This window comes from Kogia breviceps, chromosome 2 (genome assembly GCF_026419965.1).
Source record: "Kogia breviceps isolate mKogBre1 chromosome 2, mKogBre1 haplotype 1, whole genome shotgun sequence".
Classification (NCBI taxonomy): domain Eukaryota; kingdom Metazoa; phylum Chordata; class Mammalia; order Artiodactyla; family Physeteridae; genus Kogia; species Kogia breviceps.
This window is the reverse complement of record NC_081311.1, coordinates 195,630,137-195,764,598: the sequence shown is the minus strand read 5'-3', so window position 1 is coordinate 195,764,598 and position 134,462 is coordinate 195,630,137. Positions and strand designations below refer to the sequence as shown.

Genomic DNA, 134,462 nt, shown 5'->3' with positions numbered 1-134,462 from the left:
ACTTACTTTCAACAAAACAGTTAATTTTACTTTGTTGTCCATTTAACTCCCTCTCATATTCCTAAAGATCCTGCAGTTGACTGTTCATAAAAATTGTGTGGTTATTTCATGATCATACTGGAAATTATGACTGGAAAGGAGAGAATTTAATCTGCAGGACTTAAATATGCCAAACAAGTTCACATGCAATAAAAAACAGTGACTTGCCTCCGTGTCCACCAACCCTCTCTGCTCGTGGGCGTTTTTGCATCTCACTTGGATGATAAGGTATTTGCATATTGATGAGTCTCATGCACTATAAGATCCCAAGGTAGTTTGTGAATCATTAAAAAGAAGAGACACGTTATAGTAAATACAGGTTGTGTTACATGCAACTCATGGTGCTCTCATTCCTTGAATTCACGCATAAGAAGCTATAATGTCCTGGGGCTCAGAAATACCTGGATCAGAATCCTGGCTCCATACCTGTCAGGCGTGTACCCTTGGGCATGGTACTCAATGTCTCTGAACCTCAACTTCTTCACCTATAAAATGGGCATAAATGGTTAGATGTAAAGGTGTATTATTAGTCAGGGAGGCACACACAGAGAGAGAGAGATTGATTTTAAGGAATTGGCTCATGCAATGGTGGAGACTTGGTGAGTCCAAAATCTGCAGCATGGGCTGGCAGGCTGGAGACCCCGGGAAGAGTTACAGTTTGAGTCCAAAGGTCACCTACTGCCACAATTCCTTCCTGCTGAGGAGATCAGTCTGTGTTTATTCTGACCTTCAACTGATTGGGTGAGGCCCACCCACAATATGGAGAGCAATCTGCTTTCCTCAGAGTCCACTGATTTTAGAGTTAATCTCATCTAAAATTTATCACAGAAACATCCACAATAATGCTTGACCAAATATGTGGGCACCATGGCCAAGTTGACACGTAAAATTAAGCATCACATAAAAATTAAATAACAAACCTTTGGAAGAATGCTTGACAAATTAATGGCTCAATAAACAGTAACTGCTGGTAAGAATTCAATTCAATAAACATTTTTTAGTATCTGCTGTGTAAAAGGCAAGAGGTCCAGAGAACATCAAAATGAATGAATCATCTCAGTCACCCTGCTTAAACAAGGCAAATATAAGTGCCAACAAGGGAAGCATAAATTGCTATGAGAATTCTGGGAGAGGGTGGCGACTTTGCCAGTTTGCTCAGTCCTCCTGACTTTGGTGGTCTTGTGTCTCTTTGGTTAACAGATGCAGAAGTGCCCAACAGGAGAGAAGGAGCCTCAGGCCAGGAAGAAAGAGCAGACAGGAAACCACTGGGAGAGAAGTGCAGCCATTTACCAAGGAAGTGGAGTGGGGCAGTGATGTTCACCAGAGGCAGGTCGGGCCTTGTTACCAACATGGAGGAGGAGGAGGGGGGTGGGTGGGGGACAGGGAAGAAGAGATGCTGGGTAGATTTAACAAGAAAGATATGCCTTACGGGAAGTACCGTGATACAAAATTTTAATTATTGCTACTATGTAAGGCAATTTTTTTTTTGCGGTATTCAGGCCTCTCACTGCTGTGGCCTCTCCCATTGTGGAGCACAGGCTCTGGACACACAGGCTCAGCGGCCATGGCTCACGGGCCCAGCCGCTCCGCGGCATGTGGGATCCTCCCGGACCGGGGCACGAACCCGCGTCCCCTGCATCGGCAGGCGGACTCTCAACCACTGCGCCACCAGGGAAGCCCAAGGCAATTTTTAATCAAAATGTTCCCTCTGCTTTGTCTGCCCTCTGCACAAAGGTTTAAAATCATGCTTCTGACTTTACATATTGTCTGAATCATCAATATTTACTGCCCTCACCCAAAAGGTGTTCTTCCTACAATTCTTATTCATCAGCACCTTGGCACAAAGGTGTATTTAAAATCCCCAGAAAATCTCAGTGCCTAAATGCCCATTGGCTCATGCAGCATCTCTGGGTCCGGCAGCTCCTGGCCTCATCTTGGGCCACCTTCCTTCTTGCACGCAGGTGTCCTGGAGTTTCCTGACCACCCACCTGAACTTCACACATCCTCTCCCCCCACTTCAGCTCCCTGCTTCTTCCCTCCTAGCACTTAACACATGGGGTAGTAATCTTGCTTGTTTGTTTGTTATTTTCTTTCTCCTACAGTAGACTATGAGCTCCATAGGACAGGAAATGTGCCTGTCTTGTTGATGCCATACTGCTGTATCCAGATAGGAACACGATTAAATATTCATTGAATGAATGAGTGAATGAATGAATGAGTGAGTGAGCACACTGGGTCTCTCTGAACCTCAATCCGAGTCATTCTGTTTGAAGCCTGCACTGATTTCTGGTGCATAAAATGTACACAAAGCAAAGCCTATGAGACGATGACCACTAAGATTTGTGATTCTGTTACTCTTAAACTGGTTTGAACTCAATGCCATTAAAGTCTTCCAGATTTAACTAACCGCACCATCTGGTTCCAAACTCCAGGGTCTCATTAAATGAGCAGTAATAATGAAAGTAATTTCAAAAGAGTATAGGAGATTAAGGAGACAACAATAAAATAGTGTTGCCAGCACAGGGCTATTGATTTTGCTTGTAGCATGCTGATGCAAGGATAGACCATTTTATTTCTCAAATTCATTTGGTTTTAATAAACATTGACACCGGGCATGCAGAGCAGCCACTGATTAGTGCTAAAAAGCGATTACTACTAAAAATGCCTCTGCAGAGCTCCGTCATGTCTGGTAAACCTAGAAGATTAAATAGAAGCCAACCATTGAAATTCAAGCCATAATTATTTCTTTCATTATTCTTTTTCCAATCTGTAGAAATGTACGTAGCAATAATTCCAGCAGCTTTCTGCTTTTCTAACAAAAATTATTTAGCTAAGGTATTAAAAATTCTGTGTCACCCCACCTCCTTTAGTAGCTCTTCTGAACACTTCAAAGACAGAGACTCCAGGAATCTGTCCGGTGAGAGGAAGAGCTTTGCTCACTTTGATTTACTGGATTTAGCCAGCATTCTGCTCTAGAGATCAAAGAGAGCTTGGAGCCGTGTGGCTGAGAGGGTCTTGGTGCTCCGGCCGGGTGTCAGGCCTGAGCCTTGGAGGTGCGAGAGCCAAGTTCAGGACATTGGACCACCAGAGGCCTCCCAGTCCCACAAAAGAACAATCGGCCACAGCTCCCTCAGAGACCTTTGTCTCAAAGCTAAGACCCAGCTCCACTCAACGACCAGCAAGCTCCAATGCTGGACATCCCATGTCAAACAACTAGCAAGACAGGAGCACAACCCCAACCATTAGCAGAGAGGCTGCCTAAAATCATACTAAGTTCACAGACACCCTAAAGCACACCACCGGACTCGGTCCTGCCCACCAGAAAGACAAGATCCAGCCTCAACCACCAGAACACAGGCACCAGTCCCCTCCACCAGGAAGCCTACACAACCCACTGAACCAACCTTACCCACTTGGGGAAGACACCAAAAACAACGGGAACTAGGAACCTGCAGCCTGCAAAAAGGAGACCCCAAACACAGTAAGTTAAGCAAAATGAGAAGACAGAGAAATACACAGCAGATGAGGGAGCAAGGTAAAAACCCACCAGACCAAACAAATGAAGAGGAAATAGGCAGTCTACCTGAAAAAGAATTCAGAGTAATGATAGTAAAGAAGATCCAAAACCTTGGAAACAGAATGGAGAAAATACAAGAAAAGTTTAACAAGGACCTAGAAGAATTAAAGAGCAAACAAACTATGATGAACAACATAAGAAATGAAGTTAAAAATTCTCTAGGAGGAATCAATAGCAGAATAACTGAGGCAGAAGAATGGATAAGTGACCTGGAAGATAAAATAGTGGAAATAATTACCACAGAGCAGAATAAAGAAAGAAGAATGAAAAGAATTGAGGACCATCTCAGAGATCTCTGAGACAACATTAAATGCACCAACATTCGAATTATAGGGGTTCCAGAAGAAGAAGAGATAAAGAAAAGGACTGAGAAAATATTTGAAGAGATTATAGTTGAAAACCTCCCTAATATGGGAAAGGAACTAGTCAAGTCCAGGAAGTGCAGAGAGTCCCATACAGGATAAATCCAAGGAGAAACATGCCAAGACTCATATTAATCAAACTATCAAAAATTAAATACAAAGAAAAAATATTAAAAGCAGCAAGGGAAAAGCAACAAATAACATACAAGGGAATCCCCATTACATTAACAGCTAATCTTTCGGCAGAAACTCTGCAAGCCAGAAGGGAGTAGCAGAACATATTTAAAATGATTAAAGGGGAAAACCTACAACCAAGATTACTCTACCCAGCCAGGATCTCATTCAGATTTGATGGAGAAATTAAAACCTTTACAGACAAGCAAAAGTTAAGAGAATTCAGCACCACCAAATCAGCTTTACAACAAAAGGAACTTCTCTAGGCAGGAAACACAAGAGAAGGAAAAGACCTACCATAATAAACCCAAAACAATTAAGAAAATGGTAATAGGAATATACACATCGATAATTACCTTAAATGTAAATGGATTAAATGCTACAACCAAAAGACATAGACTGGCTGAACAGATACAAAAACAAGACCCATATATATACTGTCTACAAGAGACCCACTTCAGACCTAGGGACACGTACAGACTGAAAGCAAGGGGATGGAAAAAGATATTCCATGCAAATGGAAATCAAAAGAAAGCTGGAGTAGCAATTCTCATATCACACAAAATAGACTTTAAAGACTGTTACAAGAGACAAAGAAGGACACTACATAATGATCAAGGGATCAATCCAAGAAGAAGATATAACAATTATAAATATTTATGCACCCAACATAGGAGCACCTCAATACATAAGGCAAATGCTAACAGCCATAACAGGGGAAATCGACAGTAACACAATAACGGTAGGGGACTTTAACACCCTACTTTCACCAATGGACAGATCAATCAAAATGAAAATAAATAAGGAAACACACGCTTTAAATGACACATGAAAGAAGATGGACTTAATTGATATTTGTAGGAATTCCATGCAAAAGCAACAGAATACATTTTCTTCTCAAGTGCTCATGGAACATTCTCTAGGATAGATCATATCTTGGGTCACAAATCAAGCCGTGGTAAATTTAAGAAATTTTCAATTTTAAGAAAATTGAAATCAAGTATCTTTTCCGACCAGAACACTATGAGACTAGATATCAATTACAGGGGAAAAAAAACTGTAAAAAATACAAACACATGGAGGCTAAACAATACACTACTTAATAACAAAGTGATCACTGAAGAAATCAAAGAGGAAATCAAATATTACCTAGAAACAAATGACAATGAAAACACGACGACCCAAAACCCATGGGATACAGCAAAAGCAGTTCTAAGAAGGAAGCTTATAGCAATACAGTCCTACCTCAAGAAACAAGAAAAATCTCAAATAAACAACCTAACCTTACACCTAAAGCAATTAGAGAAAGAAGAACAAAACAAACCCAAAGTTAGCAGACGGAAATAAATCATAAGATCTGATCAGAAATAAATGAAAAAGAAATGAAGGAAATGATAGCAAAGATCAATAAAACTAAAAGCTGGTTCTTTGAGAAGATAAATAAAATTGATAAACCATTAGCCATATTCATCAAGAAAAATAAGAAGACTCAAATCAACAGAATTAGAAATGCAAAAGGATAAGTAACAACTGACACTGCAGAAATACAAAGGATCATGAGAGACTACTACAAGCAACTATATGCCAATAAAGTGGACAACCTGGAAGAAATGGACAAATTCTTAGAAAAGCACAACTTCTGAGACTGAATCAGGAAGAAATAGAAAATATAATCAGACCAATCACAAGCACTGAAATTGAAACTGTGATTAAAAATCTTGCAACAGGGCTTCCCTGGTGGCACAGTGGTTGAGAGTCCGCCTGCCGATGCAGGGGACACAGGTTTGTACCCCAGTCCAGGAAGATCCCACGTGCCATGGAGCGGCTGGGCCCATGAGCCATGGCCGCTGAGCCTGTGCGTCCGGAGCCTGTGCTCCACAACGGGAGAGGCCACAACAGTGAGAGGCCTGTGTACTGCAAAAAAAACAAAAAAAAATTATTGCAACAAAAGCCCAGGACCAGATGGATTCACGGGCGAATTCTATCAAACATTTAGAGAAGAGCAAACACTTATCCTTCTCAAACTCTTCCAAAATATAGCAGAAGGAGGAACACTCCCAAACTCATTCTATGAGGCCACCATCACCCTGATACCAAAATCAGACAAAGATGTCACAAAAAAAGAATACTACAGGCCAATATCACTGATGAACATAGGTGTGAAAATCCTCAACAAAATACTAGCAAACAGAATCCAGCAGCACATTAAAAGGATCATACACCAAGATCAAGTGGGGTTTATCCCAGCAATGCAAGGATTCTTCAGTATACACCAATCAATCAATGTGATACACCATATTAACAAACTGAAGGGTAAAAACCATATGATCATCTCAATAGATGCAGAAAAAGCTTTCGACAAAATTCAACACCATTTATCAGAAAAACTCTCCAGAAAGTAGGCACAGAGGGAACTTACCTCAACATAATAAAGGCCATATATGACAAACCCATAGCCAACATCGTTCTCAATGGTGAAAAACTGAAACCATTTCCACTAAGATCAGGAACAAGACAAGGTTGCCCACTCTCACCACTATTATTCAACATAGTTTTGGAAGTTTTAGCCATAGCAATCAGAGACAAATAAGAAATAAAAGGAATTCCCATCAGAAAATAAGAAGTAAAACTGTCACTGTTTGCAGATGACATAATACTATACATAGAGAATCCTAAGGATGCTACCAGAAAAATACTAGAGCTAAGCAATGAATTTGGTAGAGTAGCAGGATACAAAATTAATGCACAGCAATCTCTTGCATTCCTATACGCTAATGATGAACAATCTGAACGAGAAATTAAGGAAACACTCCCATTTACCATTGCAACAAAAAGAATAAAATACCTAGGGAGACAAAAGACCTGTATGCAGAAAACTATAAGACACTGATGAAAGAAATTAAAGATAATACAAACAGATGGAGAGATATACCATGTTCTTGGATTGGAAGAATCAACATTGTGAAAATGACTATACTACCCAAAGCAATCTACAGATTCAATGCAATCCCTATCCAACTACCAATGGCATTTTTCACAGAATTAGAACAAAAACTTGCACAATTTGTATGGAAACACAAAAGTCCCTGAATAGCCAAAGCAATCTTGAGAAAAGAAAAACGGAGCTGGAGGAATCAGACTCCCTGACTTCAGACTATACTACAGAGCTACAGTAATCAAGACAACATGGTACTGGCAGACAGTATGGTACTGGCACAAAAACAGACATATAGATCAATGGAACAGGATAGAAAGCCCAGAGGTAAACCCACGCACATATGGTCACCTTATCTTTGATAAAGGAGGCAAGAATATACAATGGAGAAAAGACAGCCTCTTCAATAAGTGGTGGTGAGAAAACTGGAAGCTACATGTAAAAGAATGAAATTAGAACACTCCCTAACACCATACACAAAAATAAACTCAAAATGGGTTAAAGACCTAAATGTAAGGCCAGACACCATCAAACTCTTAGAGGAAAACATAGGCAGAACACTCTGTGACATAAATCACAGCAAGATTCTTTTTGACCCACCTCCTAGAGAAATGGAAATAAAACCAAAAATAAACAAATGGCACCTAAAGAAACTTAAAAGCTTTTGCACAGCAAAGGAAACCATAAACAAGACGAAAAGACAGCACTCAGAATGGGAGAAAATATTTGCAAACGAAGCAACTGACAAAGCAATCCCCAGAATATACAAACAGCTCATGCAGCTCAATATCAAAAAAACAAACAACCCAATCCAAAAATGGGCAGAAGACTTAAACAGACATTTCTTCAAAGAAGATATACAGATTGCCAACAAACACACAAAAGGATGCTCAATATCACTAATCATTAGAGAAATGTAAGTCAAAACTACAATGAGGTATCACCTCACACTTGTCAGAATGGCCATCATCAAAAAGGTCTACAAACAATAAATGCTAGAGAGAGTGGGGAGAAAAGGGAACCCTCTTGCTCTGTTGGTGGGAATGTAAATTGATGCAGCCACTATGGAGAACAGTATGGAGGTTCCTTAAAAAACTAAAAATAGAACTACCATACGACCTCTCAATCCCACTACTGGGCATATACCCTGAGAAAACCATAATTCAAAATGGGTCATGGCCCACAATGTTCATTGAAGCACTATTTACAATAGCCAGGACGTGGAAGCAACCTAAGAGTCCATCATAAGGTGAATGGATAAAGAAGATGTGGCACATATATACAATGGAATATTACTCAGCCATAAAAAGAAATGAAATTGAGTTATTTGTAGTGAGGTGGATGGACCTAGAGTCTGTCGTACAGAGTGAAGTAAGTCAGAAGGAGAAAAACAAATACCGTATGCTAACACATATATATGGAATCTAAAAGGAAAAAAAAAGGTTCTGAAGAACCTAGGGGCAGAACAGGAATAAAGACACAGACGTAGAGAATGGACTTGAGGACATGGGGAGGGGGAAGGGTAAGCTGGGACGAAGTGAGAGAGTGACATGGACATATATCCACTACCAAATATAAAATAGATAGCTAGTGGAAAGCAGCCACATAGCACAGGGAGATCAGCTCGGTGGTTTGTGACCACCTAGAGGGGTGGGATAGGGAGGGTGGGAGGGAGGGAGACGCAAGAGGGAAGAGATATGGGAACATATGTATACGTATAACGGATTCACTTTGTTGTAAAGGAGAAACTAACACACCATCGTAAAACAGTTATACGCCAATAAAGATGTTAAAAAAAATTATGTGTCACTAAGTGAAGAGTAGAGTATAGCTTTTCTTATGCAGCCTCTGGAAATGTATATAAAATTTATCACAGGAAGCTTAATGAGCAATTGGGAAAAGGTTGAATAAAGATTGGTGGACATCCATATCATAGACTAATACAATTCATTGCTATCATCTTGATCATTTCTCTTAAGATAGTTTCTTTTCATCTTGCTCATCTCTACAGTAATATTAGTTGAGAAAAAAGTCACTAAATTTAGAGCAAGTATAAACCACATCTTCATCTGATTCATAAACCACAGATTTTGCAGCTATCTTCTAATTTCTTATAATAGCCTGGTTTCTAAACTCCTGAACTCCATTGTCAAGAGGATGGCCGAAAGTCATCCTTTTCCATGTTCTGGAAATGTGAATAGTATTGTTACTTTTGTTTTATAGGGGACAGCATGTTTATTTGCAAGCAAGTAGAAATCAGAAGTTCTCAAAGTGTGGTCCCCAGACCAGCAACTTCAGTATCACCTGGGAACTTACTGAAAATGCAAATTCTCAAACCCCAACCCCGACCTACTATATCACAAACCCTAGGGAGAAGACCAAGCCATCGGTGTTTCACAAATCCTCCGGGGGATTCGGATACACACTCAAACGTAAGAACCACTGGGGTAGAGCAATGGTCCTCAGCCGGGGGTGAGTTTTCCCTCCAGGACATTTGACAACATCTGGAGACATTTGCAGTTGTCAACAGCTAAGGGAGAGGGTGTCACTGGGCGTCTAGTGGGTAGAAGCAAAAGATGCTGCTGACCTCCCTGCAAGGCACAGGCCAGATTCCCCCATAACAGAGAATACACGTCCAAAATGTCAGTAGCTCCAAGGTTGAAAAATCCTGGTGAAAGGAAAGAACCTTCATCAGCAACCCTGAGTTTAAATCACAGTTTCCTATTCATTTTCATTTATTATTTTATTTTGTTTTCAGGGTTTTATGTCTTATAAATGATGTTATATAATGATGTTATTTTTATTTTAAACCCACTCAACTTGGTTTCTACTAGTGTCATCTTTAGAAGGTCTTCCTCCAGCTTAGAATCACATAAATGGTTACCTATGTGTTACGATTTCCCTTTTTACATTTAAATAGTTAATTCATTTAGAACGAATTTTTTTTTTTTTTGTGGTACGCGGGCGTCTCACTGTTGTGGCCTCTCCCGTTGAGGAGCACGGGCTCCGGATGCACAGGCTCAGCGGCCACGGCTCACAGGCCCAGCCACTCCGCAGCACGTGGGATCTTCCCGGACCGGGGCACGAACCCGCGTCCCCTGCATAGGCAGGCGGACTCTCAACCGCCGCGCCACCAGGGAAGCCCAAGAATGAATTTCTGATAAAAGTTGTGAAGTAATGATCTAACAATTTCTTTATTGTATTAAAACTCTTTGTACCTGGACTATACAAAATCACTTCTATTTCTTGACCAAGCCATGGCTAAGAGGATGTGCTTCACCAAAACATGGGAATTAACTAAGCAAAAGGAAGGATCAGTTTGAATCAGCTTCATTCTCGTGCGCCCAAAAATTTAATGTGAGATTAGGTAAGATGGACATTTATTTCTCACATTAATAAATAAATAAAAGTGTGGCAATAAGCAGACCAGTGCCTGTTTTGTGACTCTGTAATTAATTATTAGTGACCTAGACTCCTTCAAGAGGCCCTTGTCATTATGATCCAACATGGCTGCTGGGGGAGTCTGAGGGAGAATGGATACATACACTTGCATGTATGGCTGAGTCCCTTTGCTGTGCACCTGAAACTATCACATCATTGTTAATCGGCTATACTCCAATATAAAATGGCTGCTGGGGCTCCAGCGATCACATTCTATTCCATGCAGCATGATGAAGAAAAAGACAAAAAAGGGTGAGCCTCTTCTCTTTAAGAACACTTTCTAAAGGTCACATCCGTTATGGCTTACATCTCCTTGGCCAAAAATTATTTACAGAGCCCACCTGCTGCAAAGGAGGCTAGGAAATGTAATCCATTAACTAGGAGAATAGATATTGGGGTGGTAAGAATAACCTTTGCCATCCTGAGTTGAAGGAACCAGGGGTTTTATGCTCCACAGTATTGAGATGAAGGGGATCTCCAGGAAGACCACTGTGTGGGGGGCTGGAGGCAATCCTTCAATGGAAAGTCCCAAAGAAAAGAAGAAATTAAAAGTCCTTGACAAAGAAAGAGATTTATACTTTTAGTGTATTTCTGATGGGTACAGAGAAACTTAAGCAAACTTTTAAAATGAGACACTGCTATTTCTAGGGAAAACAAGCATTTGTTCAAGAAAGATGTATACGTTAAGAAAACTTTTGTTACAGTGTGGTAACAAACATCCCCCAAACTACAGTAGCTTAAAACAGTAAAATATCTTTTGCTTATGCTCAGTATTGGTTGAAAAGGAGCTTTACTCATCATAGTAACAAAAGGACGCAGTCTGATGGAGCAACCATCTTCTTGAACGTCGGCAGTTAGCAACAACAAATATAAAGAGAGCTGTGGAGAATTTCACATGGGCAATTCACACTCTGGAGCTATCAACCAGATCCAGTCTCATGATTCCACCCAAGTTCAAGGGAACAGGAAAGAAGTTTTGCCATGTACCCTGAAGGTAGAAACCCAAATATTTGTCACCCCAATATTTGACACAGAGCACTAGTGACCACCTCAAAAGGAAATGCAGAGTTGCTGTGAATGATATTTATATGGTCACCGTCACATACACACTGAACAAGTTGGAAGGATGGAGGGTCAGAGGGGTGTTTACTGCATGGAGGTGAGGGTGGGGACAGGTAAGAAAAGAACTGAGTCCTTATCTTCCACAAGATGAAGTCACAAGAACTAAGAAATAGCAGTATACCCCAATTATTTAGAAATATGAAAACAAAAAAGCAGAACAAATAGGCAAAAGGCTTGTAAATGTTTGCCTCAGTGCTTAGGGTGGGTTAGGGCAGGGATGGCTATTTTTCACGACAAGCCTAGTGAAGCTTTTTGGCTTTTAAAAATATGTCAAATATTATTTTGGAAAGGAAAGAAATTAAATTTAAAATGTCAAGGCCAGGAGGAAATACCTCAAATATTTAATAGCGATCCGCTCTTTATCTTTTAAATGCACAACAATTCCACGTGTCTTCCTCTGCAGAAAAGGGATGAATGCGATGATCTGCCTTCCTGGCATCTTTGCCACTCAACTCCAGGTACTCAGACCCGGAGCAGATCCTTTGTCTGTTTCCATTTTCACAACCAACAGATAAGCGCCACTTAAGAGCAAAGAAAATGAAAGAACTCAGTAAGCCCCACTGAATGATGATTTGCAGACTTTACCCGTCCGTTAACCATCTCTAACCCTGTGCCAACCCCTAGGAAGCACAATACCATTTCTATGAGACTGGAAGGAATCCAGATCATTTTCAAATAACACACTTCCCTTTTAAAAATGTAAATCAGGGGACATGTTTGCAGGCTCAACCATTGAATGCACTCCAAAGATTTATCTAAAAGCTTCTGTGACGCTTCCAAATTCTTGGGATTGCTTTGTACCTCTCTGAAATGAATAAGAAATATTACATTTTGTTTCTACCTGATAAGGTATGGCTATTTTCAGAACAGTCATGTTCTAAGCATGCGCTTGTTTGAAGGCCTGGAAGGGCAGGAGCTGTTCGGGGCCAGCACGTTCCTGTGCCTCTCGCTGCTTCCTGGCACGGCAGCCCAGCCCAGAGGACGGAGACTGCGAAACTCTGCTTATTGACTCACATAGATGTAAATAATAATGCCGGCCTTGCATCTTCTCACCAGATGCTCTGAATCGCCCTTGTCTTCCTTCTAAAGGCTATGAGGAAGGTGTTGGTGGGAGAAGACTCAAAACAGGAGAATGAAGAAGTTGTAATTCCACCTCTAGACAATGACCTGCCTTCCGGGGCTAACCTCTTGCTGTCTGATCCTATTACGCACGGGAGAAGCCAAGAAACCCCTCTGCCTCCCTGCTGGATTCTAAGATGTTTCTAATCTCACCTCTCACCCCAGGCAGATGGAAATCCCAGGCCGACGGGGGAAATGGTCATGTTCTCAAAGAGACAAGAAAGAAAGTACATGAATTATTTCTAAAGTATCCCCCTGCCCCCATTTTGATGCAGGCACTTGGATGTTTGCCCTGAACCAAGGACTGTGTCAAAGAATCACATCCCCACCGTCACCCCGTGTGGGATCCTAACGGGATCCCCTTTGGGCAGACACGAAGGCTGGGCCCAGTTGGTAGGATTACGCTGGCGGTGGAGCTGGGCCCTTCACTGCCGTCTACTAGGTGCACTTGCCGTGGCCCTCGACGAGAGAAAGACTCTCCCTCAGAGACACCGCAAGAGGTTTGTACGGGCAGAGCCTGGTAAGCAAGTTAAGTCAGGGAGACACTCAACAGAAATTGTAAGGACTTTCTCCTTCCTTTGACTAAAAGCCCCTCCCTGGCCTTCTTCGCGGCGAATCACTTAGCCGACGGGACTCGGGTCAGGGCCCAGCGCATTCTGACAACTCGTGTTCCCACGCGCAGCCCCTGGGCCCTGCAGTGGCCTTCCAGAATTTCCTCTGTTATCCTACCGTTCGCTGTGTTAGGATCTTAAGTTCTCTTGTCTGCCTCCCTCGTTAGAGGGTGAGTCCGCTGAAAGGCAGCGACGATGTCATTTATTTCAAATAATTCAGTAGCTGATTTGTTACATGAATGGGTGAGTGAGTTCAGATGGGGAAACAAGTTTTATGACTTGTCCAATTTCGGATAACTAGTTCGTCCTGAATGAAATCCAAAAGTTGTCTCCTACCTTCTAATCCAATTTCTTCTAATCTAATTTCTCCCTGACTTTACTAAACGTTGAATGTGTTTCCTCTTTAAGAGTCCTCTATAAAATTCGGCTAACAATGTAGGAGGAATTAGTTTAACCACTTGAAAGGGAAGAGAATATAGACCAAAGACCTAGGAGGGAAAAAAATAACAAAACCAGAAGGAGAAAAAGAGAACATATAAGATAGAGAGGAAAACATTGCTGACTTCACAGTGTCACCTGAGGATACCGTTTGTGTAAAAAGGATAAAGGGATGGTACTCAAGGCATTCACGCTTCATTTGTTCGCATTTTGATACTGAAGTCCAAGAAACACACAGAAAGGACAAAATAGAATTACTCTAGTTAATGCCAAGCCCTGGGAAAAGTCTGAGATTCCGCCCAACACGTGACTGGCGTGGACGCTGGGAGAGGACCCAAGACCCCCGTGTCAGAGACAAGGGATTCACCAGTCACGGCGGTAGCCAAAGTATCAGCATTTCTTGCTTTGGTTCGCCGAGCCCCAATTCCCACAAGGCAACGTGAGAAGAATCAGGTGATACCTACGCACGAGGTCAATCACATTACAGAAGAAGGACACTGATTTAGAGAGCCCGAGTCTTTCTAAGGGGCTGTGGGCTGCCTGCCCTTTTCTCCAGAGGAAGACATGGTCTTTATTAAAGTTAGTGTGCCTGTTCTTCGTTCCGAAGGGAGACATTATCTCGGTCTCCAAGGCTGTTTGTCATACGATAATCCTTGAAGTGTCAGAAGGAAAGGCGGAGAGGCAGAAAGAAGAGAAACCAGTGGATAACTGTCTCCCAGCAATTTTACCTGATTTATCCATTCACGCACCCACTGAACGTCGTTTAGCAGTTCTATGCGAGGCACTGAGCTGCTCGCTGGATATACATCAGGGAGCAAACCCAGACATGGTTCCTGACTACAGTTTCAGCCAGGAATGTAAGTATACATCCAAGATCACATAAATATATTCAAAATGGCAACAGTGATGCAGTCCCTCAGAGGAGAGCTCCACGGCACCACAGAGTTATATATATATATCATAGTGGGAGCTACAAAAGTGTGACGGGGCAAGGGAGAAAGTCCCGGGCAGATGGGACAGAACAAGCAAAGGCCCTGGGGCCGCAGGGAGGATGCCAGCCCTGAGTGGGGAAATCACACACTTTTCCCAAGACGGTTGACTGTTTCACGCTCGTTGTCACAGACTAATCATTAATAGCATTCTTCCTCCCTCTCAACAGTGTCAGAGTTCAGGGAGCGTGTATCAGACGATGCTACAGAAGGATAAATGGGACCAGAGTGGGCTTTAGCCTTTGCAGTCTCCGCTAGCAACCTGGGATATTATCCCAAGAGCAACGGGGAGCGATCCGAGGGTTTTGAACAAGAGCATCACATGAGCAGGTTTTCATCTTGAAGAGACCACTTTGGTCTCGATACAGAGAAGAATTTCGAGGAGGTGACCAGGTGAGCCGGGAGGGGTCAGAATCTATGACTGTGGTTCAGGCAGAAAAGACAGTGGCTCGGATGCGGGTAGTAAGGTGAGGCAAAGTTAGATTTCAGTGGAGAAAGAGGGACGTGGTGGGACTCAAGATACTTAGGGGGTACAAAGACAGGCTATGACGTGGGAGGAAAGAGAGCGTCGGTGATGATGCTAGGATTTCGGTCTGGCACGGTCGCAGGAGACATTAGTGAAGGTCAGGAGAAATGCTAGCTACGCAGTGGGATGAGCAGGTGTGCGCTCTGGTGGGAAGTACGGGCTGGGGCTGTACGCCTGGGAATCAGTGTCACCCGGATGGTAGCTGCAGCTGTGGGTGGGAAGGAGGGCACCCGGGCACACGAGGAGAGAGCTGCGGACGGAGCCGAGGGAAGTCAACGTGAACAGAGGAGTAGAGCAGGGCAAGTTTCAAAGGCGACTGAGAAAGTGCTGACAGGCAGGGAGCAACCTGAGGCTGCGGTTCCAGAAAGCCAGGAGAAGAGCGGTCCCGGGAAAACGCCGCGGGGTGGAAGACACGGAACCCAGTGACGACCCTCGGGAGACGAGGGGTGTGGGGCCAGCTGGAGGAGGGTCGGCCGTGCGCAAGAGGGAGGGAAACGGAGGCCGTAAGTCCGGGAGCATCTGTGAGATTTCGGACTGTGGGAGGGAGGGGACAGGAGGCCCGGGGGAAGATGGAGGGCAGGGGCGCTCTCTTCTGAGGATAGGAGAGGTGGGAGCAAGTGGAAATACTTGCAGGGAGAAGGGAAAAGGGAGGAGGAGGAGCAACCAGTCCTAGAGGTCCTGAGAAGCACGGGGGATGGAGTCCAAAGAGCAGGAGGAAGGGATCGCCTTGGAAAAGACAGAGGGCAGTAGGAAGGAGGGAGAAGAGCCGGCCCAGCAGGCGGGGGTCTGCGAGTCTGGAGGAGGGGCTCAGTGAGCGCCCATGGGAGTGAGGGCGGCGGAGTAGGAAGTCAGGCTGCTTGCTAAGAGCAAAGAAGGGGATGGAGGTAGAGGGGTAGCCGGAGGTTTCACGGTGGTCTGAGGTGGCCACTGCAGAGAGCTGTGGGACAGAGGAAAACAAGGAGGGTTCCAGATGGTTTGTATGTGCGCGCACACATATGCACACGCACACATGCACATGCACACACACCCACACACATGCACACGCACACATCCACACGTGAACATGAACAACCATACACATGCACAGGCGCACATGCAACCCATACACACATGCGCTCACATACATGCACATGCACACCCATGCACATGCACACACGCACACCCATACATGCACATGCACACGCACACATGCACATGCAACCCGTACACACATGCACACGCACACCCATACACATGCACACACGCACACGCATACCCATACCCATGCACACACATACATGCACACACTCGCTGGCCAGGACCAAAAGTCTCTCCACACTCCGTGAACGCTCTCTCGCATCCAGGCCTCCCTCCTCCTTTCTTCTGGCCTGCCTGGTGTCTGTCCCCTCATTTTCCCATCCCCAGGATCATTCGCACAAGAGGCGGCCTGAGGAACTCTCTGCAGGCTGGGCGGATGGTGAGAACCCTGCCAGCACTCCGCGTTCCATACCCATCCTCTCGTCCCGGTCACATTTACAGAGATAAGCTCGAAGCAATCAAGATGACCAAGAAGAGAAAGCTCATCAGTGTTCTGGCCAAAGCTGAGCTCTGCTCATCTGTCCAGGGAGCAGCAAACGCTGGTGTTTCAGAGAGCGGACAACCTGGGTAAGAGTTTAGCTCAACTTCTCCTTATTCTAATAAGGAGGCTGAAGCGCAGGGAAGTTTACGGGCTGCATCTCAGCCGCGGGTGTCTGCATTCTTCGATAATTACTCTGAGCACACTGGATACAGAGGCCGTGAGTGCTTGATAAAGTGAATTTATCTCCCTTCCATGAACTCAAAAATGCTTGCATCCAAGTCAAAGGCACCTCAGGTCTGAATACGAAAGCCTCTCTTTTTAATCGGGGGAGAAATTGTGTCACTTCATTTCAGAAGGATCCAAAGAGGAAAGCTCCTGAAGAAGGGACACAGCCCAGGATTCCGGAGCTGGAACGCAGAGTGCCCTCAGGAGTGGGAGGAAATTATTCTCCTGATCTGGAAACAACTCTCACTCGGAATGAGAGTCTCTTGCTTCCAGACCCTCCAAGGACGGCAGGGGTCAGAGCCTGCGGCTTTGATGGGTAGAGAGCGGTGGGGGGGGGGGGGGGAGGCCTGCAGGGAGTGAGGGTGCTGGTGGTGCCTGGGCTGTCCCGGAGGAGTGGGCTGTTAGGAACCCGCGGGGGTGCTGCGACCAGCACCAGGACCCCCGAGTGTCTTCAGTTCTGGGTCACTGAAGGCACACGGCTTCTTAAGCATCCACAAATTGTCTGATCTGCCTGAAAGAAACCGACAGTGGGGCTTGAAAGGAAATCCATTTCTGGAATAATAGGAGAGTGCTGCAGCTTCCACCGAGCAGGTTCAAGGCAAAGCCGAGGGCGCCCCGGGGGTTTTCACTTTGCGGGGGGGGGGGGGGGTTGTCTGTGCCTGGAGGGTGAACCAGGGGATGTGAGAGGTGAAACTGGAGGCAAAAGCCCTCTCCATCAGCCTAGAAGGGCAGCCTGGCTTCCGTTCTTCACCCATCTCCGAGAAAAATTAAGTAGATGTCAGAGCCATCTGCCAGCGCCGAACTGAAAGAAGGGAGACAAAGAGGAAGGAAGGGGATGGAAGAGCCTTGGGTGCAGGATGAAGGGTGGCAAGAAAGAAGGACAGGGACCATCGCTATTTAACTCCGTTGAGCTGGCATCACAGCAGGGCTGTAACACTGCGTATTGGTTCTTTTGTGCTCACTTAAAAGCAGAAAGGCAAATGAGCACATGAGGTTTCGCGTTCATCCACACACAAAATGACTGCAAACACTCTTACCCCACCTCACAACTATGTGTGTGTGTGTGTGTGTGTGTGTGTGTGTGTGTATACATATGTGTGTGTATATATATATATATATACATATGTGTGTATATATATACATATGTGTGTGTGTGTACACATTATACTAACTCTCTTAATTTGGGAGCTATATCCTTTTTGCTTATTTTAAAAATAAAAACAAGTGTTCTTCCGTGTGAAGCATTCACCCCCGGGGCTGAGGTAGGGAAGGAGCCGTTCAGGATGTGTCCTAGCTCCCCCTGCACCGGGTCCCCTGCACCCCTGCACGAGGCCCACATCCTCTTTATCGGTATGAGGATGGCTCCCTGGAGGTGTTTGCTCATTTTCATTTCTCCCCAGCAAAAACTTTCCTGCCACGTGAGGGCAAATTACATGGTGAAACATTGTGCCAAGCACACAGAATTCAGAACGGAAAGGAAGTTAGTAAGAGACCCCCAGGTGCAAGGCTAACATCTGTGGGTCAGGGCTGCTTGCCAGGCTCGGGTCTAAGTATATTCCAGGGTCAGGGTGTGAACCCGGGCAAGCCGGTTCAAGTTTATGCTCTCAGCCACTCGCTTGTCCGTGCATGTGTTTCCTCTGCCTCAAACAAGCCCCACCTGTCCTGCCTCAGCCCTCTATCGCTTCGCTGGTCCTGGGGATCCCTCCTGCCCCCTCCCCCAGAGCTAGGTTGGGACCCCCTCGTATCTGCCCCCCTGGACCCCTGTACTACAGCCCCGGTCATCACCCAAGACTCGGGACTCCCTGCAGACAGTACGATTCTCGGGGACCGGGTTAGGGTGATACCCAAGCGTGGTAAGGCACACAGTGTATGTGTCTGAGGGCACAAATCAATGAAATGGTGAAAAAGACCTGGTCTTTGTCCTACCAGGGCTCTAATCCAGTGGGAGGACAGATCCCAACACGATGACCATGACACCTTATGGACAGGCTGCAAGGGCTGCAGTCAGGTTTATAAATCAGGTTCCAAACTCACATGGGGAAGGACTGGTGACCTCTGCCTGGGGCGCAAGAAAAGGGCAGGATGGTGCTGAATTGCGGATGAGTCATATTTTAACGAGCCAAGAAGGGAGGAGGAGAAACACTAATGAGGAAACCACTGGGCACCTGGAGAGTGGCGGCTAATGCAATCCAACCACACAGGCGCCTGACTGAGCTCCAGCAACAGACCAGGCATCATCTAGATGCAGTGAGAGCCAAGCACGCTGGGAACACAAAGCCCTTGCCTCCCGCATGTCACAGCGAGGGAGGGAGGGAGACCCAAACAGACCAGGGTGGGAACTGTTAACTACGCATGCCCGGGGCTGCTGGAGGGGGATGGGGCTGGCCAGGGCCTGTGGCCTCGAGAAGTCCCCCTCTAGCACACGGGTGACCCACAGATGTTCTCATCTTCTGCACAGCCAGGAGGTAGAAGAGTTGGGAAGCTGTCTTAGGACAGAGCTGCTCTGGGAGCGGAGGATCAAGGCGGGCTTTCTGAAGAAGGTGATTCCCAAGTTGGGCCCTGATGATGGAGTAGGAGTTCACCAGAAAGAAAGGTGGAAGAGATCTTGAACAGAGGAGCCGCTAAGAGTGGTGACAATAAAGAGTGCTAACCTTCACTGAGCAGCTAGGAAGTGCCAGCCAGGACCTTAGCACCTCTTCAGTTATCTCATTTAATCCGCCCACCCCTCTGAGGGGAAGGAGTCATTTTACAGATGCGTAAATTGAGGCACAGAGAGTTTAAGGAACCTTCCCAAAGTCACACAGCCAGCAAGCAGTGAAGCTGGGATTCACAGCAAGGTAAATGTGTCCTGTATTTCCAAACTACGGCCCTCCACTGCTACCCATTAGAAGACCCATTAAGGCACATGACAAAAGAGGTGAAAAAATCCAGGGGGGAGGCAGGACCACATAAGCAGTGTGGCTTTCCTGGGATGCAGAATGCTGCACAGCCAGTGGTAAGAAGCGGGCTGGGAGGACACAGCATTCAGCTCAGAATGGGACACAGCCACATGGCGCTTGGGGACAAGGCAGCGAGTTCAGTCACATCATGTGTCTGCAGAGGTGGGTGAGGGGCAGGCTGCCCATGTCATAAGCCCCCCTTTGGGGATTTGGGCAGAAATTAACTAGGGAGCCACTGAAGTCTCACGAACAGGGGACAGGATGCTCCGCGGGGAGCATCAAGAAGATAACTCCCAGGCAGTGCCGAGAATCAGGAGACAGGAGGGCGATGATGGAGGCACGTGTTGGAAGGATACTGCTGTGGTCGTGTGACAGGAGCCCGAGGGTGGCTCCCAGCCACGATGTGGGCCGCAGTCTAGACGACCACGTGCGCTCTGTCTGCTGCCGTGATCGCTTCCTGGCTTGTATATTTCTTTCCTGACGATTGGTACCCAGGGAGGGGCTCCCGAGAACTGCGCCCTGCACAGCCCTTAACACGCCCCTCCTAGCCTGCACCTTTCCGCGGGGTCCCATCTCAATAAATCTGCCTCCGTTTTCCCCCCCGAGCAACTTCAGACAACTCAGCCCTGCGTGTGCAAATCAACGAGTGACCCGCTTTAGATACCTGGGCCTCACTCTCTACCCCAGGGAACTTCTCAAGGCACTTATCAGATACAGACACGGAAGAATCCGGTGGAAGCCAATCTCCTGCCCCTGCTGCACAAGCACGTGCCTCTTGAACCCTTCCACCCACGCAGGGTCTCTCCTGGGTCTGCAACCCACTGCCTTTGCGCGCGGCACGCTGTCTGTAGCGTCAAGTTCCTGTTTCTTAACGTCCTCGAATGGATTGTAGGCCTCCTGCTCCTTTTTGATTTTCTTTCATTTTTATTTTTTACTGATTTTAGCCTGGGTCCCCAGGAAGTGCTCACAGTGGACGCTTAGTGACAACACATTGCACAAAATGAGGGAAATTTCTCCCAGTCAAACAGGACTTCTGCCGGGGGAAGAAACATTGATTAAAAACTTGAGGCTATAAATGTGTACATGCAGTCCCAAAGCCCCAGCTTGATCCTAAACGAACTATGGTTCAGAAACATCTGCTGAGGTCTGACGGATGGATGGGGTGGGCCACCCCACCAAGGCTGCTTTTCCCCTCACGATTCTCATCTTTAGGAGAATAAAGGCCCGTCCAGTCCACGCGCGCATGGGGTGGGGGCGGGAAGGGCACAGGGGGACGTTCGTCTCCAATATCCAGCTCCAGCTCGGCCAGCGGCCCGACTTCTAAGCCTTTTCTTTTTGAGACGGAGGCCATGGGCAGAGGCCGTCTCCATGACCACCACACAGTTCAGTCCCCCACATGGACCAAGAAGGGGAAGGGGTGGCGGGAGGGAGACACACTTCCCCAGTTCTGTCTGGAACCAAGGTGCCTTTGGAGGACCCTGCCTTCAGCAAGGAAACCATGTACCTCAGTCTGGGCCTGAGGCTCCATCACCACACGGGGCTGTGGACAAAAGACAACATGTTGGCCCCAAGACAGATGATCCGGAGGCCACAGGAGACCCCTGTAATCCCAGAAACTGCTATGCGCGTCTGAGGGTTGGTGACATAGGAGGCTAGCCCCAAGTCACAGAAGCTGGAGACCCTTGGGCTACAGATGGGTGCCTGACCATGGGATCCAAATCTGGCCCTGCTGGCAAGAACCAGAACCACGGGGGACATTCTTCTGCTTGCATTCGCTCAGAACGTTCTAGTCACCTGCTTAGCGGAGTCAGCTCACGTAACTCTGGGAATCAAGTCCCCATAGAAATGCATCTGGATGAAGGAAGGAATTGTATTTTCTTCACTCTCAGTAGAATGACAAAGGCAACCCATGACACTTCCTCTTGGTTAATTCATTAACCCCCTCATTTAAACCAAGCTGCAGCGTTATCGGCAGTGACGTACACGTGCACAGGACACTTTTAGCACCACGGACAAGACAGAGCACCTTTGATGAGAGGTGCATCCAAGACACGCGCTGTTTTCATGAGCTACACCTAAAACAATGAACTGGCCCTCACAAAAATCATGGAGAGCCACCATGCAGAAACATCCCCCCGACAAGCTGAGCTGGAAACGCTGGGCGGTTCCCTCTCCAATACAAGGGAATCCCGAGTACTGTTCAAGCTCTCTGTCATCAGCGTCAATGGGAGAATTGCTTTTACTCATGATACTGATGTGCACATGGCCTGTTTCTGACACTAACAAAAACACAGTCAGTGGAAATGTGAACACAGGGGACAAGCACAGTTAATGGGATCAGGCAATAGTTACGCTAAGTTTCGTCTTCTGGTGGGTTCTCAATTTAATTTACTGGTTTTATTCAAATTCACCACTTGAATTGAAGGTAAGAGGTTAGGACAGTTGTCACTCTCTGCACAATATGCTCTGTGCCATTTACTTTGTTTTTTCCAGTCACCGTGGAGATAACACAAGCCTCTTCTTGGTGGCTTCAGAAAAGGCAGCTCTTCTAGTTGCCATGGTGAAAGAAATGTGAAATTCTCTCACCAACAAAGAAAACTCGTTGACAATATTTGTCATTAATTTTATCCCATCTACTTTCAGCATCCCAAACCATGAACTGATCAATGCTGTTACTGAGTAAGAGTCCCTGTTAGACCATTAATGAGGTCTAAGTAAAAAGACACCTTTTATTTGTGCTAATTCCCTGCAAACATCATGAATATGGTGAGTAGTCATTTTAACTACTGCCCAGACAAAACGGAAAAAGCTTTGGGGGTTCATGCTTTTATAGTTTTTCTAATGAGATAGTCATTTAACAGCTTCCTTCGAAGATTTTCTTCTTTAGCCACTGAGTACATTCTATTCAAAGTAGAAAAACTAATCATGGACATTTAAATGACTTTACGCACTTCCAAGCGCATCTCTTTGGGGCAAAGATAACACCACTTCCAGACAAAGCTGGGACTACAAGTATTCAATGATATAATCTTTCCAATTCTATACCAATGCCTTCACCATCTATAACACTGAAATAAGTACATTGGTTTCTTCCTAAACTAAGGATTAGATATAATATTTTATCTTAAGGGTTCTAGGTTCATGTATCTCATATCTTATAGCAAGTTAATAATTCCTATTTGCTAAACATTTATGAAAAAGCCTTGAAAATAGTTTCATAATCAATACATATTCCTGTGAATCTAGCCATGGGAAATTTTCCCAACTGTGGAAAAAAGATTCTGGCACAAAGATCCTCATCCAACTGGCCAACGAGAAACCACCTTCAATGACCAACATAGTGGAAATCGTCAGAGACTGAACAACATGCAATTGTTAATGTAAAGTTTAAGATGACCGTGAGTATAAAGAAAACATATTCGATAAAATATTAACTGAAAAAGTGTATATAAAATTGTATACGTGGTATGATGACATTATGTAAAATTTTAAAAGAGAAATAAAACATGCATGGAAAAAAAACAGACTTGGAAAAACATCCTGACTTGTTAGCAGTGATTATCTTTAGGCAGTGAGACTATATTTTCTACTTTTCCATGTAGTCTGTGTTTTCTATAATACCCATGAATTTTCTATAATACCCACAAATTATTTTTAATAGGAAAATAATAAATAGGAGGAGAAAGAGGAACACCCAGTGAAAACAAAATCAGATGCACCTCTGAGGATTTCATTTTTAGGTGCCTTTTCTTTCACATTGTTAGGAAGGGGATATTTCCTTCAAGCGGAGCTCCTGGTGAGTGTGCGACAGGAAGATGCTATTTTATCACCTGCTTTAATGAATAAAAGCATAATGAGAAACGAAAATAGTTTCTCCTGAAGAAAGTAGCGTCCTCTTGCTGCAGCATGTTTTTAGAATCTGACCTGACTGGGGAGACTTTTAACAATACACCAGCTAATTAGTCACACTATACCAAAAAAAAAAAAGTAAATAATGGAGAATCAATCAGAAATAAACAAAATAACACTACAGGAGGAAAATCATGACCAGGTTCCAGTTCCTAGGAGAGATATTCTCTAATATGCGTGGGTCAAAGGAGGAAGAGAGAAGGAAACACCAAGACCCAGTATAGTTTAAACTATCAACAGCAGGTTCCGGCCACTGAGACTCAGGAAGTAATAGGGCAGCCTTCGGCGGAAGCAAGTTGTAGGAGGTGTTCTTCCTTTACATCCATCTTTCGTGTGAAATCAGTAACACGTTTTATCATTATTTACTGAGCACCCTGGGGTGATTGAACCCCTCGCTGTGCACCCAGGGGCCTGCACAATTCTCATTTAGACGGGAACAGAACTACTCAGGAGCATATGCCTCGAATCTTTTCCATTTAGATGTCTGATACCACCTGTGAAAACAAAGGAAGAGCCCTGTGTTAAGAATGATTTCCCACTTTCATTCTCAGGATACGACGTGCTTCAAAATACATTGGTAACATACTGGTAACGGGTCCAAATGGACTACCAAAAATTGAGAGATGGCCTTTTGGTACTGAAGTAATTACAAGACCATTTTTTCGCCTAAAGATGTGAGTTCTGACCAGTTTGCCAGTATGAACAGAACGACTCTGGTTGAATGGTTAAGACTCACCTCAAAGACCCAGAAAGTTTCCAGGTGCTTTATTTGCTGAACGATTTCTGATAAGTAAAGGATGAGTTGATAAGAAAGTTAAGAACTACAGTAATTTATCAAAATGAACTAGAATTTAACTGCAGCGAATACAAGAATCCATGGATTATTATGCAGGGATCAAACAATTTCCAGGGCCCTCAGGGAAGTACTCCCCCACCCCCATTCTCAGAGAAGGTATAAGGGTATGAGAAAACAAATAGCTTTCTCTCACCCTGGTTCTTACTTCCTTTCAAATTTAGTGTGGAAGAAAAGAAAATATACACACAAACGTCCCATCCCAAGTTACTGGATCAAAGGCTGATTTGAGATGGAAAACGCAGATAGGCAAATTGGCAAAGACTTGACCCCAGATGTCCACTCCTGCCCTACTTCCACTGGGGCCAGCTCACACCCACTTAAGCTGGCATTCTCTTTCTTTGCCTCCACCCCCAGGAAAGATACCCTCACCCCTCTAGAGAAAGAAGTATCAGGGAGACACTACAAGAATAATATTTCAGCAACATGTACCAGTGGGGAGAGGTAAGGGGGGAGGGCAACATAGGGCTAGGGGATTAAAGGTACAAACTATTAGGTAGAAAATAAGCTACAAGGATAGATTGTACAACACAGGGAATATAGCCAATATTTTATAATAACTATAAATAGAGTATAACCTATAAAAATTGCAAATCACCATACTGTACACCTATATTATATAATATCGTACAGCAACTATACTTCAATTTAAAAAATCAAAAATATATATATTTTAGCAGCATGTAGGTGGTTGCCTATAAAGTTACATTTTCAGTGAACCTCGTAAGGATATGCCAAACAGATGACATCAAAAAGAGAAAATGGGGCTTCCCTGGTGGCGCAGTGGTTGGGAGTCCGCCTGCCGATGCAGGGGACACGGGTTCGTGCCCCGGTCTGGGAAGATCCCACATGCCGCGGAGCGGCTGGGCCCGTGAGCCGTGGCCGCTGAGCCTGCGCGTCCGGAGCCTGTGCTCCACAACGGGAGAGGCCACGACAGTGAGGCCCGCATACCACAAAAAAAAAAAAAAAAAAAAAAAGTAAAAAAGAGAAAATGGATCTTCTATCCTGAAGTAAAAAGTATACCAAAAAACTGGACATGCCAAATGCACTGTTTCTAAAGATGCCCACTTGCACATGAAGTAACGTCCTTCTCCCGATTCATCTTCATTCACCAATTAATGAACTCTCCATATAGTAATAACAATTTAAGTTTAAGCAAAGAGCAAGTTGCTAAGAAACCAGTCAGCTCATTTTCCTCATAGTCAACACTTTTGGAAAAAGAAGGAGAGATGAGGAGATTAGAGCTTTAAGAGACGGATGCGTGCAGCTCATTTTGAATCTTTTCTAATTATTACACCTCTAAGGGTTTTAAAAATCATTTTAATTGTTTTGCCTCTTCCTAATTCTTTTTTTCTGTATTTCAGTTCATTAATCAAACAACATAAATGCTTCAAAACTCGAATTATAATTTAAAGTATAATATTGTGTTCATGAAACACCGTGATGGAAGAGTTGAAATACATTCTTCCTAAATATACAAAGTTTGTTTACTTGAGCAGCTTGGGAGACTATACCTGCCTTCACAGAAAATAAATATGCAAATACATATGCAAATGCAATATGCATCAATCTTGCTCTTACAAAGTCTTCCAAGATAGAGGGCTTGTAACATGATCTATAATTGTCAAGGAAAAGTCTTGAGCTACCGGATATACCGAAAGGACCCTAACACAGCTTCCCCTACAACACAGTCGCCCTGTGAGTAGAAATTCTGCAGCGTGAGGGTTTATGCAAAGGCAAAAATCGGCGCCTGAGCCTCTTCACGGTCTGAGCGCAGTACTCTCGGCACTTAGAAGGCAGTCAGTAAACACAAAGGGAAGGGAGGAAAGGAGGGAGGCTTAATTGTTTCCATTCCTTACCATTCACTTTCTCAAAAACTTCTAATCAAATGGATCGCTCACTGCTGTCTTCTCCTAGCTTTACAAGTCCCCAACAACATTTCATTTCAGCATTTGGACAGGTAATGGGAAAGCATAAGTAAAGCAAATGGTAAGATCATGGAGCAAAGCCTTGGCTTCAATTTTGTCTGTTAACTGAATTACATTTTTATTGTGCAAATGAGCTATTGCTAAAAACCTTGAAAGCCTTACTAAAACATTTCTGGAAGCAAAATGTGATCAACATGCATTTGATGATAGCAAATATTTAAAACAAACTAACCAAAAGAACCCATACGTCTGTACATTCCTTATAGCGGTAAACAGAAAAGATGTCTCGGGAGAATAAGGTACCTGTCTGAGGCATGGATCTGTAAAGATACCCATGATCTAGAGTTAAGTAAGAAAAAAAAAAAAAATACAAAGTCTTAGAATAGTGTGACCTTGATTCAATTAATGCCAAAATAGCTGTATCATTTGTTTGTTTGTTTGTTTAAAGATCCGAAAGGATACTGTAACCTACTGCTAGCAGTGTTAACCTCAGGCCAGGGAGCAGACAGGGAAAGTAATGTGAGGGCGGCTTCTACCTGTTCTTTTCTATATACCTATATTGTTCGAATTTTTTACACCATGCCTTATTTTCAAATCTGATCATATGTGAAAGTAACTGAGAAAATATCATGATTTTTGAATTAGTCTTAAAATACGTAAATTTTCAGAGCAAAAAAAAAAGCCATTAAAATTACTTACCTTGCTAGAATTCGATTTTTCTCCATTAGAGTCCATGCAGTTTTATTTGATTTTATTAGCAATCTCTTTCAGAAGACCCTTGAGATCATTAAGCTTGAAAGGGGAAAAAATAAAACTGGTCTTAAGATCAATTTTCCAACTTTAAATTTTAAATTATGACTCTATGGCTTTTCTATGAAATAGATGTACTATATATAAAATAGCAAGGATGGTTCATGCCTGGAGTATGGCAGACTCCAGGTGATATTTCAGACTGTCCATTACTAACTTTCTGAAATCATATCACAAGCAAATAATCATTAGCACCAATTACGATTAGCTTTACTCAAATAAAAATCACTAGTGATTCCTACATAGGAAGGACAGATTACAACACAGAGAAGTAATATATAGAAATAAAAATGTTACATGTAACTAATAAAATTATAAGGTATCAATAAAGTTGTGCTTTGATAAAAGTATAATATAATGAAAATAATGTGATACAATACTGATCAAGTTTTTGCAAATAAAGTGTCTCCCCTCACACACACATACACACACACACACACACAAACAGTATAAGTAGCAAAACGATTTAAGTAAAAAGCATAAAATTATTTTCAATACATGCATATTTCACAAGTTTTTACACAAGATGCATGAAGATCACTTTAAATTACAAGCTATATTTTTACACTTAATAAAAGCTGTAGACATAACGCAATCTCTGTACAGTTGGTTTCCAACTTGCTATATCACTCACTCAAGGAAAACATTCTGTTTAACTTAGGCTTATTTCCAGTATTAACCTCTTCATTTAACTCTCTTTTTAAAAAGGACAAAAAGAAACCATAAGGGCTAATGGCTGTCTAAAATAAAGAAGGCATAGTAAGGTTCCTACTTACAGACTTAAGGTCAATGTGAATAACTTTGTTTTCTGGTGTAAGAATGAGACGGAGAAATTTTTATTCACTGGAGGGGCTTTGGAGAGATTTCTGTATTGGTTGACAGTAAAAGGACTTTAGTATGAAGTTTAGTAGGGTTTAAGACACCAAGAGCTTGCTCAAGAAACAAGTGGCCGACCCTAAAATTCTCCTTGGATAGAAAGGAGACACTTGTTGTTGTTCAGAAGAGAAGGGGTAGAGGAAGGGGGAGGGGATAAAAAGGGGAGAGAGGGCAGGAGAGCAGGAGAGAAGCAGGGAGAGAGGCAGTGAAATCCTGTGGGTGGTGGCCCATATGTCTCGGTGTTGTGTGGTTTGAGGTTTCCCTGGGATCTGCCCCAATTCAACTAAAACCTGCAAAAGGCATGGCGTAGGTGGACTTCTTGCAGGAACCAACGAAGGGGTGGAGCTCCACAGCCAGGGAGAGGCAGAGGGGGCTGGACCCGCAGGCACTCCGCTGAGGACCCCACGGAGCCCTGGCTCGCACGTGTGTGTGGACAGCCCCCACCGGGGCTCCAGTCGTCTGTGACCCCCTCGGCACCACACCCACAACCGCCAAGCTCAGGTCCACTGTCCCCACCAGAAGGTCGCCCCGCCGCACCCAGACACGCACTGGCTGGGAGGCCTCCCTGGTCCCTGGGAGTCGGTTCAGCTGCTCCAGTACCTGCATCTCCGGCTGACCTCCGACCCAGGTCCCGCTCTGCCCCATCCCCTGGCTGCCATCCTGCCTATGTTCTGTGCGCCCCAGAGCAGGGGCAGGGGCAAGTCCTGCAGAAGCCTGGGCCCAGCCCCAAGTGTGCTTTCCATCGGCTCCCTCCAAAGCCAACTGAAGTGAACCCACAAGTAAAACAACTCAACTCAACAAACAAAAACAGACTGTTTTCTCTACACACACACTTAGGCAAGTCCCTAGCACCTCTGTTCCCCAAACCAAACTGTGCAAAAGCCCCTCTTGTGTGGCCACGCTGGCCGCTCAGAGGGATCTTTGAAAGGAATGTTCCCAGATGTGTCCCCAGAGGCTTGCCTTGCATGGGAATAAAATCCAACCCTAGGGGCTTCCCTGGTGGCGCAGTGGTTGGGATTCCGCCTGCCTATTCAGGGGACGCGGGTTCGTGCCCCGGTCCGGGAAGATCCCACGTGCCGCGGAGCGGCTGGGCCCGTGAGCCACGGCCGCTGAGCCTGCGCGTCCGGAGCCTGTGCTCCGCAACGGGAGAGGCCGCAGCAGTGAGAGGCCCGCGTACCGCAAAAAAAAAAAAAAAATCCACCCCTAAAGAGGCCAGCAAGTTCCTGCCAAGGACGACCCAGCCTCCCCCTTTCTTCCTACTCGGTGTTCCCCTGGTCCACGCCATCCCTCTCCAGCTGCCCAGAACATTCCATGCGTCTCTGGACTTAGGGCCTTCACAGCTGCTGACCTTGCTCCCCGGTAATGCAGACACGGGCAATCTGGAACATATGCCTGATATGGCTAAGAAAAGTGTTATCGCCATTTAATCCTACATAATTCAGCTGGAAAATGCTCCTACATCCAAACCACTTAACAAGGGATCCATTCATGAAATTCGGGGCCCATGTCTGCTTTGACAGCACTTAGCCCAATGCCTGGCACATGGCAGGTGCTCAGTAAGTATTACGAGGTATGTAGCTTAGGTACCGATGCAGCAGACAATATATTTAAATATAAATATATGATGTAGAGAAAGTGAATAAGCCCATAAGGCTTTATATATATGCTATATTACATAGTATAGTCATCTAATATACATACTCAGTGTTAGAATACTATCCCCTATGCTTCCCTTCATGCATTCTAACATTTGTAAAATTTTTAAGAATACCCAGCACTTTTCTTTCCGCTCTTCACTGATTATCATCATGATATACATCCTGGCATGACTGTTTATGTCCAGATACTCAACTCTAAGAACATAGGAGTCTTCCCAGCCCCTCAATTAAAAATCAGTACCAGTGCAACATCAGAAGGAGAGCAGCTGTAACAAGCTATACTCCTGTGTGATGCCGTGTCTCCAAAGATGGCTGCCACGTTTCTCCCTGTCCACGTGTCACTCCCACATCAAGAGGTGGAACGTGAACAGGTAGCGTCTACTGCTCCCCCACCTGGATCCCAGCCAGTCTGGGGCTGCTTTAATCAATAGATGCTGGTGCACGTGATTTCATGCCAGGTCCAGGTCTCACCTTTAGGAGCACTGGCAGCTTCTTTTTCTTCACGCTTGGAAGCCAGTCCCTATGAGAAAAGGGGAACTGCCCCGAGACCCCCAAGCCTCATGGATCAGAGATCAAACGGAAGGGAGAGGCCATGAGGAGGAGCACTGAGGTGCCAGAGCCTGGCCTCACCGCCAGCTGAATCCAGCCCCGTAAACCCAGCTGAGACCGCATGAAGCAGAAGAACTGCCCGGCTGAGCCCTTCCCAAAGCCCTGACCCAGAAAAGCAAGAGTGAAATAAAATGGTTGTTTGAAGCCACTGAAATGTGGGGTTGTTTGTTGCACAGCAATAGGGAACTAAAGCAAACTGTGATGGAAACGTTCGACTGTCAGCACAGAAAGTACCGTCATCCTGAGTGGTTGAGTCCAATATATGAAGCAAGCAGCTCCAGGGGAGGGAAGGAGAGGAAGGAAGAGAAGAGCTAAGGCGGGGGCGGGGTGGGGGGTAAGTAGGAAGGTACCAGGCATCAGCCCACCGTCCTGCACAAGACCAGAGTTCAGGAAGGAAGGCCCATGGAAACACAGCCTCAGATCTTTTAAATGCTGCTGGTAACTAACACATAACTACATATACGAGAAATTGTGAACCGCATAAATGATCATCTTAGGGCTCGGAGAAGAGCACCTCTCGTTCATTTCTTCAATGTTCCTTGAGACCCTACTATAGGCAAGGAATCGGGTGCTGGAGACCCTGCCACCCCTCATGGGGTATCGTCAAGCCGTGGAACCGCACAGCCCTGGGGGGTATGTGACTCTGTCACCCAGGACGCCATCCCCCAAATGCCATGGATATCACCTCCCCTTCAGAGCCTAACAGGGAGCCTACATTTATGAATCGATTGTCATTTCTGCTGAACCAAAGCATAATTTCCAGCTACCCAGTTCAGGGTGGAGGTGGGCATATTCTCTCTACGTCTAATTCACGTGCATATTCGTGCAGTCACAATTCAAATGAAGTGGATGACAAATTAGAGTGGCAGCAAAGACTGGCATAGAGTCTCTAGGCTCCCAACCTGCTTTTCTGAGCCTTTCTGGTACATTCCCTGTCACTGCAAGCACCTTACACTGGAGAGAAAAAGAAAGGAGGGGTCCCGGGTTAGACAGAGACAGTAGTGGAAATAGGGCTTCAGGACTATTCCCGTGTGGGCTGGGAGCATCGGAGAAGCAATTCCACTCCAGCACCCCGACTTTATGCAGTGAATAAAGAAAGCTGAGTACAGAACAGGGTCACATCCATTTTTTTAAAAACAATTAACTTCATCTATTTTTGGACACTGGCCTCTAGCTGAAAGCTCAAAGATAATGGAGATTTAAAAAAATAATTCCCAAACCATAAACAGAACTATACCTTTGTATCCAGCTGTCTAAAACGATGCCTCATTCTTCAAGGAAGTTAAAATAAAAGAGAGAGAGAGAGAGAGAGAGAGAAACAAAAAGGGCTATTAGGCTCCATTTCGCAGTCTTTTAAAGAACAAAATACAGATCATTTTCATCTTCAACTAAATCAACGTCACCTGCTTTTACCACTTGTACTTTCTTCCTAATACCCAAGCGAAGCAGAATTCCACTGTCACCCCAGATGGAAGGACAGCAAATAGATGCTACCTTTGTTGATGGGGGGGTGGGAGGTGGGGGGGTGGAAGATGACCTGTAAGGTCCGTCCCTTCCTTCCAAAACTAAGATCTCCGCGTCTAGGGATGGAGGAGAACGGAGGGCATCTGCTTTGTTCCTCAAAGAGAAAAAGCATGCCTCACATCCCCTGCTCCCAACCACTGTGCTGAACCTAACAAAGGAATTAGCTGTTCTTGTGTTTACGCTTTCTTCGTTAGACTGAATTCTGAGGTGTGTTCGGAGCTCTCTGTTAGGAGTGACTTCTGACCATTAACCCTGTTAACCCCACTTTAGATACGAAGGGCGCGCTCCCAGATGCCCTGCACCCCACATGCCTCATGGACCATCTAGGGAGTCAGTGACTTAGCTAGTTCTGTGGGATGTTTACGACAGCTCCATGCGACTCATACAGGGCGTTCAGAACGTCTCAGGGACAACTGTCTGTACGAGATCGACCAGAGGGTTTTGCCGTCTTCTCATCTCTTGCTTCTTCCTCACAGAGATCCATGTGCAGACCCTGCAAGGTGACTTCTGTTCCCCACGATCCTTGGGCCTTCCCAGAATCCACCTCTGCGACAGTGGCCCAGGGACCCACGCTCTTGTCACCTGGTCCCACAGCCCTGCCCTGCGGCCTCCAGATCCCTCTTCCTGCCCTTCAATCAGAAGGCCAGTCAGAGGGCAGGTGGGTGGGTTTTGCCCTTCCTGCAAGGCTGACACACCCTTTTGCATTTGTCACCTTCAGTTGCCTGGGCCACATTCCTCTGGTGCCGTTCCTCTCTGCTGCAAATTCTCTTTACAGAGTTTGCTCACATAAGCTGCCTGTGTTCCGCCAGCTTCTGCACACAAGGGGAGGCTGGCAAAGCGGGAATAAATGACTGACGTACTCCTCTGATGTGTCGTTGGCTTTGGTGTTGATCTTGACGAGGTAATTTTCTTTCATGACACCCTCCCACGCCAGAGTCATGTTGTCTTCATTCTTGAAACCTTGAATAATGAGACAAAGAAAAACATTCCAATTGTTTCATTTGCCCCCTTTCCCCCCTAAATCAATACCTGCTCGGCATCTTGCCATATACTCTGGAACCAAGAGAATGAGGTTCGTCCTGCACAGGCTGATCTGACTAACGCTACTTACTAGTGAGAGCAGCAGAACAATGGAATATCAATGAATTTCTTGGTAACAGTGAGGAATGGGAGCTTTTGCACGAAATAGGAACGCAATCTTCATTCCAACCAGAGATCCATCCACGGCCTGTCTGTGTGTCTTGTGACTTAACAAAATCATTTCCCTAGTGAGTTTGGCTCTCACATCTCTTATGCGCTCCTGTTCCATTTTGAGGACATCAAAATACGACTCTGATCGTTCAGTTGGATAATTACTGATGGATTGTCTATTCTCAACCTAACGCAGGGGTAGAAAGTTTGGAGGAGAGGAAAATCATCCCTGGACATCATTCCTACCCTCTTGAAATATGCAGCCTGGGTGTAGACCTCAAGGATAATTCTGATGTTTAGTGTCTTCCTCTCACCTAAGCCAGGTGTGCTGCAAAATTAGCCTGGGGAATGTTCCAGCAAGATTTTTAGTTCAATTTTTTTTTCACAGTGCCTTAACCTTTCAGATGGCAAGCAAACAAAGGAGCAAATCAACCTGTCACCCGTGTTTCAGGTACTAGTGCAATGGACAGCAATCCTCCATATGAATTCACGGGGAAAGAAAAGCATATATGTTCATGCAAGTGTCCACTTGGAATAAGTGTATCTAGTGTTTACCTTTAAATGTGTTCATCTACATGTTAGAGTTTAGGAACTGTTTTAAGATCTTCCTAGATATAAAAAGAATTAATTGGGGCTTCCCTGGTGGCGCAGTGGTTGAGAGTCTGCCTGCCGATGCAGGGGATACAGGTTCGTGTCCTGGACCGGGAAGATCCCACATGCCGTGGAGTGGCTAGGCCCGTGAGCCATGGCCGCTGAGCCTGCGCGTCCGGAGCCTGTGCTCCGCAACGGGAGAGGCCGCAACGGTGAGAGGCCCACGTACCACAAAAGAAAAGAAAAGATTTAATTGGGAGTCAAAGACATATGAAAGTGGCAGGATTGAAGCAACTTCTATATAGCAAATAAAAATTTATTTTTAAGTGGTGGTTATTCACTTTAGAAAATAATTCCTAACAGAATTTCTTTCAAGTGGATTTTTCCCAGCAAAGTCATCTCCAATGTCTTTTCCTCAAACTAAATGTATGTAGAAGCCCGATGGGAGTACTTAATAATCAATGGAAAGGATAGATGCTCCGGAATTCAGGTGGCTAAAGCTCAAGAAGGACCAATGACCAAATGTCCAACCTCTCTCACCGTCAAGGAAACGCCGATTGAAACGATGACATAGCATTGTCACAACCAAACTGGAAAATCAGCAGAGTCTAAAATAATGACTGTACTCTCTGTTGGAGAAGTTTCCCACATAATGGGAAAATCTGTAAACTGTTACAGCCTCAGGGAATGAGGGATGGGAAGGGGGGCAGACATATCAAAAGTACATACACTGTATCTAGAAATTTCTCTTCTAGAAAGAACTCAAAGGAAAAAATCACTGATATGCTCAACAATGAATACATAAAACTGTTTCTCATAGTGTTATCTAATAACAAAAGAGGAGAAACAATCTACGTGTTTAACAAGGAATTGGTTAAACTGAGTATGGTATACCCATAGGCTGGAATATTCCACAGTTAAAAATTGTCATAAAGATGTATATTTATGACTATGGGAGATGTTCTCTGGGAGATTATTAGCGAAATGCACAAATTAGATTTTGAATGTGTATGCAAAGAGCAATCGAATTATCACACACCCACACAAGGATAATAGAGTCAATACCGACATGTTATCGATATTTATCTCTGGATGGTGAGTGACATTTGCTCTTGCTCTTTCTTAGTTGTGCTTTTCTGTGTTTTTTGAACATTTTATAAGTGAGCTTGGATTACTTTTTCAATCATGAAAACCGGCAAATTTTATAAAAATGCAATGACTGGGTAGCATATTTTTTACTATTACTTGAAGACGTCACCAAAAAAGTACCCAAAATGGAAGCTTGGATTCTACCTTTTCTGAAAGTTATTTGAAAAATCTTGCATTTTCCTCTAAAGAAGGGCAATTGTCAGCTATTTGCCTCCTATCACTGGAGGCAAATGCAAAGTAAAGGTAGGAAATGAATTACCATGAGGAGATTCGACAACCACAGGATGCTGTGGTTGCAGAATCAGGCATCCCTAAGGAGAAACGAATGAGTAGGTGGTGACCAGGTCCCCCCAGACGTCTCCAGGGAGTAAACTGGGGCTCTTGGCTCCCTGTCTTCTGTCATCACTGCCCAGTGGCTGAAGGATCCTGTCCTGCGCTCTCCCATTCTCCCTATTTCTTTACTCCTTCCTGAGACTAAGAACTGTTAGAAGAGAACATCCATGGCTCACTGTCTGTTTCTCCAATTGTTGTGAGAGCATCACTTTCCCAGGGGCCTGTCAGGGACACAGGTGCAGATGAACACGGCTCACTTCTGACCTGTTTGCTTTTTCTAGTTGAAGCTCTTGTCCACTTGCTGGCCAGGTTGGGGGATTTGTTTTCATTTTTACGTTCTTTCTTGTACTTAATCGTTAAGTAAGTTTGCGGGGAATGTAATGCCTTTCGTTCTGCCTTCTCAACCCATCCTGAATCTGGGGGACTGATTTGTCCTTACCTATAACACCGAGTTTCCTGGTTCCATTGATCCTGGGCTGAACACAATGTACCTTTGGAGAGCGGACCTTCATCCCATACGGCCGCTCTCCCTACCCACCCCCAACTGGAATCCCACTAGTGACAGGGAATTCACTACCTCACAGGCTATCACATCATTTCCAGACAGCACTAATTGTTAGACATTGCTTTGCCTTTATACTGCGTCAAATCTCCCTCCCCACAACTTTTATCCATCGTTTGTTTCTGTTCTCTGGAACGATTCAGGAAGAAGTATGAAACTTTTTGCCAGAGCCTCTAGTCAGCAATACATTTCCTAAATTTACTTTGCATTTGCCTCTAAATCTGCAGCATGGATTGGTCCCCTGAGCCCTCCCTCAGGTTCTATAGACACTCATCCATGACATGGCTTCAAAACGGACTCAAAGATAGTTCTGAGACACTTCATTACGCACCTCTGATCTTTGGGTGTGGTCTTTGAGTACAAATTCCAGGTCTCAACTTTCAACTCCCATCCCAGATATAAAGCCTTTTCATTCTTTTAGTTAGAAATGACGCACTCTGTCCTCCATGGCAAAATGATGAGGGGAAAGACAGCAACTTATCCAAATTGTCAAAACACCTTTCTTCGTTAGGAAAGGCATTTACATATGTGTGATAGCTAATGACATTCCCCAAAGTGACATTTAACGCCTTGAAATAATGCTGTTAAAAGAGTTGACGATGAGGATTCTTTGAACTGTGACACGAGATGGGCGTCGCTGGTACATTTACATTCTGAAAGCCAGACTCTAGGAGATCATGGCTCCAGGGATAACACAGAAGTAAGTTTTGACTAATAGTTAAGGTCCTATTCCTGAGTATCTTTCCTCCATTTTTCTGTGTAGTTAAGGAATCCCACAAAAAATGATGGTTCTTGGCAAGTTAAATTTTTCTTAATTACCACCAATTATCATGTCTAGGTTAGTAAATTTCGTATTTTTACTTTTGGAATCATCAAAATATTGGGGATACACTAAAGGGACAGGAATGATTGGCCCAGTACAGAACATGAATCCCATGATGGTAAAATCAGTGACCATTTTGCCAGATGCAATAAAGAAAAGACCAGAGGGCGACACATAAACACACACCCAGCAGCCCCAGGGAGACACCCCACAGTAAACAGTAGGAACAAGGCACAGACAAAGCAGACACGCTCTAACGCATCCTGACAAAAATCAGTAAGCTGGAGACAAGACCAGCTGAACGGTATTCCTTTCATTGTTTGTACTGGATTCTCCCTTAGATTATCCCTTTCTCAAATTGCCCCCAACGCCCAGTTTTTTGCTATTTAACAGAGACTTTTCTTTTTACCCATAGTGATCCATTCGGGGGACACATCCCAAGATCCTGCCCCGCTCTCCAAACCCTAAATTGACTGCTCTTCCCCAGGTCAGGAGAACGAACGTCACGTCAGGCTCTGAGAAGCATCATTTTACATAGTGATCTGAGGGTGTCTGCTACTGGCCCTGGGAGTTTCTTTGTTCACTTGCGTCTCGAGGGAAATAAGTTCCATCAGCAAAAGGGAGTTTCATGATTTATGCTGCCATTTCTTGCACTGTCGTGTCTTCTGTCTGCACTTTTTCCTTCCCCCGGGACTCAGGATGTCCACTGTGACACAGCGGGCAGAGGATGGGAGGCAGGAGACTGTGTGGGGCTAGAATCTGGCTGTGGGACACGGACCAGGGTCTTTCATCAGTCTCCCTGCAGCCCTTGGCCCCCCCCGGACCCCTCCCCCCTGTCCTCTGACCTCTGTAACTTCTCTCTCTGACCTCTCCTCACTCTCTGGGCCCCTCCCAGCATCGACGCCTTTGCCTGGCTGATTCCAACTCATCCTCTAGGTCTCAGTTTCAATATCCCCTTCCTCCAGGAAGTCTCCCCTGACTCACTCTAGTTTGGGGTGTAAGTGTCCACAATGTGGCTACCATGGTACCCTGCACATCCTCTAAATTCATGCTTCCTACACTTCGCTATTAAGCCTTTCTCATTTTCTTTCTTCTCCCGAGATTATGAACCCTGTCTGAGGGCAAGGTTCGCCGCTAGCACCATTTCCACAGTGCCTGGCCGCCGCGTGGTGGGCGCCTGGCGCATAGTTGTTGAATTAATGACCCCCAGGCCCCGTTCACTCCCTGCCTGGCAGGCTCCCTGTGACACTAACCGTCTCGTCCCAGGGCTGGCACCCCTCCAGGCCATGGCCCATGAGCCCAGCTCCCACATGGCTGTGTTCACAGCTGTATCCACAGAACTGAGAGTGAATGTGTGTAAAGAAATGAACGCCTCCTGTAATACTTTTACAGTATTTCTCGTTCATGTGCTCAGCTAGGGAAGGCCCCTCTCGGCGCTTTGCTTGTCTTTCCCATGCGCCGTATCCATCCATCCCTGCACGCCCTCCGTTTTTAAACCCAGATCTGCAGAAAACGTGGGGTGGGTTTTACAAAACTCCTCCAAAGACAACGGTGGCAGGAAATGAGGTTGGTAGGCTCTTGCTTTTGGAATTTATAAGAACTCAGTGATCTTCCTTTTTTATCACTCTGTTTAGACATTTCATGAGAATGTTTTCATCGGTTCTCGGTGGTTGTCTAGAATCTAAGCGATAAGACTAACTGGATAGTTCATAAACATTGAGGCACCCACTTCTATCCCAGTTGCTGAAGGTCACTTTCTGGAACCAAGTTTGCACTTTTCTATACCATCCACATCTATCACAGGTCCTGCTCAGAAAGGAAGTGCTCAGGAAAGGTTACTTCAAGGAAGGAAAAGATAGCAGATATTCCAATTGCTCATGAAAATATATCATTTTAGAAAGTGGCAAAGAAAAAGCAGCAAAGGACTGAGAAAGATCAAGAAGCTGTTTCTTAAAGATCCGTGCTCAGTTGTCTAAGCTTTTGAGGCTCAAGAAAAGCACAGCAAATAGGGCTGTATATGTACATATAGGGTCAGCCTAGGTAATGAGCATTTCCCTATGGTGAATGCAGTTATAGCCATTAGAGCTGATAAATTTTTATTTTAAACTGTTCGAGGCATCAAAGATAATTCTGGACTGAGAAATGTTTTCATTTCTAGTGTGTCGGATCCATCTGGCTAGAGAGATGTTTTCATTTCTAGTGTGTCGGATCCATCTGGCTAGAGAGATGTTTTCATTTCCAGTGTGTCAGGTCTAGGTTTAATATGGCAGGTGAGTTAATGAGAGATAAGCCTGCATGCACAGCGCCCCCAGTGGCAAGGACTCAGCTCAGCTGTGATGCCTGGGTGGGGAGGGCGGGGAGGGCGGGGAGAACCTTGCTTTCTCTTGATAGGCCAGCGTGCGAGCGGGGCGGGGAGCGGGGCGGGGAGGGGGCGGGGGGGGGGGGAGGGCACTCTCCGGAGATCAGCTCATCCAGCTTGTTCAGGGGACGCCTGGTGTGATAAATGGCAAAACAGGGCCACAGATCCTGCCCACCCCGTGTGTAGGCTGCTCTCCCTGGAGGTGGGCGGGCCTGTGACTTGCTTTGACCAATAGAATGTGGCAGAAGTGATGTCATCCGACTCTCTGAGCCCAGGGCCTCAGAGGCTATGCAGTCTCTGCTTTTTGTGGGAGCCTGAGCTGGAGGAGACTGAGGCTCCCTGATGACAGCCCAGCCAACCCCACACATGTGAGCACACGTAGACATCGGGACCAGCCAGCCCACAGCCTACCTGCCAACAGGCAGACACCACAAGGAGCAGAGACCAGCCCAGGACTGACCCATGGAGTCAGGGGCAGATAAACGGTGCTAGTTTTAGGGAACCAGATTTCAAAGGGTTGTTTCACAGTAAGACACAACAGATTTGCTTAGAGACTCAGATCTGCTTGTTTTTCTCAAGAACGGGACTGAGGATGGAAATCCCGCAGGTACCAGGGCTGGGTCCAACCTGAGTCATTAACTCTGCCTACCTAGTCAGCACACGGGAACACGGATGATTTTTGTGGGCCCTGCTAGGGTGACCAGCCGCCCCTGAACTGACAGGGTTCCTGAGATGCAGGGCTTGTAGTTTTACAGTAGGGATGGTCCCTGGCAAACTGAGACAAGTCGGTCACCCTAAGTGGACATCCAGAATGCAGGACCCTCAGCGCTAAGACAGGGACGTTCTGGGCAAACCAGGACAAGTCAGCCAACCTAGGCCCTCGGCACTTTTGCCATTGTGGGCCCCTTCCTGGATCAAGAAAATATGAAAAAGATTATATGACTGGCTTGGTATAAGGACAAGTATATATCAATAGGTTTTCTGTCACCTAAAAGTTCTTTCTTTTTCTTCTGATTTTTAAAAGAGATGAAAAGAACTGTGCGGACCCCAAAGTGTCTGGGCCCCGTCGCTGTGCAGACGTCAGTCCCGAGGCTGCACGCCTACCCACCCGCCGGGAGGTGGAGTCCCCAGCTTAAGTCTGAGGTTAGAAGACAAAGTGTACAAGCCAGTGGTGGCCTTTCCATCTTTTCCTCTGCATCCAGACATCCAGATGAATGAAAATAGGCCTCTCCCTCCCTTGTGCTGAATTTGGTCGAAACAAGTTTGTGGGCGAGGGAGATCTGTGCGTCTCAGTGGCTCCGGGAAGGGGCGTGAGGTACACCTCGGGTCGTGGGGAAGAGGGACAGATGTGTGCTCCCTGCAGCCAAAACTGGGGACCCAGGTGTGACTGAGGGTCAAGGGTCAGAGATCCCGGCTCTCACGGCAGGGGGCGAGGAGAGGGGCTAGGTGGGGACCCGTCAGCCCGGAGCTTGTCGGGGCTGAGGAGCTGGGTGACCACGTGAGAGGGAGAACGAACTCCACAGTCCCCAGCAGGGAGAGTCTGTGCGGAGTGCACCCCTGGAAACCAGAGGCTCCTGTGGGGCAGCGGCCGCCAGAGAGAGCACCGCCAAGTCCCGGGAGCTGTGGTCAGGGCGAGGGCGCAGGCAGGGCATGGCTGCAGGACCCGCCAAGCGGCCACACAGCAGAGGGTCCGTTTTAAGCGTGCACCAGGCCAGGGAGCAGAGAGCCAGCGCAGGGCAGCGCCACTGTTTCTAAACAGGATTCCTGCTCTTTCAACTCCCTTCGCCCTGTGCTCCAACCCAGAGAAGGTCAGGAACAGCAGCTGGTGAGTGAGTGGGAGGGAAGGGAATAAGAGAGAGAGAAAAGCCAGCCGCCCATCCTTCCTGACAACTCCACCGGCTGGGGGGGCGCTCAGGGTAAGAGGAGTCTCCCCTCTGAATGACGATGAACGGGCTGCTTAATCTATTGGACTGCAGGTCCTGATTTCTAAATTGAGACTGTTTCACCAAGTCAAGTCATCATTAGCTTTTCTAGTTCTCCAACAACAACCAGGAAAGTCATGAGCCCTGCGGGAATCAAAGCTAAGGTCTCCCAGAGAATAAATGTCACACAAGCAACAGAGAGCAAGGACCAAGTCACATTCTGACACCAGCCCATGAATCCTGCTGGCTCAACATCCTATTTATGTCATTATTATGTACATCCACAGGTGAGCCCCCTGGAATAAGGCTGCCCTGGCAGATCTAGAAGGCTTTCATAATCTACTCTTTCAATGCATATATATGTATCACTGACTGAATCACTTTGCTGTCTAGCAGTAATTAACACAACATTGTCAATCAACCATACTTCAGTAAAAAAATAAAACAGCTATGGTAACACTACCATTAAAAAAAGAAAAGAAAAAAACAAGAAAAAAAAAAAAAACCCGTGGGCATGGACAACTGCTCTAAGTATTGTAAAGTCTATTAAAATCTTAATATTGTGCTCTGTAAATTCAAATAACAATCTACTCTTTCTCTCGAGTAAGTCACTGGGGGCCTCGACGCCTGAACTTTACAGACAGACACCTGTGAGCGCTGAGGTAACGGTAACGAACCCTCCCTGTTGAGATGTGGACCAGACACGCTTCCCCAAAATGAATCCCTGCCTTTAAGCCCCAGCACAGCGGATGAGCCACTCACAGCAGGCGGCAGACTCGGCGCTCCTCTCTTTGCAGCAACACTGGAAGCATTTCTTGACCACCATGTAGAAGTAGGCAAAGACCACGAAGGGGAAGGGAATGTTGAGGCGGCTGCAGTATTCCTGCACGAGGAAGTACCTCTGGAACTTCCAGACCTGGTCGTTGTTCTCCTGGACGGTGCCCACGGTGTAGCTGGCGGGGAGAGGTGGGGGGGAGAGAAAGTCAAGCCTCAGCTTTCCACGGGCCTGGCCACTTCATCGCCGAATATGGTGATATTGGTACCAAGCTCTCACTGCCGTAGGAGAGAAGAATCTATGCTGGTATCGGGGCCTGAACAACTCAGGCCCCCTTCCGTTCGTGCTGTGCCAAAACTGGGTCTGGCTTTTGTTATTTTGGGTTTTTTTTTTTTTTTTAATCACAAAAGATTGTCCAATGAACTTTAAAACGATTCCTGCCTGCGAGGGGGCAGGCCGGGTATGGCTGAAGGACCCGCCAAGCGCCCACACGGTAGAGGCGTGTTTCAAGACCTTTCGAGGATTCCCTTTTTCCGTTCGTCTGGTATTGTGTTCGATACCCAGAGACCCAAGGTGGCGACTCCCGGAGGAGTAAGTTGCCGACGTCCCCGTGGGAGCTTAATTATAAACAACCTGGGAGAGCAGTTTGTTAATATTTATCAGGGACCTTAAAAATATTTATCCATTTGACCCATTGATTTTACTACTGGAAATCTAACCTAAGAATAAGGAGATACCGAGAAAAGGAAATACAGAAACGGATATCCCACACGGGTGTCAGCACTCCGAGTGATAGCTGCTCCCACCTTCCACCCAGCAGCATGGAACAGCCAAAATGTTCAACGCTGAGAAAATATATCACACGTTATGGCCAATCGATGTGATTACACTATGCAGCTGCCGTTAAAAAATACGTTTATGACTAACTTTTATATTTTGGGCAAATGCTTACATGTGAGTGAAAATAATGAGGCTCAAGCTTGTACTCACAACACAATCCCACTATGTAAATCACAATTCACGGGGAGAAACAGATCCCATAGAAAAGAATTAGGGAAATGTCTATTTATCCGGAAAATGTCTGACTATACCACTGACTTACCTGTTACAAATTAAACCAAGATTGTTAAGTAGCTAAACTGTTCTAAGCAGTCTACTTGTATTAGTTGATTTAGTCTTCAAACAGCTCTCTGCAGAACGTTAAGTGCTATTATCATCTGTGACTAACAGATCAAGAAACTGAGGCCCAACAGGGGTCGGTAAATTGTCTGAGTCCCCCGACTGGCAGGTGATGAAGCCAAAATTTGGACCCCAAAATCCATCCAGCCCAGTGCCTATTGGCTCTGTCACTACATGATGCCGCCTCCCGACGTGGAGCGTGAACGTTTTGAGCCGCGTGCTCCATGTCAAAAGGATCGGGTTGGACTACTTAGTAAAAGATAACTGTGGAGCATTTAACCATTTGCTGAAGTTCTATCATCTGAGATACTTTTATCATTAACACCAAATCACTCCTTCAAGAGCCAAAGAAGCAGCAACAAACCCCTTAAAATTGCCTAACAGCAAATCCTGACTGCAGATAGATTAAATTCTCCAAATTCTGGGTAAAAACATCAGACGCCAGAACTTCAGAGGCCAAACCTTGCAGGCAGAGCGACAGGATACATTTGTTGTGAGACCTCATTCTTACCCCTTAGCGCACTACAACCTAAGACTTAAATATCTTTAGGCAAGTGGGGATCATATACATGAGCAAAACACTAGCCTACACAGATCATGGTGGTGGCTTTGCTTATAAGCCTGGTTCTGCTTATCTTGGCGTTTACTGATGAATCAGACCCCTCTGAGCTCTACACCAGGTCCTGGGGTCTGGGCAGGGCAGGCTTTCCCAGAAAGTGCCTCTTCAACTGGGCGTGGTCTTTAAAGCAAAGGGAATTCATGTTTGTTGAGTATCTACTATATGCAAACTCCTTTCCTAGGCATGTAAAACGGTTTCTTGACGGATTCAAGTGTCAACTCTACGTGGCAGATTTTCTGGGTGAAAAGCAGACAGGACTGCGACGCATGAGACTGCAGCAAACTGAATCTGGCGGTGAGCCTGCTGTTTCTTCCAGATGCAGGTCAGGGCGCTCCAAGATGACTACCAAGCGTCATTATCTGTCCTCGCCAGTCCCTGCCGATCCTGTGTCTGCAAAGGACACTGCAGGCTTCTGTCACTGCAATAGGAGAGGACGGCAGGCACGCCCAGGTGAATGGAGTCCAGGCGAAGAACGTGCCAGGAATCACGTCTTACTACATACTTTGCTCCAGGACAAGTATCACCATTCAAATGAGCCCCTAGGAGCGTCTTAAAATCTTACGCATTTAGCCAAAAATGGATCCTACTGACTGCCCCCTAAAACTCAACAGACACCCAAATTGCATCCATTTTAATGCATCGAATGTCGTTTGCTGAGGTTTTATCCAAAAGGAATGAATAGCTCCTGTTGAAGGGAGGAACACTCAGAGGCTTAGAGCTGGGGAAGGTGTCTTCTCCCTCCCTTCCTTGGGAGCTTCGAGTGCAACTGTGGCCAAGGAGGGTCCTAGTGGGAAGAGATTCGCATTTTAGCTTAACCGGTTACTCAGAGGCAGCGAAAAACCTCTTAAGTCTTCCAGGTCATCTAGAAAAGGCATCGGTAAACTGCGACCCAGGGGCCAAATCTAACACCCTACCTGTTCTGCCCACGAGCAAAGAGGCAGAGGGTCGCCGAGCGCTGCTTCTTTCTGAACATCTGGCCAAAGCCAAGACCCTGGCCGGCCCTTACAGAAAAGGCCGCCAAGCCCTGGTCTGGAATGCACTTAGGCCAGTGCCCACAACAGGGGCCGGTGTCTGTATCATTCTTTATTTTGAAGAGCTCCGCCTCCCATCACTGTGCCGTGTGCTCCTCGGGACAACCCAGCAGGCTCCAAGGAGCCTCGTGCTGGGGCCTCTGGTTCCTCTGCACCTCGGGGTCCACGTGCATCCAGCGAGCAGCGCTCCTTTCCTGGGCCAATGGTAAAAGCCTTTATCCGCATCCCAGGGGGCTGTGGGTGAACTGGTTGATTACTGGACATTAATACCCAAAAGCCACTTTGCGTAAATAACACAGTTCCGGGGCTGGCCACGCTGAGGTTTACTCACTTACGTCCACCTGCCCCAGAGAGCAGGAATGGGCAAATGTGAGCTGGAGGCGAAACCCAACCCCAAACCTTCCAAACTGTTCTTTTTCTCTAGAGTCGGACCCACACTCGGCCAACAAGACTTGAGGGTTCCCCAGGGAAGGCTTCCAACTGCTTTGCTCAAATAATTTTCATGCTTTTTAGACATGGTTTTCCATTTCTATAGCAGACAGGTTGAGTTCTGGGGCCACTACATCCTCACCCGCCTCAGCAAACCCAAATGTCCAGAGCAGCTCACGAGCCAAGTCTCGTGTTCAGGCTCTCGCCCACCCAACTCTGATGGCTCTCACTGTCCCTGCCAAAACCACTGGCCATCTAGCGTCTTCCCTGAGAGGAATTCGGCAAGGTCCCCTTTGACTTGACATCTCCCGTGATATCTTGTGCCCTCAGCTACCCAGCTGGTGGGAGCTCCGTCCCCTAAGAGCAGCTGAGCACCTCAGATAAGCACGAGAGGAGAGGAGTCAGGAGAGGCAAAGTCTCAGACACCACTGACAGTGAAAATGTAACCAAGAGATAAGCGTTTAGGATTCAGATAGCCTCGTACGTGGATGACATTCAGCAGCACGTTAAAAGAGTAATGTGCCTGACCAAAGAACAAAAGGATGACTGAATAGTAAGGTCATTCACATAACTCATCATTTTCATAATACATCATAGATCAAAAGGACAAATATCATTTAAACTGTTTCTAGAAAGTCTTCTGGCAACATGCAACATCGATTTCTGATTAGAAGAAATAAAGAAGAAGAAGGAAGGAGCTTAATAAATAAGAAATAGAAGGAAACTTCCATGATATGATAAAAGGAAAAGAGGGGGGGGAGAATTCAGTAAGGAGACTTATTCCAAAATAAATAAGCAACACTTCATAGCCTTCCTGCATATCAAAAAGTAGTTATTGAAAAAACATAATACAAAAAATATCTCACTCACAAGCACAAACGGCTAGAAAAAAAAAATGTAACAAAAACTCGGCCATATCCATGTGAATACAGCCATATAAGTTTACTGGGAAACTCTATGTATTTGAATAAATGGAGAATCACGCCATTTTTTCTGGCATTTTTTAAAGATGTCAGCTTCCCCTAAATGGCTCTACAAAGTTAACATCATCACAATAAAATTCATTAAAGAAATTTTTTGGAAGAGGAAAGAAAAAAGGATTGCAGAAGATGAGCCTTAGGCTCTCCACATGATTAAATATATAAGAAAAGCCAGGAAAGTCTTGAGTAAGAATAATGAAGGGTACTCATACAACAGATGTTAAAGTGATTTTTAAAAATCAGTAATTAAAGCCATTTGGTAGTAAAAACCAAAATAGAAAGACTGACTAACAGAACAGAGTGAAAAGTCTGCAAAAAATTCACAAGGAAAAAGTAGAGGCTCAAACAACGGCAGAATTTTAGAAGAAATTGAAATACGAGAAACTCGCCAGCTCGCCTGCAATCAGGTAAACCCCTCGTCCAAGCTTTTCACAGATTTCATACATTTTTCCATCTGCCATCCCTTTCCAGACACTGCAGCGATCTCCAGTGACCCCTGATGACCCTGACTTTTTGCACCCACTCAGTGCCCCAGCGGGCACGTTAACACGTTCCGCACATCCTGGTTCCCCTCTGGCTCCGCAGCACCAAAAAAGCATCAACGCTAACAGTCAGAGACAGCCAGCGATTTCACCGCACTGACTTTCGAAAGGCTAACTGTTGAGCATGTTTCTGTCAGAGTAACACAACTAAGATTGTGTTGTTGCCTGTGTAAAGACCCATGAGATCTCCCTTCACCTGCAGGGAAAAGTGCAAATCCTTTTACACGGACGGCATAAGAGACACTCCCTAACCCAGCCCCTGCCGACCTTCGCCCATCCACAGTCTCCAGCTCTCCCCAGAACAGCTTTATCTCCTCTGCTTCTCTCCCTCTCCAACCAATGCTCACAGGGTCCTCTGAGCAAATGTCTCCCCCAGTTGCTGTTGCCCACCCCCAAGATCTGTCACAATTAATAACCCCGACTCTGCACCAGAGTCCTCTGTGAGTAGGTTTCTCGTGCCTCTCGTATCGTACCGTACCTTTTCACATCATCTTATATTACTGTCTACGAGCCCATCTCCCGCTCAGAGAGCAGAGACTTTAACCTCTCTCTGCCTCCAACTCCTCATTCATGAATGATTATAAAAATGACGGCTAGGGCTTCCCTGGTGGCGCAGTGGTTGAGAATCCGCCTGCCGATGCAGGGGACACGGGTTCGTGCCCCGGTCCGGGAAGATCCCACATACCGCAGAGCAGCTGGGCCCGTGGGCCATGGCCGCTGAGCCTGTGCATCCGGAGCCTGTGCTCCACAACGGGAGAGGCCACAACAGTGAGAGGCCCGCGTACCACAAAAAAAAAAAAAAAAAAAAAAAAAAAAAAAAAAAAAAAAAAAAAAAAAAATGACGGCTAATTCAATGAGGCTGCACGTGTAAAGCACTTGGATGTGCCTAGCACAGAAAAGTATCAATATTAGCTATTGTTATTGTTACAATTCTCTGCTCTCTTCTTCTTCTTTTCATCCTATTTCAGTAGCCTGCCTGGGACTGGTGAAGTCCCCCGAACGTTTAAGCTGTACCAGGAGATACTTCCTTTTGTCTACTTTTCTACATATTCATAATGAACGTATATTATTCCTAAGATTAAAAAAATATTTTGTTCTTAGAAATTATCTTAGACGGGGCACGTCTGATGAGTCCTTTCCAGCAGAAACGCCTTGGGTGAACGAATTTATCTTCAGGACACGGTGCCTGAAAGCATGAACAGCTCCGTGTTAAGACAACCCCGAGTCATCTACTGACCTTAAGATCACTTCGTGCCTCTGATAAGCCACATAGGGCCTGTGATTGATCATTTAAATGGGGAATAATCGCAGATGTTTACGCCCATTTCCTTTCCCTGCTGAATACCATCTAGAGAGCATTCCAATATTACTTTAAAAGTCCCAAGTGTCCATTTATGTTACAGTTCAAAAGGCTGTCACTGTGCATGGCTAAGCTCTTACATGAATATTCTGATGAGGTGCCAGACAGGGGTCACAGCCCAGAGCTGTCGGCTTGGCGTAAACCCAGAATATCCATCACAACCGCCAGAAACAGTGTCCTGACGAGTTAGCTCAAGGATGGCAAGGGCGCTGCTCTAGCTGCTCAGACAGGTATTCACAGAAAAAAGGCCTCTGCCTTAGCCCAAGATGCATCGAAGGACCCCCCAAGGGAAGGGAAGTTCCCCAGTGGTCACACTTACAATGAGGCAACAGCGGGGTGTGGCCCAATGGCTCGGGCCTCGCAGGGAAGAGGCTCAAGCTCAAGCCTCCAATGGACACAGGCAAGACCGACGGCAGTGCGGCCAGGGCCACAGATGCTGAGCTGCTCCACTTTCACCTCCTCGACCTGAAAATCACAGGCCGGACTCCTGTCCCTCTCAGCTCCAAATTCTATCCTTTTATGATTGTCATGGGAATAATGAATTACAGACTGACCTGGTCCTCAAGAATGGCTTCGGTGAACAGCTCACAGCACACAGACTCGGGAGAGCTCTAAGCACTATTCCACTCTGCTTCCTGAGATCTACTGCATTCGCGTAGCTCAAAGGCCATCGCGTTGGGAGCTGTCGGCCCTTCTGTTTAACTTTTGTAGATATTATATTAGTGGCCAGTTTTTACAGGGACTACCCAATGTTCGATGTAAAGGTCGATAGGATCGGTTATCACTATAAAATAGGACCCCAAATCATCTCATTCCCTCCCCACTCTTGCTTCGAGTTTGGGAATCGGTTCTCCCTTCTCCGCCCTCACGTGGATACATAACCACCCGTCTCTGTCACTTCTCTCTGCAAGCTCAGACTCGGGGGCTCTGGCAGCCTGATATGGTCCAGCTTCCCGTAAGCAGTGTAGGTGTCTGGATTCCTGAGTCCTTCCCAGGTCCCCTTTAGGGGCGGTGATGGAGTTGGGGGGGGTGCATATTCCCTCTTTAAGGCTGAGTAGGACAAAGGGCCACGTGATCTCCATGGCCCAGGCCCCCGGCACAGAACAGATGTTACACATCCATGTGATGAAGCCCTCACTGGTCGGACACTCACCACTGACACTACTTGGCGAATAACAGACCAGGAAGCTATGCTCCTAAGTAAAACTGAATAATGAACTAAAAGCAGAAAGAATCCTGTTCTTTTCATTCATGGAACAAACCCAGGAAGGGCCAGGTGCTGAGACAGACACAGTCTCCACTCTCCAGAGCTTACGGTCTGGAAGAAGAGGACGCTCTTGCTGTGAAGGGGGCCCACGGGGTCTCTATGCACAGTGGGGAGACCAAGAGGACCACCCGGGAGAAGGATGCTGCTGGACTCCTTAGAGGGCAAGAGGAATGGGGAGGAGACGGTCAAGAGAGAACGGGTAATGCCGACAGAGGGGTGACATTTGCAGAAGTGTCAGGCACGACAGATCACCCTGATTAGGGGAGAACAGGTGGGATGTCTGTCGGGGACAGGTAGCGGGGGTGAAGCCTGAAGGTGATTTCAAAGCCCAGATCGATGGCCTTGGAGGAAGCTGAGGAGGCTGAAATTCACCCTGAACACTAGGAGGAAATACTGAAATCCTTCCAGAATTTTAAGCAGAGAAGTGACATTTTACAAACACCACTGTGGCCACAGTGTAAAAGCCGGTCTAGCAAAGGACTTCGCTGTACACCTGAAGACCAGATGACCACTCACGGCTCAGCCCCTTGGATGCGTGATGTCCCCAAAGGCACATGTCCCCACACCCAGCCTCGCTCAAAGGGAGGCTACTGACCGACAAAGAAAGACGACCCTCGTCTACAATCCTGGTGCCTCTCAGGACTCTATGTGACAACTATCTTCTGATTCTTTTTTTCTAAATTATGGAAGTAATATGTGATCATTGTGTTGAGTGAAATATCTACTTGCCTTTTAAAGATTTCTTGTTTTTACTGTCAGAAAATAAGATTATGCCATAAAAATAAGCCTGCACTGAGCTTCTTATATTTAACAAAATGTCATCCTTCCAAGTCAACAAATATAGATCTCAGCTTTTCTTTTTAAGGGCTGCATAATGTTCCGTGGTATGGATACGACATGCTCTGTTTTACCATTCCCTTATTGATAGGCATCAAACAATGATCTAATAAACGTTTTTTGCCTAGATATCTTTAGGAAAGATTCCCAGACATGAAGGAGTTGGGCCAAAGGTTTGCATAGTTTTAATAGCTATTTTCAGATCACTTTCCCAAAAGTGGGAGACAGTTCACATTCCCAGAGCAGTGCCCGTTTCCCAGAATCATCTCCAGCACTTCTTATGATGTCTCTTCACCTGACGGATCCTAAACCAACACCTCATTGTTGGTTTCAGCTGGCCTTTCCCACCCACGAGGTTGAGCCCCTTCCCCTACAGTTAGTGGCCATTTGAATTTTTCTGAACTGCATTCCTCTGCTCATTTTCTACTGGCTCATCTTCCTCTCACCGATTTGCAGGAGCTCTTTCTATAGTAAGAATGAGAAGCCTTTGCTCACCTTAGGCAAACATTGCCCCCAGTCTATCATTTATCACATGACTTCACCTGAGGTATCCTGTTCAATGAAATTAAATGTGTTTTTCTTGTCCTTCATAGTTTCTCAGTTTCTGGTTTCAACTATGGTTTTTCTTTCACTCCAAAGTTTAACAAATATATATTTTTTTTAATTTGTATTTTGTTTCTAAACTGCTTGCCTGTCTATGCCAGGATTCAGGTACCCAGAATAACCCCCTACCTCACAACAACAGCACAAAATTAAGGTACCCCCCACTGTACCCACCACATGGGGTTCTTTGAAACGCTCCTAAGAAAGACAAAGGGGCAAGATAAACATGATTTTCTAAATGGATTAAAGAGAATGGCCAAAAGCAAAAAAAAAAATGTTTCAGTCTCCAACGCGTTCTCACGCCAACCTCATTAGACATGAGTCCCAAAGGAGAGTCTCTCTCCTGACTCTGCTCTCTTGATTTGTACTTAAACTAAATATTTTAAAGCAGCAGCTGACTAAAAGCTGAGTCCCTTAAGCCCTAGACTCCGTCCCGCGGAGCCCACAGAAAATGAAAACCTGGGAGCCGAGCTGAGCCGCGGTCCTTGTCGGGACGGCATCTCGGCGCTCGGGGGAGGTCGCTAAACGGACACGAAACATGCAGTCTGAACGTGCTGGAGGGGCTTACAGGCACCTGTCTTTGGGGCCCCAAAAACTTATGTTACAGCTTATCGGACTCCCTATATCTTAATATAGTCCCTTCAAGGCCTCTCCCCAGCCCAGACCACCAATCCCCTATCATAAGACCCTGTCATGAGCGCCTCAAGGGTGGACCTTTGCTGCTTCGCTCCCGATTCCCCCGGCCCCACCTGGCACGGGGCCCGGCGCGGCGTGGACCCCCAACCGATGCACGGCCGAGCACATACCCGAACATGGCGACCAGCAGGTTGACCAGCAGGATGTTGGTGGAGAGCATGTAGACGCACACCAGGGGGATGGTGACCCACTCGGGGAAGCGGGGCACGTTGTGCTCGTCCAGCTCCACGCACAGGGGCTTGGACTCATTCCCGGTGAAGGTGCAGTGGGAGAAGTCATACGTGGTACCTGAGGGTACAGCAACAGACAGGCGATGTGAGGACCCTCCGGAGGGGGCGGTGCGAAAGCACCACAAAGGTGTGGTGATCGTGTGACGTCGGGCATTGTTCCAAGGCACCCTATCCCGGGTAAGCCTCAGCATCATGCGTTCATCTGCCCGTTAAGTATTTATTGACTGAATGGTGGTGCACTGAAAGAATGCCATTTGCAGCAAAATGGATGGACCTAGAGACTGTCATACCTAGTGAAGTAAGTTAAAAAGAGAAAGACAAATATCATATGATATTGCTTATATGTGGAACCAAAAAGTAATGGTACAAATGAACTTATTTACAAAACAGAAATAAAGTCACAGACATAGAAAACAAACTTATGGTTACCAGGGGGAAATGGGGGGGATACCTTAGGACTGACATATACACACTACTATATATAAAATACTTAACTAATAAGGACCTACTGTATAGCACAGAGAACTCTACTCAATACTATGTAATGACCAATCTAAAAAAGAGTGAACATATGTATAACTGATCTACTTTACTGTACACCTGAAACTAACACAACACTGTAAATCAACTAGACTTCAATAAAAAAAAATTTAAGTATTTATTGAGCAGCTACTATGAGCCAGGACTTCACTAGGATGGAAGATAAAAAGGAAGGCAAGGTAAACATGGTCTTTGCCCCCAGGGAGCTTCCAACCTCTTTGGAAGAACAGGCAGATGACTGACCACACAAGTTGAACATTTCAGCCCCTAAGAAGTGCTAAGAAGGACACGTACAGTGTGCTCCGTGGGCACAAACTGAGGCACCTCATCTGAGAATGGTTCCACAGGAAGGAAGTGTCTCTGAACTGAGGACAGAAGGAAGGGTAGGAGCCCGCTAAATGAATGGGGAGAGATGGGGTGCCCAGAGCATCTGGAGAGCAAACAGCACATGCAAAGGCCCTGTGGTAGGGGGACTGGAAAGGTCTGTTGAAATGAGAGAATAGGATGTGCAGTTAGCATGTTAACTTTTTTTATCTTTATACTAAAAGCAACGGATAGCCGTTAGACTGCTTGACGCAGAGGTGTGACACATCAGATTCTCTTTATTCAAGGATCACTCTGGCTGCAGCACTGATCACAAGGAGCCAGAGGGAGAGGTGAGGAGGTTCTGACTAAGAGCCATGCGGGCCGGGGATGAGGATGGCTCAGGGTAGTGGTGGCGGGGATGGTAAAAAGTGGCTGGGTTTCAAAGACATCTAGGGGATAAAATCAACAAAACTAGCTGATGAACTGGAGGTGGGGAAGGAAGTCATAGGAGGCGTCAAGGACGTGACATCGAGGCTCCTGCTTTGCACATCTGTGCAACCGGTGGTGACAGATCCTAGAATGGGGACTTGCAGAAGGTCTGAGTCTGGCAGGGAGAGGTGTGTCTGAGACTCTCAGAGAAGGCAATGGACGTGAGTGTCTGGCCCTCTGGGAGTCGCTCCGGGCTACAGATCCTCATCCGGGCGTGTGAGTTTGAGTTCAGTCCTGCCGGTCGGTGCGACGCCCAGCAGAAAAGTCGGTGCTACACCCATTTTTACCTGCAATGGAACTGAGAGGCAGAGATGCCAAGCTGCGTCCCAGGGCACACAGCACACACGTGGCTGGACCAGGATTTGAACCCCACCTGCCACTGGCTCTTTAGGTCAGTTACTGTGAGCTGTCCCTCACAGGACTAAAACCACCCACACGTAAGGTTGCCGTGAGGACAACACACACTCACTTTTATGTAAAATGGTAAGTACAGTGTGCAGACGGGAAATAATAATAACAAGGTGCCTGCCCATCGCTGCACGGAAAAGAGCTGTTTCTAAGGTCTCGGAAGAGGCTGCAGCAGAAGAGGCCAGAAGGAGCACACGAGGCCACGGAGATAATTGAGAAAACACCAAGGAGCTGAGAAATGAGAGCATAGGGCCAGGCAAACATCGGGGTAGTTTTCCCGTGGCAGGACAGGACAGGACAAGCTCAGGCTACTAGGCTACTGTCAGCATCACAGAGATGCTTTAGACAGTTTATCCAAAACACACACCAGTTTGCACAGGCCCGACACTTTCCTTATGTCAACTGGGTGTGGCCAAATCAATGCCATCTCTGCCACCATTAACCTGCCTCCGAAAGATAGAGCCGGCAGAAGGCTAATGCTGGAAGTTTTAAACTCCAGGTTCCAGTGCAAAATTTTTCAATACTGCACTTTTTGAAATAAGTGAGCACCCCGTCCCTCTGTTGTATAGGACAGACTCGCAACGCTCGTTTCTAAACCAGTGAGGCGCCTTGCTCTCATTGGCCAAGCCGTTGTTGGAAATATGAGAAACACTCTTTTTTAAAAAAGGTTTAAAACTTGCAGGCTGAACTGTTGGGGACAAGCTTACAAGGTGGACGTAAGATCCTGCTCAGGAGAAAGAGATGGCTTTGCGGGTTAGTGTCCACTGCCTGGTGTTGGCCAGATTCCAGCCGCCTGCTCCTAAGACAGTCGCCAGGGTCGGCGTGGGGAGCCCCGGAGGCTGGTTCTAGAAGCATCTGCCGCCTCCCAGCTGTCCCCCGCCCAGGCCACGTCAGGCTTACTGTCCACGTCGCTGGGCACTTGGCCGAACATGGCCAGGTAGGGCTCATAGATGACCGAGCGGAAGATCCACCTCCAGCGATTCTCATTCTGCCTGAGGATCCCTTGCCTGGCCACGCCGAAGGCCACCATCCACACGGCAAAGAGGAACAGGAAGAAGAACACGTCGATCAGCTGTCACGGGAGGACAGGAGAGTGGAGTCAGGAGCGCACCAGGGCGGCTTGTCCGCTCCACTGACCACAGAGAGGGACAGAGGCTCCGGCACCCTGGAACCTAAGGTGCCCAGGATTTGATCACTAATTTTTTTAAATGGCCGTCATCACCCTTGGGTCTTGGGGCATCTCTTTCCCGGCGCTAAAACTGACGGATGCATCTTTCCTTGCAGGTCTCCAAACCAGCGCAGCAGCAGAGACTTTCTGAATGAGACCAGCCTGGGAGCAGAAGGGGAGATCCAACTCTGGACCCCCTCCTCCTCTCCAGCTCATGTTCTGCAGACCCCTAAGCTATTGCCTCAGTTTTCTTTTTTTTCTTAAGGAAAATAAAAGCTCTCCTTTTTAGACAAGAATGCATCGTTTTATCTTTTTTAATGTTTTGCACACATAGCATGACTTCATGGTGACTTGATGCCCCAGATATGCTTTGAATTAAAACCACAAACTCGAAGAAGCTCAGCATTGGAAAGGAACCTCCAGATGAGCTCATCCAAACGCCCATCTGATTTAAAGATAGAAACACGGGAGGTTTGAGTCACGTGGAAAACAAGCTGAGAGAAGCAACATCGTCAGCGTGTATCTCTCTGTTACTTGTCCCCATGGAACGGGGCTGGTAGTGCTTTCCCAACGTCTGTATCGCATGGTTGTAAGATTAAAGTTCCAGTCCACGCTATGCTTCTAGCTCACTGCATGTCTCCAGACAAACATATTAACCTTCTTGAACCTGACTGTCCACATCTGTAAAATGGGTATAAAAGTCCCTCTCCCGCCTAGGCTCCTAGTGAGTTGTTAAGACTCAAGTGAAAGCACTTGGAAACATGTAAAATCTCGAGATCTTTCTTAGCGACGCACTGAGTCATGCTGTTTGCTCGTAACAGTCATCTCTTGTTAAACTTTAACCTGGAAGGGGCCCCTAATGAAAGCACATCAAGAAAGTAAACCCAACTGATCGTGAAATGCAGCCATCTCTCCGTGCTCAAAATCCTCCCCTCAACAATGAAAGGAGCGCTGGATGCAAAGTTAGAAGGAGGGCAACTAACGACAAATATTCGTCATTCTTACCATCCTCTGCAACATTATAATCTTGGGTCCTAAATTCCTGCTGACCGTGAAAATGTGAATCAACCTTAGTGTGAATATAATGTAATCCAGGCAAAAAATCACTCGTCCGGAGTACAGCGAGGTTTTGTTAGAAGGGTAAAGCCTGTGGAAAGGAGAGGAAAGAAGCTGTGAGATGCTGACAAAATATTTCAAAGTTTTGCTTTTTATCATTTTAATTTATTTCTGGATTTTATTTGCTATTTTTTTTAAATTTTATTAAGCACAGTTGATTTACAATCAAAGTTTTGCTTTTAAAAATAACCAAATGTGTTGGGCTTCGCTGGTGGCGCAGTGGTTGGGAGTCCACCCGCCGATGCGGGGGACGCGGGTTCGTGCCCCGGTCTGGGAAGATCCCACGTGCCGCGGAGCGGCTGGGCCCGTGAGCCGTGGCCGCTGGGCCTGCGCGTCCGGAGCCTGTGCTCCGCAACGGGAGACGCCACGGCAGTGAAAGGCCCGCGTACCGCAAAACAAACAAACAAACAAAACAAACAAACAAAAAATCAAATGTGGGGCTTCCCTGGTGGCGCAGTGGTTAAGAATCCGCCTGCCGATGCAGGAGACACGGGTTCGTGCCCTGGTCCGGGAAGATCCCACATTCCGCGGAGCAACTAAGCCCGTGAGCCATGGCCGCTGAGCCTGTGCGTCCGGAGCCTGTGCTCCGCAACGGGAGAGGCCACAACAGTGAGAGGCCCGCATACCGCAAAAAAAAAAAAAAAAAAAATCAAATGTGAAGAAATAGCCAAAAGCCTGGGAACTGAGAGTACGTGGAAATAGACCAGGGACATCACCGGCCCATCAGCCACTGAAAAAAGCCACGTCTACTGCCCTCGTGGACTTCCAGGAGAGGCAGGACACTTTGGTCCTTCATCCCAAATACTCCTGCAGGACCCAATCCCGACATCGTTCCTGGCTCACAGGCCTCTACAATGACCCGGACCACTTGGGACTTGACCCTGCCAGGTTCCCCCCATTGAAACTTACCTCTTTTGCACCAGATCATTTGGTTAGCTAACCACCTGCTGGCATGTTCATTGAAAGCCATATGTGCTTTCTAATTGGAATGCTCTAGAAATCACATCCAACCATGATTCAAATGCTGGGCCTTTCATAACCAAAAAGACCTACTGTAGAGCACAGGGAACTCTGCTCAATGTGATGTGGCAGCCTGGATGGGAGGGGAGTTTGGGGGAGAATGGATACAGGTATATGTATGGCTGCGTTGGTTTGCTGGGCACCTGAAACTATCACAACATTGTTAATCAGCCACACCCCAAAGTAAAATAAAAACTTAAAAAAAAATGCTGGGTCTTTAACCCAAGCAGAAAGGGAGGTTTTTGGGAGGAGGAAATTGAGTTCTTACCCCGTTCATATTGTAGAGTGAGCACTCACTGTAAAGCATCTCATTCTGGGTAGGTGTGAATATTAATAGTCAGGCTCCTCTGCTCCAATAGACCACAAGCTTCACCTTGAAGCTCTGTGGGAAAGGCAGGCTGCAAAGGAGCAGGGCTGGACAAGGTGGGCCAAGGTTTGTATGCACCCCAATTTCCCTATCACGTGGAGGTATGTTGCTTTTTGCCTTCAACCGTACTTTTCAACTGGTTTTTCTAATCCTCAGGGATTGAGGAACTCTTGTAGCTGGGAGGGCAGGCTCCAGAACCAGCATTTAAGTTGAAGTTAAGTGTATGTTAGAAGATTATATGGCCCCAAATGGAAACACTGTGCTATATTTAACACCCTCATCATTCTCTCCTCGATTTCTAATTGTCTCCCCAAATTCTATAAGAACAAAGAGAAAAACCATGAAGAACCCTTTCTCAATTACAGATCACCGGGAGGGGGGAAGAGAGGAGACCCAGCTTTATGGCAAACAAGCTGTGTCTCTAAGAGGCGGAGACAATGGGCGTTTGTAATAATCTCTAAATGGGGGTGGGGAGGGCACATGGCAACAGGGCAGCCCCAGCCTGGCTCAGCTTTGGGCCATGTAATGGGAAGAAGGGCATCGTTGCAGTGAGAGAGCATTTTTTAAAAGGAATAGCAACCTCTTTTCCGAATGGAACTCCAGAGATAGGCTATATTCATAAAATAACAGGACCATCCTCTCTCTCTTGTCTTGGGCTTGAAACGTCTTTCCTCCGCCTTTCCACCCAAGAGAATCCAAAACCACCTGAAACTTGAAAATGTGGTGCGGGCTACTTACCGAAATACAATCCCTGCTATGAAGTAGAAGAGTCCAAGCGTATCCATGATGTTCCACAGGTCGGTAAAATAGTTCACCCCATTTATGTACCACTGCAGCACAGAGAGGGACAGAGAGAGGACACAGCAGCTTGGAAACATCAACTGCTTCCAGGTGTATTCTTGCTCACAAATTTCTTCCCGTATCCTTTTTGAGCCCATGATGCGCCAAGTACACCCTGCAACTGCCCTGTGCTGTTCCAGGGGGATTGGAAAGTAGGTTGCATGCTTGCTGTGCTGTTATTCATGTGTTGCTAACAAAGTCAAGATAAAAAGACTCGTGGATCCTAACTGTTTTTTAAAGAGAAACCTGCAGAGAGTGAGTACAACCTGTGTGGGCAAAGGTGGAACCCCCCCCCCTCCCCATAGCTGCCATGTACAGTGGTGTAGGCTGTGCACTGCACAACTCTACAGGGTGTTATCCATACTGCCATCATCACAGATTTGTGTGTTTACTGTAAAAATTTTCTGGCACATGGCAATAAAACATCTTATTAAAGAAACTTTTTTAAAAGTTTTTAAAACTTTTTTGTTTTTTGCACACAGGTGCTATGTGTGGCAGCTAGGAGGACAGACGTGGTCACAGAAATGACCGACAGGAAGAGTGTGCCTCAGTGATCCTTCCATCATGATTTGTATATATTGCTCATGATTTCTCAGAAGAAAGCATGTCAGGAAAACACTTAGAGAGGGCTAAGATTAACCATTAGAAGGCTGCATCTGGACAGCCTCTCTGGCAATCCATACGCTGGATTTGGGGGATTCCAGGGTGGTCATCTAACCCTTTCATTCGCCCATCCCCTCAAAACATATTTACTGAGAATCCACGGGATTGCAAACACCTGTGCTGGGCTCCTGGGACACAGAAACATCATCGGATTGGGTGTGATGTGGACACTCAAGGAATCTACTGGCCCACGGCAAAGACAGACGTTAAACATGTTTAAAATGAAACGTGATAAGGGTCAGGAGGGGAGGTAAGATCAAAGGTCCAAATGAGCTCCGATAAGGAAACCACCAGACTTGTAAAAGGCAGGAAAACAACAGCAAAGATGTGTCATCAAAGGAACGTGGCACTTTTCAAGTCTACTAAATGAACCACCAGCAGGGGTCCACCTGCTATTAAGATATCTTATTTCCTGTTCTGCTCCTGAAACCAAGGCCTAAGAAAAAAGCAGCAAAGGAACTTGCCCTTAGGCAGAGAGCCAGTGAGTGATGGGTCTTAGGGTTCTGAAATGTGGTTTCCTCTCTCCAGCATCACCCTGTTTCTTTAAACCCCGCCCCCCACAGAGATCCCACAATCTTAGACTTGGAAGAGATTCAAGAAACATCATCGGTTTCTCAACAAGGACTTCTTTTCACTCATTTATAAATGCAAACAGCAGCTTCAGTGGGCAAAGGGGTGAGGGCCGTTATGAAATCAAGTACCAAGGAAATATTAAAATCCCCCAGGTGTGAACTGACCCATTTGACCATGTTCCCTGGTGGGATGGCTGAACGCCTAGGCTCAGAAATGGGAGTCAGGATCCCTAACTGTCCACTTGGGTGGTCCCCAGTGAAACTGATCACCACCCACCAAGAACCATTTGCAAGATAAGGGTAGTTGGGACAGGCTCTACCTGCCACCTGCTTCCCTCTTTGAAACCCTGGCCTGAGAGGCAGGTAAGCACAGGGCAACAGGGCAGCCCCAGCCTGGCTCGGCCTCGGGCCACGTGTTGCGAAGAACCATAAGTAGATCAAGTCTGGGGCTGTGAGGCACCGTTGCAGTAAGAAGACATTTTTTAAAAGGAATAGCCGCCTCTCTTCGGAATGGAATGCCAGCTATTGGCTATATTCATAAAACACTGGGAGCATATTTCATCCTATCTCTCAGGATTTGGGGATTCAAGGGCCTCAAGAGTGAATGTGCTCTCCATGAAGGGACGCTGGGACTTACCTCGTTTTACATAAACATTCACAGTCTGTTTCATAGACCTAAGAGTTATTTAGCAACTATGTTTGCACTTATCGATTGCCTTGGTTAAAAATTCCAATTAACATAGCAACCTCTGTCTCCTGGGCAAGGGGACACAGGGAGACGCTGACAAGGATGCATTTGACCCCCAGACACTATCTGAAGCAGGTAACATCCTGCCTGGTTTTGCTTTTCGCTAACAAGTGTGAATTAGGTTAATTAAGACAGTGCCAGGCCGGCAGAGCTGCCTGAGGAAACCAACCCCATGAAGGATTCCAAAAGCCCGGAGTCTGCAGACCCGAAAGGGAAACAGCGACCCCAAGTGTCAGAGTCCTGTAACGACAGGAATCAGCAAGGCTGTGTTGTGGAGATGGGGCTCACAGACCACACGGTCAGAGCTGCCGCCGGACGGCAGCGGTGGCCTTGACCCCACGCTCCTGACCTTAAGCACAGGTGCGTCCCTCACCATCGCCTTAGTCTGCAGGACTGCTGAATTCAAACTGCCCCTGACGCAGACGTACAGAATGGACGTGAGGACACGGGGAGGGGGAAGGGTAAGCTGGGACGAAGTGAGAGAGTGGCATGGGCATATATACACTACCAAATATAAAACAGAGAGCTAGTGGGAAGCAGCCGCATAGCACAGGGAGGTCAGCTGGGTGCTTTGTGACCGCCTAGAGGGGTGGGATAGGGAGGGTGGGCGGGAGACGCAAGAGGGAAGAGATATGGGAACACATGTATATGTAGAGCTGATTCACCTTGTCGTAAAGTGGAAACTAACACACCATTGTAAAGCAATTGTACTCCAATAAAGATGTTAAAAAAAAACTGCCCCTTCAAAAATCACTTCTTCAAAGAAACAGAGGACACACTTGGACAAAGCTACACACCCCTAGCATCATCAAATACCACCCATTATGAAGGTAGAACAGCTGCGGCTCAGCCAGACCCTGTGGGCATCACAGCAGGCCTGGGGAGTAGCCGGGAAGCACATCAGAAACCCCGAACCTCCCCCTGAGGCTCCTGCCCACGGTCTGCCCCCACCCAGTGACCCCGCTCGGTGTCTCTCCCGAGCAAAGCTCCACACCCTCCACCTGCCGGGGGCCCCTCTCCGTGCAAAAGTGCACCTGTCCCGAGTCTCCTTCCTGCATGACTCGAATAAGGGATGCGCAGTTAAACGTACACGCGAATCTGAAGGGAGATGCTTGTGACGTAAGGACTCCACATTTTACCATCCCGAGTCCTCTAGGCCAACCTCCCCGTCAACTCAGGACGCGCTCATTCAGTGCTACTGGCGGCGCTCGCCTCCTCTCCCTGGAACCTCCCAGAAGAGACCCTGCCGGTCATCGCTACCTGGTACAAAGTCCATGAGGACAGAGATATTTGCCTGTTTGGTTCACCGCTGTATCCCCAGGGTCTAAGACACTGCCTGTGGTAGGTGCCCAATAAATATTTGTTGAAAGAAAGACTGCGTGAATGAAGTGCTTGGCTTAAGCCAGGATGACTCTCCCCGCATCCTCCTTCCAGGCCAAGCTCTGCCCCTAGAGCAAGCCAGGATAAGTCGTCTCTCTAGACCTCATGCTCCTTTAGATTCCTGGAGGATACAGATGACGTTTGGACTCTGTGACTTTAATGCAGCCAGGAGGCAGGGTCAGGACCAGGACGAGGGGAGAAATGTTGGAAGCGTGAGTGAGGGGCAGCCAGAAGCAGGAAAGGAACTTTTGACTTTTTACCAACCATTCCAAGAAGCTGCCAACAGCGCCCTCTGCTCAAAAGGGTACGTCTGAGCCCCCTCCTGCCAGCTTCCTCCCCACGTGCCTGGCGCTGGCTTCATGGTTCCCCCCTAACTCTCGGTCACAGCTCATCTCTGTGGTTGAATCAGGAAGACCCTGCCTTGTCAATTCGTTTTTTTAAAAAAGATACACGCACTTGCCAGAAACGTGACAACGCCCGCTCCTGTGCTAGGCTCCGAGGATCAGAGGTGAATAAGAAACAAACATCTGCATGAAGTCGTCTCCATGCCACCCAATTCTGGGCAAGAGCAGAGTCTGTGTGAGGAGCTGGAACTCCCCCAGTGGAGCTGGTGCCAGATGAGATGGGCAAGGCTTGCAGGTAGGACACCCTGTCCTCTTGCTCCCCTCAGTAACTTCCTGGTTATAGGTAGGTCAAGTCATTATGCTGTATGCCTTGAAAGTATACAGTGCTATATGTCAATAATATCTCAATAAGCTGAAAAAAATAACCACTTGCGGTAGGAAAGATGCCCATTTAAGGATGGGGAACAGAAGGTCAAAGAAATTAAGTAAGTTAGTACCATGCTATTTGCAATTCCTGCTGGTTTTTCCCTTTCTCTCTCTCTCTCTCTCCACTTATGTGTGCTCATGACTTATTTGCCCCACTGGGCCTCCCCGTCCACAGAGGATGAGAGGTCTGCTGGTCTCTCAAACAGGATGAGACGCAGGGCTTTCCCCCGGCAGCCAGACAAACCCCTCCAAACTCACGCTTTCATCCTCTTCCTCCGCAAAAGCCAAACTTTCTCTTTGATGTGCCTTTGAAAGCTGGTCAACCACACCCGGGAGCACAGCAAAGGAAGGGAGTCAGGGCCCCAGCACCCGACTGGTCTAGGAGGGAACACGCGCGACCCCGTGCAACGCCAGCTCCCACGACAACGTAACTCGGGAGGTTCCTAATTTTAAAGTTCTTGGTTAACTTTCTCACAATGGCCAGGGCCCATTCCCGTTTCAAATGCTGACTCTCCTTCCATCTTTCTCTGCTTCTCTCCAGCAGGATATTTTCACACCCTGGCTGCTGACACACAGAAGTCAGAAAAAAAGAGAGAGCTAGCAAGTAAAAGAAGGCCTCTGAGACTATATGGAAGGGGCTGTGGGTTGAATTGCTTACCCTCCAGATTCATACATCGAAGCCCTACCCCCCAGCACCTCAGGATGTGACCTTGTTTGGAAGTAAGGTCCTTGCAGATGTAATTAGTCAAGATGAGGTCATACTGGAGCAGGATGGGCCCCTGATCCAATGTGATTAGTGTCCTTATGACAAGGGGAGACTTGGACAGAGACATGCACACAGGGAGAATGCGGTGTGAGCACGAGGTCAGGGATTGAGCAATGCATCTACAGCCAAGGAACAGCAGAGATGGCCAGCAAATCTCCAGAAACTGGGGACGGGCCTGGAACAGGTTCTCCCTCACACCCTCAGAAGGAACCAGTCTTGCCCACAGCTTGATCTCAGACTTCTGGCTTTCAGAACAATGAGCTGATGAACTTGTGTTCTTTAAGCCACCCAGCTGGTGGTGCTTCATCACGGCAGCCCTAGCCCTAGCCCTAGCGAGCTAACACAGAAGTGCCCCGGACTGAACTGTGACCCCTTGAGCCAATGCCTGGGGCACCCATGAGGCTGATCTGAAGTCACAGAAACCCTCTGCGCTTCAGCAGGACCAGGTCCTGGGGGAGATTCGCTGGTAGACAGAAGGCCTGATACTCCTGCATGCTCGGCACAGTTCCACCTGTACTCCATCTCCAGCCCGCGTCTGCAGCTCCCACCTACTAGACAAGCAAAGGCAGATCCAGGGCACTGGTACCGGGACTCCTGCCACCCCTTGTGCCCATGGCAGACATTTCTAATTCATTAAGGATGTTCTCCTGCTGAAAATAGAGGCTCAGAATCTTTCTCAACCCAGGGCTCCTAGAAGCCACCAAAAAAAAAAAAAAAAAAAAGAATCTATTAGAGTTAGCATGAGAATCGAAACAATTTAGGAATCCTATTCCAGGCAGCAACTCTGTGGGGTCAAGAACAGCATGCTTTGCCCCTCCAAATATCTGGTATCACTTGGCACAGTATCTTGTACACTGTAAGCACCTAGGCCATACGTGTTGAATGGGTATGTTTTTGGGTTTGGGCTCATATGGGACAAGAGTGACAGCAATAGCAGTTCTCAGATATTTTGTAAACTACCATTTTAAAAGGATTTTCTGGGATGACTTTTCATGATGGTTTAGGGACAGCACTGACCTTCACCATCAACATTCATTCATTCAACAGTTATTAACTGAGCACCTGCTACGTGCCAGGCCTGGGCTAAGTTCGGATTAAGGGTGGGAAGAGGATGCCAAACAATGCAGATCCCAAGAAACTGGAGAAAACACCATGAATAAGTGACATGAACTCCCTGAAATTCACAAGGATGAATATGAATTTCTGACACTGTCAGTCTGACGTGCTGGGCGTTGAGATGCTCTTAGCTGGAAAGTCCTTCCAATTCCCCTGCCTCCCAGGGTGCTGCCTACCTCAGTGACAGGAATGACAGGATCACAAATGGCTCCTGATGATGGGAGTGGGTTTAAAAGTCCAAGGTCAACCTGCTCTTTGAACACATTCCCGAGTGCTTCACCTCCCCCAGTTCACATTAATTAGAGAGCAAAGCTTGGGCTTGTGGCTAGGGGATCTCATGGAAGAGCGCCTTCATGTTCATGGGTGGCCACCAAATGAGGACATTTATTTGGGGGAAATAATGACTTTGGAACTTGAAGACCAACTTCTGCTCCCCTTTGGCATTAGGAAGATGTCGCTCACTGAGGAGAGGAGGGGGCGCCCCACGTCGGGGCTGACCTACCTGTCTCACTTCATCACAGAACAGGACAAAGACCAGCGCGTAGAGGACCAGCTCCGGGGGTTGCGGCACAGAGTGGAAATCCATGAGCAGCACGTAGGCAAAGAGCAGGAGGAAGGCGATATAGAAGACCACGTTCCAGGAGAAGACCACAAACGGGGAGGTGAAGAAGGCCACGTAGTGCCACAGGAGCTTCCTGTGCTTGTCGAGGGGCTTCTTCCTGGACCGAGAAGTGACAGCATTGTCACCATCCCAGCCAACATCACTGTGTGGCCTACACCTCTCCTTCTGAACCCAGATGAACAGAGACCCACAGCTGGGCCAGGGACAGGTGGTGTCCAAATTGTGTGTTCTAAGTTTGACCCAGCCAAAATTCAGCCTCGGCATTTCATGCTTAACAGATCCAAATTCGGGCTCAGATACTGAAGACGTGACCCCACTTCTACCTCTTTGAAATCAAACCTGGGGGAAACCCACGGAGATCCCAGACCTAAAGTGCAGGGACTAGAGTGAACATCGTAATTTCCAGGCCTTAGGATCCTTTGCACAAGAGGCACACACACACAGATACATGTACACACACAGAGATGCATGTACACACACACAGAAGCATGTACACACACAGATGCTTGTACACACACAGATGTATGTATACACACACTCACACACAAGATTATGTGCCTTGCTTTCATACCTAAATGATACAAAGCCACAGCCAACCAAGGGTATAATAAACAGACACAGGATAATCTTCCAGTTCTTGGTGTCTCGGGAAATCTCTCCGTACCATTGCTTGGAAAGGAAATTCTACAGGAAACAGAGACAAAGAACACAGGTCCTTATTCATGCAATGACATGCTGGATCGCGTGCGACCTTTCTTCCCAGCCCTCAAACCTCTCCAAAATAAAGAACTCTCTGAATTGAGATCCTTATTCTTTTATATTAGTTACCTGGATTTTAAGGGGCTATGATTCAACCATATAAAATTCTGTTTGATTTTCAGTCCTTTTCTATGTTGGGTTCTGTGAACTTTAAAACAGAGGTTGTAAGAATCCAAATTCACTAAACCTATGGATTTTAACCAACTCTAATTCTCACTGTGTAAGTTTAAACAAGCACCTCTGTAGCTCCTTTTCCCTGAAAGGTCACAAATTCACACGACATCCAGTGCCACCTGCGGGGCCCCAAGGATTCATTTCCGGAGGCAGACAGGTGACACCTGTCAGGAACTGAAAGGAAGTCGGCAAGAGAGAGACCACTGGTGTCTCAACACCCATTTGAGCTCAAAAGGCACGGAAAAGCTTTCCCCAGACCGTATCTGCCCCTGAAAGGTGGAACAGGGCCTCCCACGAAGGCAGGAATTAGAAGCTCGTTTTGTCTCTGACAGCAGCACTGAAAGTCAACACGGAAGGGGAGGGCATAGGCTGAGTCACACGGAAGGACCCCGCGGCTCTCAGAAAAGATCATTTTGGGTATTTCCTGGTGATCCGGTGGTTAGGACTCCGCACTTTCACTACCAAAGGCCTGGGTTCGATCCCTGGTCAGGGAACTAGGATCCCGCAAGCCGCACAGCACGGCCAAAAAAACAACCCACAAGAACAAAAATGTCATGTCAATCAGAAGGGACCGGTATGTCTCCGTGGCGGAGCAGCGGGGACCTGAGGCCTTCCCAGCACTGTCTGGGGGGCTGGGACCCGGGTGCCCCATCCATACCCCGGCGCATCCCTCCAGGAGAGGACGGCTCCTCCCTAGAGCCCTGCCCCGTGCTGCCTGGGCTTCTGGGGCCGGCGAGTACTTGGCTCTTGAGGCCCCCAGGGAACCGCAAACTGCAGTTGGTGGGTAGATGCTCGGATGGGCAGCACTGGGGCAGGCGGCATGAAGCTCCCAGAAGCCCCCAGGAGGCAACTTCTCCTCAGCCTACCTGTGTCTGCTTCCTTCCCTTCTCCTTCCAGCCTCTCGGCCTCCACTCCCCTCGGGCACCTCCTGGACTCACGTCCAGCATAAGCTACTTGCAGTCAAATCCCCGTCTGGCGGCCTGCTTCCGCGGGGCACGCCGAGACAAGCCGGGTCCAGCCTTCCAGCCACGGCAGCCGGCCGGGTCTCCCAGGCAACCCTGACCCCAGCACTGGCCTCCCTCCAGCCCACTGCGACGCAGAGGCTAAACCAGAACAACAGCAAGGCTCCCTGTGTGTCCCTTGTCATCCATGACCACACTCACTGAATCTACTTGGCTGCAGTAGCAAACGGATCCTTTTGCGAACACAGTGCCAGTTCTTGGCTGCATGATACAATGCAAAGTCCGTAAGGCGGGCAATCATCATGGGACCAAATCCCAGCCCTGCCACTTCCTAGCAACCTGGGGAACGTTCCAGAAGCTCTCTGAGCTCCTGAGTCCTCCTCAGTAAAATGGGATGATGTCGACCTGCATGCGTGCTGTGAAGATGAAGCGTGATCACGTGTACAAGGGCTATGCAGACGAGTGTCGGTCCATCCATCTCTTCCCCGTCTTCCTCCCCTTCACACCAGACCCCTCCAGCCGCGATGGTGGGTGGAAAAAAATCTCCCCTCCGAAACCTGAGATACCAGGTGCAAACTGCTGTTAATGTAATTTGGGGCAGAACACGTCTACACTGGCTGAACCCCCTTCATACTAGTTTCTCTGCTGCCATTACTACTAGTAATAGTTCTAAGAGTAACAGCTACTATAAAGGGCTGGCCCCACTCACATATTATCTCACTGAATCCTCACAGCAACCCTTCCTTTACCCCCTATTATGCCCATTTTACAGATAAGGAAACTAAGGCTCGGAGAGTTCACGTAACCTGGCCCATCCATACACCTAGTTAGAGATGCACCGGATCCAGAGACCCAGCTGAAGGAAAGGCCCATTTCTGGGCATGATGTTTGGTGACCGCATGTTGTTTACCTGGACCCCGGGCTGAGCGATGAAATGCTGGTTCGTGGCCTCCACCGCCAGCTCCAAACAGCTGCTTCCGCCCCAGGCTTCACAGGAGTAGACCAGGAGCTGTTCCGCCAAGTCTTCATCGTTGCTGTAACACTCCGTGAACAGCTCTAAATGACATTGTCCCCAGAGAGAGGGAAACGGGAGGCACGGCTGACCAATACACGGAACTTTCCCGCCCCCGGGCCCACCAGCCAAGCCCAGACTTCCACGAAAGCCTGGCTGTGAGCACCCTGGATTATACAAGGCAAAGAGAACACCAGGACAATACAATTCTCTCCTGAACAAAGGGATCTTCTTTGGGGACCCCGCACACAGCACAGCGCCTCCTGGCAGCAGCTGTCCAGAAATGCCCACCGAATTGAGCTGCAGTGAACATGCGGAATGCCCTCTTTGGTGGGGTTCAGCCACTGGGGAGGGGATCCAGACCCTGAGCCACCCCCCATCTCATTTACCCTCTATGCTTTCGTGGTGAGGTTCTTTGCAGTTAAGGCACAGTGCAAAAAAAAAAAAAAAAGCCAAAATGACAATAAAAAACCCTGGCCCGGGGCTTCCCTGGTGGCGCAGAGGTTAAGAATCCGCCTGCCAGTGCAGGGGACAAGGATTTGAGCTCTGGTCCAGGAAGATCCCACATGTCGCGGAGCAACTAAGCCCGTGTGCCACAACTACTGAGCCCGCGTGCCTAGAGCCCCTGCTCTACAACAAGAGAAGCCACCGCAATGAGAAGCCCACGCACCTCAACGAAGAGTAGCCCCCGCTCGCCGCAACTAGAGAAAGCTCGCATGCAGCAACGAAGACCCAACACAGCCAAAAATAAATAAATAAAATTTTTTTAAAAAAGAAAAAATCTTAAAGAAAAAACAACAACACTGGCCTATTGCATTGAGAGTGTGCTTATATTTTGAGGCCTTATGACAAACAGACTGGTGTGTAGCTCCTCAGAGAAAATCCTTTAAAAGTTGAAATGCTCGGAGCTATTGCCTAGCTGAAGACAATCCAAACATAACGTAATACCTTGAAATTTTTCATATAGTAGAAGAAATCGTCAGACACCTTTTTCCCAACACAGAGAGGCTACATGCATGAACATTTCTTCATTAGATCAGACAACGGACAAACATGCCTGCATTTTGCAACGAGCCCCCTTGCACACTTAAAACTCCCCAGTGGAAAGAAGAAAACTGAGCCGGCCTAGAATTCTCTGTTGCTGCGAGGCAACTGGTGCTGGATTTCTCACAGTCCCGCGTGGTCCGGGCCCTCTGAGCAGGGGCAAGGGCAAGCTGTGTTCAAGGGCAGGTGAACAGCGAACAGAGGACAGATGTCTCAGCAGTGTCACACTCAGCGGGGCCTCTGCCCTCTTCCGTTCCAGGTGATGAGACACATCGCCCTGGAGGGGAGCTGGGCAGCTCGCCTGTTGCCTTGTGTTATAGAGGCTCTGAGCCTCCTAAGTTTGGGGAGATGTGGGACCACCAACACCAGCCCTTATTCACGTGACCTCGTGGGGAATCAAGGCACGGGGACCAGCCCAAGATGCTGCTCTGGCTGCTGCCTTTGCCATCAGTAATAAACCATCTGTGTCCCTAACCCAGGGGTCTGGGGTCTTCTGTCAGCATATGTATGGGAAGCTGGCAGGCTAATCTGTTAGCTTGCACGTCAGGTAAAACCTCACACGTGTCAAGGTTTCTGAACGGCATATCCCCCAGACGAAACACCCCAAGGCTTCCCTATGATGCTGAGTTACTTAGACCTGGCCTGGGTGTGGCCCTGGGCAGCTGTGGGATGAGAGAGCCTATATTTCACCACCTTCATTCTTGGAAAAGTCAGTAAATGCCACCTGGCGTGGCTGTGCCGGCCACGGCTCCCATTCTCAGAGGCTTACCCACTGCTCGGGTCTCGTACTCGTTTGCCAACTCCTCAGACTCCCCTGCAGCATTGATGTCATTCTTCACCTTGGCCAGAGTCTTCAGAAGCTTGCTGGCTCCCAGGGCTGCCAGAGTACAGCCCCTGGTCTTCCAGAGGGGCGAGAATGTCACAGTTAATTCGTAATCCCTTGCAGTCGAGTCAACATCAAAGTCAGACAAGCACAGATTGATGGCAAAAGCAGAAAATGGTAGAAATCTGAACTGTTCATAATGATTCCCAGTAAAATTTGCAATGTGCTCCAAGAGTCTTGAACCTGAATATACTCACAGTCTTAAACATGGAATTAACATACAAAAAGAAAATATCAAGATAAATGCATCACTAATCATTAGAAAAATGCAAATCAAAACTACAATGAGGTATCACCTCACACCAGTCAGAATGGCCATCACCAAAAAATCTACAAACAATAAATGCAGGAGAGGGTGTGGAGTAAAGAGAACCCTCTTGCACTGTTGGCGGGAATGTAAATTGATACAGTCACTATGGAGAACAGTACGGAGGTTCCTTAAAAAACTAAAAATAGAACTACCATACAACCCAGCAATCCCACTACTGGGCATATACCCTGAGAAAACCATAATTCAAAAAGAGTCATGTACCACAATGTTCATTGCAGCTCTATTTACAATAGCCAGGACATGGAAGCAACCTAAGTGTCCATCAACAGATGAATGGATAAAGAAGATGTGGTACATATATACAATGGAATATTACTCAGCCATAAAAAGGAACGAAACGGGGTCACTTGTAGAGATGTGGATGGACCTATAGAGTCAGTCATACAGAGTGATGTAAGCCAGAAAGAAAAAAACAAATATTGTATACGCATATATGTGGAATCTAGAAAAAATGTTACAGATGAACCTATTTGTAGGGCAGGAATAGGGACACAGACGTAGAGAACAGACATGTGGCCCCAGGGGTGGGACGGGAGGGTGGGACAAATTGGGAGGTTAGGTTTGACATAAATACCCTACCATGTGTAAAACAAATAGCTAGTGGGAACCTGCTGTATAGCACAGGGAGCTCAGCTCGGTGTTCTGTGGAGACCTAGATGGGGGGGCGGGGAAGGGGGGGAGGGAGGTCTAAGAGGGAGGGGATATAGGTATGCATATGGCTGATTCATTTCATTGTACAGCAGAAACTAACACAACATTGTAAAGCAATTATACTCCAATTTAAAAAAAGATAAATGCAGGAGAAGCTGATAGTTAGACGTGGCAATAGGAAGCCTCTGATGACCCACCATCATGCTGTAACAGTTCAGAGGGGGAAACTGGTCAAGGACACAAAGACTGACAATTGTAGTTAGTGAGAGTGTGTGTGTGAATCAATATTCAATACCTAATCTTAGGCTCTAAAAACAGAGAATGCAGCTTCTTTTCAACTGTTCATAAATCATTTATAAAAATCATTATGTGTGGAAGCACAAAGAAAAATCTCAATCCTTTCCCAAAGCAGGCTTTGTACAGGCCCTACTTCCTGCCTACAATGCAAGAAAGTTAGAAATTAATTTTAAATTAAACTTTAAAACCTCCTCCACTTGGAAGACAATCACACATCCACACAAACCTAAGAAGCAGGTGCCTCCTGGATTACCCACCAAGCCCAGAACTTTCCAGGGACCTCCCCTCCCAAACACACCCCTGTTCACATGGAAACAGGCACAACCATATCCACCGACATCAAATATCCCATTTCACTGAGGACGTTTTAGATTAGGTACGTGAGGTTTGAAAGGGTTAGAACCACCACAACCAAGCATACGTCTGCCGCAGACTTGGACATTTACCTGCTCCCAAATGGCTTTGGAAAGTTCCTTCTTGTTCTGAAGAATGGCCCAGATGAAGAGCGCCTGCAGGGGGTGCCGAGTAATAGGAGACACGTCCTGGGAGGGATTAGAGCAGGGGGTCAGCACATGCAGATGGATCATCACCTTGGCAGACACACTAGTATAAGAATGAAAACAGGGTCAGGATGCCCTAGGAGAGTGCCCCATGTTTGGAGGGCTCTGTAACTTGGTGTCTGAATCCATTTTCACAGAACAGTGATGTGAGTTTCAACAGAATCTTTGATCTATCATAAAAGACAACGTACAAGTAGATGGAAAGGTATAAAGGGTGAAAAAATGGGCCGACAGCAATTTAAAAACTGAATGACTTCTGACAGGCTGAAGAGAAAGCAGTTCCTTCTCATCACAGAAATCTCTTTCTCATCTAGAAAAATCATTCTAACTAAATTCTAACTTTCCAATAGTTGAAGTTCAATTATCACAACGTAAAACTAAAGTTATTTCTTTGGAGTGTTATTCAAAGTTACAATTCCTGATACATCAACTAAGAATCCCAGCTCCTATTCAGCCTCCCATATCTTCCAAGGGGACCTTTGCAGATAGAAAACTACTCTATGTATATATTCCTTTTAATCTTCCCTACAGGTTTTACCAAGATCCAAAATGTTTCTGGCATAGTTATGGATACTGTGGAGAATTTTAACATAAATAGTATCAAACAGTTTTTTAAACATTTCCAATTCCTTCAAACACCTAGCTCATTTAGATTTTTGCAACACACATGTAATAAAATTCTAAAACTATAAAAGATAATGACCTAGTTTGAGTTTTCCCAGAAGCAATCAAGCATTTGAGACAACTAGTTTATTTTGGACATGATTCCAGGAAAACCACTAGGAAATTGAGGAAATGAGATGGGAAAAGAAAGGACCAACAAGTTGTCATGGTAAATAACCAGAGATTAATCCCACTAGGCAACCCTTGGAGCCAGTGTAGGACACAGGTCTCAGAATTATCTCCTCTGAGCAGGGGTGTTGCTGAGGTATTTATACACCAACTTCTGGCAGTCACTGGGCTCTGACCAGAGCAGACCTTCAGCAAAGAGTTGCAGGTGCTAGAAACTGGGACTGCCTGTCCTTAAAATAGGAAATCTTGAGAGAATATAAGTGGTACATCCACAACACCTTCTCAAATGGAAACCTGGATTATCTCTTTACAAAGATTCACTGCCCCTTTTTATTCACAAAAGGAAACTCGGCAGTTCTCCAGTTCTCCAGTTCTTTCCACAGGTAGCAGAGGACTATTTTAGGCAGATCATGTCCAAAAGGCTAAGACATGATCAGGCAGCCAGTCATTTGTCCCCATTCCCTGCTAGATGCCTTCAGAAAGTGTGTCACACCAAGCTTTGCAATTAGGAAATACTTCAATAACTAGTTGTAAAGATAGCACAAAGAATAAAGCAAGAAAATGCACCACTTGTTACCTCGCTAGGACTTGCTAGCTTAAATAAAGGCAGTAGGAAAAAATAACAACCCCAACATGTTAACTACATGACAGCAATGAGGTAGGGAGTAGGAAAGATGGAAGTAGAGAGCTTTTTTGAGGGAAGACTCAAGAGAGCAAAGAATTCAAGCAGATGACAGTACACACATGGAGCTCTACGTCTATCTCATCCCTGATATTCCTGTCTTCCTTCCGGAAGCCTCTTCGGAAGTTAGCAACCAGTTTCCAGACGAACGTGAGGAGGGTGTCATTATAGGAATTCTTGGCAATCTGCAGGTTCTGATACACCAGGGTGCTGAAGTGATTGGAGAAGAGCTCAGTGAGGACGTCATTGGTGAGGAACTTCTGCAGGTTCAAGCCATTCTCCAGAAAGAGGCGGACAAACTTGGGTCTGTCCTTTATGAGAGCCATAAACATGACTTCCTGAAGGTCAGCAGACTGAGGAGAAAGAGCAGAGAGAGAATGCACAGCCTAAATCCAATCAAGAATACAAGGCATCTTTCTCAAGGCATTTCTTTCTCAGCCACATCGAATTTTCAAGCATGAGGTAAATAAAATTGATCTTCTCAGCTGTAACACAATATTAGATTACAGCTCAAACATCGAGGTGGGGGAAGCAGCGAGGTGGAATCTTTGAAATCAGCCAGATGTGAGCTTGGATGTGAATTGGTCTCTTGCTATTGTAAAGTGGAGATAATGACACCCACATGAGGATGATGTTGAGGGACTTCCCTGGTGGTCCAGTGGTTAAGACTTTGCCTTCCAACACAGGGGGTGCATGTTTGATCCCTGGTTGTGGAGATATGATCCCACATGCCTCGTGGCCAAAAGACCAAAACATAAAACAGAAGCGATATTGTAACAAATTCAATAAAGACTTTAAAAATGGTCCACATCAAATAAAAATCTCAAAAAAAAATTACATTAAAAAAAGGGATGATGTTGATCAAGAATTGATCCCAGTGTCTGGCATAAAGGAAGCACTTGCTCCACTAGGGGGCAGGGGGCTCATGGTACAGCTCACACCATTTCTCTGAGGTCTACACTGGACACAAATTGTGAGCCAACCACCAGCCAACTCTTCCTTCTGCGCCGTGGGGTCGCCCCACTGCCCTGCCCATGCCATGAGGCAAATGCCTGGTCATGTTACATAACCATGAGTCACTGGAACGCTTGACAATGATACCTGGTTATTATTTATCTTTACCTCTACTGTCTGGGCTCCTGATAATCCTTATCCCATAGAAGCTTATTAAGAATCTCAATAAAGATAATTAATGTGTACTTCAGACACAAACCCGTGGCCCACGGGCCACACCAGCTCTCAGATAGGTTCTGATTGTCCTCCATACTATTTCTTACAATTTGATTCAGTTGCCAACATTAAAAATTAGACAGTTCATAAAGATCCACATTGCCAGCATTAAAATCCAGATTCACAAGTAAATACCAGAAGCTCTGACAACACAGAGAACCGTCAGTTGGAGCCAAGTGGGGCAGCTCCAGGAGCCTGGGCACTGTAGCCCTGAGCCCCCCACTAGCCTCGCTGCTACTCGCCCAGCCCACCGTCCTCACTTTAACTGTCTGAGCCCTGCTTCCGGGGAATATCCCCTGCCAAGGGCAGCTCTGGCGGTGTCTGTTTCCGTCTGATGTTGGCCTCTCCGGGATCACACATTGCCTGAGAGCCAACTGTCAAGGGTCCCTTGAGTCCCCACACTGTGGCTCCAGGTGGGATAGGGACAAAAAGAGGTGGTTGCCCTGACAACCTGCACTGCTAACGAGTTCCCAGGTTGTGCTCATGCTGCCCCGGGTCCAGGGACCACCCTCTGAGAACCACTGGCCTACGGGGAAGAGACCAGCTTTGCAGTCAGACACACGTTTGTTTCCAAACCTTGGTTCTACCATTACCTTATGTGCGACCTCGAACAAGACTGTGTATCAACCTCAGTTTGCTCGTCTGTAAAATAGGTGCTTGGGGGGATGAAATGAGATAACACAGGTCAAGATGCCTTCAGAGATTCAAGTTCAGAGCAGGCCCTCAGAAAACCATCAGAATGGCCCTCCTGTGGTATCCATGGAGCCCTGGCTTATTAACCAGCAAAATGAGGTCTCAGAATTATCTAAGAAGGTGGGGCAGGGCACATCCCTGTGATGGCTGGCACCACAGCCAAGTGAACTAGCACAGTGAAGCTGCTTTGTGCACCACAAAAGGTTATGCAAGATTTTTAGTTATTTTTAAACAAAGACTTATATACGGCTTAATATGTGCCAATGTTCTAAGCACTTCAGAAATATTATCTGATTTAATCATCATAACAATCCAATGAGGTAGCTACCACTATTATTACCATCTCTGTTTTCAGATGAGCAGTGGTGTGCTGGTAAATACTTTACAACCAACACTCTGGAAGAAAATAATAAGCCCTGATTTGACCATTGCTACAGTGTAAATGCTCCCAACATGGCCAGTCTTTGGCTACCATGTGACATCATTGAATGCACAATTGGGACCCAACACAGAGTAGCAAGTACAGTGTTTCCAGAATGCAGATACAATAGACATAACCTCCAGAATATAGATCAGAGTAAATGTAGTAAAATATTTAGAACGGGACGAGTTTGATTATGATTATTTATTGCCTTTGTTTTTAATAAAATTTATTTAGTTCTAAGAGTATAGTATTTGATTTTTTTTTTTTTTTTTTTTTTTGCGGTACGCGGGCCTCTCACTGTTGTGGCCTCTCCCGTTGCAGAGCACAGGCTCCAGACGCGCAGGCTCAGTGGCCATGGCTCACGGGCCCAGCCGTTCCGCGGCATGTGGGATCCTCCCGGACCGGGACGCGAACCCGCGTCCCCTGCATCGACAGGCGGACTCTCAACCACTGCGCCACCAGGGAAGCCCTAGTATTTGATTTTTAATGACTGTATTTAACAACTGACTCAAAAAACCTTAAAAATTTTTAGCAGTCAGCTCTTGCTAAAACCAGTATGAACTGACCCCAATTCACCACTGTACAAGGAAACTGAGGAAGGTTAAGTAACTTGCAGAGGTTAAGTCATGCTGATGGGCTGGCTCCAGAATCCATACTCTCAACCATTATGTCCTTCACTCAACTTTCTTTAGCTGAGTTAATAAAACTAAATGTACTATTCAATGCATGCCTGAGTTTATGTTTATTTGTACCATCTGATGTCACTTAAATAGAACATTTCACACACAGGGGTTCATTTCTGAATCAATTACCTAGATCTACATACAGTTCTGTTTTCCCTCAACTAACTAAAGGCTTGCCATGTGAGATAGGGTTCATTATACTGCAAAAACCAAAGATAATGTTTGCTAAAGGAATGAATAATTTAAAAACCCATAAGCCATGACTTTATATGGATTCTATTATTAAAATTGATCTCATGTAAGTAAGGATAAATGAAGTCTTCATCTTTGATTATACAACTATAGGCCTAAATGTGTTTTCACGGCCCACCAGTGACTGAAGAGCTTAAAACAAAGAAGCCTCCACCTTGCAGATCCAAGTGTGATGGTTTATAATTGTTCCTAGAAAACAGATCTCCTAAGGCGGATCTCACTTTAGTTGTACACAAGAGGGTGCTGCTGGAAAATGCAGGTCTTACAACTCTCATCAAATTCAAAGTGAGAAAAGTCATTCTACTGGAAACAAATACAGATTTTCTGGACATACAACGTCCATATTGGAGGTACTCGTTTGCCTGGGGGAGTCCTATTTTCTAACTCTAAGATATTCATTGTATGTCTTTAATCAACTTGCTCTATTTTTCTCTTATGCGTCTCACTGCTGACAATTCTCTTATGAGAACTTGGCTAAGGAGGTGGGGCAGGGCACAAAATGAGTACTGCTGTCTGGATTTTTAGTTGAGTTACTTCTGATAAACCCCCTTTCAATCATCCTGCACTTAGTTTCCCCACATTTCTTTCCATCAACTCCCAGGAGGAAATCTGCGCCTCAACATCTCGATGGAGAATCGCCTCTCACATCATGGCGGGACAGCTATAAACTTTGGATGGTAATGGTAGGTTGATGTTACCTTACATTAGTGTATTTATTTTTATTATCTCTTTGCAAGGAACCTACTAAGTCACTGTTATTATCCCCTACTACAGATGAGGAAAGTGAGCCTTGGCAACACTGATGTACCAGGACAGAACAATCCTTTACAACATTCAAGGGCAAAGACCCTGTCAGAAATGGACCAGACCTGTCACTGGAATAACCCAGGAGGGCTTCCTATGTACCTCCCACCAGCGGTCATTGGTGAAAATCTCCTCACTGGCTAGGTCCAGCTGGTTCCACTCCAGCAGAAGCTTCAGCTGCCCATTCCAGTTATCCTTATCTTGTTCATTGGTGCTAAAGGCTGTAAGAGGACAGGGAAAAAAATCAACTCACCAAACACCCAGAAACAAGAGAGTCAGAGCCATTCCATATGGCCAGTTATCAGAGCCATTTATCAGAGGAGACTCTAAGCGTGTCCTCTTACAATCAGACACTCAGAGCTGTCATTTCACTGACAGTTTATTTTCACTCAATCTTATCCATATTCTGTATGTCCCAAAGCATGTAGTGTGGATCAGTTTAGGTGATAATATCTTTCCATTTCCTATCCTAACAGTGTAACTATGGTATATGGATATTTTTCCATAGATTCAGATTCCATAAATGTCACATTTCCAGGACCACATCTGACTTTTACTGTATCTAAATCTACGACATAATGAGCTCTATCCTAACAATATTCCACTTGTCTTTTTCAGAGCTAATAATTTCTGTACCTATGTATCTCTACAGATATAGTCCCATTTTAATAAATATCCTTACAACCAAATTTATGACAAGCACAGTAAGAATGATTCTGATAAATAGCTAATGCTTAAAGTGCACTTCTCTTGTGCCTTTCCCTGCTCTGCATGCCTTAAATATATTAATCGGATGGCTCAACTCTACGTGGTCTTTGCCAGGGTTCTATTTACTTCAGGTAATTAATTGATGGGATTCTCAGACAGCAAAGTTCACACATGAGGATTTAAAAACTGAGGTTCATTCATAAGCATAGGAGATGTGTTAACCCCTGAAAGTGAATGCAAAATTATCTATGTGTGTGTGCACGTGTGTACACAGATGTGGAATCCTAGGACAAAGGTCCATAGCTTTTATCATATTCTCAAAGTGTCCAAGACTCAGATAAAGATTCTAAACCACTGTTAGAGACAGCTCTTTGGAAAGCACTGTGATCATATTTAACTGATATTTTGATGACATAAAAATTCTTGTTCTGTTAAATATATACAACCAAGGAGATTTAACTCAGCAGGTCAATAGTAGTTATTCCAACTTCTAATATATGCTAAGCAAAATTAAGTGCAAGATTATATTTCAGTAAAGCTGTTTTAAAAAATAAATGGAAGCCGTTAAAAGCCACAGAAAGCAACACAAAGCTGAAACTTCTACAGGAGCTAATTTTACTCACCTTTGTACAATGCATAGGAGATAGCATTGCTCACAATTTCATCCCCAGCTTCTTCTATTTTAATAATGGTTAATAGGTGAGAACTTTCGAGAATTTCTTTGATCTGGCAAGATTCAGAGAGCAGAGTTGTCAGCCACCTGATTTCAGGCTCAAGGAGCATAAAGTCTCTTTTGGTGAGAGGAATGTTTTATTCCATTTTTTTAAAGACCACCTATAGCAATGTTCCAAATCTCCTTCCCTCTTCTACAGCGCCTGCACCCACAGCATCTAATTTCTAAATTGGAATAGTGAGTCCTTGACCACAATGAGAATAAAGTACTGGCTCTACAAGGGCACATATATCAACAAGTCCCTATCAAAAAGCTGAGAGAGGAACCCTCCTACATTGTTGGTGGGAATGTAAATTGGTACAGCCACTATGGAGAACAGTATGGAAGTTTCTTAAAAAACTAAAAATAGAGCTACCATATGATCCAGGCATCCCACCGTTGGGCATATATCCAGAGAAAACCATACTTCAAAATGATACATGCACCCCAATGTTAATTGGAGCACTATTTACAATAGCCAGGACATGGAAGCAACCTAAATGTCCATCGATGGAAGAACGGATAAAGAAGATGTGGTGTGTGTGTGTGTATATATATATATATATATATATATATATATGATGGAATATTACTCAGCCATTAAAAAGGGAACAAAATAATGCCATTTGAAGCAACATGGATGGACCTAGAGATTGTCATACTGAGTGAAGTCAGACAGAGAAAGACAAATATCATATGATATCACTTACATGTGGAATCTAAGAAATAATGGTACAAATGAACCTACTTACAAAACAGAAACAGAGTCATAGATGTAGAAAACAAAATTAGGGTTACCAAGGGGGAAAGGGGGGACAGGAAAGATAAATTGGGATTGGCATGTACACACCACTATACATAAAAATAGGTAACTAATAAGAACCTACTGTATAGCACAGGGAACTCTACTCAGTACTCTATAATGATCTATATGGTAATAGAATCTAAAAAAGAGTGGATTTATGTATATATATAAAACTGATTCGCTTTGCTGTATAGCAGAAACCAACACAACATTGTAAATCAACTATACTCCAATAAAAATTATTATTATTATTTTTTGCGGTACGCGGGCCTCTCACTGTTGTGGCCTCTCCCGTTGCAGAGCACAGGCTCCCGATGCGCAGGCTCAGTGGCCATGGCTCATGGGCCCAGCCGCTCCGCGGCACGTGGGTTCTTCCCAGACGGGGGCACAAACCCATGTCCCCTGCATCGGCAGGCGGACTTTCAACCACTGCGCCACCAGGGAAGGCCTAAAAATTAATTTTTTTAAAAAAAGCTGAGAGACTTATTGACTAGGGATGAGTGTGTGTGTGTAACACATGGTAGGTGCTCAGTTGTTAAATGAGTGAATAAATGCAAAAAAGACAACAGAAGACCACAGAAGTAGTCCGAGTGTGGACACAGGGCTTAGATTATAGGAAGGAAATTTCAGTGTGAACAAAAGCCAAGACAACTTTGTGACTGACTAAAGAGACAAGGAATTCACTATATTATCCTTTGTGATTTTTCTGTAAAGTTTAATTTTAAGACATTTTTAAGATTCAACAGCTGGGGGAGAGGCAGAGCCCTTGATTCCAAGGATTCAGGCATTGGCGAGCTTGGTGGGAGCTTGGCAAGGAAGAGCTCCTTCTGGAGGAGGGAACGAGTCTGGCTGTGGTTAGACTGAGTTCAAGATGGTGGTGGGCTTTCCCGGCAACATTTGGAAATGAGGTCCTGAAACTACAGAGAGTTTCAGCTGGGTGGAGAGGGAAGCCTCAGGTCAGGCTGGAAGGGTGAAGATGTGGACTAAAAAGGGCCCTTGCATATATCCAGAAAAGATGAAAACTCTTAATTCAAAAAGATATATGCACCCCAGTGCTCATGGTAGCACTACGTACAGTAGCCAAGACATGAAAGCAACCCAAGTGCCCATCAACGGATGAATGGATAAAGAAGATGTTTGTGTGTATATATATACACATATATATGTATATATATAACTGAATCACTTTGCTGTACACCTGACACTAACACAATAGTGTCACTCAGCTATAGTTCAATTTAAAAAAAAAAAGAAAAAAGAAAAGCCCTTGGATTTGGACTTTAGGAGGTGACCTCAAGGCTGCAGTTTCCTGGGAAAAATAGTATCAGAGGCCCTAGTTCAAAGGACATCTGAGGGTGATGAGGAAATAAATGAAATCATCAGGAAAACACAAGTCTCAGTGGGTTTGATGGAGAGAGGAGGAGGGGCTGACAGCAGGAGGGGAAGGGCCCTCTCATTACGCGGGCAGCCTTTGTTCAGGCAGAGGAAAGGGGTCCAGCCAGAAATGACAGGAAGGGAGAGGTCTAGGTCCCAAGATTCTGGGGCACAGGTGGGGGTAAGCAGCACAGATGGGGTGAGACATCTTTTCCTTCAAAATGAAAAGGAAGAAGGAGAAGGTGAATATGGATACAGAGCAAACTGATGGGACCCAGAGATGCTGCAGGGGCACCTACCTCATCCCCCCTCCCCACTCTCGCCTCCTCGGACCCTAACCCTCCACTGCAGCTGGGGTGACCTTAACTGAATACACTTGGATCACACCTCACCCTGCCTCAAACACTTCAGTGACTTCCCACTACACCTGAACAAGGACAAAACCCTCAAAAGTCCTCCAGTTTCCACCCACAGTATCCACCCTCATTGCCAACTTTCAAATCCTTGGTAGCCATGCTTACCTCACATCTCAGGAACTTTGCACCAAACAACCCCAGCCCTCACCCTTGAACCCCACCCATCATTCAGACATGGCTCCCACACCACTTCCCCTGAGAAGCCCTCCCTTGAAAGGCCTTCCACACCAGGCCAGGCTCCCTTGGCTCAAGCCCTGTGTATCCATGCTACCTTTCTTCAGAACACCCTTTCTGTTTTGAAACTATACAATACATTGTATTGTAATCACTCAACATGAATTTTTTTCAATTTCTGTGTTCTCTCTGAGAACAAGCACTCCCTGTTGCATATACTATTCTTTCTGAAATGCCTGTTCCAGTAGCAGGCATACAGTATGTGCTCAATAAATAACAACTAAACAAATCCAAGTGTTTGAAATGAATGAATGAATGATACCTTGGTTGGTTGATAGACTGGAATACTCTGAAGGGTCAAGTTCTTGAGAAGGTGGGGAGTAGATACAGCAGAATAACTATGAGAGCACTGCTACGGGAGGAGGGCCTGGTCCCAGTGGGGAAGAATACAGGGTCTCTTGAAGAGGATGAGAAACCTTGAGGTCAGGTTTGGGGGCTCTTTGTCCACATGATCAGTGAGGTCACCCACAATTACCCTGGGAGGTTGCTCAATTAATATCTGATTGGAGATTGGTTCAAGATGGCAGAGTAGAAGGACGTGCACTCACTCCCTCTCATGAGAGCACCAGAATCACAAATAACTGCTGAACAATCATCAACAGGAAGACACTGGAACTCACCGAAAAAGATACCCCACATCCAAAGACAAAGGAGAAGCCGCAATGATATGGTAGGAGGGGGGCAATCACAATAAAATCAGATCCCATAAATGCTGGGTGGGTGACTCAAAAACTGGAGAACACTTAAACCACAGAAGTCCACCCACTGGAGTGAAGGTTCTGAGCCCCACATCAGGCTTCCCAACCTGGGTGTCCGGCAACAGGAGGAGGAATTCCTAGAGAATCAGACTTTGAAAGCTAGTGGGATGTGACTGCAGGACTTTGACAGGACTGGGGGGAACAGAGACCCCACTCTCGGAGGGCACACACAAAGTAGTGTGCGCATCGGGACCCAGGGGAAGGAGCAGTGACCCCATAGGAGACTGAACCAGACCTACCTGCTAGTGTTGGAGGGTCTCCTGCAGAGGGGGGGTGGTGGCTGTGGCTCACTGTGGGGACAGGGACACTGGCACCAGAAGTTCTGGGAAGTACTCCTTGGCGTGAGCCCTCCCAGAGTCTGCCATTAGCCCCATCAAAGAGCCTAGGTAGGCTCCAGTGCTGGGTCACCTGAGGCCAAACAACCAACAGGGAGGGAACCCAGCCCCACCCAGACAAGCAGACAAGAGAATTAAAGTTTTACTGAGCTCTGCCCACCAGAGCAACACCCAGCTCTACCCACCACCAGTCCCTCCCATCAGGAAGCTTGCACAAGCCTCTTAGATAGCCTCATCCACCAGAGTGCAGACAGCAGAAGCAAGAAGAACTACAATTCTGCAGCCTGCGGAAGGAAAACCACATTCACAGAAAGACAGACAAAATAAAAAGGCAGAGGACTTTGTACCAGATGAAGGAACAAGATAAAACCCCATAAAAACAACTAAATGAAGTGGAGATAAGCAACCTTCCAGAAAAAGAATTCAGAATAATGAGACTAAAGATGATCCAGGACCTCAGAAAAAGAATGGAGGCAAAGATAAAGAAGATGCAAGAAATGTTTAACAAAGACCTAGAAGAATTAAAGAACAAACACCTAGAAGAATTAAAGAACAAACAAAGCGATGAACAATACAATAACTGAAATGAAAAATACACTAGAAGGAATCAATAGCAGAATAACTGAGGTGGAGGAACGATAAGTGACCTGGAAGACAGAATGGTGGAATGCACTGCTGCAGAATAGAATAAAGAAAAAAGAATGAAAAGAAATGAAGACAGCCTAAGAGACCTCTGGGACAACATTAAACGCAACAGCATTCACATTATAGAGGTCTCAGAAGGAAAAGAGAGAGAGAAAGGACCCAAGAAAATATTTGAAGAGATTATAGTCAAAAACTTCCCTAACATGGGAAAGGAAATAGCCACCCAAGTCCAGGAAGCGCAGAGAGTCCCAGGCAGGATAAACCCAAGGAGAAATATGCCAAGACACATAGTAATCAAACTGACAAAAAATAAAGACAGGCTTCCCTAGTGGTGCAGTAGTTGAGAGTCCGCCTGCCGATGCAGGGGACACGGGTTTGTGCCCTGGTCCAGGAAGATCCCACATGCCGCAGAGCGGCTGGGCCCATGAGCCATGGTCGCTGAGCCTGCGCTTCCGGAGCCTGTGCTCCACAACGGGAAAGATCACAACAGTGAGAGGCCCACGTACAGCAAAAAAAAAAAAATTAAAGACAAAGAAAACTTATTGAAAGCAGCAAGGGAAAAATGACAAATAACATACAAACAAGGGAACTCCTATACGGTTAACAAGTGATTTCTCAGCAGAAACTCTACAGGCGAGAAGGGAGTGGCATGATACATCTAAAGTGATGAAAGTGAAGAACCTACAACCAAGATTACTCTACCCAGCAAGGATCTCATTCAGATTTGATGGAGAAATTAAAACCTTTACAGACAAGCAAAAGCTGAGACAGTTCAGCACCACCAAACCAGCTCTACAACAAATGCTAAAGGAACTTCTCTAGGCAAGAAACACAAGAGAAGGAAAAGACCTACAAGAACAACCTGAAACAATTAAGTAAATGGTAATAGGAATATACATATCGATAATTACCTTAAGTGTAAATGGATTAAATGCTCCCACCAAAAGACACAGACTGGCTGAATGGATACAAAAACAGGACCCATATATATGCGGTCTACAAGAGACCCACTTCAAACCTAGGGACACATACAGACTGAAAGTAAGGGGATGGAAAAAGATATTCCATGCAAATGGAAATGAAAAGAAAGCTGGAGTAGCAATACTCATATCAGATAAAATAGACTTTAAAATAAAGAATGTTACAAAGGACAAGGAAGGACACTACATAATGATCAAGGGATCGATCCATGAAGAAGATATAACAATTGTAAATATTTATGCACCCAACATAGGAGCACCTCAATACATAAGGCAAATATTAACAGCCTTAAAAAGGGAAATCGATAGTAACACAATAATAGTAGGGGACTTTAACACCCCACTTTCACCAATGGACAGATCATCCAAAATGAAAATAAATAAGGAAACACAAGCTTTAAATGATACATTACACAAGATGGACTTAATTGATATTTATAGGACATTCCATCCAAAAACAACAGAATACACATTTTTCTCAAGTGCTCATGGAACATTCTCCAGGATCGATCATATATTGGGTCACAAATCTAGCCTTGGCAAATTTAAGAAAATTGAAATCGTATCAAGTATCTTTTCCGACCACAACGCTATGAGACTAGATATCAATTACAGGAAAAGATCTGTTAAAAATACAAACACATAGGGCTTCCCTGGTGGCGCAGTGGTTGAGAATCCGCCTGCCGATGCAGGGGACACGGGTTCGTGCCCTGGTCCGGGAAGATCCCACATGCCGCGGAGCAGCTAAGCCCGTGAGCCATGGCCGCTAGGCCTGCGCGTCCGGAGCCTGTGTTCCGCAATGGGAGAGGCCACAACAGTGAGAGGCCCGCATACCGCAAAAAAAAAAAAAAAAAAAAAAAAAAAAAAAAAAAAAAAAAACACATGGAGGTTAAACAATACACTACTTAATAACGAAGTGATCACTGAAGAAATCAAAGAGGAAATCAAAAAATACTTAGAAACAAATGACAATGGAGACACGACGACCCAAAACCTATGGGATACAGCCAAAGCAGTTCTAAGAGGGAAGTTTATAGCAATACAATCATACCTTAAGAAACAGGAAACATCTCCAATAAACAACCTACCTTTGCACGTAAAGCAATTAGAGAAGGAAGAACAAAAAAAACCCCAAATTTAGCAGAAGGAAAGAAATCATAAAGATCAGATCAGAAATAAATGAAAAAGAAATGAAGGAAACAATAGCAAAGATCAATAAAAGTAAAAGCTGGTTCTTTGAGAAGATAAATAAAATTGATAAACCATTAGCCAGACTCATCAAGAATAAAAGGGAGAAGACTCAAATCAATAGAATTAGAAATGAAAAAGGAGATGTAACAACTGACACTGCAGAAATACAAACGATTATTAGAGATTACTACAAGCAACTGTATGCCGAAGAAATGGACAAATTCTTAGAAATGCACAACCTGCCGAGACTGAACCAGGAAGAAATAGAAAATATGAACAGACCAATCACAAGCACTGAAATTGAAACTGTAATTAAAAATCTTCCAACAAACAAAAGCCCAGGACCAGATGGCTTCACAGGCGAATTCTATCAAACATTTAGAGAAGAGCTAACACCTATCCTTCTCAAACTCTCCCAAAAGATAGCAGAGGAAGGAACACTCCCAAACTCATTCTATGAGGCCACCATCACCCTGATACCAAAACCAGACAAAGACGTCACAAAGAAAGAAAACTACAGGCCAATATCACTGATGAACATAGATGCAAAAATCCTCAACAAAAGATTAGCAAACAGAATCCAACAGCACATTAAAAGGATCATACACCATGATCAAGTGGGGTTTATTCCAGGAATGCAAGGATTCTTCAATATACGCAAATCAATCAACGTGATACACCATATCAACAAACTGAAGGAGAAAAACCATATGATCATCTCAATAGATGCAGAGAAAGCTTTTGACAAAATTCAACACTCATTTATGATAAAAAACCCTGCAGAAAGTAGGCATACAGTGAACTTTCCTCAACATAATAAAGGCCATATATGACAAACCCACAGCCAGCATCGTTCTCAATGGTGAAAAACTGAAACCATTTCCACTAAGATCAGGAACAAGACAAGGTTGCCCACTCTCACCACTATTATTCAACATAGTTTTGGAAGTTCTAGCCACAGCAATCAGAGAAGAAAAAGAAATAAAAGGAATCCAAATCGGAAAAGAAAAAGTAAAGCTGTCACTGTTTGCAGATGACATGATACTATACATAGAGAATCCTAAGGATGCTACCAGAAAACTACTAGAGCTAATCAATGAATGTGGTAAAGTTGCAGGATACAAAATTAATGCACAGAAATCTCTGGCATTCTTATACACTAATGATGAAAAATCTGAGAGTGAAATTAAGAAAACGCTCCCATTTACCATCACAACAAAAAGAATAAAAGATCTAGGAATAAACCTACCTAAGGAGACAAAAGACTTGTATGCAGAAAACTATAAGACACTGATGAAAGAAATTAAAGATGATACAAATAGGTGGAGAAATATACCATGTTCTTGGATTGGAAGAATCAACATTGTGAAAATGACTCTACTACCCAAAGCAATCTACAGATTCAATGCGATCCCTATCAAATTACCACTGGCATTTTTTACAGAACTATAACAAAAAATTGCACAATTTGTATGGAAACACAAAAGACCTCGAATAGCCAAAGCAATCTTGAGAACAAAAAATGGAGCTGGAGGAATCAGGCTCCCTGACTTCAGACTATACTACAAGGCTACAGTAATCAAGACAGTATGGTACTGGCACAAAAACAGAAATATAGATCAATGGAACAGGATAGAAAGCCCAGAGATAAACCCACACACATATGGTCACTTGATCTTTGATAAAGGAGGGAAGGATATACAATGGAGAAAAGACAGTCCCTTCAATAAGTGGTGCTGGGAAAACTGGACAGCTACATGTAAAAGAATGAAATTAGAACACTCTCTAACACCATACACAAAAATAAACTCAAAATGGATTAGAGACCTAAATGTAAGACAGGACACTACAAAACTCTTAGAGGAAAACATAGGAAGAACACTCTTTGACATGATTCACAGCAAAATCTTTTTGATCCACCTCCTAGAGTAATGGAAATAAACAAACATGACCTAATGAAACTTAAAAGTTTTTGCACGGCGAAGGAAACTGCAAACAAGACAAAAAGACAACCCTCAGAATGGGAGAAAATATTTGCAAGTGAATCAACAGACAAAGGATTAATCTCCAAAATATATAAACAGCTCATGCAGCTCAATATTTAAAAAACAAACAACCCAACCCAAAAATGGGCAGAAGACCTAAATAGACATTTCTCTAAAGAAGACATACAGATGGCCAAGAAGCACATGAAAAGCTGCTCAACATCACTAATTATTAGAGAAATGCAAATCAAAACTACAATGAAGTATCACCTCTCACCAGTTAGAATGGGCATCATCAGAAAATCTACAAACAATAAATGCTGGAGAGGGTGTAGAGAACCCTCTTGCACTGTTGGTGGGAATGTAAATTGATACAGCCACTATGGAGAACAGTATGGAGGTTCCTTAAAAAACTAAAAATAGAATTATCATATGACCCAGCAATCCCACTACTGGGCATATACCCAGAGAAAACCATAATTCAAAACAACACACGCACCCCAACGTTCATTGCAGCACTATTTACAATAGCCAGGTCATGGAGGCAACCTAAATGCTCATCGACAGACGAATGGATAAAGAAGATGTGGTACATATATACAATGGAATATTACTCAGCCATAAAAGGGAATGAAATTGGGTCATTTGCAGAGACGTGGATGGATCTAGAGACTGTCATACAGAGTGAAGTAAGTCAGAAAGAGAAAAACAAATATCTTATATTAACACATATATGTGGAACCCAGAAAAATGGTACAGATGAACAGGTTTGCAGGGCAGAAATAGAGACACAGATGTAGAGAACAAACGTATGGACACCAAGGGGGGAAAGTGGCAGGGTGGGGGTGGTGGTGGGATGAACTGGGAGATTGGGATTGACATATATACACTAATAGGTGTAAAACAGATAACTAATAAGAACCTGCTGTATAAAAAAATAAAACAAAATTCAAAAATTCAAAAAAAAATTTGAATGTATACATTCATTAATTAATAATTCCACTCTTGGGCTTGGTCTTTTGGGAAATTTCTACCAACTGCAAAATCCCATACAAGTGCATAATCAAGATGCCAGACTAATTTTTATTATTGTTGTATGTCTTCTGGTTGACTTGATTATAATTATGATAAATAATTAGCATATGAATATGACTTAGATGTGAATCCCAGAAAGAATAATATAATCACAGGAAGTGAAATGTGTCCGACATTTAGCCTGCTTCAGACAACTTTCCTGTAGCAGTTTTCTTGAAGCAGAAATCAAAATCCTTCATAAAGGATGTGGGGACCCATAAGGTGGCATGGCCCTCTGGACATGACCTGGTCGGGACTAAACAAGCCAACTCGCAGAAGGAGTAAGAGAAAAGTCACTAGAATGGACCCAGGGCCATCTTTGGTGGGTGAGTTAAGAGTGGTCTATTCCTTCCTCTGTGGGCATCCTTGAACTGACCACCGAATTTCTTCCATCCATCACAGGAAGTTACCTTGAGGACATTGCTCAACACACAAGGTCTTAGGTTGATATCTACGCTTTGGGATTGCTCCCCTGATGTGTTTGGAATGACTCAAACTGTTTAGGTCTGAATACATGGAGAATTGAAGATAACTACTTTGGGTGATACATATTTTCCTCACCCACATATTTTCATGCAGAGGGACCTCCATCCAAATCAGGTCCCTAGGTATCCCCCAGCCCTTCCCTTACTGCTACTCCGGGTAGGGGAGTGACATAGCCAGTTGATGACTTTGGCCTTGCCCAGCCAGTCCTTTCCTGCTTCTCCGTTGGGATCTGCTCCTTGCAGGGTGCTAGTGCTCTGGTGTCTGCTGTCAGCCACATGCCTAGGCTAGGGCTAGGCAGATGGGGGCCAGCAGTCATCCAGGGCTGCCTCTGTCTGGGTGGGCTCATCTGTCTCTTTCTGGGGCTCAGCATAAGGAGGCCCATGGTGGCTGCACCCCTAAGCCACATCTTTCAACTTGGCTTTCATCACCAATGAAGCTGATATTTTGACCTCTCTATTTACCTAATTCTTGTGTCTGTCTCTCAACTGGATTTGGCCAAGACACAAGAAAATCCCAGCAAAAACTTTCATGTAAAACCACCCGCTTCACCTTTTTCAGTAAAATCTGCAAAATGCAGTATCTCAAGTAGGAACATCATATACGCATTTGTTGGGCAGGGCATCTTCAGTACCAACACTGACTCTCAGCTACAGACGGAAGGTGCATGTGCATTTTTTAATCCTGAGTCTTCGTAATGAGGCTTAATCCAGAAAGCACTTTTTTCCTGGTCACTTCGACCCTGCTGTACCTTACCGGGATTATCGCCCAACTGCCTACTCATGTGAAATTAAACAAAACCAGTAGGGTCTCACTGTGTGTTAATTTCGTACAGAGTACCTGTCAACCTAGAAGGCGGGGTTGATTTTTCTCATTATTTACAAGAATTTGATTTATCCGGGCTTGCTTTAAATAACGACAAAGGCCAATACATACTACTCTATATAAAGTAAACAACAAGGATTTACCATATAGCACAGGAACTATATTCAATATCTTGTAATAATCTATAATGAAAAAGAATCTGGAAAAGAAAGTTTTATATATATATGTACATACATATGACTGAATATATATATATATATGTATCTGAATCACTTTGCTGTATACCTGAAACTAACACAATATTGTAAATCAACTATACTTCAGTAAAAGAAAAAAATAATGACGAAGGCTACCATGAGCAAGATAATCTTCACCACTCCAGGATTTCAGTTTGCCAAATTTGACACTTTGAGGCTCTTCCACAACTAAATACTGCTAAAATACCAAGCTAATTAAAGAACTTTTAAAATTATTTATACCAAATTCAACCTTTCACTCTAATGATGAAATGGGCTGTATGATTAAAGTAACTCTTGTTGTCTACAGCCGGTCATTTCCTTTATGGGAAAATTTCCAAGTGGCAGCACATGCTCCTAAGAATATCCAAACAGCAAAGGCCATTTTTGAATGAGCTGATGTGAACATACCTACCGATATTAATGTGAGCTTTATCACAAACTGAACAGTCAACAGAATGAAAGTCATTTCAAGTCAACACCAGTCACGAAACAAGGGAGAAAGGTGAGAAAACATAGCACTATGTTAAAATGCTTTATAGGCTTAGCAATAAGAAGCATGAGATATTTCTATTAGTACATATTTCTTATATGATCCAATAGGAAAGGTGAGAGATTCTGAATTAATCACAGGTCAGTTAACTTAGAAAGGCAACTATTCTGTAGTAACAGCTTCTCCACTAGACATAGATTCAATTTAGAATCTGCATTTCTAAAACAGCATCACAGGGATTTTTTCCTCCCCGCTGCCGATAACCTACAAAACACAGAAGCTCAATGCTTGTTGACAGGGTGTAAAAGAAGGACTATCAGCTTTGCAAACAGACAGACTGGAATTTAAACCCCATCTGCTACCCCTTATGAGGTATGGAAACAGGGCAAGTCACTTAACTTATGTGAGCTTCAATTTCCAGCCAAAAACCTGGTTTGGGCCAGAGTGCAGTTTCAAAGTCACTGAGAAAGTATAAAGACCCTCAGCTGCTAGTGGAGTTGGGCACTGAAGGCGCTCCCCCTTCCCAGGAACTTGCTCCCTACAACTCACCCATTTGATCCAACTCTCAGTCTCCTCCTCTGGCAGCCGGGACACTGTGCGGGGTAAGAAGCGCACCAACTTTTCCTTGATGATGGATGACGTCAGGACATCCTCCACCTCCACCAGGCTGGCGATCACATCAGCAATCTGCCCTGAGCCTTCCACCACCACACAGGGAATTTTACTTTTGACAGAGGTATTGATGGCCTGGGAGAAGGGAGATACATTTGACTAGGCGATCAACAGAACCCAGCTCAGGACCGAGGTTCTAATCAAGCTGGTTAACAAATCACATTGACACATCTCTGCACTTCATCATTTGGCGGGGCAGTGGGGAGGTTTATTTTCAATCAGAAGCAAACCAAATGTTTGCAACCACTTTAAGCATCAGAAATGTAAGTCAGTTGTCTTACATCCTATGTTAATACCAAATTCCATAATGAGGACACGTGTGACTGGCAAGTTTTCCATAAATAAGTGCCTTAAAATATCCCTCTATACAAAATCGATCATTCCGAATACGGACATCGTAGATTTGAGTGACAGCTCTTAAGATGGTACTCAACATTGTCGTTGATAGCTTTTCTGATGGAGGTCAACAATATTCGTACTTTTAAGGTATGAAAACAACTTCAAGCAGCAGCCATACATTTTTTGTTATGTTGACTCACATATTTCCCTCCTCAAATAACTTCCCTTGCTCCTTCGATTGAAAGGAAAGAAAAATATATTTGCTTTCTGGATAAACACGTACCACATTTTCATTTCCTTGATAAAAATCACAGAGAATAGCATAGGAGAACCAGGTATGAAAAATGTTAATCACTTGACAACAAAACAAAGTGATGTACACGTGGGTACAGAAGAAACTGTGAAGCCCCTTCCTTTAGCCAGGAGTGATGTCTTCCTTACAGAAGATGTTGGCCATAAAGAGTGTGGTGCCTTCATCAAATCAGGGTGAGATCCATCTTCACCCCACTACCTGTGCTACAGGTGGGTGTCGGGGCTGTGCTGGGGCGGAAGTGGGGATGATAAGAGAGTGAGCTGAAGGGATGAAGGGTTCAGCAGGCAGTTTCTCCTCCCTCTCTCCTCTCTCCTGTGGGTTCTGTGGGTTGTGAATTGGCTGAACCGCCCTTGTGGGAAATGCTATAGAAATGCAGTACTCTAGGCCAGGAGCAGCTTGGTGGAAACCATAATTCTAAATCTAAAATCTGAGAGATAATAAATGTAACCATCTTCAATTACTTCTTCTCCATCTCTCTTCCTCTGTAGTGTGGCTGCTTCTTCAAGCATTTCCATACTGACTGTTTCACACTGAAAAGAAATCTCTATTTTAATTTCTCTCTGAAAAGTCTTTAGGTGCTTAAGAAATACCTGTTGATGAATGATGGATGAATGAATCATTGTTATAGAAAAGAATAAACAAAGAGAAGCATTAGATTATGATTCCAAATAACTCTGCCAGAAATTTCATGTAACTCTGGGTGGCTATGACCATGGGGCGGCCATGGTTTTCCAACATCTGCGCTGGTTATGATCCCTAAGTCCTGTGAGTTCATGTCAAGCCTTCTCTTTGGCAGGTTGACGGCCAAAGACAGCAGTAAGTGCACAGACTATTCATGTTGTTACAAACTCTCTTCCTAAATTTTCTCAGCTGAGGAAACAACTTAAGCCTGTTAGGGCAACATGCTGTGACTGGGAAAATGCTACCTACTTGCTGTAGAAAAGAAATTAGTCGTGTTAGATTAGGTGAACCCCAAAGCCCTGAAGATGCAAATTTGTGGAGTAAGCTTGTTGACTGATCTTCTAGAAAACCAAACCAAGACTCACTTTCAAAGTCTCCTTCCCACCTCCTTGGGCAAAACACACAATGGGGATCTTGCCACCGTAGTTGGAATCTGTAAAATATAAAACGTGAAACGTATTTTGGGCACATCAGGAATATTCACCCACCTCAAGGAAGTGGTGGACCCCATGAGCCCACTGGCTGCAGATCTCACAGACTTGACCATCTACCAGCTGATCACGATGGAGGCGTCCCCGTGCTCCAAACCAGTAATAGCATGACACGGGTCACACTGCAATTTTTGACTGATATTTAAAATGCCAAAGTCTGTGAATGACTGACTTTTTGCTAAGATACATTAGGCCAGGTTCAAGTTTATCCTTAGAATAATTACACTTTCACTCATTTGCATAATCCTATGCTTTCTTGAGTGGGTGAAAAATTCGCATAACTGTGTGTTCTTTCCAGTCAGAGTATTGCATATATAAATGTCTTCCTTTGTATGCGTCCCATGGAGAAAGGAAAAAGGTTGCGATTATCTCCAACAAGTCCCTGTGATGGAGTCTATCACTAGATCACGAGGTAATCTGGTTCCACAACAGGACACATCTCAACAATAGGAAGAGAGAGAGTTATTTATCAGTTGCCATAGCAAATAAAGGCTTTCACTCAACTGCTGCATTCTCCCCCTTAAAACCAATGTTTTAGGTGGTTCTAGTTTATAGAAGTAGCCAATAACCAAAGAAGTAAACCATCTAACTGTTAAGCTAGTGGGTTGGTTTTTATCGCTTCTATCCTAGCCAACCGCATTGCTTTGTCAGCGCAAATTTGCCATTGTGAATTTTACTTTGTTCTTAAATGTTGTCAAGCAGAATGGACAGCAGGTTCTCTATACCGGGTGGGACAAACCACGGTAGGACAAGGCAGCATTTGTCAGTGTTCCAGCACGTTGAAGGGTACATGTCAGAGTAACCTTGGCAGGAGCACCTCTGGTATATTAAAGAAGAGATATAGCAGCTCTTCTTTGGCAACCGAACATCGAATTGGGTGAGCTCACCATTCTTTACTCGATAATTGGGAGCTACTGTTGGTGGTGCTGCTGTGGCTCTTGTTAGTATGTTTGTCTAAGGTCCCACCTCCTAAACACTGACCTTGGATAGTGCGCTCGGAGATGTACTTCTCCAGCTGATCACGGAGCTTTGCCTCAACTGTGGGGTGCCCGTGGCAGCCGTTGTCCACAAGCAGCAGGTGGGTGTGATTGCTGTCCAGGATGTACAGAGGGTCTCTCTTGAAGTCATCCATAAAGTACTGAGCTGAAAAATATCCCTGAAAAGCACAGAGAAACTTGTCTCTGAGATTTATTTGTGGGCCAAAACGCACGGTGACATTTTCACAGGTTCATATTCAGGCTAACCCTTTGGGTTCAACTAATGCTCTTCCCAGATTCCTAAGTGCAGAAGAAGGGTCTTAGAGATCTTCTAGTACAGGCCATCATTTTCAATATGAAGAAATGAAGGCTCAAAATGGTTGCATCACTTGCTTATTGTCACATAAATGACGGGTGGCAGTGTAAGAATCAGATTCGAATCCATTTCTTGTTCCATTGCCCTGTGCTCTTTAGTATAAATTCATTGAAACGGATAGCATTCAGGAAAGTGTGTGTGTGTGTGTATCCAGACACATACATTTGTATGTGTGTGTGTATCTGGATAAGGTAGAGGTAGACATTGATACACACACACACATATTTGTCTGTAAACCATCATATGCCAAGACCTATGACAGCGTCTAGGGAGTAGAAAACGAATAAGATGGAGTCCTAGCCCTTGAGGAGCACATAGTTACGGGACCATGAAAAGAGGCAAATTAAATAGATACTTTGTCCTCGCACTTAATACCAGAGAATAAAAAACTAAAGAACTGACTGTAACAGGATTCGCTGGGAACAAATTTTAATGAACAAAACACATCCACCGGTAACTCCTTTCCAGGAGTTCTTTGATTATGTCATCCTTGCTTTTCATTCCTGAGGTTCCAAGGGAAGCTTGCAAGGCCGACTTCCTTATGAGCTGACTCCATCCCAGAGCCCCAGTGTTCAGGCTAGAGCCCTGTGCCATGGCCTTTCTCCCCCGTGACCCCGCAGACCCCCTCATGTCCAGCCCATACCTCGACATCACAATTCCTGATGAGGGTGTCCCTGTTGGAGACCATGCCCCAAGCCGCGATGCCGATGGCCACTATGTTCTCCTCTGAGTTGCGGCTGATGGTGTTATCTCTCACTACCTCTCCAATGTACTTCATCAGCCCATAATGGGTGCCTCCAGTGAGGATCCAGGCACCTGTCAACAAGAGAGAAGAACAAACGCTCAGCTGGCTCTGCATAAGTTTCCCATCCTTTGCTTGACCCCTGAAGAAGCCCCCACCGTGAGCACTAGGGCGCGGCGTTACTGGCCACACTTTGGACTGGGCTTGACCTCTGACCATATAGAAAGGAAGGAGGAGAAGATCTCCAAGTTTCTAAGAGATTCTGGTTTAAAAACAATACGGAGGGCTTCCCTGGTGGTGCAGTGGTTGAGGGTCCGCCTGCCGATGCAGGGGACACGGGTTCGTGCCCTGGTCCGGGAGGATCCCACGTGCCGCGGAGCGGCTGGGCCCGTGAGCCATGGCCGCTGAGCCTGCGCGTCCGGAGCCTGTGCTCCGCAACGGGAGAGGCCACAGCAGTGAGAAGCCCGCGTACCGAAAAAAAAAAAAAAAAAAAACAGTACGGATTCTGGACCGCACTCTAGAGTCACGTCATCAGACTCTCTGGGAGGGGGCACCAGGGAACCTGCCTCTTTAAGCAGCCTCTCGGGTAGATCTCTTTATGGGTAATGAATGCCTGGCCTGAGCCTTTGCTCAAGTTAGGCAATGTCATCATGGAAAGCGGAGCACGCTGCTCCCAGAGCCCCCCCCCCCCCAGGGATCCTGGTGATCTTCCCGGCGTGACCCTGGTGCCTACGATTTAACTTTACAATTACACGGTTTTGCACACTGGTATTTTAAGGGTTTTATTTGATGATTTGTGCAGTGTCAAAGGTGTTGCACAGTTTTGTTTTTGTTTTCAAAATTGAAGTAAATAATACCTACAAAATATTATCTCACATAATAATAGAATCTAAAGTTGGAAATGCCCCTAGTCTAATATGCTACCCACATAGGAATCCAGCCTGAGGCTGGGTTACCAGCCTCCCCTGATTAGCTCTGGTAATGGAAGCCTCAGGAGTCCCGCCGCAGCCCCCTCCCCCAGCTGTTATAAAGTCCTTTTGTTCATTTTTTTTTTTTTTTTTTTTTTTTTGTGGTACGTGGGCCTCTCACTGCTGTGGCCTCTCCCGTTGCGGAGCACAGGCTCCGGACGCGCAGGCTCAGCGGCCATGGCTCACGGGCTCAGCCGCTCCGCGGCATGTGGGATCTTCCCAGACCGGGGCACGAACCCGTGTCCCCTGCATTGGCAGGCAGATTCTCAACCACTGCGCCACCAGGGAAGCCCCCTTTTGTTCATTTTTGTCTCCATTCTCGACTTTTGCTACAGTCTTCCCGGTGAGGAACTAATTTAGTCCTCTCCCACATAAATGTCCTTCCACTATGTTAAGGTAAATGTGATGTAGTTCTTAGAAGTTTCAGACCCAGTCCCTTCAGCCAGCTCTCACTGGATGTGAACTCCAGAGCCCTTGGCAGCCAGCCTCCTTCCTGCAGACGGATTTCAGTTGTCAACATCCCCCTTTCAAATGAGGCAATGGGAGGCATAGTAGCTCTCCACAAGGAGACAAGTAACCCTCCTGCTCTGGCCCCTCACTTCATCTACGTAGATGTCCCAGCCCGGGGACTTTTGTCGGCTTTGTTCTACTCTATTCCCAGCACCTAAAACAATTCCTGACACATAGCAGGCATTTAAGAAGTATTTGCTGAATGAATGAATTATGTATGTTCAGATCTAGTAGTAAGGAAGTTGAGTTGCTGGGTTTCATAACAAAGTAACTACTATTGTGTGGTCCCCTCTGACTGGTCAGGAAATTAAGAATAAATGGGGGAGGGGTGCCACAGTTTCTTCCTGACATTAAGGAAAAACGTACCTAAAACAAGACATGCTTCCTTAGTTCTGTCAACTAATATTCTCAATAAAGAAGTTTTTAAAATGTTAGCCTTAGATAAACTAATAAAATAAAGGTTAGGCTTTGATAAATAGAATCTAATATTGAAATTAGAGTTTAACGTTCTAGTTAAACTCAAACGGAAGTAAGGCTGCAGAAACAATTTGCCTACATACTCTTCAAAAATGTCCTGAAAGACTGAAAAAAGGTAAACAGCAGTTCCAGACGAAAGAAAGGTTTTCAGTTTCCTATGATATGAAAAGCTAAATGGATTGGAATCCAGACGGAGAAAAAAAATTTTTTTCTCTGAAGACATAGTTAGGATAATTGGCAAACCTAAGCCAAGGACTGATTGCTAGATAACAGTGTTGGTCAAGGTTAACTTTCTCAGGTTTGATAGTTGCATCAGGTTACCTGAGAGAACACCCCTGTTCTTCAGGGATGCTCACACATTTAGGCACTAAGCGTTATGATACCTAAAATTTACTCTCAGTGATTTTTTTAAAAATCATAACGTGGATATTTACAGAGAGAGAGAAGATTAATTTGGGAAAATGTTAACAATTGGTGAGCCTCAGTGAAGGGGGTACAGATATTCCTTGTATTATTCTTCCAACTCTTCTGTAGGTTTGACATTTTTCATAATAAAAAGTTTAAAAAGAAAAAAATAAACTGAATATTTCAAATAACAAAGCCACGGTTATTTGTTTTGATCTCCATCAGACAGTTACATGGTGCTTACAACCTGCCAGGCACTAACGCTATTTCCAAAACACACCACTGATCCCAAAGTTAAAGAGCAAACGAATGAAACTTCCCTTTTTGATTCACCAGAATACCCTGGGGAAAAGTTCACACGTAAAAATAACAAAATGAAAATTTTAGATTAAAAGAAACATAACATTACCCACAAGGAGGTTCCCTAACGCTGAGTTTAAAGAGCGACTGTGTCTCCACCCTCCACCTACCCCCTCACCATCGGCCAGAGCTCCCGGTCTGTCCCTTCATTGAAGGATCTTGTTTTTAATTAAGATAACGATTAATCATACAGTTCTAGAGCATCTGGACTCTGCGCATGAATACAAAGGAGAATTTCGTTCCGTCTCTGAAGACGCTGCGCAGCCTGCATGGACAAACCCGCGGGCGCAAGGTCCCCGCCACCGCAGGGACGGCCCTGTGGCTGCAGCAGGGACAGCCGCGTGGACGCAACGGGGGCCGACGCACCTTTCGACTGCGCGATGTAGATCAGGCGGCTGAAGATCTTGCGCATGCGCGGCTTCAGGGCGAAGTTTTTGGCGCCGCCGGTCACCGAGATGACCAGGTTGGGTGTTTTCAGGTGCCAGTGCTGGGTCAGCAGCTCGTAGAGGGTTTCCGCGTCCGTGTCGCAGGACAGGCGGAGATACTGTGGGGAAGAGGGGAGCCTCAGGATCCGCGGGTGTTCTCCTGATGGGGTGGGGCTTAGCCCAGTTTACCTGCTCCGGGGGGAGGGGGAGAGGGGAGCGCATCGCAGCCGAGGAGCGTCCCCTTGCGGAAGTGGAAGGAAGGCAGTGGAGTGGAGGTGGGTGTGGGTGCCCCTGCAGCGACCCCACCACCACCACCACCACCACCAAGCCGGCTGGAGGACTTGGGACTTTATCCTAAAGGGAGAGGTGCACCTGTGAGGTGTTCTAAGCAGAGTAGAAGCCGGATGGGATTTACGTTTTAGAGAGTCCTCCAGCGGCAGTGTTGACTATGGGACGAGACAGGTAGGGAGAGATGCAGGGAGGTGAGATAGTGGTGGCCCTTCCTGGGACTGAGGCCTTGGGAACAGACAGAGTGGACAGAGCCGGGTCGCCTTCCAGGCCTGCAACGGCAGGGCCTGGGGAGGTGAGGGGTCAAGGCCCAGCTTCCAGCTGCCTGAGGATGCCTGTGTCCCTGGGACAGAGGACACGGGAGGATTTAAGGAGACTGTTAATAATTGCCAACTGAAAATTGGCATTGCCATCTGCCTCTACAAGGATGAAGTCAATAGCCACTGCAGTCGCTGACCTTCAACACACCCTGAAAGGAGTGCAGGGTGGAGATCAGGAATGAGGCCTTCACTCTGTGCTCTGGGAAAAACGGGCAGAACAGGCCTTCAGATAGTTAGATATTTTTCAGGAGATTTTATGAGCCCAATTCTTGCATCTCCTGGTATCTGGAAAAGCACTAAAATCGGTAACGGAGACATCTGCTCCTGGTGATGAGCAAGAAACCTCTGCCAACATGTGTGCTTGACTGCACGTCCCCCCTTCACTAAAATCATAGATAACGCTGCCCCCGCCCCCTCTGGAGCAGTTCCTCAGAGCTCTCTGAGACGCTGTCTCCTGGGCTACAGTCCTCATTTTGCCCCCAAATAAACCTTAACTCACAACTCTCATGTTGTGCTTTTTTTTTTCATTTGACATAATCATTCAACATCTTTGTAGAATCCTGTGTAAGAACCTGCAGTGTGATCGTGTAGAGGAAAATGTCACCTTATTCAAGGCCACATTTATTCTCAAGAGTGTCACACACCAGACTAAACCAGATGATTCACTAGCGCATTTGTCGGGCCTTTTGTAGCAGTGAGGGCCAACGTGGATGTCACATGACCCTGCCCTGTGCCTGGAGAGAGGACCCTGGGTGACAAGCCAGTCATCCCCGCGCCCCCCCCCCCCGTGCAGTGTTGCCATGGCACATAAGCTAATCACAGCTTTTGATTTTCACAAGATGTATCTTCTTCTGCAATCATTTTTGGATTGACTCCCCATCTCTCCAACCTCCATGCATCCTATTAGACAATTCAAGGTAACTCAAGGTAGCCACACCATGTTAGCATATGGATTAGCTAGTTCAAGTAGGAAAGCATTGCTTACCTTCCCTTTCTTCCCCAGAGTCTCAAACTGAATATCCCCAAAAGCATCAGTGGGAAATTCCTTGGTGTGTTTCTTGTAATTCCATTTCTCATTTTGGTTGATCTGGGTGCCTTCTATGTGCTGGCTCTGGGTATAGCCACACTTGCACACATTTTCTCTGAGTAGAAGGATATTGATGGGAAGGAATAGCTTTCATTAAACCTGCTTAAATATTTCATCACGTTTCTTAGAATAGACCACACACGATTAGCTTAAATAAACACAAAAAGAGATTTCACCAGCACATCTAATTTTCAGACTATTTTCATCATCTCAGTTGGTTGTTTAAAAACTATCGTGGTGTTTTACCCCTGTGACATGGAAGATCCAGGCCATACAATACAATTGTATGTCGGCTGAGAAAGAAGAAAGCATGAATGCAGGGAGAGGTGGGGATAAAAGACAAACAGAGAAGACTTCTTGAGCCTCCACCTGCTCCAGCCATGGTCCTAACAGTTCTAGACGGCCAGCCACTTCTCTCTCTCAGGTTCTGCGTGGCATTTCTATTTCCTTGGGGTAAATCTCCCCATTTAGGTGAAGCTAGCTCAGGTTCCTTGCAACTGAAAGTATTAATTACTCTAAGTATGGAAATTACCTATATTCAAAAATATATGTCAAAACATTCAATATTTTCTAGAGCTATAAAAATTGAGCTAGAACCTGGATCCAAAGTCACTCCTCCACCAGAAATCTTGCCTCTTTTCAGAACAGTTGCCTGGGGCATCACTCAGTTTGGCCAAGAAAAAAAAAGTCAACCAGAGTTGACAACAATTGCCTTAGCCTTTTCTCTAACTAAGCCTGGGGGCACTTCCTGAGCCAAGGCTGCTCCCAGTGGTCTCAGGGTCCAACTCACTAGGGTCCAAGTTGGCTTCCTCCCCTCTCTATTTAGCTGCTACTATCCCACTATCCTCTGGGGTCTGTCCACACCCACCCAAGTTCATTGCAGGATTGGGGAGGGAATTCCCTGCCCCACCTGTCTTTGCTACAACTGAAGACCGACTCTCAGCCCTTTTCCCTTCCAGGGGTAGGGGTGTGTCTCGGGTGACCTCTGTCTCCATCGTGATGACGGGGCTGGTAGCCCTCCAAGCACCAATTTACGTGAACTGGCTTACAAATGGAGAAGAGGCAGGAAGAGTTCCAGGAAGGTGTCAGGAGCACAGATACATGGCTGAGGCAAAGGAGTGACAGAGAGGGGAGACGGAGAGGACGGGAGAGCGTCAGGACGCTAGTTCTACCCCTCAGGACAAGTCTGAATCCTTCGCAGCCTCACTGTCAATACAGTAGCCACTAGCCATGTGTGGCAATTGACTTTAAACGTAACGTAATTTAACTTAATTTGAAAAGTCAATGCCGTGGTTGCACATTTCAAACGCTCACTAGTCACAAGTGGCTAGTGGCTACCATATGGGACGATGCAGATAAAAAAATATTACTGGGACTTCCCTGGTGGTGCAGGGGTTAAGAATCCTCCTTCCAACGCAGGGGACAGGGGTTCAAGCCCTGGCCCAGGAAGATCCCACGTGCCGCGGAGCAGCTAAGGCCGTGCACCACAACTACTGAGCCTGCGCTCTAGAGCCCGCGAGCCACAACTACTGGACCCGCATGCTGCAACTACCGAAGCCCGCGTGCCTAGGGCCAATGCTCCGCAACAAGAAAAGCCACCACAGTGAGAAGCCCGCTCGCCGCAACGAGAGAAAGCCGGCGCGTAGCAGCGAAGATCCAATGCAGCCAAAAATAAATTAAATAAATAAATTTTGTAAAAAGCTTTTTTAATTAAAAAAATAATATTCCCATCATAGCAGTACGAGAAAATTCCATCACACGGAGCCCGTTACAGCAAAAGTAGTGTTCTTCCTCTTTCTACCTAGAACCCAGCCTGGCCGAGGCAGTGAGAACTGAAGAGAATAAACCCAGATCCAGGGACTTACAGCCTCAGGAGTGCCAGGAGGTGGCCCCTAAGCTGGACAGCAGTGTCTCAGAGGGTACCTGGCAATAGGAGCCATGGTCCGGCATCACTCCCTAGTGACCACACGAGAAACAGACATCCAAAAGGGTTTAAGGTAGAGAAACATGAGTGGTCTGGGCTCAGCACATGTGAAGCAGCTCTGGGGAGATTTGGGGCAGCCTATGTCAGCCGGTGTGGCAAGTAGCTGCAAAATTACAGTATCACTACTACTAGTCATTTCCCTTGATTCACTTGTCCGGTGAGTAATTCAGATTACGCAGAGCATCCCCACTGCCGATGGAGAGATGAAAAGAATAAATACGAGAAGTTAAAATCTCATAGAGTCTTGATTCTGGCCTATAACCTTGGGTCCCCTCTGACATGGGCACTGGAACACCCTGAGGTGCTCCTGTCCCGTGCTGGTGTTGTGGGGGGCCAGGGACTGCGCACCACGTCTCCCTTTATTAGGGGCCTGACTTGAGTGGTAGTCAAGCACCATGAGGTCGGCAGCCATAGGTTTCCCTACTTTGCATCCAGCTCTCCTCCTGCAAGTAGGAAAACCCTGATTTTCCTTTGAGGAATCATCCTTTCCACAGCAGGTCTATGTGGACACAGCACCCAAGGCTGGCCAGTCACATATTCCATTGCCCAGTTGCAGGGACTAGAGTGCGTGCCTGACCCATGACAGGTCAATAAGAGCCGTGAACATGAGCCCAGGACTTTGGGTGGCATTGCTAGGAACAAGGCCCTCTTTCCCCTCACTGGTAAGCTGAAAAGGTGTCAGCCAGAGTTGTGGTGTCCATTTTGCCACCACTAATAAGGAGCCTGCCCACCCAGAGAAGGACAGAACCACAGGTAGAAAGAGGCAGGGTCTTGGTGACACTGAGCCCTGGATGTGGCTGTCCCATTACAATCAGCACTCACTTGGGCCAATTAGACTGGATATCTGCAACTGACAAGGTGCTGACGAGTACAGTCAGTCAGCCCGAGACAGGATTGTTCTTAGAAGGGGCAGGAGCCGGGCATAAAAGGAATGCACAAGGAGGAATCCGAAAACTGAGTTCAGTCCTTCATCTGTCCCCTGCCAGCCATGTGGCCCTGGGTAAAACACTGAGCCCCTCCAGGCCTCACTTGCCTTGTCGGTCAAACGATAACAGCTACCTTGCAGAGCAGTTGTAGAATTAGTAGTCAAGTACGTGAGTCCCCACGACATAGTCAATGCCCAATAAATATTTGTGGGATGAGTGAACGAATCCAAGCAGTGTTTTCTACCAGTCAAACAAACAGATTAACAGCAAAATCTTTCAGGGAAACGTGGGGAATAAATAGCTGACTCCCAGAGTTTATACTCTGTCAAAATGACTCATAATGACTAAGTTTATACCAATCACAAAATAGAGATCTCTTAGTTTTTCCAATGTTCGCTTTCTAATTCGAACAAAGTAGGAAAACATTGACTGAGAACCTTCTACAGCAGGAATTTTATGTATCGTCCCACTGCACCCTGGCTACAACCCAGGAGGTGTACTTTGCCAGCAATTTAGGATAAGAGGATTCAGTTCAGAAAAGAGAATAATTGGTCCAAGTTCATGCAGTGAGCAGGCAGCCAGGCCCAGGTAGGGTCCAACGCTGATTCTAAGGCTCCTGCTCTAACTGCCTTCCTGTGTACCCTGCCTCAGTTCAACAGAGCCATGCTTTAATCACAAACTACAGCAGCAGGTAAACAATCCACTAATAGCTGGACTATTATATATAGACTGGATAAACAAGGTCGTCCTGCATGGCACCAGGAACTATATTCAATATCCTATGATAAACCATAATGGAAAAGAGCGTTTTGAAAAGAAGGTATCTATGTTCGTAACTGAATCACTTTGCTGAAATTAACACAACTTTGTAAATCAACTATACGTCAATTAAAAAATATTAATAGCTAGACTCTCTCCTATCACCAGTAAGCAAAAGAGAGGGGGCAGGAGGAAAAAGATGAGAGGGGGGAAGGACTAAAATCACTTCGTTAGATCCCAGGGCACCTTCTGTGGGAAACACCAGAGGTCAGTCCACTTATCACTGGCCCACTAGGTAGCATTCGCTGAGGACCTCCTGTGGGCAGAGCTGCTGGAGGTGCTCCCCAAGGCTTCTGTGACTCAGCCTCGATGTTTCAAAACACGAGATTCAGAGAACATGAACAGCCGGTCAGATGGGAAGGGCCACAGTCAACAAACAGCCTGACAGAGGAGCCGGTCAGATTGTCACGTGAGCTCGTGCCTGGTGTCTCCTGCCAGCCGCTATGAAATAACAAGGTTCACTGCCATGGCCACTCCGGTGGGCTCCCAGGCTCGTGGGAATATCAAAGAGAGTGACGGCCTGTCTTGGAGCCTCTACCAACTACTGACAAAGCTTAAAATATGAAAGGAGATGATACCTCTCCGGGGACAAGCTGCTTGCCAAATTCTTCCTGTTCACACACCGTTTCTGAGAATCGCAAGACGCAAACAACCTGAATAATGAACTAGTGAGCAATCTGTTTGTCTGTTGTCATGGTTGTCAATAATTTATTTTTGAACACGGTAGCAAAAAATGGAGGCAAAGTAGTTGCTTACGTGGCCTTGGAATCTTTGGTAAAGAAGACACACTCCCGTTTCTTAAAATTTGCTTCAATGAAATTCACCAAGTCCTTTGGAGAAAGAACATTGAAACAACAGGTCACTAATTTGTTCTCAGCCCCTGCTGCTCTTCATGAATGACTTAAACCTACGTCAAAGGTTTTAAGGATTCACCACACATCATAGCAACCAGCATCCATTCATGCTTTTAGAGTACACCAAGTTTGTAAAGAGAGGCATACGTTTCCATTTTTATAACTAAATGCAAATTTTTCTAAAAGTTACTTGGCGTCCTCTTGGAACAAATGTCATTATATACATACAAAGTATGTTTTTCTGACTCTCAGGCAACTGGGGGAATGTAAGCGTGCATTGATAGTTTAGCATAAATAATGCTTTCTTGCAGATTCTAGTTCCTCCTATGCTTGCTTTTCAAAAGAAGGTATATTCCAAATGCTCCTTCCAGAGTTGCATCCGTCCCCCCATGGGCAAGGCGGTAAAGCATATCCGGGACCTAATTCTGACACAGACGACGGAACACTTCCCTTTAGTTGGTAGAAACAAACCCCTTGGAGACAGTGGAAGAATACTTCGGAAATATGTACACTCCTCAAAGTGGGAGGAGATATTTGCAACATATATTAATCATCATAAGATTGGTAAATAGAATATATAAAAGCCTGTAAGTCACTAAGAATAAGACAGACAACCTCGTGGGAAAAAGACGAAAGACATGAGAAGGCATGAAATAAAAGAGGACACACAGGTGTGTGAAAGGGAGCTCAACCTTGTCAGTAATGAGGCAAATGTGAAGTGAAACCACGATGACGTCCCATTACACACCCGCCAGGCTGGAAACATTGAGAAGCCATTGGCGGCCAAATGCCAGTGAAGAGCCAGGCAGGGGGCCTCAGCCCGCTATGGGCCGTGAGTGAATTGTCTCGACCCCTCTGGGAAACCGTCCGCCACCGTCCTCTAGAAATAGTCCCTGTGTCCTGTGAATGACCTGCAAGCTCGGATGCCTGGCACCGCGCTGCCAGCTTTAGGGGTTTGTCTTGTTCCGTGGGGGTGGGGCTGGCTGCCCAAACCCACTTCCCTCAGGTCACCGGGCGCCAGCAGTTCTCAGACAATGTCATGTGGGTTTGCCCCCCGGCCTTGCACCAAAGCCAGGCCCGACTCCTCACCCCCCCGCCAATGAGGTCACCACGAAAAGGGAGGCGGCAGTCCCTCTCCTGGAAGAAGGTCCGCCACGCCTTCAGCAGTCTCCCCCTTTGCTAGCCCCTACCACCACCAACGTACGTCCTGAGACATCAGAGCATGGGGACCACGCGTCCCAAGTTTCCCCGGAAGTCCTGTGCCTTAACCCCATTTCCCATGAGGGAGAGGTGTTCGCCTTTACCCATCGGCCTCAGGCCGAAGAACCTTCTGCAGAGAGAACATCCCACATCCAGGAAGGCTCAGAGTGGCCCTGCTCCCAATAGCAAAACCCGAAACCCAGATGTTCACCCCGCTTAGGCTGGACAGACGTGCACAGGATGGAGAGTGGCCCAGCTGGAGTGAATCAACAGCCACGACACCTGGCCAACACAGAGGGGCCACACACAGGCCGGTGAGCAGGAAATGAATTCACAAAGGAATACTAACTGGGTAAGTCCACAAATACCCAAACAGACAAAACAAAGCCACGTTTGTTTACGGACATATATTCAAATCATAAGCTTATAAATAAAAGCAGGACCAGGGAACACAAAATTCGGGCTAGCTGTCGCCTTTGGCATGGAGGGCACGTGGCGGACTCCTGAAAAGGGCTGCTGGTGGGTGCAAGCGTGTTAATTTCATTATTCTTCCTTAGGCTGCGAATTTACCTTTGCATGTTCTTTCCTACAAATAATAAAAATGTAGAGAGCGGGCTTCCCTGGTGGCGCAGTGGTTGAGAGCCCGCCTGCCGATGCAGGGGACACGGGTTCGTGCCCCGGTCCGGGAGGATCCCACGTGCCGCGGAGCGGCTGGGCCCGTGAGCCATGGCCGCTGAGCCTGTGCTCCGCAGCGGGAGAGGCCACAGCAGTGAGAGGCCCGCGTACCACAAAAAAAAAAAAAAAAAGTAGAGAGCAAAAATAAACCCTACACTCATCTGAAGGCGAAAAATTTTGAAAACCTGTGATGCCCTTTCTTCCTCAGAATATTTTCTAGCTCTTCACTAATTTTAAGTCTGCTTAACACAGATGAAGAAAACTCAACAGTATAAGCTTATATGTATAAGCTTGTGAAATCGATGATGGTGGAGGAGGGGTGGTGATAAAAACTGCCTTGCTGCTGAAAGTTCCCTCTGGGGAATTCCCTGGCGGTCCAGTGGTTAAGACTCACGCTTCCACTGCAGGGGGCATGGGTTCGATCGCTGGTCAGGGAACTAAGATCCCACATGCCATGAGGCATGGCCAAAAAAAATTTTTTTTTAATTAGAAAATAAAGGCCTTTAAAAAAAAAGTTCCCTCTGAAAAATGTACTTTGCTAAAGGTGTGTGTTCTCAGGGGCAAACAGCTCCCCCCCCCCCATAACTGGGATGTACCTGGGTGGTCTCAGAAATTCTACCCACAGGGCAGCTGGCATCTCTGAGGGGAGCGGGAGATCCATCCAGAAATCCCATGGGAGCCCAAAGGAGCAGGGCAAGGGAGAGTCAGCCTTTGTCTCCCAGAGGCACCCACGCCTGCATCCAAGTGTGATCCAGAAAGGCCTTTTCTGCCCTCCCAGAGGTCTGTCACTGCTCAAAGCAGGAGGAGCGGGCATTGGAGAGGCCACCAGCGCCCTCTGTCCGCTGTGTAATTCTCACCGGACCAGGATCAAGGTGAGGGCAGGTGCAAAATCTAAGGAGGCGCTGGGTGTTGGGAGTAGCAAGTGCGCGGGCGCCCCCGAGACCCCACCCAGCAGATCAAAATACTGACATGCCCAGCACCCCAGAAGCGCCCCCCCCAAGTCCCTCCTCCTTCCTTTTTCCGAAGTTAGCCACCGCCCTGACTTTTAACACTCGAGTCGGCGGCGGAAGCTTGGTCCCAGACGGGAACGTTGTCTTTATTTCCTGACAAATGAGAGTATTCGCCAGGACGTGAGAGCGCACAGAAAGCCTGCGGGAACCACTCGAGGTGGTGCAGCCCAGCGGCCAGCCTCTGCCGGGGGCTCCAGCCTGGGTCCGCTCACCCCTAAGCAGCAGCTCAGGGTACCCCTGTGTCCTGAAGGCAGCGCGGACACGGGCGTGGAAGGAAGAGAGACGGGTGCCATGGAGAACAGCTAGAAGCCACAGCAAGAACAGATGCAGACCCAGAATGAGCCCCCGGCCGGAGAGTTGAAGAAAAGCACTTCGAGAATCACTTCCAAGGTGAACCCACAGGGCTGGAAGCCAGAACACCAAGCATTAAATAGCAAAAGGAATATTAAAAGCGCAGCATTTAGGATTTCCTAAAAGTCAGTTGACAAGCGCATTCGTGAATGGATGCAGAACAGGTCCTACTGTACAGCCCAGGGAACTGTATCCAGTCTCCTGTAATAAACCGCAATGGAAAAGCATGTGAAAAAGCAGGTATATATGTGCGTAACTGAATCACTTCGCTCTGCAGCAGAAATGAGCACCGCTATGTTTTTTAAAAGGCCCAACCTAAGTACGTTCTTTAGCAACTCAAGGTCGCAGTCACCATCTTCACAACAGGAATGCCTGCAAAACTACACAGAAAAGAAAAGGCCTCTACATTCGACGAAAATAATCCACGGAACAAAATGCCATACGTTGAGATATGATCTTTTTAAAGAAGGGCTATTGGTCCCCACAGAATCCTAGCTGCAAAGTGATGCTTTCTGACGTAACAGCGGGTCGGTGGGGCGTGGCTCAACTCACGCTCTCGCTGTAGGACACGTCTGTGCTGCGAGACGCGCTGGAGTGCAGGATCCGGGAGCCCTTGAAGGACATCTGTTCTCCTGTGGAGAAAGGGGAGGGAGGGTAACATGGCGTCACAAACGCTGGACGGGCTTCACCGAAAGCCTTACCGCCGTGCCCTCCCCGCCGCCCTCCCCTCCCCCTCTCGCTGTCTGCCATGCCCCAGCCCCGCCCCGCCCCCACCCCCAAAGGACACCGGGCTCCCCTGCCTCTGCCGTCCTTGCCTCATTCCTCCTCTTCCTCCAGGACCCAGCTTGAGTTCAGTCCTTCCATACCCCTTCCCTGGCCGCTCCCGTCTGGGCAGGGCCCTCCTGGGTGCGCCCCTCTCCTAGGGGAGCTGGGATCCCGTATCCCAGACCACCACGCATAGGAGGTGCACCGTAGCTCCTTCCCAGTTCGTGGATTTGTAGTGAAGGAACTTGCAGAACTGTAACTATAGCGGCTTGTGGCAGCTAGAGGACCGGCTGGCTGGAGCGGCAGGGAGGAGTCCTGCCCTGATGCTGTCAAGTGAAGTGGAGCAAAGGACCTTGACCCACGAGGGGCAGGAGGCCCTGAGGGCCAGCATGCTCCAGGCCACCCTGAGGCTTGAAGCCGGCACGTGGTTCCCAAGGACACCCAGCAACAATTCCCTCCCAGCCTGGAGAGCAGGCCATCAGCCCGGGCATCCCAGAAGCCTCAGTTGCCACGGAGATGCCTCCGGGCTGCCCCCTGCTCTTCTAGGGCTCAGACCCTCCCATCCCAGCTGCTGGAGCCCCCCGTCCCTCTTGTCTCCCAAACACGATCTCAGACCCGTATCCACAGAGAGCTACTCCACCTCCCCAGGCTCTCCGGCAGACACAGCAAACAAGACGTTTCTAGAACAAGAGCAGCGTCCTTCTCCTACACCCCGCCCCCCTGTGTCTCCTCCTGGGACCAAGCTCCCGCAGCCGCCTGTGACCTCTGCCCCCACCCTCGCTTCCATCCTCTCCACATCCAAGTGGCAGTCCCAGCCCCTCGGCCCTCTCCAGCACCCCCAGTGGCCCGCAGCTGCCACCTGGTCCCTGCCTGCTTCCCCGGCACGACTGCACCCACCTCCCTCTCCTTCTGGGCCAGGCTCCTCACGGGGCCCCGCTTTTCCCATCTGGGTCCCACCGTCTGTCTGGAACCCTCTTCCCCAAACCCTGCCCAGCTGCTTATCTCCTGCCCATCCTACGGGCCTTATGCACCATCTCTTCAGGGAGGTACCTCTGACGCCCAGGCTGGCGCAGGTGCCTGGTGGCCTGTTCCGGAAGCACCATCTCCCCTCCACCGAGCCGCGTGTATCCTGATTTGTGACATGATCTGTTTGGCCCCTGTCTGCCTACTTAAGTCAAAAACCAGATCTGTTCGGCACTGTATTCCCAGAGCCTGGCACAGAGCACGGAGTAGAATTGTACCAATATTGGTTGAGCGAATACTCTAAGTGATTATATAACAATCCCTCCCACCCTCAAAATCCTCTTTCAGTTTGCAAATTACTTCCACCTCGCCTTCCATACCCCCTGCACGAGGAAAGGCCTGAGACCCACGGCTCAGCCACACGACGCCTGAGCCCTCAGCCCGTCTCCTCCTCCAGATCACCCGTCCCAGCCTCAAAACCCACCCACGCCACAGACACTGACGCTTCTTCAAAGCCCACTCAGAACCCTCAGGCCAGGCTGCTTAAAACAAGGATGGCTTCTTTTACTTCTCTCCCCAGGCATTTCACGGAGAGGCTCAGAGTATTAATTGGTACTTTACATACATTATGGCAAAACCGCAAATCAATCCTGCAGGGTATTTGCTATGATCCTCATACAGCAAATGGCTTCTAAGTAGGGCACCAACAGTCAGGAAATGATTTCATTTGCTCACAATGAAAGAACTGCTTAGCTCGTTGCATCGGAGAAAAGTGTATTTTTGCTTTTTCATCACAGCTCAGTCAAATAAGAAATGGAAAAGCTGTGTAAGAAGTGCAGAATCTGCCCTGTTCTGACGTTTCACATGGCTTTATTCGATGTTAGTGTCTAACTGGTTTTCTGAGGCCAGGTGATGTTCAACTTGACTAATTATGAGTCCAGGCCGTCTTCATACCGTCCCACACACCAGGTATTCCAGGTGTACCGTTTATCCATCTCCTAAACACACGCAGGAGCTGAGAGTTCGGTGTGAAAGGGGTGTCTAGGAGGAGGGACCTAGGCCAAGGACCAAGGGCTTCCAGGGGGGTCTGGAGAGGAGAGGAGAGGGTCCAGAGGGCACCCCCCCAGAACCTTGGGAAAGAGGGTGGCCCGCCGCTGAAAGGGGGTGAACTGGAAAAGTAGGATTGACACCCAGGAGGAGGAGGGAATGAAAGTCACACGAGGGAGAAACCAGCTGACGCCTCACACACTAAGGAAAAGTCACGCAATCACACCACTGGGTTGAACAACCCAAAATCCAGTAGAGAGAATGCGCAAAAGAATCCAAAGCCACCAAACAAGCGAGCACAAGTCACTAATAAACACAAAAACATGCTAAGCCTGCCCAGTAATAAAAACAATAAAAGTCCAACGATGATGAAACACCCAGGGGAGATATTTCAGATGACAGCGTTTGATGTTGGAAAGAGCTTAGTTGGACAGACACTCTCAAATCATTGGGAGGGTAAAAATCATCTTCCTGCCTGCAAAAGAATGCGGCAATAATGTAGCCAGACATTTAAGTACTATCATTGTTGACCCAGTGAATTGGCTTTGGAGAATTCTAGATAAAAGAAATCATCCGAAACACATTAAGGGGTATACTCAAAAGATGTTCATTTCATAGGAAAAAGTAGAAATGACTTAAACTTCCATCAGCAGGAGCACATTACACCCAGAAGAAGTAAGAGGATGGTACCATGAAGTGGGTGCATTTTAATGACATGGAAAAAGTCATAGGATTTATTGTGAGTAGAAAAAAAGCAGGAGGCAAGAAATCACCGTGGTCAGGAACTCTGGCTTTAGAGACGGTCAGCTCGAGTGTTCAGTCACTCACCCTGTGACCTTGAGTGGGTCTTTCACCCTCTCAGCTTCCCTGTAAAGGTGGTTCAGCGTCTGACATACGACCCACCTTCAGGAAGGGAAGCTATGGAAGTAAGGGATGTAAATGCATTACGTATAATGTGTGCGAGGCACACGGAAGTACATACACCAAGGTGTTCACCGTTGCCATGTGTGAGTCTGGGACTGTGAGTGATTTTAATTTTATTCTTTCACTTTTTTTTTTTTTTTTTTTTTTTTGCGGTACGCGGGCCTCTCACTGTTGCGGCCTCTCCCGTTGTGGAGCACAGACTCCGGACGCGCAGGCGCAGCGGCCATGGCTCACGGGCCCAGCCGCTCCGCGGCACGTGGGATCTTCCCGGACCGGGGCACGAACCCACGTACCCCGCATCGGCAGGCGGACCCCCAACCACCGCGCCACCAGGGAAGCCCTCTTTCACTTTTTATATTTGCCCAAATTAAATATATTTCTTAAATAATTTGGAAAATATATTTAATAAATAGGAAAAGTGTCTAGAGGCTGGGCAAGGCTAAGATAACCAGTGACCTTAGTGAGAACATTTCAGTAAGTGGGCTGAGAGTCAGGACCAGCAGGGCAGACCTCTCCATCCACAAGAGCACGTGGCGGGTGGGTAGCTAGAAGGGAGGGGAGGGTCCATGGCTGACTTGTTTCCTCCCAAGAGATGGGATCATGTTTAAATCTTGGCGGAGGAAAACTAGAAGAGAGGGAGAGATTAAACTACCGGGCAAATATAATCATGTAATAATTATGATGACAGCAGAGCATGGAGTAGGACTTTGCGGAGGGAGGCAGGAGCCGTGAAGCCATCAGCACTAAAGTGATCGACTGAGGATAAATGATCAACTGAAGATAAAAGGAAAGGAGAGTCAACAATAACATAATAAATACTGAGGACAACCGGGGGATTTTTGTTCTCTCACATCATATTCTTTGAAATCATTTCCGGACATGAAACTGACTTCCCATCGGCCACAGGCCCTTGGTCTTATCTGGGCTGTCTGACTTGTACTCCAGAGAAGAAATGCCAAGTCCGCCCCCCGAGAGGAGATTGGCTGGGGACCCTGCATACATTTTCAGGGCTCTGAAACTCTAAATGGCTGTTGAAAAAGCTGAGTCTAGAGTAGTGGTTTCAAAGGCGGGGCTTAGGGCTTTGCATCTGTGAGGGGCTCAGGGATGCCTCCCCACGTCAATGGAAGCAGTGCTGCTTCATCAGACTTACACCTCCAGGGTCCTAGCAGATTCCCCCTGAGGAAAGGTTTCTGCTGCTGAAGAACAGCTGGACACATCTGCTCTGGAGCTCTGCTGCAGGTTTGCTCTCGGCCACCTAACTGCACAGGCAGCCAGGGGACGTCTGCAGCTTCCGTCTCTTGGAATTGGTAAGAAAGCACTACTTCACTTGCGGAAAAGTGAGTTTATAGATGGTTTGCCAAGCTCCAGAAGTTAAAGGTGATGGACTTATTCCCAATAAGCCCAACGATTAGGGGTTGGCATTTCACATACATCTTGGAATATGTGATTTCATAGCTCCCAAACTATAACACAACGTAACATAACATGATATAAGCATGGTACATCATTGTTATGGCCTTAAAACCTCACCCAAGTTATCTCTCGGATACTATGTCTTTCTCTGGATCAGAAACGGGGGGTATTTGGTGCTGACGTTCCATCCATTTGGAGGGCAGTGGAGTATATGCTGACAAGCATGAGTTTCAAGGCTAGACCATCTTCCTGCTTTACCTTGAACTGTATCGGAGTGTATTCTATAAATTAATGAAATTCTCCCTGAGGAGTGGGAAAATGGAGTCAGGAAAATGACAGCACTGGGTGTGGAATAACCCCACGGAGGGGACGTCCCCAAGTAGAATCCACCAGGAAAACAACACCAAGCATATGCCCCGCAATGTGTACGTGAGGTCTGATGAGGAGGATTTCCTGTAACTCAAACCCAGTTCACTCTGTTATTCTACTTCTAAAAAATCGTAGGGTGGTCAATGCATCAGGAAAGCACTAGTGTCATGACACGGGCCAGAGATTCAAAAGTTCAGGCCAACATGAAACATGTACTTTTCTTCAATAATGAAAAATACAATGTCCAGAGGAACTCAAGTAAACACACCAAGAGACCTCTATTACGAATACAATCAAACTCGGAGGGAAACGAGGGCTGTAGAGATACAGAAAACAAAACAAAACAAAAGGCTGGGTTTGGGAGTCAGGAAAATCCAAGCGTGGGACTGAGCTCCAGCACTCACTAGCAGCCTCCTTAGCCCCTTTGGGTCTCAGCTCCTTGATCTCTAAAAACGTGTCTCCCTGCCTCACGGCTTGGCTGTGGCAGGATTGAAGAGGATGCCGCTGCAGCAAGCTTGGCACATGCCTGAGTAATGGCAACGTCGGGGCTTTTATCAGGACTCCTATGACTCGCCTCAGGGCTTCACGAGAAGAGCAAGGACAGAGCAGGAGGAAACTCGCTGTAGCAGGAAGAATCAGCAACAGGGACTTAACGTGCGCCATGACCACTCCCTCCCTTGTCACCAGGAAACCTGTGTTTTATCTGCTCAGCTCCTGCGGCCCTTGCAGGGTGAAAAATGGGAAGTGGCCTAGGGGAGCTAAATAGGTTGGCATTCAAAAGGATGCAGGGACTGTCACGGGGAACACATGTAGAATGTGGGGAGAGGTGGCGAGAGAGGCATGGGATGTGAGCGGGAGAGCTCGGTGAGTGGAGAGGAAGAGGCGAGGATACATACAGACTCTGTGGGGACGGCGGCTGCCACGGGGAGTAAGGCTTTAGCAAGATGGGTGGACAGCATCTTTTGGATGTTTTTTTAGAGTCCAACCATTAGTATCAGCTGCTGATTGCTGTGTAAGAAATTATCCCCAAATGTGACTACTTACAATGACACACACTTAGGATCTCACAGTTTCTGTGGTCAGGCCCCTGGGCTCCGTGGAGCTGGATTCTCTGCTCAGGGGCTCTCACAGGCTGCACTCAGATGCCAGCAGGGGCTGGGGTCTTGTCTCAAGGCTGGGGCCGGGGCTGGGGGGCGGGGAGGACCTGCTTCCCAGCTCACGTGGCTGTTAACAGGATACGTTTCCTCGAGGGCTGTTGGACCAGGGGCCTCCGTACCTCACTGGCTGTTGGCTGGCCGTCACCCTCAGTGTCTGGCTACCAGGGCCTCTCCAATATGGCAGCTTCTTTATCAAAGCATATCAGCTGACAAGGCATTGGACGGAGTCTGCCAGCGAGACACAGTCACAATCTTTTGTAACAAAGTCGTGCAAGTGACATTCCACATCACCTTTGCCACATCCTGTTGGTTAGAAGCAAATCACTAGGTCTTCCTTACACGCAAGGGGAGGGGACCACATGAGGGCGTGAATAGCCGTGAACCACAGGTGGGGGGCCCATCTTAGAAGCCCACCTACCGTGGCACCTTTGACTCACATTTATTTCCAGTGCTCTTGCTTTGTTGGACCTGAATATCTTTTGAATATAGCATATTGTGCCAAGACTGGCCGTAAGACTCATCCATTCTGGGGGTCTTATAAATGTAAAATTCAAAGCAGGACTCCTAAGGCATCTGACTGAGCAGAAACCCTGAGGAAGAAATCAGAGTAACTTTAGGAAAAATGATGGCACAGAGCCCGCAACGAGCCTCCCTTCTAACTGCACACCCCCGATGACCATACGCTAAGTCGGTATGGGTAAAAGTTTGCTTTTTCTCAATCCGCTGGCCGCCTGCCCTCTGAGCACTGATCACCCAACCTCACTACAGCGGTCCACTCAGTCTGGGATCTAGATCCATGGTGTTCCGCGTAAGCTATTCTTTTTAGAGTCTGTATTTCCCCTTTGAGAATAATGTCTATCTTCATATTAATTTTTATTCTGTATTTTCAACACTCATTTAGACTGAGCCCTGCATGTGTCACCGGTGTCCATGCATCCAGTGTGAGTCCTTCCATATCCAACTTGTCCACGTTGGACTCCTCTGTGGGCATCAGAGGGTCCCTGGGGATGATTTCAGTGAGGTGTGTGTTAGGAGCTTCTTATCCACGTTGTTGACCTAGAACAAATAGACCGCCAGATATTTCTCCAGCAAAGATGGGTTTATTCAGAACCAGCAGAGAACTGCTATTCAGGGTCAGCAACGGTGGTGAACCACTTGCAAGTTCCTACACAGCAAGGGAAGGAGACTCCTCTATAGAGGGAAAAGGGAGGGAGGGCTGTAGTGAACAGAGTCCCTGGCTTTTCATTGGCTCAACCCCCGCGGGGGGAGGGGGGAGGAAGCGTCTTTCCTCTTCCTATTGGGCTCTGCTGTCATCACAGGGTGTGAGAGCTCCGCCCTTGCGGTCTCTCAACTCTATGTGCTTTTTTTCCTTTTTTTTTGCTTTTTTCTTTCCACCTCACCCCCGGGCTTGAGGGATCTTAGTTCCGCCACCAGAGACTGAACCCAGGCCCTCGGCATTGAAAACGTGGAGTCCCAACTACTGGACCTCCAGGAAATTCCTTCGACTCTGTTTATTGAGGTTTCTGTTTATTAATTTTTTTTTACAGTGCAAATGCCTTTTTACTGCATTCACACATGGATAATTTGACCAACGCTTTTCCCCCCTAACACCGTAGGAACAGTTCCATTCTTCTTAGGGTTTTGATCTTGTAAAGGAAAACCCTGAGGCAGCCTCACTTTTATTCCTTCTTTCCAACATTTATATGCTTCTTCCTCTTTTCCTTAAATTCTAATATTTCATTGACTCTGACTAGATATTGGTCTAAATTTTTTACACTATGTGCTCTTTTTACATGCAAATTCGAGTTTGGTGGGGTTTTTTGGTTTTGTTGTTTTCAGCTCTAGAAAGTGCTATTTCATTATTGTTTTCTGATTACAGCCTCCCGGGGGCATGGACAGCACCCCGGGGAGTGTGTGGCCTCCCCAGTTCAGTAACTGTCTAATGAAGGCAGTTGTGACAAAGAGAGAAGGACGGTGCTGCCTTCCAGAACGGACTACTGTCCTTATTTCTGCATGGAGCTGGCACCCTACTCAGGGGTGGCAAAAACTGGCATCATCATGTGACCCAATGTCACACCAGAAGATGTGATCAGATGTGCAGCGGATGCCAGCCCACAGCGTCCTTCACGGGGACCCCTGACACAGGCAGCTTGCTTGAGTAACGACAGCACGGGTGGAGTTGTCACGAGGCTCCGCCCATCGGCTTTCACCTGTCCAATAGGGACGGGAGCTCCTCAGGAAGCTCCGCCCCTTTCTGTGGAGCCGTGGGGAACATGTATTAGAATATAGGAGATGTGTCACGTAAGCAAAGGGACTTCCAGAAGAAGAAAAGTTTACACACGGGAGACGCAGCAGTCAAAAAAGTCAACAGGAGAAATCTTCCCTGGGCTAAGGGAAGAACTGGGTCTTCAATACAAAGAAGTCCCACAGCCTCATACCAGGCAAATTAATAGGCTTAGAGGTACCCAGTGAAATTATTTAAGGGGAAGAATAAACATAAAACCATACAAACGACATAGCAGAAAAAAAGTAAATTACAGAAGGGGGGAAATCAGGCTGACATCAGACTTCTCTTCTAGAAGGACTGTAAGCTAGAAGATGTGGCAATATTTGTAATTTTTGGAGGAAAAGAATGTGACTTAGGAATTGCATCCTCAGCCAATACAAATGTGAATGCAGCAGAAAGCACCCTCGGGAATCTGAGGAGGTGGTAGAAAGGCACCCACACAACTTTCAGCAGTTCAGGAATTTGAAGGGGGTGATGCGTTTAAATAATAAATGGAGAAGACAAGGCGGAACTTTTTTTTTTACTTTAAGTTTTTTTAAGACTTTTTTGATGTGGACTATTTTTAAAGTCTTTATTGAATTGGTTACAATATTGCTTCTAATTTTTTTTAAGTTTTCTTTTTTTGGCCACAGGGCATGTGGGATCTTAGCTCCCTGACCAGGGATGGAAACCGCATCTCCTGCACTGGAAGGCAAAGTCTTAACCACTGTACTGCCAAGGAAGTCCCTTGACTTTAATTTTTTTTTCTTTTTTATATTTCATCTCAGTGCACTAGGATTTGAAGACACCTCCTAAGATATTACTGAATACAAAGGAACCAAAGAGAAAGAAGTGAGCAGAGAGTAAAACGAGAGAAACTGGTAACGTGACAGGTTCATCCAGCACATGGAAAGCCTGCTTGTGGGACGTTGCTAGAAACTGCAACCTAATTGCAAGGGGCCAAAGCAAGGGAATGAACGTGGTCAACTGCTAGCCTCACAGCATCCACAAAGCAAGATCAAACCCACCTGCCCCGATCCAGCCCAATGTACAAAGAGCTCCTGTAGGTGGTGGGGAGAAGACAGTGCGAATGTAAAGGGGCAGCACGTGGGTGATTTTTCTAGTGATGGAACGGTTCCACAACTTGATTGTTGTGGTGATTACACAGATCTACTCATGCTAAAATTGCATAAAAGTCTACACATGCAAGTGAGTAAAATCTGAATAAAGTCTATGGAGTATACCAGTGTCAGTTTCCTGGTTTTGATATTATACTAGGGTTATGTGGGATGTTACCTTTGCCGGAAACCAGGTGAAGGTTACCCAGGACCTCTCTGTACCATTTTTTCAATTTCCTGTGAATCTGTTATTATCTCAAAATAATAAGTTAAAAGGACTAAACTTCTATGTAAAAAGAACTCTGGGCCACACAGTACGAAACATCTTGACATAACCGTGAAATGCCTACAGCACAAAACTGTGTGGCTATTGCTTATAAAGTCCTGAATGCAAGTGGAAGATGTATCACTAAGGTAAAATTCAATGCAGGCGATTCCATAGCAGGGACAAATGATGGGCCCCAGTATAGAAATGTCTGAGAGTTTGGCCAGATTTAGTTCAACTTACTTGTTGAACAATGCAAAGTCTTTGCTTTCATATTTTCATCAAGATCTCAATTATTTTTACTTATGGTCCTTATTCTCAGATTGCAGATGGGTCTGACGAAATTAATGGAGTCCTATACCCATCATGAAGGCTACCTCAGTGAAAATTAAAACCACAGTGGATTCTTCACCAGCACTCACATTTTCAGACTTCACCGTAGATCGTGAAGATATTGACTACCATCCACATCAGGACAGCTGCTCCATATGCTAACAGCTGCCCAGCTTCTGCAGTTTCCCACTCAGGGAAACACATGATGGCTAGGCAGGCCGAATCACTGGGGACCTCGCTCAAACTCAGACGGCCGGGTCCCACCTCAAGAACTCCACAGATCTGGGGTGGGACCCAGATTCTGCATCTCTAACAAGTTGCCAGATGCTGCGGATGCTTCTGGTGAGGGTCCCACACTGGAGAACCACTGAGCTAAACCTGGATGCTACACATAACACCAGTTAGACTTTTTAAAGCTTGTACTCAAATCTTCTTCAAACACAAGAATGTAATTGTCAGGATGCTTAGGAGGCAGCATCATGTGACTTTGGCTGAGTGCTCTTCTGTGGTTGCAACTTGCATTTACGAACAACACGATTTGTCCTGATAGCATATGAACCATACATCTCCATCAGGCCAAGAATAACTAATAACAGCTTTGTCTTATATAATGCCTATTATGTGCCAGGCACTGTGTTACACTCAAGACATGTGTCAGCTCCTTTAATCTTCTCCTGAATTATATGGATTATTATCTTCCCACTAAAACTGATGAGGAAACCAAGGCACAGAGAGGTTAAGTAACTTCCCCGAAAGTCACACAGCTGATAAGTAGAGGAGACAGCATTCAAACCCAGGCATGCTGGCCCGAGAGCCCAATCCTTCAAATTTAAGCTCCTTTGTGCCACTTTAATACGTCCTTGTGAAAGGATAGATTGTCATTTTTACTATATAAATACACTATCAACATTTAAATAATTAGAAACCTTGTTTTGTTGGTTGGGGGAGAGGCTGGCCTGGTGTTATTTTTATCATTGACACTCATGAATAATTGCAAATAGTCTAGAAGTCACCCATCAACAGATATGCAACAGAATACTCTTGCATCCTGTGAGCCCAAAACAAAAATCAATCTGCTATGTTATTGTCCTAACACAAGAATGGCATTTGTCATGTTTTTCAAATTGTGTTTCAGCCTGCCTATCACCACGTTCAGATCAGTCCTAAAATGTCATTTTCAAGTTCTAAGTCTCTCTGTGTTTAAAAGATTTTTTTAAATAAGAGGAAATAAGAAGTTCTCCTTATTAACACTTAATGAGAGAGGAACGAAATTGTTCATGCTCTGATGAGAATGTTCCATAAGGCCCCGTACCAAACCCCAGCTGCCTCCACTCTTGGCTTCCATCAATTATTCATTGTAATGATGCGGGTGACACTTGCAGAGGCTTCAGATATAAATGACACCATCTGGAGAAATCTTCTCAATTCTCATTTTGGCAAAAGTGCTAGAGCGGTACCTGCAAGAGTTACAGTGACCTGCAAGGGTTAATGTACACCATTGCCTCCACATGTCTTTCAACTCTGGAGAAGAAATGAGGTTTGTTTTGTTACCAGCATCATCCTGCTTTTCTAATTGCCTCTGTCGACCGCATTTTTTGAGATTTGAATAGATGGGTAAAAACCAGGAAAATGGCAAAAGCCAACAGAGGCTCCTGAAGTCACCAATCCCATATATCCTACCCCAAAGAGTGGAGGCAAGAGACCGGAGGTAGAACTGGGGCAGGAGACGATGCTCAAAAGTACTGACTGGAAGGAGGAAAGTGGGGAGCCCCTGTGGTGCCTGGAACCCTATTATCTTTATAGGTGCCAAGGGTCACATCAGTTCTTTAAAAATTAATAATGGAGGACAACAAATTTGTTCCAAGTTTTAAAGAATTATAAATCCGAAGTCATAACCTTGGAAGAAAGTTCTTTACACTCTAAGATACTAGTGAGCTAAAACTCCTATCATGATAAGCATGTTTGTCGGAGCACATATGTAGAATAGATTAAGAAATAACCATTTTCTTACTTTGAGCTTAAGAATCTTCACACTGAAAAAGTCAGCTTTAACAATAATGTCTTCAAAATTAAATAGAAATAAAACCTTTAATTATTCATCCAACTCCTCAGCGTTTCTCTGTTTCTTCTAAATAATACAATCAATGAGCATGTTTCAGAAGCTGAAAAAAAACTAAGGGAACCAGAGTATGTAAAAATAAGTCCAAAATAGCTTTCTCCTTTTATTATCAAAGAATATTGACCATTTGAATGCATCCTTTCTTGATGTTAATTTATGTTTCACTATAGTCTTGATTTAAGAACAACCTGTTTTATGCTGTTCCCAGAAGGTTTGAGACCATAGGACTGGGTAAGATAGTCAGTTGCAGACTTAAGATCCCAGTGACTTTTTAGTAAAGCTCATTTGAGGACATTTCTGACTCTGGCAATCAGGAAAAAAGAGAAAAAAACTACAGATATATTTTAAATCGCTCAAAAATCTAGCACAGATTTCTACATTTCTAAATAAATCCAAATGAGTACCAAAGATACCTGGGCACTAGCATTTTGCTTATCCACACAGATCTTGGAGAAATTTCTAATTTTGTCTTCCTTTAGTTTCGTATCTTTATAGAAAAAAAACAAATGATGTCCTCCTCAGATTCACTAAACTAACATCAATTCTACAAGTTACACAACTGCAACATTTATGGAAAGGTGAAAAGCAAAAGTTGATAACGTACCTGTGGAGGTTATCAGGCAGGATTTGCTTTCACTTCAAAGATCCTGCTCCTCTGATCTACTTGCAAAAGGAAGAGGCTTTTATAACTTGAGATTTCTCAGCCCCGCCTTCTTCTCTGAGGTTCTCTTAAGAGGAGGAGAAAAAAAAAAAAAAAAAACTCAAGCCACTGAAAAAAAGACAGTTAACACCATGGTATACCGTAGCAGTGCAGCAATTGAATATGAGTAAAGAATGCATATTCATAGAACAGGGTATTTTAAGTGCTCATAAAGTAAGAATACAAAATCCCCACTCTTGGCTTGTCAATTGTATCAGAGTATTAAACATACTAAAGCTGAATTTCTACAATTTGTGGCACATTTTAAAAACCACAAATGAAATGGGAAATGCTCATTATAGAAAGTCATGATAAAATTAATAAATAGATTAAAAGCTTTTAATGAAGATTAGGAAAAAGTTGTTAAGTAGAAGACATTTAACAAACATTGCTTTTTTGTCCATTTTGTTCTCTTTATCCACACCAACATATATTCAGCATTGGGCTAGCTAGGCAGGGCTGACGGGAGGTGACCTGAAAACTCAGCAAGGCTGGCTTTATTAAATTATAGTTATTTCCACGCTCCCTTTAAACTACATTTTGTCTTTGTGAAAATCCCACTAGGAGAGATAAACTAATAATCCCTAGTGGGCAATTTTTAGTCATTTTATTTAAATGATGTACCACAAGTATCATTTAAATAGTTTTGTTACAGTTAATGTTCCTTAAGTATTGGCTAGTATTTCTATTATGCATTCATATATGAAGTATATGTCTCAGGCAAGTAGAAATAAGATCGTATAATTTAAAATTTGATTATACAGTCAAACAAATGCAAAGAAGTTACGATTAAACATAATGAGAGGCAGGGGGCAATTTTGTAAAGGCAGAGAGGGATTTGGTCAAGACCTGTAAGGAGAGATAAGATGTAATTAATGATAATTACTCCTACAGAAAACATGTTCAATTCAGGGAGAAAACCCCTTTGACAAAGAAAATCTTTAAGAAAAAACTTAAGGTAAGATCACAAACTCAAATACTCCAAGAGTCAGACAGGTAGTGAAAATGAATGGAGTGACCAAGTGTGAGGCGATAGGGAAGGGTAAGGACTGTGGAATATTGGAAACGTCAGGGGCTGCATCTCATTAAGGACCCATGTGAGAAGAGGTCTAGCCAGAAACAGAGAGAGAATCAGAGAAATCTCAAAATTGCCCTGAATGTGGATTGTAGGACTAAAAACTCCCATACCCTTATCTGCCGCAATTTCCTTCCTGAACCCCCACCCCATGTATGCACATACACAGGGCTGTGGATCTGGTCCTCTCTGTCCTCAGCCTGCAATCTACACTGCATCCTTCCAGGTATTTTGCAGAGATGCAAAGGTATTGAAAAGCAGAACTTAAAGTTTAGTTTGAAAACCAAAACATGAACTGCAAAAGACCAGAAAGCTCGAAAACTACAGAGACTGAAGTACCAAGTGCACACGGACCTGCTATGGAGGAGTACTCCTTGTGGAAGGTGGCAGAGCAGTGCGTGATCCCAGGCTGGCAGAAGGAAAGCTGAGAGCAAAAGAGGGCTGAGCACGGAGGTGAGGCTGAGAGAGATGGGGAGAGGAGGAGGATCTCTTCGGGTGCACCATCGCAGAGCCATTGCACGTGGTGATTTACAGCTGTGCTTACAGGGGAAGATTCAAAGTACATCTAACCAAGTGAGGTGGAGAAGGTGGAAGTGGAGGTGGAAACAGAGATGTATAGATAGAGATACAGGTATAGTTACAGATACAGATGTCTAGGTGTAGATATAGAAGTACAGAGATAGATATAGCATAGATTTGTATGTATAGGTATAGATGCAAAGGTATATAACCTACAGCTTTGCCATTTTATCCAAGACTTAAGAAAATGACCAAATTCCTCTACAGAGGCAAACGTGATTTTTTTAAAGAACGTTTAACTACTAGGTCGTTGCATTCTCTTTCACTGCCAGCAGGTGGCTTCTCTGAGCAAATTCAGTGGCTGCAGGAGAGACATTTTCAACCCCCTTTATCCCTAAAGCAGGTTTCACAGGTGAACAATGACGTCGGCCAGGCGTGTCCCCTCAGAGCCCTCTTGGCCCCAGAACAGAAAGCAGAGTCCGTCAGCTCCATGTGTAGACTGGATTCTCAGCTTTGCTTCCCTATGTTTTGTGCTGTGAGAAAACATGTCAAAATTGAATGAACTGCAAGTGGACGGGTGGTGGCGATTGAGTAACAATGTGGGTGCACGTAATCAATGCTGATAAACTGGATGCTTAAAAATGGGCAAGACGGTAGATTTTATGGTATGTGTATTTTGCCACAATGAAAAATAGTTTTTAAAAACATTGAATGAGGGCTTCCCTGGTAGCGCAGTGGTTGAGAATCCGCCTGCCGATGCAGGGGACACGGGTTCGTGCCCCGGTCCGGGAAGATCCCACGTGCCGCGGAGCGGCTGGGCCCGTGAGCCGTGGCTGCTGAGCCTGGGCGTCCGGAGCCTGTGCTCCGCAATGGGAGAGGCCACAACAGTGAGAGGCCCGCAAAAAAAAAAAAAAAAAAAAAAAAAAACATTGAATGAAATTGGCTCCGAGTTTTTTCTAACTGTGGGAGCTCGAAAAAGCTACTCAACCTCCGAATCCCAGCTCCTCCTCAGCCATGAGGGATCCTGGCGCCTACGTCTCAGGCTGTGTCAGGATTTGGGGGGAACACTGAAAGGACAACCATGGCAGATGCACCAACGGTGCTAGCATCCTCCTCCGACTTCTTTCTTTCGTCCCCCGAGCTCAGCACCCCTGTGTCCGGGGTTCCACTTTGCAGACGGGGCAGGGAGAGGGCGCCTTTCTTTCTGTTGCCCAGCGCCTCCTGAAGCAGGAAGATGAGCCTCCACGAGCTTACACGGGTGTTTCCCTTTGTGGCCCGTGACCGCCTGCATCGGCCTTTCAGGGCCACAGCTTGAAAATGATGGCCAGGCGCCAACCTAGACGTGTTGAACCAGGAATCTGATGTTTCTCAAGTTCGGCAGAGTTAGACAACCTCAGCTCTGAAGAAGCAAGTGTCAGCTGAAAAAAATGCTGTCACCTGGCAAGAACAAGGCAAAAACACAGCCAGCTGGGTGGTGGTAAGTGGGGAAAGGGACGGCCGGCGGGAGCTGGGCAACCACACAGAGAAGTGGTCACACTCTGTGGGGGACCCCCAATGTCACCCCCAAAACTCATTGTCTACAAGGGAAGGAAAAGGTCAACACATGCACTTTCCACCCAGAGCGTGGATTCTTTCTGCTATACTGGCTGTCTACTTACTATACATTGTGTAGTATACTGTATATGTATATATAGTATACGTATATATATGTGCGTAGCATATATATGTGTACAGTTTAGTATAGTAAATGACCCATATAGACTATATACAGTATATATACAGTGTATACTATATACTGGCTCTGAGCTACTGCAGACCCCATGGGTCATGGGAGAGATTTCTTGGCCATTTGTGCCCCCAAAGAACCCCTCTTGAAAGCAGGGCTGTCCTGCCCCCTCCGGCACACAGGTTCTATAGGAGACACACACAGGCCATGAACTGGAGCCCAGACGTTCAGCAGGTGTTCAAGGGCCTCTCCCTGGTTCCCCTCCATCTCCCCAACACGCTCCTTCTCTAAACTCCCAGCTTCCTTGTCCCCTGGGACCACCTCCTCTCCAGGCATTCGGCCGTCTCTCCCCTCCCCTGAAGACTGGGCACAGCTGTGCATGGCAGCCATGCCCTCTGACTGAGTTTGCCCCACTTGAGCTGGTTGGAAGGACACGGCCTCTGGCCCAGTTCAGGAGGGCCCACTTGGGCATTACATGAAGAGGCCACCCTTCATGCAGAGGCTGCGCTTGTGAATTTCCATGAACTTGCCTCCTCCCCTGACCACCTGCATGAAGCTGGAGTCCCAGGTAGGCGCTGGCCCTGCCTCAAACTTTTATGTACACATGAACCACCTGAGGATCTTGGTAAAGGCAGATTCTGGTTCAGCACATATAGGGCAGGACCTGGGATGCTACATCTTTAGCAGAAAGAACCAGATTTCTGCCAGCACCACAGTCAGCTTCAAGACAAGCAGCAATGAGAAAGGTAGGAACCAGAAAAGAGGTTAAGATAAAGTGCCACCCACCTGAAGATGCTCCATCAGGTGAACCCAGGAACCATGTCTGCCTAGGGGAGAAGGAAGGCCTCTGGATTTGGTACACTTAAGACATCTCCCTGGCCCCCCGAACTCTGCTCCCCCTGACAGAATCAGATGTGGCCGGCTCGCTAAGGCACCGGTCTCTCCTCTGGTCTCAAGTGAGAGGCTCCTGTTCTAGCCGTGTTCAAGGTATCTGAACATTGGCCAGCCTCAGCCTGACTTGCCCTGGGTCACTTAAACTTCACGTCTTCCCAATTCCCTTGTAGGTGACCTGACAAGGGAACTGTGGGGCTTGACACCTCTTTAATTTTTTTGTGGGTTTTTTTTTTGACACCTCTTTAGAGATCAGGGTTTTGTTGAGTGATTTGTTAAGAGGTAGAAGCTTAAAACTCTTTCATGCTCATGGCTAGCCTTCTTCAGTTATGCCAGACATAAGAGGCTAAATGAAGCTCCTCAATGATTTTTCTATGTCAGCCAAGCTGCTCTCCATGTGGTAACCAACACTGGGACTGGAAACAAGAATGAACAGTAGCTTTGATAGACAAAATAAAGATGGAGATAAAAATAGAGATAGACAGGTAAAGAGATGGAGATGAGATATAGAGATAGAGATAGAGATAGAGATAGGGAGGGAGAGAGGTGGGGGGAGGGAGAGTGAGAGAGAGAGAGAGGGAGAGAGAGAGAGAGAGAGAGAGAGAGAGAGAGAGAGAGAGAGGAGAGAGGGAGAGACAGAGACAGAGACAGAGAGACAGAGATGATAGAGGTACCGAAGTGAAAAGGACCAAGAACAACTCAGACTCAGAGATAAAGTATTTGATATTCATCAGCATAAATGTAAACAATGACAATTTTCCTTATGCTTTTATAAGAAATCTCTCAGAATAAGGCAGAATACTGTAGCCATCAAGCACTCCACCTCTGGAAGATGGGTCTGGATTAAAGCTAAGGCTCCAGGGCAAACTTGGGCAAGGTTCCTGACCTCCCTGACCTAGTGTCCACACCTCTAACACCACCTGTAATGCTCTCAGCTCAGATGCCATGACTCAGGGTAAAGAATCAGTGAATATAGAGTGCTGCTGAGAGGGTTAAGCTCCTTACAGAGGACGGTGTGCTCTCTGACAGTAGCGCATAAACACTCCATGACTACCGGACAAGCTTGTCAACGATGCTAATGTAGAGGAATTAGAAAGAGGATTATGAGACTTCAACCAGATCATTTCAAAGAACTACAGAGGAAACTGCCTTTTAAAATCTGCAATTCGAATAGATAAAGCAAATGGGATGGTGAGGTGGAAGGGCGTCTTTTGAGGAAACGTTTTTGCCCTGATTCCAGCCCAAGCGTGCTTCAGCTCCTGCGTACGAGAGGAAATGAAACCACCTTGTATATTGAAAACTCACACCGTGGTCCATTTGGCCCGTGTGACCCTGCTGCATCCCATTTTAGAGCTCCGGAACAATAAGAAGCCATTTCTTTCCTTTTACCCAAATTACCGAAACTTTGCTTGAGGAGACAAAATAAGTTCTGAGTGATTTCTGACCACTATCATGAGATACATGAGAACAGCGTGAGAATAAAAACACATCCCAGGCCCACTTGGATTAGCAGAACTGTTTTGTCTTCTTTCTGCTTTGGGGGATGAGAAACCCATCCCAAGACAGAAAGGATGATTGAATGTTACTTAAAAGCATGATGGCTACGGGTGATGAAATATAATGGAAAGAAAGAACATGAAAACAGTGGACAATTAGGATTCTTATAAGTATTACCCTCCCACAGAGTGGTCCCTGAGTGGAACAGCGTTCAAATGTCAGAAACGAAAAATAGCCAAGCGACCCCAAATGATAACTGAATATGGGTCCCAAAAGTAACCTGCCGGGAAAGACATTTTTCCAAGGTGAGAGTGAGCCCCGCGGTTTGCTGAGCCCTAGAAGCCCCGCCCATCAAACCGGGATTGGCTGGCTGCCGGGACCCGGGCTATAGGGGCTGCAAATTCAAACACGCTGAAGGAAAAGACCGGACGTGAGAAATTCCGTCAGTAAGAATTGTGCAGAAGAAACTGGCGCCTGACGTGGGATTCTGGCCAGCTGCAGCGAGGCAGTCCATCCAACGACCAAGGACAGGATTTCTGTTAAGCTTTTCTCCTTTTATCCATTCTGTAACAATGACATCTCAGGGAGGAAGGTACTGGACCACTCACCCAATAAAGAACTCCTAATTTTGAACAAGTTTGCCATCATAAACTCTCTCTACAATTCAGTGCATGTGTACACACTCACCTGTGACAATGGCTGACGTTTATGGAGAGTCTGTTCTGTGTCAGGCACGTGGTGCTTTACATGACTCACGGAACTGCCCAGCGAACCTGCAAGGAGGTACCGGGTACCAGGTATATTTCTTTATACTATCACCAACCCCATTTTACAGATGATGCAACTAGGGCACAGACAGCTTAAGTAACTTGCCAAAAGTTACATAACCAGCAAGTGCTGGAGCTAGCTCTGGAATCCAGGCTGTGTGGTTCCAGAGTTCTTCCGTCTGACTTTTCTGCTACAGGCATACGTGCAGGTGTACGCACTCGCGAACACATACCTACACACGCATAGATACGTGCGCACATACAAACACATACCTACACGTACACACACACACGCCCTCGGACTTTCTCAGCGCAGAGGCACGGAGAGGCAGGTTAGCCCTAATAAAATGCAAAGAAAGGTCAAGGCTGTCCCAGCCATGTTTTTGTGGGACAAGTTATGTTTTCAGGAATTTCTGAGGATTGTCCTTGATGTCTCCACTTACGTGTCTAATAAGTGTATCTCAGACTTAGCAGGCCCCAAGCATAGTGTCTGAGTCCTAGCCACCCACTCCCCCCGAACCCCTAACCTCTGCCTTCCCCAGAGCAGCTCATGGTCCCCCGGAGTTTCCCTCCACCCTGGTGTTCACCCTGGAGTCGTTCCCGGATCTTCTCTTCCCCCCCGTGACCCAATGCACCCGTAATTCCTGTCGGCACTGCCTCTAATTCCAATCCTGTGAACCCCAAGCCCGGCCACTCCTTTGATCCCTGATGCGACCTCCTGCATCCAAGGCTCTGCCATCTCTCTCCTGGAAGCTGATCTTCTGCTTCCCTCTCTGCTCCCAGGATCCAATGTCCACCTCTCTTCCAAAGCCACCTCATCACAGCCCTTGTCAGATCGTATCTGTCCCCGCTTTACACCCTTCAGGTGGCCTCCTGTTGTAATCAGGATAAAACCCGCGCCCCTCCAATGGCCTGGGGCTAACGCCGGCCTCAGTTCCCAGCCTCCTCCTTCTTGTCTCCCTCAGGCTCTTGGTGTTTTCCATCTGCCGTGTCTAGAACTCTCTTCCCCAGATCTTCCAGCATATGTGGCTGCCTCGAGGATGCACGGGGTGGAGGTTAAGAGCTCAGGCTCCAGAAGGGCACTGCCACCACTCTTGCACCTGTGTGACCTTGGGCAGGTTTCTTAGCCTCTCTGTGCCTGTTTCTTCACCTAGAAAATGGTGAAGGTAATCGTAGTGTCTACCCAGGGTCCTCGTTAACCCAAGTGAAGCACTCAGAGCAGTGCCTTTCTCAGGCAATGTTCACTGTGGTTATTATTATTAGCGTTATTAATAGCAATTCAGTTCTGAGCTTGGACTCTGGAGACTCAGACCACCACTCACTGCTGGCTGTGTGACCTTGGCCAAGTTACTTGACTTCTCTGTGCCCAGTTTTCTCATTTGTAAAATGGAGATAATAATTATACCATCCTCATAGATATTCTGTGAGGATGTTATTAGTTAATACATGTCACGCACTCAAGATAGTACTTGGCACCCAGTAAGCATACAGAAATGCTCACCATCGGGCTTCCCTGGTGGCGCAGCGGTTGAGAGTCTGCCTGCCGATGCAGGGGACGCGGGTTCGTGCCCCGGTCCGGGAGGATCCCACGTGCCGCGGAGCGGCTGGGCCCATGAGCCGTGGCCGCTGAGCCTGCGCGTCCGGAGCCTGTGCTCCGCAACGGGAGAAGCCACAGCAGTGAGAGGCCCGCGTACCGCAAAAAAAAAAAAAAAAAAGAAATGCTCACCGTCATCATCAGTATATTCTTAATAGCATTCTCTTCCGGGTCTCTGTTCAACCACTCCCTCGTTTGAGAAGCCCTCTCTGAGCCCCAACACCAATCGCTGTGTCCTATCGCCCTGTCTTGTTCTCCCTCACTATATTGATCGCCACTTGCTATTAGATTGTGCTGCTGTGTGTAATTGATCACCTCCCTCTCCCTCCAGCCTTTATTCAGCTTCACCAGGGAGGCAGCAGCCTTGTCTTTTTTCACAAGGGTTTCCCCAGGGCCTGGAGCGGAGCCTAGCACATGGTAGGACTCGACAAAAGCCGAATGAACAACATGAGTCACAGAAGTCCATTTTTCACGTGCAGAAACGCTCCATTTGCGCGAGGTCCCCCTTTGTTCCCTGGGATTTTTATTCTGGTGCCCAAGTTTGTGTCCAGTTATCGCTGCACCTCAAACCTTAACGGGAGGTCTTGACATTGCGTTGTATGTTCTGCAGTTCTCACCTCGCTGCCGGCGAGAACTCTCTGTGGTTCAATGGCAAGTCGACCTTGGTGCCTGAGGGCAGACACACCCTCTCAGATTTACCCTCTCTCCCCTCTCTCTTTACTCACTAATGTATTTCTTTAGTCATCGTTTGATTCATTCATCAGCTTGACAATAACTGAGCGCGGACCCCATACTGGCCTAACGCTAAGCACCGAAGTCACCTAGGCTAGTACAACCTGGTACCTGCTTATAAGCATCGCAGCATGGCCGAGGTCAAGGATGCAGAAATGGACAACTGAAATACCCAAAGGGGCGGCAACATAGCCCAGCGGGATGAGAAAAACTGCCTCTCCATCACCTGCCTACAGGAGCAGGAACCAAACACCACACCGGATGCCCATCAACAAACAGATGGGTGTGGCTGGAGTCTAAAGGTGGTGGTTGGGCTGAGGGAGAGGAGGTGGAACAGGCCTCTTGTGAGCCTGGAAGACAAGTTTGGAATTTATCTTGCCAGCGTGCGGGCACTGAAGAGCTTTATCAAAGGTCATCTCCAGAATTGTGTTTTACAAAGATCATCCTTGAGTCTCCCCAGTGGTCAAGTGAAGAATGGAAACAAAGAAGCAATTTGGCCCCAACAAGAGATGAGGAGAGTGATAGAGATGATGAGGAGGAAGGATGGGTCTTATAATCTTAGAAGTTCTCGATGGTAGGATATAAGAAAGAGGAGGAATCAACCTAGCTGTACAGGTCGTGCTTGGGGGGTTACATGCAGTTACTTCTAATTCACAACCACTGTGCTCCTTGCAATTTCAGTAAAAACCCTCTTGCAAACACCATCAGAGCTAGTAGTAGGATATAGTTCCTTTGAAGAGCAGCAAAAATTTAAAGACTCTTGAGATGCATTCAATTTTAAATGCTATGGTAAATAGAATCACGACCCCCAAAGATGTCCACGTCCTAATGCCCAGAACCTATGAATACGTTAGATCACGTGGCAAGGAGGAATTAAGGTTGCTAGTCAGCTGACCTTAAAGTAGGAAGATTTTCCTGGATTATTCCAGGGGGCCAATGTAATCACAAGGGTCCTTTTAAGGAGAGTCAGTGTCAGAGAAAGAGATGTGATGATGGAAACAGGCAGAGATGCTACAAGGAAGAGACCACGAGTCAAGAAATGTGGGCAGCCTCTCAATGCTGGAAAAAAATCAAGGAAACAATTTCTCCCTTAGAACCTCCAGAGAGGAACACACCCCGGCCAACATCTTGACGCTAGCCCCATGGGACCCATGTTGGACTTCTAAGGTACAGAATCGTCATATGTGAAATTTATGTGGTTTTAGGCCATGAAGTTTGTGGTAAGTTGTCACAGCAGCAACTGAAAACAAATATAGTTCCATAGAAAGAGCAACTCTTAATTCTCACATTTATTTCTCATCTATTTATGGAGTATTTAATTAATTTACATCATTATAACATCAAGTAAAACTGGCAGAAACAGTATTCGGGAACAAACACGTCCAAGGCTGGTTTCATCAGCTTCCTTTAGCGGTGAAAGGAGAGGTTCCAGGTCCTTCTAAACAGTGACTTAGGAGCAGCAAGGATTTGGTATGACCTGGGCCAAACCCGGCAGATTTTGCAAAGCAGATTAACAGCACCAGTTCACATCTGGTGACTCACCTAAGCGGAAACCGATTAAGAACATTTCCACAGTACTTTTTATTGATTGACTCTGCTATTATTACTTGTATGGGTCTTTATTACATTAATTATGATAACAAAGACAGAAAATGCGGTAGAAGTCCAGGCAACATGGTTATGTTTTGCTGGCAACAGTATGACTTTGTCAAAAGATGCCAGTGAACGGGTCAGAAACTGAGGCCCGAGCGCCAGCTTTGGTGCTCTCGCTCTGGAACTCGCAGCCCCTGCCCTGTCCCTCGGTGCTCTCAGCCGTGGGCAACGCAGTGATACCTCCCTGCCTGGATGCGGCTGCCTCAGAAGTCGATTTTCCACGTGTGGAGATGCATCTATTTGCGCCTGGTTTCTCTTTGCTCCCTGGGGCTGTCCTGCAGTTGCCCACGTTCATGTATAAAGCACCCGGCTCGCAGTGACCCTGAATCAGGCTTAGCTGAGGCCACAGCAGGCAGCTCTCCCAGCGAGCGTCAGGGGACACAAGGAGGGGCCCAGTGCTACCTGAATCCACACCCAGGACCCTCGGGACGGAGAGGGCTAGAGCCACAAAACACAGTAGAAGAAAGCCTTGTACTTTCTTTTGAATATATCATCTTTGATCGATTGGAGACTGCGGGTTAAGGATCAGCTCCAATGTATACACCTTCAGCCTTTACCCAAAAAGTTACAGCTCTGAGAAGCAAGACTGAACGCACATAAACGTGGAGTTCTGGGAACCGTAGGTGCACCGATGTGTGTTTTGAACTTTTCTGGCCCCCGACTAACTTTTTCCTCATCCTGGAATAGGATGAATAATCCAGGTTCAAATACATTTGATGTTTTCTTGTTTATTTTCCCATGAACCCCAAACAAATGGAAAATTAGGTCCTGTGTGATGTGATATCTCAGGTGTGAACAACCTTAGGCCTCAGAGAGGGTGACAGCATAACACCTGTGCCTCCCGTGCTTCCTGGCACAGTCGGTGCCCAAGAAATGTTGGCTGATTGATTGATTGATTGATTGATTGATTCAGTCATCTGCATATGACCAGGGCCACTTCGGATGGCCAGGCTGCACACTGTGATGTGAAACTGAGAGCAAACCCAGGCTTTCTGTCTATGCTTCCACCACCTATAGAACCTGAGGCCCTTTCCTACCTTGGAAGGTAAGAAGTCTCCTTTACCAGAAGACTCTTGCCTACAAACAACTCTATTTCTAGGTTCAAGTAACAGAAAGTCATCAAAGTTGGCCAAACAACAGGCCCCATCCTATTCATGCTGCAGAATGGAATGGAATGCATACGAGTAATTTCCTTCACATCATGATTCTTTTTCCTTGAAGGAAATTCCCTTCTCTCTGTGTCTATCTCTATCTCTTTCTGTCTCTCTCTCTCTTTCCTAATCCTTCTTTTATACTTTCTCTTTCACCAATGGATCAGGATTCTTGGTAATTCCAGTACAGTCACTGAGCCCAACCACTGATACTCAGACTTGCAAGTTGCTAGATCTTGCTCTACCTTCTGTGGCATATCTATTATCGTAAAGACTTGGAAAAATTTTATTCACCAGATCTCCTTTGAAAGAGATCTGTGTATCAGTTTGAATTTCTGCTGCAGATCAATGAAAGCCCAACCCAGTACAAGTTAGCTTAATAAGGGATTTATTAGCTCAGAAAATGAAAAGTAACAGGGTCATATGGTCTTAAGGAGCAGTTTGGTCAGGAGCTCAGATGACATCACTAGGACCTGGCCTCTGTCTATGTATTTCTTGGGTCCAGCCTTCTCTATCTGGGCTTTGTTCTCAGACATGGTTTTCCACTCATGATTGCAGGATGGCCTGAGAAACTCGGTCTAACATCATCTCATCAGCAGGGAAAATGGGGGAAAGAGTGCCCCCTTCCCAGACCACACAAACGGAAGTCTCAGAATTGGATCTTCAGGTTTCTGATTGGCCTGACGGAGGTCATGAGTCTATACAACTCACTCGTTGTCTTGAGCCCACATCACAAGGCCATCCCTGGGGGTGGTGTAGAGCAGGGGTCACAGAATGGGAGCTGGTGGGCTGAACACCATCCAAATATATATTTTGTTAGGGCAGCGCAGTGTTTTAAGATTTTTTATTTGAACAACATTGTCTGATGCCTCCACACTCCAATTTCCTATAGATCCTCCTCCTTTCTGCTTAGCCTGTTATCACTGCCTGGGCCTGGGAGATAGTTGATTTTGGACACTATTTTAGATGGGATTCAAGAATTCAGTGTAGCAGAACTCAATAAACTTTGAGGGCCAATTTCTTTTATGTTCCCAATACTTAGCACTGTGCCTCATATAAAGATGGCCATGCAAAACGCTTGCTGAATTATACTCGTCCATCTACCAATCAATAAATGAAAGGTACCTTCTTAATCGGAGTCTATGGGGATTATTTCCAGGTGAATCAAACATCAAGCATGGGCCTCAGGGAAACCTCTATCCCTCAGCAGGCTACAGGGAGGATAAAATGGGAATGTGGGGGGGTGGGTGGGGTGGGGGTGGGGGTGTGCAAAAGTGCCTAGAGGCTATTTCTGGAACAGTCAGGGCAGGCTAACTGCGGTGACAAGCAAACCCTCTCCCTGAGGATTCATGCCAAAAAGTGTCTATTTTTTACTCACGTCCAAGTTGAATGTTGGTCTTCAAGAGGCAGCTAGCCACATGGTATTCAAGGACCGGTCTCTTCCATTCTGTGGCTCTGCATCCCCTTGGATGCAGAGTCCTCTGTAAGGTCACCTGTCAATCCAGCAGACAAGAAGGAAAGTGGGAAATCACGAGGCTGTGCCTAGAAGTGACAAATATCACTTCTAACAACATTGTACTGGCCAGAACGCAGCCTTGTGGACACACCTACCTTGAAGAGAGGCTGGGAGGTATGGTCTAGCTGTGTGACCACGAAGAAAAGAAAATGACGTCTGTGAACAACAAGCCAGTTTCTACCAGAAGCTATAAAGCAGATGTAGGGTCTTATTTACTTTGATCTTTATCTCAGTGGCCTCAGTATGACATTTAATGCTTCATGGCAAAAATCAAGATAAGAAAAATTCCCTTTTTCATCCTAAGCTACAAAAGATTCAATTTCCCAGGCCAATCAGGAACAAAAGAAGAAAAATGAGGGGGTGGGGGGAGGAAAAGGAGGAAGAAGAGGTGGAAGAAGAAAGAAAAGAAGAAAGAAAAGTGAGTTAATACCCCAAACACTTGTTTTCTGGAATTCTTGTTTGTTTGACCATTAGCCAAATCCTCAGGCGTACGTTATAATTATTGGATGTTGCCTAGCGTGTGGCTTCACTGGTAGGGAATCACTTTAAATGATAGGAAATAGGACTTTCCAAT

General features: G+C 46.1%; 1 protein-coding gene across 1 annotated transcript; it reads right to left on the bottom strand.

The window, feature by feature from the left end:
* Positions 1 to 22,925: 22,925 nt before the first annotated feature.
* Positions 22,926 to 97,859, bottom strand: TRPM8 (transient receptor potential cation channel subfamily M member 8). The gene is made up of 22 exons (XM_059052901.2): positions 97,756 to 97,859; positions 94,571 to 94,743; positions 93,556 to 93,730; positions 92,449 to 92,516; positions 90,628 to 90,825; positions 78,156 to 78,258; positions 76,927 to 77,045; positions 72,801 to 73,091; positions 71,151 to 71,246; positions 69,312 to 69,441; positions 67,397 to 67,542; positions 65,163 to 65,275; positions 64,472 to 64,688; positions 57,853 to 57,944; positions 55,617 to 55,758; positions 54,344 to 54,515; positions 51,581 to 51,758; positions 41,915 to 42,105; positions 33,083 to 33,182; positions 31,936 to 31,969; positions 27,445 to 27,537; positions 22,926 to 24,458 (listed from the first exon to the last, which is right to left on the bottom strand). The coding sequence occupies exons 1-21, from the start codon at positions 97,799 to 97,801 to the stop codon at positions 27,487 to 27,489; spliced, it is 2,835 nt and encodes a 944-aa protein (XP_058908884.2). The 5' UTR covers positions 97,802 to 97,859; the 3' UTR covers positions 22,926 to 24,458; positions 27,445 to 27,486.
* Between the last annotated feature and the right edge of the window lie 36,603 nt (positions 97,860 to 134,462).

What these genes read in the sequence shown, in the direction of transcription:
- TRPM8 (XM_059052901.2), bottom strand. Translation starts at nt 97,801, where the DNA reads ATGCGCAAGATCTTCAGCCGCCTGATCTACATCGCGCAGTCGAAAG. An exon ending in CTCCGAGCGCACTATCCAAG is followed by an intron (nt 92,517 to 93,555) that starts GTCAGTGTTTAG and finishes TATATTTTACAG; the next exon opens with ATTCCAACTACGGTGGCAAG. An exon ending in CTGCTGGTCGCCATGTTCGG is followed by an intron (nt 42,106 to 51,580) that starts GTATGTGCTCGG and finishes TCTCCCCGCCAG; the next exon opens with CTACACCGTGGGCACCGTCC.